Raw genomic sequence first — 144,179 nt, forward strand, 5'->3', positions numbered from 1 at the left:
TTGTTAATGCTATCAATGGGGAAAATGTCTGGAGCCTGAAACAAGCTGTATTTTGTGCAAATTAAAGGCATATAATAGGATTCATTAAGTGACCATGGCTCAGACACGTAAATAAATTGAACTGGCAAGGGTTCAAGTTTTCTTTCCATGACTGGAGTCGAATACAAAGGCACAAGCATTATATTTATTGAGGTTTTAAAATCAGCATGGAAAGACTAGATGGTTGCCCTGCTAATATATGCTCAGTCTAATCATCACAATTGCATGAAAAAAGTGTGCAACATGATTTAGAACTAATTGTGATGTGTCGTGTACAGTTTCAGTCACTGAATTTTCCATGCTCACCAAGAATAGATGAGTAGAATCACATCTGAATGCCTGAAGGTAGTTTCATTAAAGTAGTTTTAGTACAATTTTGGAGGTGACATTGTTTGCCTCAGTGCAAGGTACTGGTAAGAAGTTGAGTCCAGATCTTCTGGATGTGACAGATTGTTCTGTGCCACAGTGCCTATTTTTATTTCTGAACCATATAAGCGCTTTATGAAGACCCATGAGTGGATGATGCAGCGAGAGGGAAAAGGGAATGGGGAATTTTGCCTTGCGAAATTGTGTTTTCAAGCTGAACTGCTCATGGAGACATGAAACGGGGTAAAGACTGAAGAGTGAGAATAGCATTACACGAGCAAACACAATGGCAGGGGAAGAACAGCAGGAGAAATGGGATTGAGAAACAAGCACTGGCAAAGCTAATAGGTCTGGTCTTGGCAATCTGTTGCAATGTTTACTTTTTTTTATATGTTTTTGCAAGCACATTCCAAAGAAAAAGAAAGAAAAATAAATTTTACAGCATAAATATGTCATACATTTGATTGAAATAAATATTCACGTAAAACAAACCATTGCATGAGATTTTACTAGAACAGTATGGTTGCTTTCAAGCAGGCAGGTGCACGTCGATATTGTTTTAGTTTCAATACTCATACCAGGAAAATATGATTCTTATTTGGGCAAACAAAAGCTACTGTTGGCTCTGAAGTACTCTAATACGAAAACATTGTGTGATGATTAAAAAAAATGAAACAGGATAAACAATGCAAAGAAAAACACATTGGCAAAAAGTATTGGCTCCAAAACCCTGAACAGCATTGGCAAAAAGTATTGGCCACAAAACACTGACACTGAAGTGCACCGAGGTGGATGTGCACCCATGATCAGCAAAAAAGAAAAAAAAAGCTTTCGCTCAGCTTACAACAGAGTTAGTGGCTGAAGCATAATTATCCATTGCCTGTGAAATATGCTGTATTGGGCAAATGAAACATATAATGACAGCTAAACAGACCAAATTGATGAAGAGTACTGACATTAAGCCCTCCATTATATATCTATGTATAACGATATGTAATTCTTTATTAATGAGGGTGTTAAAATAGCATAAGATTTTTCTATTCCAGATCTAAAAAAGAAGGGATTAGGGCAAAATTAAAGTTACATGGTGTCCTGAATAATTAAACATAATGAGTGGGGGGAATACAATACCAAAGAATGAAAGTTTCATAAATTAAGAAAACTAAAGTAAACATATCAGTGTTATTATAACAGGTAAATATTTTTAGCAGTATATTCACTTGCAGGTTGAAGAGGTGGTTGAGGATGTGGTTTAACGGCTTGAGTGGCTGGGGTGCCAGGTTCAAGTCAAGTCAAGTCAATAGATTTATATAGCGCGCTACATACCCAGAGGGTCTCAAGGCGCTTGAAGAAGGGTGGGGAATTACTTGTCGAATATCCACGTTTTAAGTTGCTTTCTGAATGCTAGGTGGTTCTGAGTAAGGCGAAGGTGAGTGGGAAGTGAGTTCCAGGTTTTAGCTGCCAGGTAGGAGAAGGATCTACCTCCCATGGTGGTTTTGTTGATGCGAGGTACAGTGGCAAGGGCTTGGTTGGAGGATCGTAGCTGGCGGGAGGGGGTGTAGAAGGACAGTCGTGTGTTGAGGCATTCGGGTCCGATTTCGTAGAGTGCTTTGTGTGCGTGGGTTAGGAGGCGGAAAGTAATCCTCTTATTGACGGGGAGCCAGTGGAGGTTTTTCAGGTGACCAGAGATGTGTTCTTTACGCGGGATGTCTAATATGAGCCTGGCTGAAGCGTTCTGGATGCGTTGGAGTTTTTTCTGGAGTTTTGCGGTAGTACCGGCGTAGAGGGTGTTTCCGTAGTCCAGTCGGCTCGTGACCAGTGCGTGGGTGACCGTTTTTCTAGTTTCGGTGGGGATCCAGCGAAATGTTTTTTTGAGCATGCGAAGAATGTTGAAGCAAGATGAAGAAACGGCGTTGACTTGTCTGTTCATCGAGAGTGAGAAATCCAGGATGACGCCCAGGTTGCGTGCGTGGTCCGTCGGGATGGGTGCTTTTCCAAGGGCCTCTGGCCACCAAGAGTCATCCCAGGCGGAGGGGGAGGTGCCTAGGATGAGGACTTCTGTTTTGTCTGAGTTCAGTTTCAGACGGCTGTGCTTCATCCATTCGGCTACTTCTTTCATTCCTTTATGCAGGTTGGTTTTGGCAGTGTTCGGGTCTCTGGTGAGTGATAGGATCAGTTGAGTGTCATCGGCGTAGGAGATGATGTTGAGGTTGTGTTGGCGTGCGATGACCGTGAGGGGGCTCATGTAAACGTTGAAGAGGGTGGGGCTGAGTGAAGATCCTTGTGGTACCCCGCAGATGACTTCAGTGGCCTCTGACTTGAATGGTGGGAGGCGGACTCTCTGGGTTCTTCCGGTGAGGAACGAGGTGATCCATTCCAGTGCTTTTCCTTGGATTCCCACGTTTCTGAGGCGTTGTAAAAGGGTGCTATGAGTGACTGTGTCGAAGGCTGCGGAGAGGTCGAGGAGGATGAGGGCGACTGTGTCTCCATTGTCCAGTAGAGTTCGAATGTCGTCTGTTGCTGCGATGAGGGCGGTTTCAGTGCTGTGCTTGGCTCGGAAGCCGGACTGTGAGGAGTCGAGGGATTTGTTGGTTTCGAGGAAGGCGGCGAGCTGGTTGTTGACCGCTTTCTCGATGACTTTGGCCGGGAATGGAAGGAGTGAGATAGGGCGGTAGTTTTTGAGTTCGGTGGGGTCAGCTGTGGGTTTCTTCAGGAGGGCGCTGAGTTCGGCATGTTTCCAGCTTTCCGGGAAGGTTGGGGAGTTGAGGGAGCAGTTGATGACGTCTCGGAGGTGCGGTGCTATAATGGAGTCTGCTTTGTTAAAGATGTGGTGAGGGCATGGGTCTGTGGGGGATCCTGAGTGGATAGAGTTCATCAGACGGATGGTGTCCTCAGTGGAGATTGGGTTCCAGTCATTGAGGATGTTCAAGGGGGGTGGGGGTCCTGCAAAGGGTTGGGTGGGTTGGTCTTCGGGTCGGTTGTCGAAGCTGTTGTGGATGTCTGCAATTTTGTTGTGGAAGAATGAGGCTAGGGAGTCGCAGAGGGCTTGAGAGGGGGTGATGTCGTTGGAGTTGGCTGAGGGGTTGGTAAATTCCTTGACGATGTTGAATCATTCCTTGCTGTTGTGGGCGTTGCTATCTAGTCGGTCCTTGAAAGCGGCTTTCTTGGCGTTCCGGATCAGTTGGTGGTGTATGCGGGTGGCGTTTTTGAAGGCGTCCTTGGTGCTGGTGTTTGGGTCTTTTTTCCAGGTCTTCTCGAGGGAGCGACAGAGTTTCTTGGATTTCTTAAGATCATCGTTGAACCAGGAGGCCTTCTTGCTGCCTAGTTTGATTTGTCGTTTTTTCAGTGGTGCTAGGATGTCGGCGCTGTTGGATAACCATTGGGTGAGGTTGGTGGCTGCTTGGTCGGGGTTTGAGGAGTGGGCGGGGGGGTTTTGAAGAAGCGATGAGGAGATCTGGTCGATGGTGATTTTGTTCCAGTTTCTTCGCAGAGTGGGTTGGGGGTGGTTGTTGGATGTGGGCTTGTTTTAGGTAAAGTGAACGCAGCTGTGGTCAGTCCAAAGGAGAGCTGTGGTGTGGCTGAAGGATACATGTTTGCTGGAGGTGAAGATAGGGTCGAGTGTGTGACCTGCGATGTGGGTGGGGGTAGTGACAAGTTGTTTAAGTCCGAGGTTGGCGAGGTTGTCCAGAAGGGTGGTGGTGTTGCGGTCGTTGTTCTTTTCAAGGTGAAAGTTGAGGTCTCCCAAAAGGATGTAATCCTCGGAGGGGAGCACGTGTGGAGTGATGAAGTCCGTGATGTCTTCACTAAATTGTGCGCGGGGTCCTGGTGGCCTGTAAAGGAGGGTGCCTCTGAGTGTGGTCTTGGGGTCGATGTGGATCTGGAAGTGAAGGTGTTCGGTGTTGGCGAGATTGACGTCTGAGCTGGTTGAGATGCGGATGGATTTCTTATGGACGATAGCGATGCCTCCCCCTGTTTGTCCGGTACGGTCCTTGCGAGTGATCTTATAGCCTTCCGGGATGGCAATGGTGATGTCTGGGGCTGATGTGGCGTTCATCCATGTTTCTGTTAGGAAGGCGACGTCCGGAGAGATGGTGTCTAGTAGATTCCAGAGGTCGATGGCGTGCCTGTGGACCGAGCGGGTGTTGAGCAGGATGCATTGTAGATGGTTGGGGTCGGATATCTGTTGTGCTTTCGTAGATGAGGAGTTGTTCTTGGTGCCGTCGAACTTGCAGGAGTTGCAAGAGAAAGGTCCATGGGTGTGTCCAGGAGCGGCTTGGACGCAGTTGGGGGAATGGCCGGGGTTAAGGGCTAGGAGGGTGGTGGCATCGTAAGTAATGCGGGAGGGGTGGGCATTGCGAGAACCAGGGGGTCTGGCGCTGGGCGCGGTCCAGGCGCGGACGGAGGTAGACAGGCTTACCTTTGGCGCACCTTCGGCGCGAATGGGGCGCGATCACTGCGCGTGAACGCTGCGCGTTGGAACATTGGTCATAAATGGATAGTGGAGGGGGCGGAGCGTGGGAGGGGCAGCTGGGAGGCGGTAGCGGGGAGGGTAGGTGGGCCAAGGGATACTTAATGGCAAGATGGAGGTCGGGATACAAAACCGAAACTGAGGCGATGTAAATAAAGGCGAGTAAGCAATAACAAGCAAAGCAGCACGCTGATCTAATGCCTTAAAGCAGTCGCCAATCAATCCTGAGGAGCGGCGCTACGGTCAAACGCGCAGATATCAGCTTACAAATTAAGACAAATATGCAAATGCAGCCAGTTACGATACCAAGCGCTGGTTACAGGGCAAAGCGCTTCTGGAGTTGCAGGAGTGGAGAGCGGGAAGCGCTTCGAGGAGAATGCACTCTGAGCGGAGTCAGGAGGCGTGGGGAGCGACCGTGTAGGCACAAGACCAGACGGTCACAGCGGTAACAAGGAGGAGGAGAGCTATATGTTCGTGGGTGGGAGGGGCAGCTGGGAGGCGGTAGCGTCCAGCATCCAGTGATGAATCTCCCTGTGCCTAAAAAATATTTTTTATATGTCCCCCTGTAATGCATCTGCTTCTGAGTAGTTAATTGAGGGAGGAGCTTACGAATGGGCCAATTGGTCGGATTACCAGATGAAAGAAAGATATTAATAATGGCTTTCATTTCCAATGCACAGTACTGACTGCCACAGCAAGGGTGACTTAATGAATATTATTTTTCCTGCCTAGAAATAAAGGAACTGACTTCTAAACGGAGAACAAAGAACAAAGTGTTCTGATCCCAAAATGCTTGTGTCGCACCCAGTGCAGGAAATGAGAGGGATCCAGCTGGATCCTGGATCTATCTACAAACTACTATTGAGCCAGACACAGGTTGGCCCCAGTGAAATATACTTAATTTGTCCCAAGGTAATTTGCCAACACCAGGTCACATCCAGCATAGCCCCCACTTTGCTGGCTTATGTTTAAGAGCTGCAACCTTCAGATGTAGATGGGGCTTTCTTATTTTCACTTCCAGCTGAGGCCAAAACATATGTATAATTTAAAGAGCCATCAGCCCTCCCTTTTTTAGAGTCTCGTCGTGGCTGTGAGCTAACTGGAACCTAACATATAGATGCCAATGAATAGAGAGAAACATGCATGTAGCTTGTTATCACTTCACGGATGCTTAAGAGAAACTATGATTTGGAGGCAGGTTTTTTGTGACATTTTTCAACCCATGTACATTAGAGATATGCATGCACTGTAAAAATGGCAGATGATTCTGTCTGCATGAGTAATTATACTAATAATAATTAAACAGAAGATATTAATTATTTTTTTAACTTAATTTCTTATATGGTGCTACTCATCCCACTGTGGGTTATCACAGCGCTTTACATTACACACACGTTATACTGAGAAAATGGTTCATACAAGTGTGTAAATCAATGTACAGGAAATATTACATAAGGCTAAAAAGGTAGAAGTTAAATACCATTCATACTACCACGGCTTCTGAGTTAAGAGGGCTTGGACTGGAGAAACAGTATTTAAATTTAAAAAGGTAAAGCAGTGGTTTGGGTTTCCTGTCCTAGTAAGACTTAATTAATACCCAAAGGAACCAATTTAGCAACCTTGGAATAACAAACGTTTGAGAAAAAACAATTAAGTTCTAATTCTATGCCTTGGACTTTTCACGCAACTCATTGATGCAGATTCATAGCTCACTGTCCTATATTTCAGGGATGGTAACTTATGAACTCCAATCAACAAAAGGATCTTTATGACAAAAGCAGGAGCCCACTGAGCTATCCACATGAAGTGTAAATCTCCTATCTACAGGTCACACATTGCAGCAAGCACATTAACCCTCTAGGCCACTTTATGAGAAATCAAAACTCTGACTAGAAACAGTACAGATCTCTCCAGCAAGTTCATTAAACACCAGAGTTACTTTACTATTATTAATATCCCCAGGAAACTGCGGGCACATAAAGAATTCTTCAGCAGGTGTATTAAACTCATAAGACATTTTAAAATGCAGCTCGTTTGTGATCAATTAAGCAAGCCAGAACAGATTTGCTGTCACATTTGTTTTTTTGCCAATTTCTTTGCAGCAGAGTTTAAAAAAAATAAATATAGGTACTTTGACGGTCAGGCTCTGCTTTTCATAACTCTGCCTCTCATGGCTCTTACGCATTTCTGCTGCCACTCTTTAACCCCCATTTTCTGGGAGTCTAAAGCATTTATATTTTCAGTACTGCTCTTACCTGGTTATGGTGGCCCTATGTTCATTTGAAAGCAACTTGAAAGACATCACTATAGGGGAAATGTAATGCATCCAGTTCTCTAGTACCTGAGTACCATAGAGTTACTGAGCAGTTCTTTTGACAACTATTGGGGTGATGGGGTGTGTATTCTGCACTATCAGCAGCAGGTTGTTTTGCAATCTAGGTGGTCATGTCGAGGAGTTTTTCATTGTCATGGTGTGAGTGCCAGATCACTGTCAGGGGAACCCCAAACTGTGTAACTCTAGAGGCAGACATTATTTGCAGTGAGATTCCACAGGCAAGATGGCGGTCTGGCCGTAGACCGCACAGCAGCGTCCTGCCCGAGCTCCGTGGAATGCCTGGAATAGGGAGCAATCACCAGTGAAAACCTCCAGCCGAGGCTATAATGAAGAAGTTGTCTTACAGGAATAATTCTCAAGACTGGAGATTGCAGCGATAGCGGCAGAGTAGTGATGATTCTATCGATCCTTTCAGCAGGGTAAATTGTTAACTATATACAGACTCTCCCACTCTGCCGCGTTTACTGAGAGAGAAGAGAAACGGAACAAAAAGCCGGCTAGGGAAGACAACATGAGCTCACCCGCTATCAACACGCGACCTTACCTCTATGAATGTGGCTTACCGGCGGCTGGCTCAGCGGCTTGCAGAGAGCTGGTCATATTACTTGGTTGGGCTGTCGCTAGAATCGCACCGACAGTCTTTCGGCGGCAGCAGCAGCAGAAGCGGCAGCATTGGCGTAGTGACTCCGCGGAGCTCAGGGCGGAGCTCAGGGCGGAGTTGAACGCGGAATCTTCCACAGCGTTTTGCAGTAACTCACCGGAGCCGAATAAGATCAGCCTCGACTGCCCCGATGTGAAACTCGATATTAACAGCCTGTGCTTACGGCTGTAGAGGAGCAGTTGTGGAGCTATTGAATTTAGCTGAGTTAGCACCGTTTGAAGGCTTCACCAACCTGAAAGTAGCTGCGGTTATGCCGTCCAAGTCAGCCTCGTCAGCAGCGGCAAGAGCAAGACTTGCTAAAGCAGCAAGAGCACTCCGTGAGGCGGAGCTTGAGGAACAACAGTTGCAGCAGTCTGGGGAAGGCAGTGAAAGTGGCGGTGTGTCCAGTGCTCCTACAATTACTGGCAAGACGAGGAAACAGATCCAGAAGACACCTACCGCCTGTCTACCACGCCAAGAGGTTTTAGCAACAAAGCGGAAAATAAACAGCACTCATGAATTGGCGAGCCCAGGTAACACGGTTATGGACCTGATCAGGAAAAAGCAAGGAGCTCCAGGGAATGCAGGGAATATAGAAGGTACCCTAGTACATTCTCCGAGTACGGGGGCAGCCCTCAAGGTGTCACTGTCCCCGCAGCATCTAGAGAAAAGTGCCCCAGCCCTTACACAAGCTACACCGGCGGAGGGTCCGGAGGAGAATCTGACTGTAAGTACTTTAAGCGTTACTAATGGTGTTGCTGGCGTTAACATTAACGACCATATAGATCCTAATACTGCTCCAATCGCCTCTCCGAACGTGGTCATCACCTCTCTTAACACACAAGATGATACAATTTCAAAATGTTCAATGTCGTTCTCATGGACTGGTGAGAATATAATGGGGGTAGTCGATGATACTTTGCCCCAAGATAATCATGCAGTTCAAGGCTCCTCACTACCTACGAAGGGCTTAGTAGGGGGCCCTTCCATAATGACTGTGATGGAAGAAATGCCCTTGGGGGGGGCTATTCTAACCCATCGCCATGTAAATGCTGACCCTCAACCGTTGATTGGCAGAAATGATGGGAACAGGGGAGCACCTATAACTCAGGGATCCCTGCCTAAAGATCCAACATGTTCTTCCCTTCCTGAGGCTGAAAAAGAAGAGAATGTGTTCTACTCTGTTTCTGATGAAAGAGGAGCAGAGGCGGAGACTGAGGACGGAGAGTCAGACAAAGTAAACTCTAGTATAGAGTATGATGAGGACGACTTGGAATATGATGAAGATGGCGAATCCCTTCTTTTTACATCTTCATCTTCAACGGAAGGGATTATAGAGGAGGAGGGACAAATAAATACAATTAAATCAAAACCTAAACCCCTGTCCAGGACTAAACAACGAGGCCCCTGTAGCACAGATTTGTCTAATCAATATGTACTCCCCCATACTGCGGTAGAAACCATTCTACAGGCTATCGCAGCCCATAGGGAACAGACGGAGGAGGACAGTAAACGATCTAGCCTGGCTCTACGCAAGATTCAAGGGGTGGTTAAGAAACTGACAAAAACTTGTAAATCAATTGGCGAAAGGGTTACGGAAGTTGAGGCAAGAGTGCTGACTACTGAAAATGAAACTCAAGCAAACGTAGAGAAGATTAAACTCCAAGAAGCTGAGCTAATGGATATGAAATGGAAGTTGGAGGATTTTGAGAAACCTGGCCCTTATCCCCGTGCTATCCTAATCTATTTTGGGAATTTTTTATTGAGACAATGAGTGGCCGAGAAAGCTAGACCCGATCATAAACTTATTTGTAATGAGGTTTCTTTTTTCACTAGGCCTGACTTCTGCCATGCTACAGTGGAGAGGCGTTGGCGACTACGCTCCTTAATTAAACACTTTCAAGAAAAGGGGGCCCAGGCCTATTTAAATAACCCCGCAAAACTAAAGGTGGTATGGGCAGGGCAGGTCAAATTTTTCATCTCAGAAATTAAAGCGAAGGCTTACCTGGATGAGATTAACAAATAGGGGCTGGTAATGTTATAATATAGAATATTGAATCTCTTAGCTAAGTAGCTACCATCGGTTGACTATTGCTTGATTATTGCCTGATACTTATATATACTTATGTAATGTTTTTTTTTTTGCTTCAATGAGGTATTGCTTATTGTTTAGTTTGTAACTCTCTATTCCTTTAGGGTTAAACCTATATTACATAATTAAAGCGGATACGGTAGCTCAGGCGCTGCACTGCTAACATCACCAGGACTCTGGCAGAGTCCAACTGCCTACTAATTGTAGGGGGGGTCCCTAGAGGGGGAGGGAGGGTGGGTGGGGTGATCCAGAGGGTAAAGCTTTTTTTGGGGGGGAAATTACAAGAACTGTATAAATAAAGTAAGTAACTGCATGATGAAGAAGTCCATGATCCTTGACAATGACAATTACAATGAGAGAAATAGAGAGCTTTTTATCTATGCTGACTCATTGACTAATGGCTAGATTGAAAATTCAAACTTGGAATATTGGGGGTCTATTGAATAGGGAAAAACAACGTCGATTGTGTGAATTAGTTAAGCTTAATCCTGTAGACATTTTATGTCTACAAGAGACGCATGTTTCATGGGTTAAAAGATCACAGCTGAGGCTCAGAGGATATAACCTGTTAGCCGTCTCTACCCAAACATCAAATATAAGAGGGGTGGCGATTCTTGCTAAAACTTATCTTGGCCAACCTACATGTGCTGCCTCTGATCCACATGGTAGATGGGCAGTAGCGAAATTAGCAAATGGTCTGATTATCCGCACGATCTATGGTTCTAATCAGGATGACCCAACAGTATTCTCACTACTTGAAGCTGAGCTTGCAACCTGGCAAGGTTCACTAGTTATTTGTGGGGATTTTAAAATTTCTTTAAAAACACATCTATTTAACGATCAAAATGACCACAATCTGCAGAGCTATGTAGGACGCAAACCCAAAGTGTATAAAGCTATCAGGAGACTCACAAATAGTCTGGGGCTAGTAGACATATGGGGTGTTAAGAATCAGCAGGACTCAGGATGTACATACTTTTCCCACCCACATCAAAATCATGTCCGTATAGATTATTTTTTCTCTTCTAGGGATTTAGTGGCTCAGGCGGTAATTACTAAATGTCCTAAGATCTTATCTGACCACAATGCTTTGGTTCTTACACTGACAGTTGGCGATCGAAATCAGTCCCGACAGTGGTCATTTGATCGAAAACTGTTGGTTTGTAATGAATATATTAAACACATTAAAAAATGGACGGAGGAATTTTTTGATATCAACCGTTTTAGTGCCCCCAGAAATACTGTATGGGATTCCTCTAAGTCTGCCCTTAGGGGTGAGACCATTAGCTACCAAGCTAGGGCGAGAGAGCTAAATAAGAATTACTTAACGCTAAAGTAATAGCTTTGGCTAAGGCGGAAGAAGATCATACCACAGCTATTTCCCAAGGGGCAGATGCTACACAGTCAATGTATTTAGTTACTCTATTAAAAAATGAGCTAAACAATAGCCTTAGTCAAAAAGCAGCTCAGGCTTACAGTGCTTGTAGGAGAGATATTTATGAAAATGGGGAAAAAGTGGGGAGACAACTGGCGCTACACACCCGGCAAAGAAATGTCTCCAATCAGATAAAACTAATAACTGATAAGGGTAAATCATATACGCAGGCAGATGAGATCACTTCGCTATTTCAGCAGTACTATCAGAATCTATATACGGAAGACTCTACCCCTCTGTCAAATACAGAATATGAGTTTCTGAATAATTTTCTTAATAATATTGAGGGCATAAAAGGATTAGATGATACTACACGTCAGGATCTGGAAAGAGAAATCACCCTAGATGAGGTATTATTATCTCTAACCTCACTTGCATCGGGCAAAGCAGCCGGTCCTGATAAACTACCTATAGACCTATATAAAATTCTGAGCTCTCAGTTGGGACCACTACTTCATGATCTTTTTTTAGGTATTCAATGGAACGGGGTATCCCCGGACTCCTGGAATAATACAAATATAATTGTCTTCCCCAAAAAAGAGAAATCACCTCAGCAATTAACGTCATACTGTCCCATATCTTTAATCAATGCGGATTCTAAATTATATGCCAAGGTGTTAGCCACGAGACTCAGTGGTGTTATTGAGCAAATCGTCTACCCGTGGCAAAATGGCTTTGTTCCTGGCAAAGGAACAACGGACCATACATCTAGGGTAATTGCCTTGTTTGATGCCTTGACGGTCACGGGGGGCCGAATGTCAATGATACTATTAGATGCCGAGAAGGCGTTTGATCGCGTCTCGTGGAAATTCCTGTGGGCAATTATGCAACTAAACAATTTCGGCCCCAAATTTATTAAGGCGATAAGATCAATGTATTTATCTCCCAAAGCTAAAGTTCAATTGATGGGGTCTGAATCTGACGATATTAGTATAACTAGAGGTACGAGGCAAGGGTGTCCTTGCTACCCCTTATTATTTGCCCTATATATTAACCCTTTAATTTTGAAACTTATTGAGAGCCCCAGTATTAACCCAATCGTCCTTGGCCCTTTTTCTACTAAAGTATTAGCATATGCTGATGATATCGCGGTCTTAACATCGAACCCGATTGAGGCTATGGAGGAAATTGAGACTATAACTACAGAATATGGCATTTATTCTGGATACTCTTTAAACAAAAGGAAGACAATTGTATTATGTACTGACAACATTGATTATAATGATCAAAGAAGAGCTGCAAACGCTACTTATCTAGGAATTGTCATTGTTCCCACTGTTAAAACCATAATTAACCATAACTTCATCCCACTGATTCAAAATATTACAAAAGATTTGGATAGGGTAAATGGGCTCCACTTGTCTATTATAGGGCGAGCTAATTTCCTTAAAATGAATATACTTCCTAAATGCCTTTACCTGTTTCGAGCAATTCCACTGGCTATTGATCCTAAGATCTTAAAAACTCTTGAATCCCTCATGATTAAGTTTGTTTGGCAACATGGTAAAATCCGAAGGTCTCACAAGTTAATGTCTCTACCTAGCGAAAGAGGTGGGTTGGCAATACCTAATACTAGTATGTATCACTGGGCCGCACTCCTTAAACAAATGACCCCACTGATTAGCTCTAATGTAAGGGTATCAACCCCTGATAACAATATTCCACCCTCAATATATGAGCTATTACTAGGGGATAAGGCCAATGGATTGTTCTTACAACAGATTGAGGCACGGGATTACAACAATGATCGGAACTACGAAATTATGAACGGGGCACTAAAGGTTTGGGGCAACGTTACTAAACACTTGCACATTAGCAAATGGAATAGATATACCTCTTTGTGGTATACGAAGGCGACCCTGGCATTTTCAAACAACATTATAGCAAGGAAATGGCAGAGACTTGGAATCCTGCGTGTTAAAGATTTTCTTGTACATGATCTAGAAACCACTTTTTTAGATGTTAAGGATAAATATCCTCTCTCTAACGGGGACTACATTAAATATGTGCAAATATATACAAACCTCAAGGCTAAAGGACCTACCCTTGGGCTGCAGAAAATACATCTTTTGGAGGCTGTTAATGGATCTAATACAAGAATTGGTGATATCTATAATCTTCTCCTTGTTAATGTACAAGATGATCTGGAAAAAACTAAATCTAGCTGGGCAGCCAAACTTAGCAATCCCAATGTTGACATATATAAAAGTCTAGAGATGAGCCAACGACTTTTTAGGGCTAGCAACCTTAAAGCCCAAACATATAAAACTATTTTTGGCCTCTATTATACACCCGCTAAATTGTATTCTTGGGGTAAAAGGGAAAATGATTTATGCCCAAGGTGCACATAAGGACCAGCTAACTTAATACATATGCTAAGCAGTTGCCCCAAACTCACTCAAATCAAACATATGATTGCTGAGTATTGGGAGGTGCTGCTTGGTCATAACCTTCCAGAAACAGATTCATTGTTTATTTTAGGATATGATTCATCGATCGCTCTATCAAAGAATGAGCAAAATGTATTATTTATAGGTACGGCGGTACTTAGAATTATTTTGTCGGCACACTGGAAAGAAGCCGAACCACCAAGCTTCCAGATGTGGCTGGCTCGTTTTTTAGCTGTTTCCAGCTTTGAGAGGGCCATATATTCTACAAGAGGGATTAAGTGGAAAAGAATGGGCGAATCGATTTGGTCTCCAGTTATGAACTGGAAAGCAGGAATAAATTCATCTACCTAGATTTTGTTTGATGGGTTGGAAGGTAACATTTAACGTATAATATTTGAAACAGTAATTCATCTAAAAATCCTTTGCTATTGAAGTAATATATTTCATGAATTAATGGGGGAAATCTCTGGCTCATCAAAGCTGTTGTATCAACTATTGTATCAATTATTGTATAATTCTTTCTTCCTTATCGATGTGAAGCACTTTAATATGAATATGATTATGATTATGATGGTCTATGATTTCAACTTGTACTTTTCTGTAGTTTGCTTTTCTTGTTTTTCTTTTTTCTTTCTTCTCTGTTATGTACCTGTCTGGATTGAGTTCAATAAAAAAATTAAAAAAAAAAAAAAGAGATTCCACAGGTCAGCCATGAGAGCTCACAAGATCTCCACAGGACTTTGTTGTCTCTCCTTTTTGCAGATCATCATCTGCAAACGCCACACCCTACTGCTTTTTCATCCTTCTAATGCAGATCGAGACCAGCAGAAAGTGGCAATGACAGCTGTTTACCTGGAAACACGGTCCCCAGATGAATAAGTACATATCCTTCATTGTTTGTGTTGCACAATCCCCTCTCACCCTTACCATGGAGGTTTGAGATTCTTAATACTTTGGCATTTAGGTTTGAGGGAACATTCAAACTTTGAAGTCTGCAGTGGTTTGCCACACAAGGACCTTGGGCATACTAAGACTGTTGAAGGGCAAGATATTAAGGCAGTGCAAGAAAAAGATGTGATTGAAACTCATGTCAATGACCAAGACATGTTGCAATACTGGTTTCTAACTGCGCTTTGGAACCATTGCAGTATAGTTTAAAGGGTCAAAAGGCATTGGCCTTTTCCAGTTGACTGCTCATGGGTGAAGTTTTATTGACACATTCTCCAACAGCATCAGTATGCATTGCTCTTCGTAACCCCTCCACTACTGGGCCCATTGTGGGTTTCCTTTCCATGTAATAAAAGTAACCCTTTCATGGAAACTCCCAATCCACATTAGTGTCTGCATCGAACTATGGGTCTGTGTTTTGCTCAACAAGTTTATTATCTTGCTATAACAATTCCTGTGAATATGTTCTACCCCCTGACCAATATCAGACTGGTTCCCTAGTTTCCAATGGTTTCACAGAGATAAAGCTAGAAACAAGAGGGAGAAGAACTGGACTTGAGAGGTGGAGGAAGTTGTTGTCTTCAACCAAAGACAGAGAGTGTTTTCGCTGTGCCTCTATTCCTGTCTCTATAACCTCCAAATTCCTCTACAAATGACAAGACAAGACCCATTCCTATACTGCTACAAAGGCGAAAGTGATAAACAACCAGAGTTGATTTGGTCAATCTCTAAAGCTGCAGTGATATCATTTTCCTTTTCCCTTCACTCCGCTATGATGGCTAAACCTCTGTTCTCATTCTAGGGTTTAGACTAGTCGGGGTGTAGAGTTTCTGAAAATTCTCAACAGCCTGAGGGTACACACCTACACTTTATAATAAAGGGTGGTGCCTGTGCCTGAAAAAGAGCTTCACCAAGGAGAGATTCACAGGCACAATATGGGAGTAAAAAGTTACACCAATCATGGTCTGTCTTACACACAGTGTGGACCACATAAACAATGTAGTCAGTAAGTATAGGCGAAATTTTCGAATTCGCGGTCCACGAATTCGCGTGAAATCGAACTCGCAATCCGCAAAATCTGCCAATTCGTGCAAATTTGTGATTATTTTGCGTGTTCGCGAGGGTTTTTGCCGGTTCGCGAGGGTTTTTTACAAGTTCGGGAACGCAAACGTACTTGTGTGGTCGCAACGGTCACAACCATGTTGTTTCTACGTGTCCAGCCTGTTTGCGACCCTGTGGTTCATTTGTTGGTAAATAATTTGTAGCGACAACACAATCGATAGACTTTTGACAAGCGCCAATCCCCATGTCTTCCAGGAGTGTGGAACCCCCGTGTGGGTACGGAGGACAGCTCCTACAACCTCGGAATTCCCAATTACAAAGAAACCTCCACGTGATAAACAGCAATAGAGGTAGGAATCCTCAGCTTTTCTGTCTGTATAACAGACTGTCTAACGAGTGGCTATTAATATAAATAGTAAATATCCCTCATTCCACACAATAGGTCTACAGTGACATAAACAGGACCCTCGAAGCTATTAGCTCCGTTACACATATTGGACCCGCGGGACCGCGTAGCCCATAGATCAAGGTAATAGACTGTGTGACATCAGTCTTTAATAAGGGGAACAATAAGTTTTCAGATCTAGTTACTGAATGATCTTCTTTCACATTTTTTTATTCAGATTACCCCCAATGAAAGAGCCCTGATGAGAATCTGACACTCATCTTCAGATTCGAAACGCGTCGGCACTGGCATTTAAAGAAAGAAATTAGAAATTCTTTGTTGACTGCATTACTAATTGTGTTATAATTTACTTTCCCTTGTAATGAATGGGTTGCTTTCTTTTGTTTCTATCCCTGGTAATCAAAGGTGAAAAATATTTCGTAAAGTCAACGAAATATTTCACAAAGAGTAAATATTTGTGAATACGCAGCTATTGTAGAAGAAGATTGTGTAATATTTGTATATATGTTTGTTGTCTAAATGTTGTAAATATGTATAATTGTGGTTCAGAAGTATCTTTCTCTTCCATGAAAAACATGAATTTGATAAAAAGATTTCAACAGGTTTAAATAAAATACCTGCACAAGCGAAAGAGTTTCTTTGTTTGTGCTATTTTGAATAATTTTTTATACGATTATCTTCGTAGGGGCTAGCAAACTCCTTACTGCTTACATTTAAACCAGTCCAGCTTCCCCTGCATCCCAGGACCATACTCCTTTTCTCTACAAATTATTGCGCGGGTATCTTTCCGCGAGAGTCTGAAGGGTACCAGGATTTACTCTATGCTGTGTAATCTCTTTTTTGCACTAATAGCAAGGAGTGACTTCTTGTCCCTCCTAAGTAATGGGAGAGAAAGATACTTTATCCTTTTCCGAGAGCCATATCAAAAACTTTTTGGCTACCTCCCCCTTCTCTGATGTCACATTAAGCTCCTCAGCCCAACAGCAGAACGAAACTGACAAGCTCACTAGACTTCGCAAAAAGCACATCCGCACTGAACTTCACGGGCATTTCCTCCTGAAGCACCTCAGGGGTGGGACCATCCCGTGGGGGCTCCGGGTCAAGAATGTCCCAGTGATCTTCACGGAGGATGCTGACTACAAGAAGGGATTTAGTTGCATCAACACCAAGTGCAGCCGAGATCTGATGGTCCATACCATCGAAACTGCCCAGAGACTGTGTGCAAAAGAATTACAGGAAATTGAGGAATTAACTCAAGCCATAAAAGACAGTGAGGTGATTACAGACTCCAAGGCTCTATTAGAGAAGCTAGACAAAGAAATTCAGATTTTTAAAGATAACACCATCAATAGCAAAACTGCCCAGTACGAACGGGACTCCAAATCTTTCACGTTAGAAAGGGCTTATCCCTTTTTAAAAGACGACTACTACTCCCAAACGGACTCTCGTGGAGCGCTCTCTAACTTTCAAGGGAGGTCGCGCAATAGGTTTAAAACCTTTTCAGAAACTTCTTCTTCTGAATCATCAGGGTCAGACTCAAGAGGGAATAAAAAACAAACTCCTTTTTTAGACAAAGGCCAACAGCCAAAAGTACGATTCAAGCAGCCATGGGAGATGAGAACGCGGCGAAACTTTTACAAGTCGTAGGAGGCTCTTCCACTATAGTTAATCTCTCCACTCGAGCATTAACAAAAGATGAAGAATCGGTCCTCAATCTAGGCCTCAAATTTGTTCCTTCTAGGCAAACGGACTTTACCAAACTAAAGTTAGAAACCATTGAATTCTGCCGCAAAATCAGATTAAGAGCATTTTTTGCCAACCAACCACCTAACATCATCACCGAGACCACCGGCCTCAGGAACAAATCCTCTTTTGTTCCTAGCCATAATATCCCCAAGCAAATATATGCCTTTGAGCAAATTCTGTTGTCATCCATAAATAAACTTGAAAGTAAGAAACAGTATGTAAAACATAACATCACCAAAGGACAACAGGTTGCACTTAAGACTCTTAAAGAGGATCCAACAGTGGTTATAAAACAGGCCGACAAAGGCGGTGCAGTCGTGGTCTGGCCCAGAGAAAAATATTTGGCAGAAGGGTTTTCCCAAGTAAACAACCAAGAATGGTATAGAAAGTTGAAAGAAGATCCTTTACAACAAATTCAGGCCTCTATTTCGAATATTGTCGAAATAGGAAAGGAAAGTGGGTTCTTAGGCCCCAAAGAGGGAGACTTCCTACTTAAAAAATTCCCGAGAACCCCAGTGGCATACTTTTTGCCCAAAATTCATAAAGACCTGTCTAACCCCCCGGGACGTCCAATAGTCTCGGGGTGCGATTCATGTCTTGAGCCCCTATCCAAATACGTGGACTTCTTCTTGAAGCCATTTGTGACACAAGTCAAAGCGTATTTGAGAGACACATCAGATTTCCTAAAAAAAGTTGAGGGAACCTCATTTGATCCAACTACCCAACTGATGGTGACCATGGGCGTCACCTCACTTTATACGCAGATCCCACAGGATGAGGCGTTGGAAGTGATAGAGCTCTATCTGGACTCTAGAAAAAGACCTCATAGAGTCCCCACGTCCTTCATCCTCAAGTTAGCGGAAATCACACTGAAAAGGAATTATTTCCGTTTTAATGATGATTTTTTCATGCAAATTAAGGGCACCGCGATGGGGTGCCCTTATGCACCGGAGATGGCCATATTATTCATGGCAGAGTATGAGAAAAAATACGTGGAAGAGAACAATCCCTTCAAACATCACATAATTCAATGGTACAGATATATCGACGACGTGTGGCTCCTGTGGCAGGGAAGCCACACTGAATTGATAGATTTCCACAATTGGCTCAACGCTAGACATAGAGACATCAAGTTCTCATGTGATTCGAGCAACCAAAAAATGACATTTTTGGACGTGGAAATAATAAATACTGATGACAGACTAAGTTCCTCCTTGTATAAGAAAGCAACAGACAAAAACGCCATTCTCCACTATAGGAGCTCACATCCCAGGAATCTCAGGGCAAATGTCCCGTATGGGCAACTTCTTCGCATCAGAAGAAATTGCTCAGACATTAAACATTTTGACCAACATGGACAGATCTTCTGTGAAGAAATGTGCCAAAGGGGATATCCCAGTAAGTTGTTAAAACACTCTTACAAAAGAGCACGCTATACCCCGAGAGAGTGTCTTTTTGAGACTAAAGTTAAACGAGACTTAGAGAATTTGGTGTGCGTTACTACCTTCTGCGCAGAGACACATAAGATACGACAAATGGTGCTCAAGCATTGGCATCTTTTGGAAGAACTAGAAGTACCTTTTCCACGCCCAACCTTCGCGTATAGGAAAAACCAAAGCATAGGACAACAGATAGTCCGTGCAGATATAAGGCTAAACAAACCCAAAAGCTATTTATTATCACAGTGGGGTTTAAAACCAATAGAAGGCCATCATAGATGTGGATATTGTGTGGCATGTGATTCCACCATTGAAGGTAATACTTTTCACCATGCAAATTTGAGCTGGCCACATACTGCTTTTTCAAACTGCAGAACAAAAAATGTAGTGTATGCACTCGTTTGTCCCTGCCCAAAAGTGTATATAGGGAAAACGACTCAACAAGTAAATGCACGCATGACGCAACACCGATCACGTCTTAAAAATAAAGTCCAGACTGCACCCCTTGTACAACACTTCATTGATAACAACCATGTGGATAACGACTTTCAGTGGACTGTTTTATACAGCCTGAATCAAATGAAACCTGGAATAAACATAGATCAAGTGTTGCTTAAAAAGGAGGCTTATTTGATTCTAAAATTTAACAGTGCCCAAACAGGCCTGAATTCACTGTCCGAGGTTGCAAGGCTCTAAAGCACTTGGAATCTCCATAAAGACGTTTGCCAAACTACATATACCATAATGCCTAGCGGCGATTTAACATAGTGGAAGAGCCAACATGCTGCCACGGTATTGGAGGATGGTTTAGAACGCCATGAATTCGGACTGAGAGGAAGGTGAGCGGGGAAGGGGGGCGAACGCAGCTCTACTAATATTTACACCAGCTCCCTAAACTAAACGGCAACACCGTTTTTCAGGCCCAAAGCGCGAAACGAAACGCTGCCGGTCTTACCGAAAAAGGACACCGAGTGAAGGTCCTGATCGGCAATATAAATACAGCGAGCAACACGAGGCCCGTGAAGAGTAACACTCTCTGTGCAGCGAGAAAACAGCACAGGTATGTTGGCCTTTGTTGGTAAATATTTTGTAGCGACAACACAATCGATAGACTTTTGACAAGCGCCAATCCCCATGTCTTCCAGGAGTGTGGAACCCCTGTGTGGGTACGGAGGACAGCTCCTACAACCTCGGAATTCCCAATTACAAAGAAACCTCCACGTGATAAACAGCAATAGAGGTAGGAATCCTCAGCTTTTCTGTCTGTATAACAGACTGTCTAACGAGTGGCTATTAATATAAATAGTAAATATCCCTCATTCCACACAATAGGTCTACAGTGACAGAAACAGGACCCTCGAAGCTATTAGCTCCGTTACACATATTGGACCCGCGGGACCGCGTAGCCCCTAGATCAAGGTAATAGACTGTGTGACATCAGTTTTTAATAAGGGGAACAATAAGTTTTCAGATCTAGTTACTGCATGATCTTCTTTCACATTTTTTTATTCAGATTACCCCCAATGAAAGAGCCCTGATGAGAATCTGACACTCATCTTCAGATTCGAAACGCGTCGGCACTGGCATTTAAAGAAAGAAATTAGAAATTCTTTGTTGACTGCATTACTAATTGTGTTATAATTTACTTTCCCTTGTAATGAATGGGTTGCTTTCTTTTGTTTCTATCCCTGGTAATCAAAGGTGAAAAATATTTCGTAAAGGCAACAAAATATTTCACAAAGAGTAAATATTTGTGAATACGCAGCTATTGTAGAAGAAGATTGTGTAATATTTGTATATATGTTTGTTGTCTAAATGTTGTAAATATGTATAATTGTGGTTCAGAAGTATCTTTCTCTTCCATGAAAAACATGAATTTGATAAAAAGATTTCAACAGGTTTAAATAAAATACCTGCACAAGCGAAAGACTTTCTTTGTTTGTGCTATTTTTAATAATTTTTTATACGATTATCTTCGTAGGGGCTAGCAAACTCCTTACTGCTTACATGTGCCTGAAAAAGAGCTTCACCAAGGAGAGATTCACAGGCACAATATGGGAGTAAAAAGTTACACCAATCATGGTCTGTCTTACACACAGTGTGGACCACATAAACAATGTAGTCAGTAAGTATAGGAGAAATTTTCGAATTCGCGGTCCACGAATTCGCGCGAAATCGAACTCGCAATCCGCAAAATCTGCCAATTCGTGCAAATTTGTGATTTTTTTGCGTGTTCGCGAGGGTTTTTGCCGGTTCGCGAGGGTTTTTTACAAGTTTGGGAACGCAAACGTACTTGTGTGGTCGCAACGGTCACAACCATGTTGTTTCTACGTGTCCAGCCTGTTTGTGACCCTGTGGTTCATCGTGGCCACCCTCTGGTTCACCCCTGTCACCCTCTGGTTCACCCCTGACACCCTATGGTTCACCACTGCCACCCTCTGGTTCACCCCTGTCACCCTCTGGTTCATCACAGCACTCTCTGGTTCACTACTGCCACCCTCTGGTTCACCCCTGCCACCCTCTGGTTCAGCACTGTCACCCTCTGATTCACCACTGCCACCCTGTGGTTCACCACTGCCACTCTCTGGTTCCCCAATGTCATCCTCTGGTTCACCACTACCACCCTCTGGTTTATCACTGCCACCATCTGGTACATCGCTGCCACCCTCTGGTGACCACTGCCACCATCTGGTTCATCACTGCCACCCTCTGGTTCATCACTGCCACCCTCTGGTTCACCACTGCCACCCTCTGGTTCATCACTGTCACCCTCTGGTTCATCACTGCCACCCTCTGGGTCAAGACTGCCACCCTCTGGTTCATCACTGCAATCCTCTGGTTCATCACAACAACCTCTGGTTCACCACTGCCACCCTCTGGTTCATCACTGCCACCCTCTGGTTCATTACTGCCACCCTCTGCTTCACCACTGCCACCCTCTGGATCATCACTGCCAACCTCTGGATCATCACTGACACCCTCTGGATCATCACTGTCCCCCTCTGGTTCATCACTGCCACCCTCTGGTTCATCACAGCACCCTCTGGTTCACCAGTACCACCCTCTGGTTCATCACTGCCACCCTCTGGTTCACCACTGCCACCCTCTGGTTTATCCCTGCCACCCTCTGGTTCATCACTGCCACCCTTTGGTTCATTACTGCCACCCTCTGGTTCACCACTGCCACCCTCAAGTTCATCTCTGCCACACTCTGGTTCATCACTGCCACCCTCTGGTTTGCCACTGCCACCCTCTGGATCATCACTGTCCCCCTCTGGTTCATCACTGCCACCCTCTGGTTCATCACAGCAACCTCCGGTTCACCAGTGCCACCCTCTGGTTCATCACTGCCACCCTCTGGTTGATCACTGCCACCCCCTGGTTCAAGACTGCCACCCTCTGGTTGATCACTGCCATCTTCTGGTTCATCACAGCACCCTCAGGTTCACCACTGCCACCCTCTGGTTCATCCCTGCCACTCGCTGGATCATCCCTGCCACCCTCTGATTCATCACTGCCACCCTCTGGTTCAGCACTGCCTCCCTCTGGTTCATCACAGCACCCTCTGGTTCACCACTGTAGATTATAGGGGAAAGCACACCTGCCCAGCCTCAACTGAGATGAATTAATTTGGGGCTGGTTAATGCGTCACTGAATTTGAGCTTCAAGTCTGGCACCTGCTTCCTTAGCTGTAAGTGCTTCCTGTTGCAGTTTAATTTTTTTTTACAGGAGCATTGTACTTGTATACTTGTAACTATTCTCTGACTCTGCTTTGAGGGTCAGAGCAGGGTCAGAGAATAGTTGCAAGTAGGCAACTGAACTCTGGAGGGGCCCCTCAGGAAGCACTACAGGGAATGGTTACAAATTAGCTTGAACTTTTGCACCTGCTAAGTGCTTTCAGTTTTGCAAAATTCGTTTTTCTGCAATTTCTTGAGATTCGCGGGGCGCGAATTCGAGCGAAATCGAACTCGCAATTGTTTTTTTTTCCGTGTTAACGGGGTTTTTTGCATCTTCACAGGCCGCTTGCAGCGCAACGACCGCGAAGTTACCCATGCGGTCGTACATGGGCGCGGCCATCTTGTGCACGCTGCGTATTTCCGGTTCCGGGTGCTATTGGCAATCTCGCATTGTGTGCGGCGCGCTATTACGAGTTCTCGTGTGTTTTTGCTTGCTCGCGGGGAAAATATCGCGAAAACCTACCCACGCGGTCCTCTATGGGCGCGTCCATCTTGTTTTTCATTCATTGCTATGGTTTTTGGACATGCTACCTTTCTATCCATCTTACATCTTTGTAATCCTATGATTTTCTGAACTTTTTTAAACTTTTTTTTGCTTATTATCTATCTCTACAATTTCCTACATCTATATTTTGTGTTTTTTTAACTCTTTGTTACTTTATTACCTACTTTATTTCTTTCGCTCTCTCTCTTATTTTTTTTCACACCTATTCTTCTTTCCTTTTTCTTGTGCCCAGGACCATGATTAAGGGAGCCAACAAGGGCAAGGGGAAGCACCCCGTACCCGGCTCCCTTGTGGGCATTTGAGGGGGGAGGGAGTCCAGGCCAGGGAGATCTTCTCTGCGGTGGAGGTGGCCGCCTTGATGGTTTTTGTCCAAGTCCACCTCCCTAAGACCGTGGCAGCAGGTGGGCGGATTGCATCCGGTTACCGCCTCCGGGAGCGTCGCCAGCTGTGGGAAAAGGTGTGCCGTGGCATGTGGAAGGAGTCTGGGGTCCGGCGCACCTACCAGCAAGCGATGCACCGGTGGACTGACATCCTGGACCGGGAGCATGACATGCTCGACCTGCTAGGATTGGAGATCTCTGGCCTTGGTAAGTAGCTATTTAATAACTACTTTTTTTCTTCTGCTCTGTTATATTGCTAATCTATTTTTTTCCTGAAGAGTACGAATGCTGCTGATTCGATTACATTGCAGGTAAATTAATCTTTAAATAGCTTCTGTCATTACAGGTGCTCGCTGGGTTCTTGGTGTTGCTACTATGCTTACTTGTTTGCAACTTTTTACTCATTTGAGAGCCTTACTGCGTAATGCTAGAGACAGTAGACTCAAGTCTAGTCCTTCTTTGTACTCCTGCTGCTGCCACTTTGAAGAGATAGTGGTGGATTGATACGTTGAGTATAATATTTATTACTTGTTATAGGACATTTGTTAGTGGTCTGAAATCATGATAACGGACTGTGTCTGTCACGCGACGTCTCGTGCTGCTGAGTGATGGCAGTCGTAGTAGAACCTTTTTGTTGTTGGTGTAGTTAGTGAATTACATAACTTTCCTATTAGATGGTCTGCGATCCTGCAATACTGTACTACTATCCTCCTAGTTGACCAGACCAGATGCAATTGTTGTTAATTTGTTTCCCCAACATAATTTTCGATTGTGTTCAAAGAAATCAAATATTTCCCAAAAAACAATCATCCATGTTGTGTTTCTTTATTTCATGTTCACCAGCAACTCCCAGGGGCAAGGCGCTGGCCGCGAGTGAGACTCCGGTGGAAGAAGGTGGACAGGATCAGTCCCTTGCAGGCTCTTCTGCTGGCCACAGTAAGTTGTTCTTTTGTTATATTAATACTTATACTTCCCTAACTTTTACAGCTCCTATTCATTACAAACTGTTCCCTAATAATTCTATGTTTTACAAAATAGTCTTTGATCTTCTTCTAATGTAGACTACTTTCTACATTCTTATCCTGCCTCTACCATCACTCTCTGTGCTACTACTATTTACGATTATGAGTCGGTCTGTGTAGGTAGCTAAGCTTGCCCAGTCGGCAAACGGTGTGAAACAAAACTCTGATCCAGCAATAGCTCTAGGCACTGAGTGCAGTCCTCTGGGTTGCCCTTGCTGTCTATTCCAGTCTTCTTAATGTAAGTGCTTTGACAATTTCCAACAACAAAATGTCATTGTTTACACCAAGTAAAGAGTAGCAGTTGCCTTTTTGATTTGAGAGGAGCACATCCCATACCGCAGTCTTTTAGGGACTATTCTGCACACAAAGAAGTATGGACAAGAGAAATAGGACATTGTTGATGATAAGTGCAGTTCGACTTTCGACATAGCTCAGTCGGAACAGAAGTTGAACCCCCAATCCCCTGACCGACAATCTAGTGTGTCTGACCAATGATTTTACGACCCAGAAGAACAGAAGAAGACTACCGCCGAGTCCCGGCCTATCTGAGTCACTGAAACATGACTGCCAAGTGCAGTAGTTCAAACCCTTCCGCTCACTCAGTCGTGAACACAAACCACACAGTGTTTGTTAGTTTTAAAGTTTTATTTTCAATTAAGAAATGAAAACATTATTTCTTTATTTTTAATAGCGTAGTATTCGGAGCGAGCAATGGTGATGGATGAAGATGACGTTAAAGTTTAAACAACATTCCGATGAATGAAATTACTATGACTGAAACTTAATAATAGTTAACAGACACATGAAATTATTAGAATAACTGTGCGGCAGCCCCTACCTTCTTTACAGTACTGAAAGTACTGCTGGTAATGACTTACTAGTAGTTGGTGAATCATCTGGCAGAAGGGCAACGGAATCTTCTTTCTGTAATGAGAAAAATGGTGCACGTTAAGCAAGCATTCATCAGTTGTCATAAGAAGAAGTGTAGCATTTAATGGAATAAGCATATAAAAGGTTAACACTTCCTCCCCAAAACCGTTACTTTTTTTCAATCCCAGTAATAAAAAATGTGTTATGTAACATTTTCTTCCATTACAAGACAAAATAGGGGGTTGTGTATGGCATTTGAAAATATTACATGTTTTTCCTAGACGTCACAACATGATGCGGCACAGATGACCACCAGTGCCGGGGCCAGCAGTGCGGAGGGGTCCACTCTGGATGCGGCGGCGCCAACAGGAGGAGCTGGGAGGGGGAGACTCAGCGGCAGCGGACGGTGGTAAGTTAATATACTCCTTACTCATTGAAATGTTTTTGAGTAGGCTCGCAAAGGAGTGTATGATCTACTGTACAGTAGTACACACTACACTAGTATAAGTAGACTGTACTGTTAAGACCAGTTACTAATTTAGAACTACTTTTTGGGTTATCACGGAGAAGACAGTCAACCTTGACTTGTAATACCATTAGCGGCGGTACTTCGCGGGTATCCAATGGCCGCCTCTATTTCCCTTCAACTCAGCTGGCAAATTTTTAATGTGAAGCCAAGTCATATCAGATGTAGTTTAGGGATGTGAAGAACTAAAAGTTAAAGAAGGGTGAAATGAAGGACGAGCGAGTCTTAATATTTATGACTGTAAAGAATGGTTTTGTTGAATGCAATTCAAGATAGGAAAACGGCGATTTCCAAAATATAATGAAACAGGTGTTAATTGGTTGTTGACAAAAAGAAATTTTGGTACATTTGAGACATTAAGAAGAATCATAGACGTACTTTGGAAGCCTGGATGTTATCTTCTTTATCCTCATCGATAGCAGAGGTGTATGATGTAGTAGAGCAGAGGCTGAGTGGATGAAGTATGGCCAGTGGCTGTGCCACCCCTTTAGAAAAGTAAGACATTCCAATCCCCACCTGCATGTACTGCTTATAGTACTGCGAGTCTGCATCATCATGGCCTGTGTCTGTATTTCTTGGGTGAAAGCCGAGTGAGCTGCCATTATGGCGGCTACCACAAGTTCACGTACCAGTAAAATTGTTTTGCAAAACAAGAGAAAAAAAGTAAAAAAGGCCTTTTTTAGTACTCTCTGACTATGTATGTAGTAGTCCACCCATAGTGCTGCTAGTGGAGTTCCTGAAACTCCCAGTAATGTCACAGGCTTACAAAGACGGCGGAAAGATACATGCCAAAATGTTATACTGTGTTTGCTACTTGCTGATGTTACTGAGTGTCAACTTTTCGTTGAATTATTTTGACTTTATGTTAAAGACTATTGGCTACAGTATTTTTCTTTCTTTCTTCATAGATGCTACTCCAAAAAAGCTCACCCGCAGGGGATGGCTGTCCGGGCCAGGGCCCGTAAGCTGGAGGCTATTTGTGCCGTGTATCAGAGGTTGTGGGCTCGGGAGCATGAGGAGACATCAACCAGTACATCCTCCTCCACTGCCCCCGGGTCCACCAGCCAGAAGCCTCCAGCCAAACAGAGCCGTGGCCTGACAGCCTCCCGCCACTGCCGCACAGCAGCAACAAAATCAGCTGCCCCCCCAGATCCTGGATGGTACGTCAGCGCCGGCTCCGTAAAAGAGTGGAATACCTGGAGCGGTTGGGCAAAAAACATCAGCACCAGCTCCAGGACCTCCGCAAAGAGCTGCGGGACGTGCAGCACCAGCTGTCCACACTACGGCATCGGAGGAAGTTACTGTCCCTTGCCCCTTTTTTAAAGACTGTTGGGGGGGTGGGAATTGGGTTTTTGGGAAAGGAGACTTTTGGATTTTTGGACATTGGTTTTGTTAGTGAGGGGGGCGAGTTGGGGTAATTTATTTTATTTTTGTGACAACATCAATAATATATATTTTTTAATAATTATATTTTTCATACCAAAACACAGTATACGTGCTCATATTATTTTGTGTGGGGGTTGGCGGTGGTTACTGGACGTTAAGTTTCTTCAAACATACCAGCATGAATGAAGCATCTAGTCCTGAAATGTATCAAAATGCAAGTAACCGAGTTAGTCAATTCAGTAGCCCTACTACTGTACTTTACTAGTAGTACTGTCAGTCTCTGCTTTCCTCCCAACTTAGGCCTAGCCCATTATTCTACTACCTCTCCAATATGTTTTTCTTACCTGTGATTTGTGTTTGAGAATCGGGGTAGCCCCAGGGCTGCCTGCATTGCAAATGGTGATTAAGGTTGGTTGTTGACTTGATTCCTCAACGGATGCAATATCATTGTTGTGCTGGTAGTAGTTGTGGTACACACTGGCAGTATCACCATATGAAAAAAAGGAAATGAAACATTGAGGGGCCTAAGCGTAGCATTAGAAATAGTACAATAGATAGTACGGTAGAGAACAGTGCCCTAAATTGTAGCCGAAGCAGTGCTAAATTAATGTAAATATAAGTAGTAGTTGCGTGGAGTTTGACTGCTATAAGAAATTAAGGAAAAAGACACGTCAGCAACGTAACGCAAGCATTAATCATTTGATTGTTCACGTTGTGTAGGAGGAGGATGTTCTTATCAATCCACGATGGCGCACATGAACTTCTGATTGTATTGATTTTGGTCGCATTTACCTTATCCTCCCCAGCAAGTGTGTGGAATTTATTGTTGTTGTCAGTCACACCACAATGAAATACCACACAGCCCGGGGGAAGAGGGTTAGGGTTTGAAAATTGGATGGGAATGGGAGTTTTTGAGAACGTTTGGTAGAGAGGAAAAAAACACAGCATGGACAGTCTAACAACAAATGAAGAGAAACAAATCTTTGGATTTGAAGATATTGATAAATCTTTAAAGGGACATAAAGGAAGTGCACTACTGCATGCCAGAAGTTGTTTACTAAATGGATGGTTAGGTTACTGCAAAGTAGTACTACTACTTACTGCAATTTACTAGTAACGACAAAGAAACAAGTTGACAGTACAGGGCTGCAGTCATTACGCAATTTCACTTGCCTCTCTGCCCTCAGAGAGAATAAACACTTAGAACATTAAATTACTGTTAAACATAGCAAAAACATAGCAAATTTAGAAGCAGAGAGCAAAGAAATGCAGAGTCACACTCATAGAAGTTCACAGCAATAACATTACTTAAAAGATAAGCAGAAATGAATGGATACTGTTACTGTATGTTGTTGTACTTGTCCTGTTGAATTTGGAAAGTTGCATGCATCCAGCCATTCCTCTTATTTGCGGTACTCCTCCGTTCCATCTGACACTCCGTCGATCAATGTTGAATGACCAGAAGACACCCTGTCCACTGCCTGCCTGGGGGATGCTGAATTGCGGCTCGCTAATGTGAAGCTTGACTTCATCCTTTTTTCCATTGCACAGGGTGAAAGCCGCTCTGTAAATGTTGATGGAAAAACAGGAAGTGATATTAAAACACCACTGAGAAAAAAATGTAAGGTACGTATGCTGTGCAGTGCAAAAAGTCACACTTTCAGTTTCAGAATCGACAGTACAATAGTTTAGAAAGGGCGTACTCTGAGTCTCCTTTTGAAGGATAAATAAGTATGGGCGAATTTTGCGGATCTTTCCCCTCAAGCTAGGTGTACTGTAAACTACGATTTTAGAACAAAATTAGACCTTCCCAGCAGTGCTCCCAGACCCTTAAATCCAGATGCTAAAATGTAGAATGCCCCCATTCAGACCCCAAAAAACGTGTGATACTGCTATCTGTCTGAGGCCTAGTGGAAGATTGTGACAAAACGTACTTTGAAAGTAAAGTAGGCCCAAATCCCCCCTTTCCCACCATGGATTTTCTTCAAACCACTTGCAACCAAAATTAGACATTTCTCGACAAGTGCTCCAAGAGTAGACCCCAGAACCCAGTTGCCAAAATCTCAAACACCCCCAAACACATGCAATACTGCTAACCCTAACGAGCCCTAAGTTAAAAATAGTGTCAAACGCTTTCTTCAACTAGGCCCTAACTCCCCTTTGCCACCATGGATTTTTTCCAAACCACTTGCAATCAAAAGTATCCATACCCAGCGTTGCTCCAAGACCCCCGCCCCCCCCCCCAAACACCAGGAACCCCCCCAAGCAGGCCCCCGAAAACACTAAAGTGAGCGAAAACTCTGAAAAGGGAAAAACTTTCCCTCAATGGATTTTCTCCAAACCACTTTTATCCGGTATTAGACCTTCCCAGCAATGCCCCCAGACCCGTCAACTCGGGCGAAAACAAGTTTAACACCCCCAAACAGCCAAAAAGTAAAACCGCAAAAAGTCAGACTTAGCAAATTTGGGGCCTACCTGGAAATCAGTCCATATGCTCTCTGCAGCTAGGCCCTAACTCCCCTTTTCCACCATGGATTTCCTGAAAAACAACTGCAATCAACATTAGACTGTGCCAGTACTGCTGCCAGACCCCAAAACCCACCCACAAAAACCTAGAAGCCCCCTAAACAGGCCCCCGAAAACATGATAGTGAGCAAAAAGGCTAAAACTTTTTCAACTCTGATTTTCGCCAAACCACTTTTATCTGGTATTAAACCTTCCTAGCAATGCCCCCAGACCTGTCAACCCAGGCGAAAACAAGTTTAACCCCCCCCCCAAACAGCCATAAAGCAAAAATGCAAAAATGGGGACTTTGACAAATTTATGCCTAGTTCCCACATCACTCAGTGCACGCTCTGCAGCTAGGCCCTAACTCCCCTTTGCCACCATGGATTTTCTTCAAACCACTTACAATCAAAACTATCCATAACCAGTGTTGCTCCAAGACTCCCCAACCCCCCCCCCCAAACACCAGAACCCCCCCAAGCAGGCCCCCGAGAACACGAAAGTGAGCGAAAACTCTGAAAAGTTAATCAACTTTTTCACCATGGATTTTATCCAAAACACTTTTATCCGGTATTAGACCTTCCCAGCAATGTCCCCAGACCCGTCAACCTGGGCGAAAACAAGTTTAACACCCCCAAACAGCCAAAAAGCAAAACCGCAAAAAGTCAGACTTAGCAAATTTCGGGCCTACCTGGATTTCAGTCCAAATGCGCTCTGCAGCTAGGCCCTAACTCCCCTTTTCCACCATGGATTTCCTGAAAAACAACTGCAATCAGAATTAGACTGTGCCAGCAGTGCTCCCAGACCCCAAAACCCACCCCCAATAACCTAGAAGCCCCCCAAACAGCACCCCAAAAACAGGCAAGTGAGCAAAAACGGAAAAGCTTTTTCACCATGGATTTGGTCCAAGATACTTTATTCAGATATTAGACCTTACCAGCAATGCCCTCAGACCCCTGCAGCCACCCGCAAAAAAGCAGAACACCCCTAAACAGACAAAAAGCAAAAATGGGCCTACCTTCAATTCAGTCCAAATGTGCGCTGCGGCTAGGCCCTAACTCCCCTTTTCCACCATGGATTTTCTGAAAAACAAATGCAATCAAAATTAGACTGTGCCAGCAGTGCTCCCAGACCCCAAAACCCACCCCAATAACCTAGAAGATCCCCAAACAGCACCCCAAAAACAGGCAAGTGAGCAAAAAAGGAAAAACTTTTTCACCAGGGATTTGGTCCAAAACACTTGATTCCGATATTAGACCTTCCGAGCTATGCCCCCAGACCCCTGCAGCCACCCGCAAAAAAGCAGAACACCCCTAAACAGGCAAAAAGCAAGAATGCAAAAACTCATACTTAGAAACAACCAGTCAACATCGGTCCAAACTCGCTCTGCAGATAGGCCCTAACTCATTTTTCCCACCATGGATTTTCTTCAAATCACTTCCAATCAAAATTATGCTATCCCAACAGTGCTCCCAGACCCCCAGACCCTCCCCCACAAATCTAGAACACCCCCAAACAGCCCCCCAAAAACATGGAATACTAGTATGTTCAAAACATGGTCAATTGCGCTGTTCACAAAACATTGCTGTTTTCAGCACATCCACTACTTTGATCCTCTTGAAACTTACCTGGACAGTCACTTGTTCCAGCGCTTCACAAGAATCTCAGCAAGGCAGAACAAAATCGAACCACAGCGCTCTTTGAAGAAGAAGAAGAAGAAGAAGAAGGTCTACGACTAGTTTTCACTTAGTTTTCACCCAAACACACGTGCCCGCAAAACACCCAAAAGGCCAAAATTCTGCCAATTCTGGACCAACGAACACCAAATCCCCTCAAAAAATTGCCAATATCCTTATGAGCGAGCCTGCATCGGGCCCCGCGCCCTAGAATCAGCGTGAACCATACCAACTTAAACCCAAAAACCCTAGTAAATCGCACTGAACCCTAAACCCTAGATATGCTTTGTCTGTCTGTGTCAAAGAGCCTAGGTATGCTACATCAGGAGGATGCTTCACTCAGTGGTGCCTGCCTTGACCGTCTGCATGGCCCTGCCGCAAGCATGGGCCAAAAATCCGTTCCGCTCAAGAATGTGCGATTTTTCGGTAATTTCGCGAGATTTGCGAAATACCGAAAAACAGCAAATTTTACAAACATAACAGATGTTTGGACCAAGCTTGAGGCAGTGGCATGCAAAGGGTCAAGGCAGGCACCACTGAGTAAAGCAACCTGATATAGCATACCAGGGCTCTTTGTCAGACAGACAAAGCATATCTAATTGTATTCAGCAAGCCACATAGCCCCGATTTTACATGAACTGCTGTCTGGAGTGGACTCTGCCTGGCATAACAACAACAGTACACTGCCTCGCCCTTGACCAATACATACCATGAATAGACAGACATGTAGTTCTGCTGTAGTAGTTGTTGTGGACTGGTTTACCTGTTTGCCACTCACGAATTGGCCATAGTTCTTCCGTAAACTGACGCTGATAGTCCATCCATCCCAGTGAGTGACTGCAAAGAAAAAATATATATTATTTAATCAATCATCATGGTATATTGGCAAGTGAGTCCGCTCCAAGGACATTTAGCATATTGTGAAATGCAATATAGTGGCCCCTGAATTTGAAGTACAATTTTAATTAAACAAGGTAAAAAAACAGAGTTGTTGACATGAGTTACAATTACTGTCTAAAAGATTAAATAACAACTAAGACAAACATATGAATCTTCATTTCATGCACAAAAAACAAACAACAATTGGTTTAATCAGAGCCAGACAGCCATTGCTGTCCACTGCATGCCATCTTCTCAATTATTCATTACCTGTTCTACTTTTTGTCTGCATCTTCTTCTGAAAGTGAGGGCCCTCAGGGCAGCCTCTCCTGTCAATATCAGAAGTAACTCTGTCAGCAATCAGCAAGCATGTAGTCAGTCAGTAATTTCAGTCCCACTTGAGGGGACTCGTTATAATCCATCCATCTGTCTTGAGGGAAATGGATAGGGGGAGTCTGGAGGAGGAGTATAAAGGAGCATGATTGAGTTGTGAACTTGTGAGCCTCAGGAATGCAGACTGCGGCACCTTCAAATCAATAAGGAATATAAGATGAAGACAGTGCTGCTGATGGACTTGCTGTGATTAGGTGATTAGAGATTTGTTGTGGTAAAAGTTGCAAAACAAAGAAAGACACACAGGAATAAAAGTGAATAAGGACGAAAAAAAAAGGAAGTCATTTTCAGGGCTTGGTGTCAGGGAAGTAGAGCTCGTCCTCAAACTCCATGAATTGAGACTAGAGTAGGTCAGGTAACAGAGAAGAACTTCCGTCACCTAAGTCCGTGTCCTCTTCTTCCTGTGGGCATTCACGTACTTTGTAATCTGGTGGTATGAAGTGCTGATTCATCTTGATCAGTGTTAACCTCTCCACATTTTTGACCGAAAGGCGGGTCCTTTTTGAAGTTACAATGGCACCAGCAGCACTGAAAACACGTTCAGAAGACACGCTTGCGAGTGGGAAAGACAAATAATTTATAGCCAAGTTGGTGATCAGTGGCCAGAGAGCCATTTACCTGTACCAATACAGCAATGGGTTCTTATTAACAAAGACCTTTGTTGGGTCATCCAGATAGGCCTGCACCATTGACTCCACGGTTGCTCCACTTTGCGTACCATCTGTGGCCTTTGTAGCACTGGAACAAGCAAACCCTTGATGAGTTAGCCAATCCGCTTCCGACAATAGTATGTTTGGGCCTGGTGCAGGTGAGGATGATGATACGGTTGCTGCTGGTGTCGTTAACGGCTGTGAGGGAAAGTGACTCCCTTCGCCCACAGATTCAGAAGTGGAACTTGACGCTGGATGGCCTGCTGTTTCAGTGGACTTCTGCTGGCTCCTTGAATTTTTTGCCGATCTTTTTCGAACCGAGTGGCTGACACAGCTTGCCAATGTTTGTACTTTGAAACATCTGCTTCATCAAAATGAATGAATGCTCTGCTGGCCACTCCCTTTTTGTACCGTGGGTCCAGAAAAGTGCCGCAAATGTAATGTTGTTCTGTATGTATGTTTTTAAGCCTTTCATTGTCAACTAGGCGGCTTAATAACCTCTCCGCCAACTGATATGCGTCTTGCTTTTCAACATCATCTCTGAAATTTGAACACACCGCCTTCAGTTGGTGCTCTAGCATGACCAACAATGGGATAGCTTTGCCCAAAGAACAGTCCTCCCTGCTGACTTCACGTGTGAAGACCTCTAAAGGACGAAGCATGTCTGTCAGGGTTTTAACTAGCTTCCATTTCTCCAACTCTAGCCTCATGTCTTTCATAGTAGAACCTATTTGAAATACATATTCATTGATTACCATGCACTGCTCAGACAGACGCTCAAGCATGTTAAAGGTTGAGTTCCAACGTGTTGCCACCTCCTGGATGGGTCCTTTGACTGGCACTTTACTTTCATGTTGGATGCTCCTCAGCTCGTTTCAGGCCTTAAAAGAATGGCTGAAATGTGTGCAGATTCTTTGGCAGGTGGTCAGTGACTTCTTGACTGTGTTTTAATTTTTCAAGAAATCTTGCAGAACCAGATTTATACAGTGCGCCAAACGTGGCACTCTGAAATAGTCACCTTTCTGCATGGCCTTAACTATATTACTGCCATTATCCGTGGAAACATAACCAACTATGCGATTTCTTGGTTGCAGCCATTCAGAGACCTTACTGTTAAACTCCTCCAAAATGTTTTTTGCAGTTTGAGTTTTCTCCATGGCAAACATGGCTAATGTTGCATGTTTCCGAGTAGCTTAAAAAACTGTGTCCAGGTCAACAACTGCACTTGACTTGTCTTTAACCCCTGCAAAAGACCCTGCCAAAGAGACCCAGTGTGCAGTGATGCACATGTAATCAAGGGCTTGGCAACTGGTCCACATGTCTGTTGTCAAGTGGATAGTGTGAACAGCACTCTTCTGAAAAGCTGCCCCAATCACCTCCAGCACATCTTGATGTAGTGCTGGAACCGCAACTCTGGCAAAATAGGTCCGGCTAGGAACCTTCCATTTAGGGCAGACTGTTGCCTCTAGTTCTAGAAACCCCACCCCTTCCACGAAAGAAAAAGGGAGAAGGTCCAGCGCTAGCATTTTAGCCAGCTTTGCATTATACAGACGTACCGTTGGGTGGTTGCGTTCAAATGGCCCCTCCGACCACAACATTCCGCGAGTGGTGGGCTGGATCATTTTACGTGATGATGATGATGATGATGTCTTCAAACCAGTTAGGCCCAGTGATGTAGTTTTTCGCATTGGTGTCTCTCCCAGACTCTTAGTGCACCTCATAGATGTTGCAGGGGTAGAGGTTGTGGGCGATACAACTGCAGTGCTGCTGCTAGCAGTACTGGGTGTACCAGAAAAAATGTCTGTCGCTTCTTCACTTCCCCCCTGCACGATCAGCCTCTCGTCATCATCAGATGCAATATCAAGGGATACATTTGGATTTGTTTTTCTTTTGCCTTCCTCGATCTTCCTCATGTGTGCTTCCCAAATGATAGTGTGGTGTTTCTTGAGATGACCTCTCTGGCCTCCGGTACCATAGTTGGTACCAAGCTTACCCAGACTAACGGATACTTTACAAATCGAACGAACGACCAAGCTTTCCGCCTTTGCGCTAACAGTAAAGAAGTCCCAAACTGGGGACTGGTGATGTCTGCTGGTGGTGGAGGTGCTACTTTGACTTTCAATGCCAGATGAAGTGGAGGATGGGCGTGGATGAATTTGTTTCTGTCGTTCACTTACAGCACCACTACTTGAGGTCGAGCTGGATGGAGGTCCATGCCGGCCCTTCAGACTAAAAAAGATGGAAGCTGTAGGTCGTGTTGGTGTTGTAGGTAACGGTGGTGGTACCAGTTCCACGCACACCATATCCCGCTCAGCAGCCATTCGGGGTAGGGTCAAAATGTGTGTCTGCTGCATGCCCGCAGGGGCTGGAGTGATGACTGTGATGACTGGGTCGTCGTCAGACTGTTCATCAGCAGCAGAAGACACCACTTCTTGTTCATCGTCATCACCCATAAGACGAAGCCTTGCGGGAGCCTTCCTTTTAGGCTTAGCTACCTTTGTCGGCTCATGGCGTGACTCACTCTCAGACTGCATTGCTGGGTTCCAATCACGATCAAGGTCATCAGAATGTAGGGGGCTTGAAGAAGAACTTGTAGTAGTAGTAGTATCCCTCCTTGACTTTTTTCTTGCTGGGGATCTGGAAGACAATGGATCATCATCAGGAGGAGTGGCTTCCTCGGATGATACGATTTAGAAAAGGGGGTGGTGATGAACAGAGTGTCTGAGTTAAACAGACCACTCTTACCCAGTCCAAAGATCAGGGCTTGATCCATCACCGTTATTTATCTCACTGCCCCATCCCAGCTCAGAACCTGGCTATATGCAAATCAGTCTGTCCCTGGCCCAGTGCATCATGGGAACAGGGCAGACTAAACTACCAAGCCAATTCTTCACCGGAAAGGAGACAAGCTACCGGGGACCGGTTTCTGGCATTTCAGCCTTCTTCGGCCCGGCTTGCTTGAATCCTGATGGAGCAGTGAGAAAGGGACTCATGTCTGAGTATACCCTGCCACACCTATAGTGGCCAAAAACGATTTAGAAAAGGGGGTGGTGATGAACAGAGTGTCTGAGTTAAACAGACCACTCTTACCCAGTCCAAAGATCAGGGCTTGATCCATCACCGTTATTTATCTCACTGCCCCATCCCAGCTCAGAACCTGGCTATATGCAAATCAGTCTGTCCCTGGCCCAGTGCATCATGGGAACAGGGCAGACTAAACTACCAAGCCAATTCTTCACCAGAAAGGAGACAAGCTACCGGGGACCGGTTTCTGGCATTTCAGCCTTCTTCGGCCCGGCTTGCTTGAATCCTGATGGAGCAGTGAGAAAGGGACTCGGATGATACCTCTCCTTGAATATCAATTTCCTGATGTGCCCCTACTTCTGGAGGAACAAGCATTGTAGGCAGTTGTACCGCTCCATGAACCTCTAGTTGCATCTCTCCACGCACCTCTCCATGCGCCTCTCCATGCACCTCTCCTTTTGCCTCTCCTTGCGCCTCTCCATGCGCCTCTCCTTGCTCCTCTCCTTGCGCCTCTCCTTGCGCCTCTCCTTGCGCCTCTCCTTGCCCATGTACTGGCGCTTGTACTAGTTGCACCTGTGTTTGTGGCTGTGGTTGTTAAACACTCGTCAGCTGAGTTACACCCGGCGTTGATTGGATGGTACTTTCTTGTGATGAGCCAGACCTCAAAATGGCCCCCACCCACATGGCCAGGCTCCAACACCAACCCAAAAAGTAAAGAAACACATGCAAATCACCACAATCCCATGCCATCCATGCCCTCAATGATGTTTAAATTCAAGACACCCCACAGAAAGACTAGGCCCATGCACCACTGAGTACCCCAGGCATAATGGTTGAAAGCAAGGCAAACTGGGTGCAGGCCTGAGCACACTGCCTGGCTTCAAAATAGCCCCTTGACCCCCACCACATGGCCAGGCCCTGTCTGTCCCAGGCCTCAAAATGGCCCCCACCCACATGGCCAGACCCCAACACCACCCCAAAAAGTCAAAAACACTCAAAAATCACCACAATCCAATGCCATCCATGCCCTCAATAATGTTTAAATGCAAGACACCCCACAGAAAGACTAGGCCCATGCACCACTGAGTACCCCTGGCCATAAGGGTTTAAAGCAAGGCAAACTGGGTGCAGGCCTGAGCACACTGCCTGGCTTCAAAATTGCCCCTTCACCCCCACCACATGGCCAGGCCCTGCAGTACCAGTCCTCAAGATGGCCCCCACCCACATGGCCAGGCCCCAACACCAACTCAAAAAGTAAAAAAACACACAAAAATCACCAAAATCCCATGCCATCCATGCCCTCAATGATGTTTAAATTCAAGACACCCCACAGAAAGACTAGGCGCATGCACCACTGATTACCCCTGGGCATAATGGTTGAAAGTAAGGCAAACTGGGTGCAGGCCTGAGCACACTGCCTGGCTTCAAAATAGCCCCTTGACCCCCACCACATGGCCAGGCCCTGTCTGTCCCAGGCCTCAAAATGGCCCCCACCCACATGGCCAGACCCCAACACCACCCCAAAAAGTCAAAAACACTCAAAAATCACCACAATCCAATGCCATCCATGCCCTCAATAATGTTTAAATGCAAGACACCCCACAGAAAGACTAGGCCCATGCACCACTGAGTACCCCTGGCCATAAGGGTTTAAAGCAAGGCAAACTGGGTGCAGGCCTGAGCACACTGCCTGGCTTCAAAATTGCCCCTTCACCCCCACCACATGGCCAGGCCCTGCAGTACCAGTCCTCAAGATGGCCCCCACCCACATGGCCAGGCCCCAACACCAACTCAAAAAGTAAAAAAACACACAAAAATCACCAAAATCCCATGCCATCCATGCCCTCAATGATGTTTAAATTCAAGACACCCCACAGAAAGACTAGGCGCATGCACCACTGATTACCCCTGGGCATAATGGTTGAAAGTAAGGCAAACTGGGTGCAGGCCTGAGCACACTGCCTGGCTTCAAAATGGCCCCTTGACCCCCACCACAAGGCCAGGCCCTGCCTGTCCCAGGCCTCAAAATGGCCCTCACCCACATGGCCAGGCCCCAACACCACCCCAAAAAGTCGAAAAACACACAAAAATCACCACAATCCAATGCCATCCATACCCTCAATGATGTTTAAATTCAAGACACCCCATAGAAAGACTAGGTTCATGCACCACTCACTACACCTGGGCCTACTGGCTAGTGAGGCTTTACAGGCACCCCAACATTTTAAAAAAAAATCAACATATAACAGTGAGCTAAAATTCCATGACATAAATGAGAATTAAGTTTAAAAAAATCACAGAAACAGTTGTATCATGCACCCATAGCTAACCCTGGGCCTACTGGATACTGTGGCGACCCACAATATATATTTTGTTAAAGTTGTATAAAATGTTTTAGAACTGTAGTTGCCTCAACTGCAATGCCCCAAACAAACAACACCAACTTACTTGTAAAATCTCAAGTCCAAAAGTGATCCAAACTCCAAAGGTCTTGTAGTACACAAGGTAGAATGCTGGTATTCAAAAATAGAACATATAGAAATGTAATTTTAACTGTGACTAGGTCCCAAAACCTGTTTTCACTGTGGCAGGCCTAGCTGTCTTGTGTAGAAACCCAGAGTACAGATTAAAATACTAATATTGTTTTTTGGCAAAGTGACTAGTTAGAAAAAAAAAGAATCAACTATTTTTTTAAGTTATCGAAAATCTAATACAATGGTGAAGCACTATTTCCAAGGGTAAGAAGCTTGCTTTCTTTATAGTGTAGTAAAAAGAAGCACATTTTGCAAAGTCCAGAGAATCCCAAAATGGTACACAGAGGTAAAAGTAGATAATTATAATGCTCTTTTTGTGGTTGGGTAGGTGAGCAGTTAGGCATATCAGAAGGTAGTACTAAGCGTAAATGAGACACCCACAATAATAAATCTGAGACCAATGTGTAAAAAAAGAAGATTTTTTTGTAATGTTTAAGACCAAGAACACATTTCTAAGGTAAGCACTTTTGGAGTTTCGATTTTTCAAACTTCGGAAAATATATCACTGTTGTGCGCAATTACACACCATAGGAACCAATGAGGAAAAGAGGAAAATGCATAAAAAATCAGGCAATGCTTTCACAAAGTGCATTTTCTTGTTTATGGTCGATGTCGGGACCAGGCCCAAAGTTCCAGTAGGGGAAGTTAGGAAGCGTCCTGGATCGGGTGGGAGCAGAGTGCTGAGGCTTTTGGAAACTGGTGCGCAATGGGGGCGACTTCAAAACGCACTGCACAGGTGGACTTACAGGTAAATCTGGTGCATCTCCTTGGTGGGAGGATGTTGCAAGGGCCTGGGGACCATGGGAGTCAAGCTGGTTAGTGAGTGCTGGAGTCAGTGGGGCCGGTTGCAGAGCGAACATGTCAGCCAGCCATCGTGAGTCTTTAGGGTCCTTGCGGTAAGGAGCAGACAAATTGGGGAGGCGATTTCGGGACAGCTGGGCCTCAGGTGTCTCATTGTCCCTCAAAGTATGCTTGCTTCTGATGCTTTGGGCATCCGGAGTGGACTCTTCTTGGTTTGTGCTGTTGGGGGTCTGGTATCCTGGATATTGGTATGCTGCAACTCCAGTAGGTCTTGGTGCCTCCAAACTTGGTGGAGAGCGACCACTTACTGTGGGAAGAGGCACTACTCTAGCCCTGATTGGAGTTTTTCTCACCATCTCAACATGGTGGAATTTTGGGAGAGGGGTTCACGTTGTCTGCCCCACTTTGGGGGTGGTGCAGACTGAGGTGGGACCCTCCTCCTCATCAAACATTTTCCCATCTTTCACCCATCAAAAGGAGAGCAGGAAAGGAGGCCTGGCCTCCCCCACTATCTGGGGTTCCTGGGTTGTATTTCAAAGGCGGCATTGCCTTTGAAGCTTCCCACCCAGGAAGGCATCCTGTCCTGGAGGAGGTGTGAAATTCCCCTGCACAGAGCAGGTATTTATTCAGTCGTCTTAGAGCGCTGGCTCTCACCCCATGAGATCAGAAACTTGCCTGGTGGTGGCAGGCTGGTGAAATCCAGCCAGAGACCTCACTAGTGTTTGGTCAAGTTTATGCGGACCCTCTAAAAGGATCTCCGGTGTGAATTTATTAATAAATCCAAAACTGGTATCAGTGAGGATTTAGTAAGACAAGATGTTTGATACCAAACATCTTAGAAATCAGTGAAGCGATCATGGAGCTAGGAACTTGTGTTGACTAGTATCCAGCCCATGTACTCTTCATGGCTTCCCTGTTGACTTACAACATCACAGAATAGACTGGACATTGTAGAGGCATATCTGATCTTGCTCTTGCTGATATCCCACACCTAGTATATAGTGCACCCTGCCTTAGGGTTAAAGTCCTGAAGTAGGGGTGACGTACCTCTATCTTATGCAGTGTATGGTTGGCATGGCACAAAGGGATATGTACCATGTCAACACTTCGGATTTTCCAACACCAAGGCAAGTAGCCAGAAATGGCAGAGTGCATAGCCTTAGTGAGGGACCCCTGGGGAGGCACCACCAGTGCTGCAGCTCCAGAGGATCCTCTTCAGTACCCATGCCCTAGGTAATTGAAGTTGTGCCAACTGTGGTATAGTTCTACGGAAAGAACACTGGTACTGGGAACCTGGTTAGCAGGCTCTCAGTACACTTCAGTCCAAGTTAAATTGAAAGCTAGGCAACAAGTGGGGAGTGACACTGCAACAAACATCCAGTTTTTAACACAAATAAATATTAAGGTAAAGTAACTTTTAGAAAGTTACCCTTTACCTGCCTGAACTATCAGGAGGCTAATTAACATAACCCGCTACTAGCTCTCAGCCAGTAGTCAGCCTTGAATAGGTGTGAAATACCTCCGGGGAGCAAACAATAGACTGACATGAATGGGCAGAGGTGACTCCTCTGAACTCCACCAAATATAATATGCAAGGTGGGGGCTGTGGACATCCTTTTTGACACCACAGTGTCAAATCCTGCTTCATAGGTTTTCTGGGTTTACATATAACACTTGGGGCATACTTAAAAGGGAAGAAAACATGATGCTAAGTCAATTCTTGTGATTTCACTGTCTGGTTGCTGAAGGTCTCTGTTTTTGTCCTGCCAGTCTTCTGTCTCTGGTTTTACATACAACATTGGGGCATACTTAAATGGGGGGGGAACAGTATTTCAACACAATTCTTATGGATCCACTGTCTGATTTCTTAAGGACTCTGCTTGTATCTTGCCAGATGTTAGACCTGACATCATTGGCTTGAGTCTCTCCTCCATTTTTTCTGTTTGCCTCCACTGTTTTTCGATGTTTTGCTGGTATATGCTTTGGGCGCTGTGCCACAGCTGATCCGTGCCACAGTGCAAGTGCTCCCTATGTTAAATTGATGTATCTATTGTATCCATATTTGGCTTATTTGGTTTACTGTCAGTCCCTAGTCTAGTGCACCAGGAGTGCCGGGGCTTGTAAATACAAATGCCGCTCGTGGGCTCGCAGCACGTGTTGTGCCTCCCACAGGAGCGGCCTCGTAAAAGAATGTCTACGGGTCAGTCATTGTGAGACCCTAGTGCTGTTACGCAGGCTGCGCAAGTATACCTACTTGCCAGCCCCTCAAACCTTCCCTTGACTTCATGTTAGTCACCCCTACAGTAGGCCCACAGGCAGGGTGCATTGTAAGTGTAAGGTAGGACACGCCTGACCAAGTTGGCATGTCCTAATAGTGAATTACCGCCATCTTCGTTCTTCACTATTGCGAGGTAGCCTGCTCTCCATTAGTTAGAATGGGACGCCGGGATTATTAATGCTCTGATCCTAGCTGGCTCGGGGAGCATGGTGCAATGTCGAGTTTGGTATCCCTGAGCTCGGGGTTTAATTACGCATCCGTTGGTGTGGATGGTTTTTGGACTCTTGGTTCGAAAATAGCACTTTTAGAAAGTGTCTCTTTTCTTGTCTAACCATATCTGGTTTCTGCTGGTCTTGCGTGTGTGTGACAGGAGCTGGGTGGCTCCGCAGGTCTGGATGAGTCAGTGTGGGGACATTTGCGTTGAGAGTAGGGGGAGAGTAGTTGTTGATAGCCTGCCCTGCCTGGTACAATGCTGGCTCCACCTCCTGCCAAGCGGCTGATGGCTCTGTGCCTGCCATGGACGATCCTAGCCCCACCTCCTGCCAGGAGGCCGATAGCTCTGCTCATGCCAGTGTCAATGCTGGCTCCACCTCCTGCTGGGCGTCTGAGGACCCAGCCCTGCTCAGTGAATAGGCCAGGTGCTTCTGCCTGGCTCCACCCACAACAGACCCAGGATGTTGAGAAATCCCCTGCATGGACAAAGGGATCAAAGCCGAAAAGGGGTATAAGAGAAGGACCCCTGAACCAAGAATTTAGATCACTTCTGACAAGGAACCCTGTAACCAAGGACAAGAGGCCTGCTGATCTGAGGACTTGCCTACCCCTTCTGCCAGTGTGCTGTTTGCTGGGGGGAATCCTGCAGTGCTTCTTTATTTTTGCCGAGGAACCAGGAGAGAGGAACTGTGTGTGTACTCTCACGCTTGCTAAGAAAATCTCCAAGTACTGGAAGAGTGCCAGTCTCCTGCTGAAGTCACGGGGCTAAAGGACTTCATCTGCTTAAAGTGCTATTTGCTGGAACCTGTGAATCCAGCACCTCTGAAAGAGCCGGCAACCTCAACGCCGACGGACGTCGCCGAATCCAGCTCGACATAGTGGGTAACGGCCCCAGTGTCCCGCTTCCTCGACGACCGGCCGCCGGGCCAGACCGACGCCAGCAGCAACGCCAGTGAGTAGCGAGTTCGGCTCCAACTCCAAGGGACCTTGTGTCTGCACCGCTGCTGATTGCATTGCCCTCGTGCCCTCTCGACGCCGTGAGCGCTGCTCACTCCTTGCAACCGCATCATCGACAACGACGCCTGCTGAGGCCTGATCGACACCGAAGACGCGACGTCGGATTGCTCGACGCCGCTGATCATCGTGTGCTTCATTTTCCTAAGGTACTGTGTTGTTGGGGGTCCATGTGACTCCGGGCTCGACGTAGCGCTCCTCGCGGTTGACGCCGAACCTTTGGATTAACCTTGCCCCGACGTCGTGTAGCCCCCGTGTGGGTTACCCTGTTGCTAAGAACTGTGTTGCCAAGAAGAAGATTTACTTTGATACTAAAGACTTTTGTGCTCAAGAAGAAACTACCTTTGAACTATCCTATTTCCCCTCCCAGAGTATTTATTAAGATTGTGTACATTTTTTGTCGTTATTTGGTCTTGTGCTAAGCCTTATATAAAAATACTTATTTTTATAATACTAGGGTGTCGTGTCCATTTGTAGTGTATTCACTTTATTACTGTATGTGGTCATAAATGCTTAACACACAGCCTCTGAGATAAGCCTGTCTGCTCTGCCAAGCTACCAAGGGGGTGAGCAGGGGTTATCTAAGGGTGTGATCCCCTTGCCGTGACTAGAAAAGGTGTATCCCTATTTGTCAGAAGTGTATACCTCTGCCAACTAGAGACAGCCGGTTCTAACATTGGTGGCAGCGGTGAGGATTTGGACCTTGCATTTATGACCCATGTGCAGTGATTAGTGTGCACTACATAGTGAAAGCAGACCATAGCGCAATCGCATTCTAATTGGGAAGGATCCTATTTTTGGTTCTCCGCTTTTCTGAAGCTTGATTTTTTGAACACTGCCAGTTTTGACCATGAGTGACAACGGAGTCGCTACCCCTGTTGTTGTTGAGGAGGAATTCGACAGAGCGAAGATAAACGACTACGGCTTGAAGGAGCTGAAGTCCTTTTGCAAGCAGTTGAAAGTGCCTACCAAAGGCCTCTCAAGAAAAGAGCAATATCTCAAAGCTTTGGAGGCCTGGTTAGAATCAAGAGATCCCACTGATCCGGTGGTGGTACCGCCAGTGGAAGGGGATGAGGAGGCGCCAGCGAATGGGCCTGGGTCCTCTCCCGGAAGCAGTATTTCCTCGAAAGGTCTTTCCCCTGAAGAACGAGAAGAAAGGGCGAAGGAGCATTCATACAACATGGAAATGGCAAGGCTAAAGATAAATGGGCAGTTGGAGTTAGAAAATGCAAGAGGTAGAAGAGAAGCTGATTTGGAGACCAAAAGGTTAGATTTTGAAAGAGAGAAGTTAGCTTTGGAGCGTGATACCAAGTTGAGGGAGTTGGACATCCAAGCTAAAAAGTTAGAATTGAATCCCTCTGGTGGCAGCAACCCATCCGAGCCTGCAGAAAGTAAGTTTTACTTTCCCAAAGATGTGATAAAGGATTATCATAGAAACGAAGATATTGGTCAGTGGTTTAAAGCATATGAGCTAGCATTGTTGGCCCACCAGGTCCCTGAGAAGAATTGGGGAGCGGGGTTGTGGGGTCGCTTTGTGAATGAGGGTAGAGATACCCTGTTAGACATGCCTGTTGCGGATAGGATGTCGTATGCTCATATGAAGGATGCTTTAATGTTGCGGTATGGCCTAACCCCCGAGAAGTACAGACAAGCTTTTAGAGAATGTAAGAAGTTGCCTGGTACGACGTGGGTTGAATATGTGTCGTATTTTTGCAGAGCCATTGATGGTTGGGTAAAGGGCAGCAAAGTGGAAAGTTATGAAGCTCTTTATGATTTGTTTGCTTGGGAGCATTTGTCTAAGAACTGTTTTCCAGAGCTGCGCCAGCACCTGATTGATAGCAAGATATCTAACCCTAGAAAACTTGCTGAGGAGGCGGACCGCTGGGTCAGTACCAGGGTCCACAAGGGTCCAGTGGGAGACTCAGCCAAAGGTGGGCAGGGTCCCCAGCAGAAGAGTGGGGGGGACAAGGGTAAACAGAAGGAGTCCCAGAAAGGGCCCCAAAGTAATCCCCAAGGGAACCAAGGGAAAGGTTCCCAGCCTCCCCCTGAGAAGAAGCCAGGGGCCCCGACGGGTAAACCTGTTCATAGGGGCCCCCTAACCTGCTACGGTTGTGGGCAGGTGGGACACCGGTTTTTTGACCCCCAGTGTCCCATGAAGAAATCGAATGCACCGCCGAGTGCACCCCCGTCAGTTGGCGAGTGTAGCCTTGGGAGGGGAGGAGATGGTTGTCCATGGTGGGAGGGGTCCCGCAGAGATGTCCCTGGTCTCGCCAGGAGACATGCAAATGGTCCCTCCACCCCCTCTGCCTAGTAACACTAGTAAATATAGGCAGTGGGTGACCATTAATGGCCATAGAGTGGAAGCTCTCAGAGACACCGGAGCGAGTGTGACAGCTGTCAAGTGTCACTTGGTGTCCAGAAAGCAGGTGGTTCCCCACGCATTCTACCCCGTGATAGCTGCCGACAACTCCCAGAAAGAGTGTGAGGTGGCTCAGGTTTCCTTTGAATGGGGGGGAGTTTCAGGTACTCTTCAGGTTGCTGTGAGGCCCGCCATGCCTGTCGATTGTCTCCTGGGCAATGATTTAGAAAACTCCCCTTGGGCGAAGGTGGAGAGAGAGGCGCACTTGAAAATGTTGGGCGTGCCAGAGTGGGTGTGTGCAACCACTCGATCGATGACAGCGAGTAAGGGTGTTGATGGGGTCCCGGAGCCTGAAAATATGGCCCAGAACCCAGCTGTGAAGAGAAGAGGCAGGAGGCGCGGGAGACCGCCCCCCGTATTTCCCATGGTCCAGGAGGAAGTAGACCCTGAGGGGGATGCCCTGGAGCCCACAGGGGAAAAAATTGCCGAACTGGGAGACCTGCCCGAGCTGACCCACTGGCAGCAGGATGGTGGTGCCTCCAGGGAGGAATTCTGTGCGGAACAGAAGGAGTGCCCTTCTCTTGTGGGCATGAGGCAGCAGGCCTCAGCCCAATCCTCAGGTGATCAGTCAGGGTCACACTTTGTGTACTGGGAGAACGACCTCCTGTATAGCGAGCCTAAGGCTGCTGAGCCTGGGTCAGCCCGTGTGCTGGTGGTACCCCAGCGCTTTAGAGCCTTCCTACTGGGTTTGGCTCATGACGTTCCGTTAGCTGGACATCTGGGGCAGGACAAGACCTATGACAGGCTTGTCACCCATTTTTATTGGCCTCAGATGCGTAGGGATGTAGACATCCATTGCAAGACTTGTCGCACTTGCCAGGCAAGTGGGAAAAGCGGAAGGAAGCAGAAGGCTCCCCTCCAACCTTTTCCGGTGGTCAGTACCCCCTTTGACCGGGTGGGTATTGACATTGTTGGGCCCCTGGACCCCAAGACAGCCCTGGGCAACAGGTTCATCCTGGTCTTGGTGGACCATGCCACACGGTACCCGGAAGCTATCCCTCTCCGAACAGTGACGGCCCCCGTGGTGGGACGGGCACTGATGGGTGTTTTCTCCCGGATGGGGTTCCCCAGAGAGGTGGTGTCAGACCGGGGCACCAACTTCATTTCGAACTATATGAAGTCTCTGTGGAAGGAGTGTGGGGTAACCTACAAGTTCACCACTCCTTACCACCCTCAAGGAAATGGGCTGGTTGAGAGATTCAACCGGACCCTGAAAGGCATGATCATGGGTCTTGAAGAACCAATGAGGCGGAAATGGGACGTCCTCTTGCCATGCCTGCTGTTCGCTTACCGAGAGGTGCCGCAAAAGTTTCTAGGGTTCAGCCCCTTTGAGCTTTTGTACGGTCACCCGGTAAGAGGGCCTTTGAGTCTGGTCAAGGAAGGCTGGGAGCAATCTCCCAGGAAACCTCCCCAGGATGTATACAGCTACATGCTGGCCTTTCGGAACCAGACTCGGCGCTTCAGAGAACTTGCTCAGGCAAATCTGGAGGCCAGCCAGGAGGAGATGAAGCATTGGTACGACCGGAATGCCACTCTGATAGAGCTTCAACCTGGTCAAGAAGTGTGGGTCATGTCCCCTGTGGAACCTTGTGCGCTCAAGGACAGGTGGACTGGGCCGTTTAAGGTTGTGGAGAAGAAGAGCGATGTCACCTACTTGGTGGACTTGAAATCTCCCAGGAACCCCTTGCGGGTCCTGCATGTCAACCGTTTGAAGCCCCACTTAGAGAGGTCCGAAGTGGGAATGCTCCTAGCTACAGATGATGGAATGGAGGAGGAGAGTGAGCCTCTTCCTGACCTCCTGTGTGCTAAAGAGCGAGACGGGTCAGTGGATGGTGTGGTCCTCTCTGACACACTGACCCTTGAGCAGAAACAGGATTGTCGCCACCTGTTGGGACAATTCCCGGATCTGTTTTCCTTGGTTCCGGGTGTCACTCATTGGTGTGTCCATGACGTTGACACCGGAGACAGCCCTCCTGTGAAGCACAAGGCTTACAGGGTAACTGACAAGGTTAGAGCATACATTAAGGCGGAAGTCTCCAAAATGTTTGTGTTAGGGGTGATTGAGTCCTCTAGCAGTCCTTGGGCCAGCCCAGTGGTCTTGGTCCCGAAGGCTGCAGCGCCTGGTGCTTCACCGGAACTCCGGTTCTGTGTGGATTACCGAGGACTCAATTCGGTCACGAAGACTGACGCGCACCCCATCCCCAGAGCTGATGAGCTCATCGATCCGTTGGGGGCTGCCCGGTACCTCAGTACGTTTGATCTAACGTCTGGGTACTGGCAGATCGCCTTGACTGATGGGGCAAAGGAGAGGTCCGCATTCTCCACACCAGATGGGCTATACCAGTTCCGGGTAATGCCCTTTGGGATGAAGAATGCCCCTGCCACCTTCCAGAGGTTGGTCAACCAGGTCTTGGCTGGACTGGAGGATTTCAGTGCCGCCTACCTGGACGACATCGCAGTGTTCAGCGCCAGCTGGGAGGAACACTTGCGCCACCTCCCGCCAGTGAGTAGCGAGTTCGGCTCCAACTCCAAGGGACCTTGTGTCTGCACCGCTGCTGATTGCATTGCCCTCGTGCCCTCTCGACGCCGTGAGCGCTGCTCACTCCTTGCAACCGCATCATCGACAACGACGCCTGCTGAGGCCTAATCGACACCGAAGACGCGACGTCGGATTGCTCGACGCCGCTGATCATCGTGTGCTTCATTTTCCTAAGGTACTGTGTTGTTGGGGGTCCATGTGACTCCGGGCTCGACGTAGCGCTCCTCGCGGTTGACGCCGAACCTTTGGATTAACCTTGCCCCGACGTCGTGTAGCCCCCGTGTGGGTTACCCTGTTGCTAAGAACTGTGTTGCCAAGAAGAAGATTTACTTTGATACTAAAGACTTTTGTGCTAAAGAAGAAACTACCTTTGAACTATCCTATTTCCCCTCCCAGAGTATTTATTAAGATTGTGTACATTTTTTGTCGTTATTTGGTCTTGTGCTAAGCCTTATATAAAAATACTTATTTTTATAATACTAGGGTGTCGTGTCCATTTGTAGTGTATTCACTTTATTACTGTATGTGGTCATAAATGCTTAACACACAGCCTCTGAGATAAGCCTGTCTGCTCTGCCAAGCTACCAAGGGGGTGAGCAGGGGTTATCGAAGGGTGTGATCCCCTTGCCGTGACTAGAAAAGGTGTATCCCTATTTGTCAGAAGTGTATACCTCTGCCAACTAGAGACAGCCGGTTCTAACATTGGTGGCAGCGGTGAGGATTTGGACCTTGCATTTATGACCCATGTGCAGTGATTAGTGTGCACTACATAGTGAAAGCAGACCATAGCGCAATCGCATTCTAATTGGGAAGGATCCTATTTTTGGTTCTCCGCTTTTCTGAAGCTTGATTTTTTGAACACTGCCAGTTTTGACCATGAGTGACAACGGAGTCGCTACCCCTGTTGTTGTTGAGGAGGAATTCGACAGAGCGAAGATAAACGACTACGGCTTGAAGGAGCTGAAGTCCTTTTGCAAGCAGTTGAAAGTGCCTACCAAAGGCCTCTCAAGAAAAGAGCAATATCTCAAAGCTTTGGAGGCCTGGTTAGAATCAAGAGATCCCACTGATCCGGTGGTGGTACCGCCAGTGGAAGGGGATGAGGAGGCGCCAGCGAATGGGCCTGGGTCCTCTCCCGGAAGCAGTATTTCCTCGAAAGGTCTTTCCCCTGAAGAACGAGAAGAAAGGGCGAAGGAGCGTTCATACAACATGGAAATGGCAAGGCTAAAGATAAATGGGCAGTTGGAGTTAGAAAATGCAAGAGGTAGAAGAGAAGCTGATTTGGAGACCAAAAGGTTAGATTTTGAAAGAGAGAAGTTAGCTTTGGAGCGTGATACCAAGTTGAGGGAGTTGGACATCCAAGCTAAAAAGTTAGAATTGAATCCCTCTGGTGGCAGCAACCCATCCGAGCCTGCAGAAAGTAAGTTTTACTTTCCCAAAGATGTGATAAAGGATTATCATAGAAACGAAGATATTGGTCAGTGGTTTAAAGCATATGAGCTAGCATTGTTGGCCCACCAGGTCCCTGAGAAGAATTGGGGAGTGGGGTTGTGGGGTCGCTTTGTGAATGAGGGTAGAGATACCCTGTTAGACATGCCTGTTGCGGATAGGATGTCGTATGCTCATATGAAGGATGCTTTAATGTTGCGGTATGGCCTAACCCCCAAGAAGTACAGACAAGCTTTTAGAGAATGTAAGAAGTTGCCTGGTACGACGTGGGTTGAATATGTGTCGTATTTTTGCAGAGCCATTGATGGTTGGGTAAAGGGCAGCAAAGTGGAAAGTTATGAAGCTCTTTATGATTTGTTTGCTTGGGAGCATTTGTCTAAGAACTGTTTTCCAGAGCTGCGCCAGCACCTGATTGATAGCAAGATATCTAACCCTAGAAAACTTGCTGAGGAGGCGGACCGCTGGGTCAGTACCAGGGTCCACAAGGGTCCAGTGGGAGACTCAGCCAAAGGTGGGCAGGGTCCCCAGCAGAAGAGTGGGGGGGACAAGGGTAAACAGAAGGAGTCCCAGAAAGGGCCCCAAAGTAATCCCCAAGGGAACCAAGGGAAAGGTTCCCAGCCTCCCCCTGAGAAGAAGCCAGGGGCCCCGACGGGTAAACCTGTTCATAGGGGCCCCCTAACCTGCTACGGTTGTGGGCAGGTGGGACACCGGTTTTTTGACCCCCAGTGTCCCATGAAGAAATCGAATGCACCGCCGAGTGCACCCCCGTCAGTTGGCGAGTGTAGCCTTGGGAGGGGAGGAGATGGTTGTCCATGGTGGGAGGGGTCCCGCAGAGATGTCCCTGGTCTCGCCAGGAGACATGCAAATGGTCCCTCCACCCCCTCTGCCTAGTAACACTAGTAAATATAGGCAGTGGGTGACCATTAATGGCCATAGAGTGGAAGCTCTCAGAGACACCGGAGCGAGTGTGACAGCTGTCAAGTGTCACTTGGTGTCCAGAGAGCAGGTGGTTCCCCACGCATTCTACCCCGTGATAGCTGCCGACAACTCCCAGAAAGAGTGTGAGGTGGCTCAGGTTTCCTTTGAATGGGGGGGAGTTTCAGGTACTCTTCAGGTTGCTGTGAGGCCCGCCATGCCTGTCGATTGTCTCCTGGGCAATGATTTAGAAAACTCCCCTTGGGCGAAGGTGGAGAGAGAGGCGCACTTGAAAATGTTGGGCGTGCCAGAGTGGGTGTGTGCAACCACTCGATCGATGACAGCGAGTAAGGGTGTTGATGGGGTCCCGGAGCCTGAAAATATGGCCCAGAACCCAGCTGTGAAGAGAAGAGGCAGGAGGCGCGGGAGACCGGCCCCCGTATTTCCCATGGTCCAGGAGGAAGTAGACCCTGAGGGGGATGCCCTGGAGCCCACAGGGGAACAAATTGCCGAACTGGGAGACCTGCCCGAGCTGACCCACTGGCAGCAGGATGGTGGTGCCTCCAGGGAGGAATTCTGTGCGGAACAGAAGGAGTGCCCTTCTCTTGTGGGCATGAGGCAGCAGGCCTCAGCCCAATCCTCAGGTGATCAGTCAGGGTCACACTTTGTGTACTGGGAGAACGACCTCCTGTATAGCGAGCCTAAGGCTGCTGAGCCTGGGTCAGCCCGTGTGCTGGTGGTACCCCAGCGCTTTAGAGCCTTCCTACTGGGTTTGGCTCATGACGTTCCGTTAGCTGGACATCTGGGGCAGGACAAGACCTATGACAGGCTTGTCACCCATTTTTATTGGCCTCAGATGCGTAGGGATGTAGACATCCATTGCAAGACTTGTCGCACTTGCCAGGCAAGTGGGAAAAGCGGAAGGAAGCAGAAGGCTCCCCTCCAACCTTTTCCGGTGGTCAGTACCCCCTTTGACCGGGTGGGTATTGACATTGTTGGGCCCCTGGACCCCAAGACAGCCCTGGGCAACAGGTTCATCCTGGTCTTGGTGGACCATGCCACACGGTACCCGGAAGCTATCCCTCTCCGAACAGTGACGGCCCCCATGGTGGGACGGGCACTGATGGGTGTTTTCTCCCGGATGGGGTTCCCCAGAGAGGTGGTGTCAGACCGGGGCACCAACTTCATTTCGAACTATATGAAGTCTCTGTGGAAGGAGTGTGGGGTAACCTACAAGTTCACCACTCCTTACCACCCTCAAGGAAATGGGCTGGTTGAGAGATTCAACCGGACCCTGAAAGGCATGATCATGGGTCTTGAAGAACCAATGAGGCGGAAATGGGACGTCCTCTTGCCATGCCTGCTGTTCGCTTACCGAGAGGTGCCGCAAAAGTTTCTAGGGTTCAGCCCCTTTGAGCTTTTGTACGGTCACCCGGTAAGAGGGCCTTTGAGTCTGGTCAAGGAAGGCTGGGAGCAATCTCCCAGGAAACCTCCCCAGAATGTATACAGCTACATGCTGGCCTTTCGGAACCAGACTCGGCGCTTCAGAGAACTTGCTCAGGCAAATCTGGAGGCCAGCCAGGAGGAGATGAAGCATTGGTACGACCGGAATGCCACTCTGATAGAGCTTCAACCTGGTCAAGAAGTGTGGGTCATGTCCCCTGTGGAACCTTGTGCGCTCAAGGACAGGTGGACTGGGCCGTTTAAGGTTGTGGAGAAGAAGAGCGATGTCACCTACTTGGTGGACTTGAAATCTCCCAGGAACCCCTTGCGGGTCCTGCATGTCAACCGTTTGAAGCCCCACTTAGAGAGGTCCGAAGTGGGAATGCTCCTAGCTACAGATGATGGAATGGAGGAGGAGAGTGAGCCTCTTCCTGACCTCCTGTGTGCTAAAGAGCGAGACGGGTCAGTGGATGGTGTGGTCCTCTCTGACACACTGACCCTTGAGCAGAAACAGGATTGTCGCCACCTGTTGGGACAATTCCCGGATCTGTTTTCCTTGGTTCCGGGTGTCACTCATTGGTGTGTCCATGACGTTGACACCGGAGACAGCCCTCCTGTGAAGCACAAGGCTTACAGGGTAACTGACAAGGTTAGAGCATACATTAAGGCGGAAGTCTCCAAAATGTTTGTGTTAGGGGTGATTGAGTCCTCTAGCAGTCCTTGGGCCAGCCCAGTGGTCTTGGTCCCGAAGGCTGCAGCGCCTGGTGCTTCACCGGAACTCCGGTTCTGTGTGGATTACCGAGGACTCAATTCGGTCACGAAGACTGACGCGCACCCCATCCCCAGAGCTGATGAGCTCATCGATCGGTTGGGGGCTGCCCGGTACCTCAGTACGTTTGATCTAACGTCTGGGTACTGGCAGATCGCCTTGACTGATGGGGCAAAGGAGAGGTCCGCATTCTCCACACCAGATGGGCTATACCAGTTCCGGGTAATGCCCTTTGGGATGAAGAATGCCCCTGCCACCTTCCAGAGGTTGGTCAACCAGGTCTTGGCTGGACTGGAGGATTTCAGTGCCGCCTACCTGGACGACATCGCAGTGTTCAGCGCCAGCTGGGAGGAACACTTGCGCCACCTCCCGGAAGTGTTGTTGGCCCTGCGTGGAGCAGGCCTCACAATCAAGGCCAGTAAGTGCCAGATTGGGCAGGGTACGGTGGTGTACTTGGGGCACCAAGCAGGGAGCGGCAAGGTTGCCCCCCTGCAACCCAAGATTGATACCATCCTGGCTTGGGCGCCGCCCAAAACCCAAACTCAGGTGAGAGCCTTCTTAGGACTCACGGGTTATTACAGGAGGTTTGTCAAGGATTACGGTAACATTGTGCACCCCTTGACTTTGCTGACTTCCAGGAAGCAGCCACGAAACGTGTTCTGGACTGATGCCTGTCAAACGGCCTTCGACACCCTGAAAACTGCAATGTGCACAGCACCTATACTCCAGGCACCCGACTTTTCAAAAGAATTTATTGTCCAGACGGACGCTTCAGAGCATGGCGTGGGGGCTGTTCTTGCTCAGGTAAATGAAGAGGGCCGAGACTTGCCTGTAGCCTTCATCAGTCGGAGGTTACTTCCCAGGGAAACGAGGTGGAGTGCGATAGAGAGAGAAGCATTTGCTGTGGTCTGGGCGCTGAAGAAGCTAAGACCCTACCTGTTTGGGACTCACTTCCGGGTTCAGACAGACCACAGGCCCCTCAGATGGTTGATGCAGATGAGGGGTGAGAATCCGAAACTGTTGAGGTGGTCCATTTCCCTACAGGGGATGGACTTTACGGTGGAACACCGCCCTGGTACAGATCACGCCAATGCTGATGGTCTGTCCAGATTTTTCCGCCTTAGTGATGAGGACTCCCTAGGTCAAGGGTAGTTCTCCCCACATTTCAGCTGGAGGGGACACGTGTTAGACCTGACATCATTGGCTTGAGTCTCTCCTCCATTTTTTCTGTTTGCCTCCACTGTTTTTCGATGTTTTGCTGGTATATGCTTTGGGCGCTGTGCCACGGCTGATCCGTGCCACAGCGCAAGTGCTCCCTATGTTAAATTGATGTATCTATTGTATCCATGTTTGGCTTATTTGGTTTACTGTCAGTCCCTAGTCTAGTGCAATGCATTGTGCACCAGGAGTGCCGGGGCTTGTAAATACAAATGCCGCTCGTGGGCTCGCAGCACATGTTGTGCCACCCACAGGAGTGGCCTCGTAAAAGAATGTCTACGGGTCGCTCATTGCGAGACCCACGTGCAGCCTAGTGCTGTCACGCAGGCTGCGCAAGTATACCTACTTGCCAGCCCCTCAAACCTTCCCTTGACTTCATGTTAGTCACCCCTACAGTAGGCCCACGGGCAGGGTGCATTGTAAGTGTAAGGTAGGACACGCCTGACCAAGTTGGCATGTCCTAATAGTGAATTACCGCCATCTTCGTTCTTCACTATTGCGAGGTAGCCTGCTCTCCATTAGTTAGAATGGGCCGCCGGGATTATTAATGCTATGATCCTAGCTGGCTCGGGGAGCATGGTGCAATGTCGAGTTTGGTATCCCTGAGCTCGGGGTTTAATTACGCATCCGTTGGTGTGGATGGTTTTTGGACTCTGGGTTCGAAAATAGCACTTTTAGAAAGTGTCTATTTTCTTGTCTAACCATATCTGGTTTCTGCTGGTCTTGCGTGTGTGTGACAGGAGCTGGGTGGCTCCGCAGGTCTGGATGAGTCAGTGTGGGGACATTTGCGTTGAGAGTAGGGGAGAGTAGTTGTTGATAGCCTGCCCTGCCTGGTACAATGCTGGCTCCACCTCCTGCCAAGCGGCTGATGGCTCTGTGCCTGCCATGGACGATCCTAGCCCCACCTCCTGCCAGGAGGCCGATAGCTCTGCTCATGCCAGTGTCAATGCTGGCTCCACCTCCTGCTGGGCGTCTGAGGACCCAGCCCTGCTCAGTGAATAGGTGCTTCTGCCTGGCTCCACCCACAACAGACCCAGGATGTTGGGAAATCCCCTGCATGGACAAAGGGATCAAAGCCGAAAAGGGGTATAAGAGAAGGACCCCTGAACCAAGAATTTAGATCACTTCTGACAAGGAACCCTGTAACCAAGGACAAGAGGCCTGCTGATCTGAGGACTTGCCTACCCCTTCTGCCAGTGTGCTGTTTGCTGGGGGGAATCCTGCAGTGCTTCTTTATTTTTGCCGAGGGACCAGGAGAGAGGAACTGTGTGTGTACTCTCACGCTTGCTAAGAAAATCTCCAAGGACTGGAAGAGTGCCAGTCTCCTGCTGAAGTCACAGGGCTAAAGGACTTCATCTGCTTAAAGTGCTATTTGCTGGAACCTGTGAATCCAGCACCTCTGAAAGAGCCGGCAACCTCGACGCTGACGGACGTCGCCGAATCCAGCTCGACATAGTGGGTAACGGCCCCAGTGTCCCGCTTCCTCGACGACCGGCCGCCGGGCCCGACCGACGCCAGCAGCAACGCCAGTGAGTAGCGAGTTCGGCTCCAACTCCAAGGGACCTCGTGTCTGCACCGCTGCTGATTGCATCGCCCTCGTGCCCTCTCGACGGCGTAACGCTGCTCACTCCTTGCAACTGCATCATCAACAACGATGCCTGCTGAGGCCTGATCGACACCGAAGACGCGACGCCGGATTGCTCGACGCCGCTGATCATCGTGTGCTTCATTTTCCTAAGGTACTGTGTTGTTGGGGGTCCGTGTGACTCCGGGCTCGACGTAGCGCTCCTCGCGGTCGACGCCGAACCTTTGGATTAACCTTGTACCGACGTCGTGTAGCCCCCGTGTGGGTTACCCTGTTGCTAAGAACTGTATTGCCAAGAAGAAGATTTACTTTGATACTAAAGACTTTTGTGCTAAAGAAGAAACTACCTTTGAACTATCCTATTTCCCCTCCCAGAGTATTTATTAAGATTGTGTACATGTTTTTGTCGTTATTTGGTCTTGTGCTAAGCCTTATATAAAAATACTTATTTTTATAATACTACGGTGTTGTGTCCATTTGTAGTGTATTCACTTTATTACTGTATGTGGTCATAAATGCTTAACACACAGCCTCTGAGATAAGCCTGTCTGCTCTGCCAAGCTACCAAGGGGGTGAGCAGGGGTTATCGAAGGGTGTGATCCCCTTGCCCTGACTAGAAAAGGTGTGTCCCTATTTGTCAGAAGTGTATACCTCTGCCAACTAGAGACAGCCGGTTCTAACACCAGACCTCTGTCAGTTTATTGTGGGCACAGTGGCTACTTTCAAACGGGATTTTAGTTTTTAGTGTTATATGTGAGAGAACACTAGGATTAAGAAAGTACATTACCCCACAAGCCCTCCACCTGCTGAGCCCATGTTTTCTGTGGACGAAGACTTTTGCCATCTTGAAAATGTACAAAGTGGGTAGAGTTGGCACCAAGAGCTTTTACTTCATTGTTTAGGGCGTGCCCAAGAGTCATTCTCACCCACTGGCTAGTCCAAATTCAGAAATGTGGCACCTCCAGGCACCTACTTCAGAACACTCACTGGAACTGTGGAAGATAAGAACAGGACTGGGCCTGCTGTCAATGACCTGGAAGAGGACTGGAGCTGCTCCCTCTTGTGACCAGGACAAAGACGTGGACCCTAAGGGTCATAACGCTAACCTCTTGTTCAAGCTACTGGGATACAACCAGCTAAAAGAGACCTTTTCCTGTAAGTAACCAAATGTCCAGTGGCAATTGGACCTGTACTGGACTCTGCTGTTGGTCTCTGTCTGACACCCAGTGAGTCTCTAAGTGCCTCCACTGAGGTCATGGGGGTTTGGAAGGGTACGTCTGTAGTAGATTGGGACTTGAAGGACTAATGGCCTGATTAAAATCTTGGTAGACAGGTTACTCTGTCACAACAGTGACGGATATCTCATCTGGCGAAATATAAATCCGATAGATGTTCTCCAATATGCGCTACGTCAGTTTGTTGACATCCAGGAATACAGAGTAGGATGTTGCTAGAATTCAACCAATGCCTTACTCAACACACAATAGAGCAACCAATCATGAGGGTTGACTATGTATACACCCAATCTAATACGAGCTTTTATAAAGAAAACTCCGCTTCATCCGATTTGGAATTCCGCAAACTTCGCGCTCAAGACAAACGAAAATCACACTCCGACTATTGCAACCCCCAGTTTTTCACATATGTTAGATATACAACAAGCAAATCACGTAGATATATTATCTCTGATATGTGCTACGTCAGATTGTTGACATTTAGAATGGGAAGGCACACTAGTACTTTGCGAGAATTCGACCAATGCCGCACTCTGTATACATCAGAGCAACCAATTGCGAGGGCCTCCCATGTATACACCCAATCACGTGCGAGTTCACAAAACTCCGCTTTATCTGATTCAAAACTCCGCAACTTCGCGCCAAAGAAAAAAGAAAAGCAAAGACACAACAGGTGCGAGAAATTTTGAATAATCACGTGAACATATATAAAAGCGCTTTGTAACAGGTAATTGACCACCACTTTTTCCCGCGCTCGCCGTTCAACGAGACGTACCGCCCGCCACCGGACATAGGGAGCCCTGCCGACCATCGTTAGGTAAGACTTCCATCCCAAGCCTTAGAAACAGATTATTTAAAAGACGGAAGAGTACACTATACTATCTTCCCTCTAATCATACTCTCCTTTTTATCTTAGGCAGGGAGAACTTTTAACTTCTCAATCTCAGCACCACTGAAGATTAAGAATCTCCTTACATTCCTGAGAACTGTAAAAGACAAGTACCAACCGATTTAGGTAAGACTGTAGGCAACAACAGAAGAGACCTAATTATCATAAAGTAAATAATAGACAATGGATCCCTGAGTATAATCTTGATGTGCTTCTTTTAGGGGCTCAGAACTGTACCAAAAGAATATATCAACAATCGGCAAGTCTAATGACAAGATCTTAAAAGAATCAAATATAGTGTAGTTGGTAAGAATAATACCGCTATCCTTGACACTGTATAATTTTGATTGTCTAATGAAAAGAGATAAATAATAAATAAACATTATAAATTCTATTATCTCTCTCCTCCCCACCACGACAAAGATCTGAAATCTAGAATATCCAGGAACAAATCTTATCAAGCACCCATCCGCATTAAAGGGTTCCGGCTGGCGGGCTTAAATATTTAATCATCCAAACAATCAGGTAAAAACAGCGCCAATTGACCCTTTCTCTTAATGAATGGCAACAATCCCTATACACTAACAAGTATCTGTGATACTGTCCCTTTTTACCCTTAGTTTTATCATATCTGACATTGAAAGGATTCCAAAAAGAAAATGAAAATCTATTTTAAACAACTTCTTGCTAAAATTATCCATTAGTAAGTATCAGATCAACTCATGATGAACAATGTTTTTTGCTATGCCATATTGAAATCCGATAAACTTAATCAAAAATATGGGCATATTTATGCTTTAGATTAAGGGAAATGTTACCTAATCTATTAGGCATTCTGATCACTTATTGAAATTGCAATATAGATCATCAAACATGGTCTTACCGATATATGCGATTTCATTAATAAAAAATCTTTATACAAATGCCCATTAATGGCATTTACTCTAGCATTATTTGAAAAATATTTTTATAATCCCTTCCCTTCTTAAATAGACAGACCTAATTTTCGCAAGGAAATGACAAGACAATTGTAATTCACTTCGTTGCTTTTTATTAATCTACAGCTGCTACAAAAACTCTCTTTTTAAACAAAATGTATAAAAGTTAGCTATACTCCTTATGTGATTAAGAATCGATATAATTTTATGTTCTGTATGTATCTTCACCTTTAGATATTGTGTGGCTGCTCCAGGAAGAAGGCGCTGGCCGCCGAAACGCGCGTAGAGATTGAATTTTCATGCCACCTACCCCCATTTTTTTATTGTTTGTTTATTGTTAATGTGTGAATGTCAATTATATACTATGAATTTTTTACTGCTATTTTAATGTCATATAAATGAACTTTTTTTAACTTGTGTCAATTGATTAATAAAAACTTGTGTTTGAGCTAGCTGTAGTCCATTGCTATATATTCTTGATTTATATGTGATTTAATGTGTCAAATTGCCTAGGTTGTTACTTCTCAAGTGAAATATAAATCCCATCATATCCTATTTTGGTGGACAGGATATCCTTCACCGTTGTGACAGAGTAACCCGTCCACCAAGATCTAAATCAGGCCCTAAGTCTGAATGTAAAATCTTTGACTAGGATAAATCGAGTTGCTGTTTCTGAACTGCGCACCATTGCAGCCAGCCTCTAATCTCTTCTAGATCCTGGTCTTGTGAAACCAATGATTATCATTAGACGTTTCAGCTACATGGCGCTATTTCTACTTAAAACTTCAAAGATTTTTATCCCTGGTTCCGCTCATTTGATTTCTGTCATTTGGTCTCATTTTATTTATTAAATGTTAATCTATTTTCAAATATATTTTTTTCTTTTTCATTGTGGCTTTACCATTGTTTTTGTACTGAATAAATACTTTTTTCACTGCCCTAAGTTAAGTCTGTATTCTCTGCCTGCTACTAAGGGGGTGAGAGCTCAGGTTAGTGACCTTGAGGGTGCACCCTGACATGGGTTATGATTATTCCTTGATGTGGCTAGTCACCGACCTAAAATAATCCAATTTCTTACAATCACATTGTCACTAGTGAGAAACCCACGTATGGATGTAATACAACACTGGTGAGAGGTGTACTCAGAAAAAAGTATACTTTTATAATACTGGCTGTTGGAATTAGGTAGCCTGGCCTAGGGCAAGACTAACATACAGAGGCACAGTGTAAAGGTTGCAGACCACCCAAAAGTAATTTCACGCAATAGCACTCAAAAGGAAAAACACTACACCAAAATTTATATGAAAATACGTGTTGCTTTATATAAAAATAATATGCTCTGTGTTGTCACGTCAGCAACTCACATGTAAATAATTCAAATCAGTTTAGATCACTTTCAGGGTTAGCCATTACACGTTTTAAATCATTAGCAAATAATCACTTTCTTAAATTACTAGCAGTCACTGTATTTCTGAATTCTTACCACATTTTTACATTCGGATAAACTGTACTTCAGGTTCAATCAGGCTAATTATTAACCCGCTAGAATCTTGGGAGAAAGCTACTACCCTCTATAAGCAAAAGCAAATATCATCACAGTATTAGCATTCCTTCAAGCAGGGTCACTGGCATTAGGAGTCTACATTAACAATATCTTTCAGTACATTCAAAAGTCCTGTAACCAGTAGTTCTATTTTTCAGGAATTAACTTATCTCAGGGTTTAGTAACAAGAATACATCTAGTCAGTTCAAGGTTGACCACATCTGATTTCAGTAATGAACTCCAGATTATCCCTTAGCTTAGTTATCAAACAGTAGGCTTTGTATTGGGCTTAAACTCTTAAGCTACTCCCTTTGCAGGAGGACACAAGAACTGACCACTGTGTCTCCCGGTAGGCTTGAGCACCACTCAATTGGGTGAAAGTCGCTTCCCCGCTGAACTACCTCCTTACTTGTATTCCGATGATCTGGCCCTTCTAGGAAGACGAGTGGTGAAGGCTACACAACAGGTTGACTAGGCCCAATCCTGGCAAGGCTCACCGGCCCTCAGGGCACCTCCTCTCCTCCCTCCCGCTCAAGCCAGCTCCTCTGGCGGTGCCCGAGCGGAGGAAGGACTTTGCCGGCTTCTCCGGTCAACAGTCGGCCCTTTTTATCTCTCCCCTCTCGCTCGCGCCGGTCTCCCTGTGTGGCGCTCGAGCGAGGGGAAGATTCCTTCACGATTACCGCTGTAACCTGGCAGCCGGCGCTTCTCCTCAACACTCGGCGGGGGACGCGCTGATCTCTTGCACATGCGCGAGGCGCTCCTACTTGCTTCCCAGGGGACGCGCTGATCTCCGGGTCATGCGCGAAGCTCTTCCTCACTCTCACCTCCCGCCTCCTCGGATCCGGCTCCGCCTCACGGAGCCCGGCGGCTCAACGGGGCATGCGCGGAGAACCAGTGTCTCTCCCACGGCGATCGCGCTAATCGTGCTGCGCTGCCCTTCTTCTCCGCTCCTCACCTCAGGCTTGCAGATGCAGGTCAGAATCAGCGCCGCCTCACCCCACGTCAATCCGGGGCGAAAATACGTCACGTTGCCCACCGGCCTCAGCTTCCCCAGCGCTATCGCGCCGGCCCAGAGCCAAGACAGCACGCTCTCTTGCCGCCTGTGTTCTCTCAGCCCTCAACACTTCAGGTAGGAAGGGGGCCTCGGTGGGGTCGTTATGGCAGCAGTTAAGCAGGACGTTTTATACAATTCGGGGACAGGGGCTCAAGGGTTAGCCCCACTCTGCTGGGGATTCTTACAGCAACAGTCTCTTTAGAATCCTAAGGCTGGGCAGAGGACTGCACACCGCAGCATTGCAGTCTCCTTCTCCTAAAGTCTTCCCCTTTCTGTTTGAGCAAAGGGGCAAGCCAGGCGCCCAGGGTCTCCAGTAACTTCCCACAGCGGGGCCAGGACAAGTAACCAAAAGGGGAGTTGTGGGCTGGGCCAAATAGACAGCTTCCAAGTCCAGGAGGTCAATTCAAAGTCCAACCTTCTCCCACCCTTAGCCACCACCTGTCCTCCAGCTGACTTCCACAGGTAGACAAAATGGCTGCCCCGCATTCCGCCTTATATAGGCTGCCCTTCAGTGGTCCAGAATGGACCAGAAGGTTCTGGAATGCCCTATGTTGGTCTATGGCCAGGTTCTGTTGGTGACAGTTGGGGCCGTTGGTGGCCACCATTTTAGGTGGTGCCAACTTTCCTGTCAGAACAGGCCTCTGGACCTGAGGTAAAAAACTATGAGGGGGAGAGGGAACACCTATCCCCCTGGCCAACACCTATAAAAATCCAGTAGACACAAAAATTAATAAGGGTATGAGGGGCAAAAAGGGGACAAAATAAATAAAAAAATTAGGAGGGACTTCGCCAAAAAGTCAGACAGGTCTAACACGCGTCCCCCCCAGCTGAAAGTGGGGAGAACTACCCAACCCCTTGGGAGTCCTCATCACTAAGGCGGAAATACCTGGAGAGACCGTCTGCATTGGCGTGGTCCACTCCAGGCCGATGTTCCACCCGGAAGTCCATTCCCTGTAGGGAGATGGACCACCTCAACAGCTTGGGATTTTCCCCCTTCATCTGCATCAGCCAACGAAGGGGTCGGTGGTCAGTCTGAACCAGGAAGTGCGAGCCAAAGAGGTATGGCCGCAGCTTCTTCAGAGCCCACACCACCGCAAAAGCTTCCCTCTCAATGGCACTCCACTTCTGTTCCCGGGGAAGCAGCCTCCTGGATAAGAAGACTACAGGTTGATCCAGGCCCTCTTCATTGAGTTGCGATAACACTGCCCCAATGCCATGTTCCGATGCATCCGTTTGGACAATGAACTCCTTGGAGAAGTCTGGGGCCCTCAGGACCGGTGCCGCACACATTGCCTGTTTCAACTTTTCAAAGGCTTGCTGACAAGCCCTTGTCCAAACTACCCGTCGAGGTTGTTTCTTGGAGGTGAGCTCTGTGAGGGGCGCTACAATAGTGCCATACCCCTTCACAAAGCGACGGTAGTAACCTGTGAGGCCCAGGAAAGCTCGGACCTCAGTCTGTGTCTTGGGGGGTTCCCAGGCCATGATTGCCTCAATCTTCGCCTGCAGGGGCTGCACAGTCCCCCTACCCACCAAGTGTCCAAGGTACACAACCGACCCCTGCCCAATCTGGCATTTGCTGGCTTTGATGGTCAATCCAGCTTGTCTCAGGGCCTGGAGAACGGCCTGCAAATGCTGCAGATGGTCCTCCCAGCTGCTACTGGAGACAGCAATGTCATCCAAGTAGGCAGCAGAGAAACTCTCCAATCCAGAGAGGACCTGGTTCACCAGCCGCTGAAATGTGGCAGGGGCGTTCTTGAGCCCAAAGGGCATCACACAGAACTGGTAGTGTCCCTCAGGCGTGGAGAAGGCTGACCTTTCCCTTGCTCCATCTGTCAAGGAGATCTGCCAGTACCCTGAAGTGAGGTCAAAGGTACTTAGATATTGGGCAGCTCCTAGCCGGTCAATCAATTCATCCGCCCTAGGGATCGGATGAGCATCAGTCCTTGTTACTGAATTCAGTCCCCGGTAATCCACGCAGAACCTCAGCTCAGGTGTGGTGCCTGGTGGTGCGGCTTTTGGCACGAGCACCACCGGACTGGACCAAGGGCTGTTGGAAGGTTCAATTACTCCCAGCTCTAGCATCTTGGCAACTTCTCCATGTATGCTAGCCTTCACCTTGTCAGACAGCCGGTAGGTCTTGGACTTCACTGGTGGGCTGTCTCCTGTGTCCACATCATGGGTACACAGGTGGGTCCTTCCCGGGACAAGGGAGAACAAAGAAGAGTACTGCTCCAGTATCTGGCGGCAGTCCTCCCGTTGCTCAGGAGTGAGAGTAGGAGAGAGATTCACTCCCTCCACTGACCCATCCTTCTCTTGGGATGAAAAGAGATCGGGGAGAGGTTCACTTTCCGCTTCCTCTCCCCCGTCAGTCACCATCATCAGCATGACTTCGGGCCTCTCATGGTGGGGCTTGAGTCTGTTGGCGTGTAGCACCCGTAGGGGCTGTCGAGGGGTCTTAAGGTCCACCAGGTATGTGGCCTTACCCTTCTTTTCCAACACCTCAAAGGGGCCTGTCCAGCGATCCTGGAGGGCGCTAAGCTCTCCAGGCTCCATCACCCACACTTTCTGTCCAGGCTCCAGTTCCACCGGGTGAGCGTTGTGGTCGTACCACTCCTTCATGACTGCCTGGCTGGCCTCCAAGTTGTCAGAAGCTTGCTTCCACAACTTCGCCATTTGGCTCCTGAAGGCCAGCATGTAGCTCACCACATCCTGGGGGGGTTTCCTGGGAGATTTCTCCCAACCATCCTTCACCAGGCTGAGAGGACCGCGTACAGGGTGCCCATACAGAAGCTCAAAGGGGCTGAAGCCCACTCCCTTCTGGGGCACTTCCCGGTAGGAAAAGAGTAAACAGGGTAGGAGGACATCCCATTTCCTCCGCAGGCTCTCGGGCAGACTTCTGATCATGCCCTTCAAGGTCTTATTGAACCTCTCAACCAGTCCATTTGACTGGGGGTGATAAGGAGTGGTGAACCGGTAGGTCACTCCACACTCCTTCCACATGGCCCGCATGTAAGCTGACAGGAAGTTGGTCCCCCTGTCGGACACAACTTCCTTGGGAAATCCCACTCGGGTAAAGATTCCCATTAGGGCTCTTGCCACTACAGGTGCAGTGACTGTCCTCAGAGGTATTGCCTCTGGGTACCGTGTGGCATGATCCACCAGTACCAGGATAAACCTGTGACCAGCTGCTGTCGGTGGATCCAAAGGCCCTACAATGTCGATGCCCACCCTCTCAAAGGGGGTGCTAACGACTGGAAGTGGTTCCAGGGGAGCTTTTAGCTTCACCCCTGTTTTCCCACTGGCCTGGCAGGTTACACAAGTCCTACAGTATGTGTTGGACGCCGCTTTCATCTGAGGCCAGTAAAAGTGGAGAACAAGCCGTGCAAAGGTCTTGTCCTGGCCTAAGTGTCCTGCCAGGGGTATAGCATGAGCCAGTTCCAAAAGAAAGGCTCGGTACTGTTGCGGGACTACCAAGGCCCTCGATGAACCAGGCGAGGGTACCTTGGGTTCACTGTAGAGGAGTCCATCCTCCCAGTAAATATGGTAATGTCCCGTAACATCACCTGCTGCTTGGGCTTCAGCCTGTCGCCTCAGTCCCTCCAGGGAGGGGCACTCCCTCTGCCCCTTACAGAATTCCTCTCTGGTAGGACCTCCCTCCACATGCCACTCCGCAGGGATGGGCAAATCCTCCAGAGAGTCTACTTCCCCCTCCACGGACTCCTGGTCCACCACCGCAGGTGGCCGATCTGTCTCATGGGGTGTGGAAGCCGGAGCAGGCTTTCTCTGTCTCCGGGTCTGTCCCTTCTTAGCAGCGGGTTGGGCCATTGTTCCAGGCTCCAACCCAGGCGAACTCCCTCTCCGGGCAGTCGCAGACCGTGTGCTGACACAGGCCCAGTCAGGTGTACCCAGCATCGCAGAATGCGTCCGGTATTCCACCTCTCTCCAAGTATTGTGTTCCATGTCATTCCCCAACAGACAATCGACTGGCACGGCAGGGCTTACGGCAACTCGAAGTGAACCTGCAACCCCCTCCCACTCAAAGGGAACCTCAGCCACTGGATAGTGGCCCATTCTGCCGTCAGCCATCGCGGCGGGGTGGAGTACATTTGGAACAACCTGCTCTGGGGACACCAGCTGACTTCTCACCATAGTCATGCTGGCTCCTGTATCCCTCAGAGCCTCCCCTCTCTGGCCATTGATGGTAACCCATTGCCCATACTTTGTAGTATTTGGGGGCACCTGGATCTTTGGCACCATCTCCCGTTCTCCCAGGGACACTAAGGTGACACCCGCCCACTCACCCCCCTTATCTAAGGGCAACTCCTCCCCGAGCGCTACACTAGCTACTCCCGGTGACTTTCCTCCGGTGGGAGGGGGTGGTCTCTTTGGGCATCTGACATCTCCCTTATAATGTCCAACGCCACCGCATTCAAAACAGTGGAGAACCCTGGGCTGCTGGCTCTGGCCAGGATGAGGGTTCCGGGGCGGGTTTGCCCTAGGGGTGAAACCTGCTCCCTTCCCTTGTAAGTTATTTTGGGGACCTTTAGAGAACTCTTTCTTTTTCTCCCCCCCCTCCTTCTTCTGGGGGGCGCCCTGTCCGGCTTTTTGAGATTCCCCTCCAGTCCCCTTGGTGGACACCCGGGTACTTGTCCAGATGTCCGCCTCCTCTGCAAACTTCCGGGGATTGGTCAGCTTGCTGTCTACCAGGTATTGGCGCAGCTCGGGAAAACATTTCTCGAGGAGGTGTTCTCTCAAAAACAGATCATACAGCCCCTCATAATCTTTTACCTCACTGCCCTTGACCCAACCCTCTAAAGCCTTTCTGGCGTAATCAAGGAAGTCCACCCAGTTCTGAGTTCCCATCTTGTGGCTCCCCCTAAACTTCTGTCGGTACCTTTCTGGGGTGAGCCCGAACTTCCTCAATAACGCCAGCTTCATGGTGGGGTAGTTTGTCTGTTCCTCTGGCTCCAGGGCCAACAAAGTGTCCCGACCAGCAGGAGGCATGTACTTGTACAAACTACCCCCCCAGTGCTTCTCCTGCACTCCATGAACCTTCAAAGAGACCTCATAAGCGGCCAGCCACTTAGCAACATCATCCCCCTGACTGAAGCTCGCTATTAGGTCCTTTGGGATATAGGGTTTGGTCTCCCTGGCTGACTCTTTCGGTTCGCTGCCACCATTCCTAACAGGAGAGGACCCCCGCTGTAGACTTTGGAGCTCCAGTTCCTTCAGCCTAAACTCGTGGACCATCCTCCTCTCCTCTTTCTCCTGTTCCAGCTTAGCCAGCTCCCACTTTAGCTGTCTTTTCTCCCTCCTATCAGTGAGCTCGGCTTCTGTTAGGCTTTTCCCAGAAATGCTACTGCCCTTTCTGGAATAGGACACTGGTCCGGTGAGCAAGTTTTCCCCCTCATGGCGGAATAACTCCTCCACCCCCCCTTCTGTGCCCTGGTCAACCTCTTCATCCTCCTCCTTTGTCTCTTGGTGTGCCTCCACCCAGGCCCTAAGGCTAGTCTGGAGCTCTCCCTTCCTAGCACCATGCTTGAAAAAGACCCCCATCTGCTGGCAGAACATTCTCAATTGGGGCACAGAATAGACTTCCAGGTTTTCCACCGCAAACTCCATGGTGAATCTGGCAAACCTGGATACACACCAGAAATTTCAGAGGGGTGCGGGTAACCTAAAACCAACTCCACCCACCACCAGGAATAAATTTAGAAAAAACAAAAAGACTAATTGGGAGGGCCGCAAGGAGAAAACTCCTGGTGTAGGTCGGGTGTATTACGCCAAATTACTAGTAAGTAGCTGCAACCAAGTCCGCAATCCCACCGCTAGGCACCAATATGTTGGAATTAGGTAGCCTGGCCTAGGGCAAGACTAACATACAGAGGCACAGTGTAAAGGTTGCAGACCACCCAAAAGTAATTTCACGCAATAGCACTCAAAAGGAAAAACACTACACCAAAATTTATATGAAAATACGTGTTGCTTTATATAAAAATAATATGCTCTGTGTTGTCACGTCAGCAACTCACATGTAAATAATTCAAATCAGTTTAGATCACTTTCAGGGTTAGCCATTACACGTTTTAAATCATTAGCAAATAATCACTTTCTTAAATTACTAGCAGTCACTGTATTTCTGAATTCTTACCACATTTTTACATTCGGATAAACTGTACTTCAGGTTCAATCAGGCTAATTATTAACCCGCTAGAATCTTGGGAGAAAGCTACTACCCTCTATAAGCAAAAGCAAATATCATCACAGTATTAGCATTCCTTCAAGCAGGGTCACTGGCATTAGGAGTCTACATTAACAATATCTTTCAGTACATTCAAAAGTCCTGTAACCAGTAGTTCTATTTTTCAGGAATTAACTTATCTCAGGGTTTAGTAACAAGAATACATCTAGTCAGTTCAAGGTTGACCACATCTGATTTCAGTAATGAACTCCAGATTATCCCTTAGCTTAGTTATCAAACAGTAGGCTTTGTATTGGGCTTAAACTCTTAAGCTACTCCCTTTGCAGGAGGACACAAGAACTGACCACTGTGTCTCCCGGTAGGCTTGAGCACCACTCAATTGGGTGAAAGTCGCTTCCCCGCTGAACTACCTCCTTACTTGTATTCCGATGATCTGGCCCTTCTAGGAAGACGAGTGGTGAAGGCTACACAACAGGTTGACTAGGCCCAATCCTGGCAAGGCTCACCGGCCCTCAGGGCACCTCCTCTCCTCCCTCCCGCTCAAGCCAGCTCCTCTGGCGGTGCCCGAGCGGAGGAAGGACTTTGCCGGCTTCTCCGGTCAACAGTCGGCCCTTTTTATCTCTCCCCTCTCGCTCGCGCCGGTCTCCCTGTGTGGCGCTCGAGCGAGGGGAAGATTCCTTCACGATTACCGCTGTAACCTGGCAGCCGGCGCTTCTCCTCAACACTCGGCGGGGGACGCGCTGATCTCTTGCACATGCGCGAGGCGCTCCTACTTGCTTCCCAGGGGACGCGCTGATCTCCGGGTCATGCGCGAAGCTCTTCCTCACTCTCACCTCCCGCCTCCTTGGATCCGGCTCCGCCTCACGGAGCCCGGCGGCTCAACGGGGCATGCGCGGAGAACCAGTGTCTCTCCCACGGCGATCGCGCTAATCGTGCTGCGCTGCCCTTCTTCTCCGCTCCTCACCTCAGGCTTGCAGATGCAGGTCAGAATCAGCGCCGCCTCACCCCACGTCAATCCGGGGCGAAAATACGTCACGTTGCCCACCGGCCTCAGCTTCCCCAGCGCTATCGCGCCGGCCCAGAGCCAAGACAGCACGCTCTCTTGCCGCCTGTGTTCTCTCAGCCCTCAACACTTCAGGTAGGAAGGGGGCCTCGGTGGGGTCGTTATGGCAGCAGTTAAGCAGGACGTTTTATACAATTCGGGGACAGGGGCTCAAGGGTTAGCCCCACTCTGCTGGGGATTCTTACAGCAACAGTCTCTTTAGAATCCTAAGGCTGGGCAGAGGACTGCACACCGCAGCATTGCAGTCTCCTTCTCCTAAAGTCTTCCCCTTTCTGTTTGAGCAAAGGGGCAAGCCAGGCGCCCAGGGTCTCCAGTAACTTCCCACAGCGGGGCCAGGACAAGTAACCAAAAGGGGAGTTGTGGGCTGGGCCAAATAGACAGCTTCCAAGTCCAGGAGGTCAATTCAAAGTCCAACCTTCTCCCACCCTTAGCCACCACCTGTCCTCCAGCTGACTTCCACAGGTAGACAAAATGGCTGCCCCGCATTCCGCCTTATATAGGCTGCCCTTCAGTGGTCCAGAATGGACCAGAAGGTTCTGGAATGCCCTATGTTGGTCTATGGCCAGGTTCTGTTGGTGACAGTTGGGGCCGTTGGTGGCCACCATTTTAGGTGGTGCCAACTTTCCTGTCAGAACAGGCCTCTGGACCTGAGGTAAAAAACTATGAGGGGGAGAGGGAACACCTATCCCCCTGGCCAACACCTATAAAAATCCAGTAGACACAAAAATTAATAAGGGTATGAGGGGCAAAAAGGGGACAAAATAAATAAAAAAATTAGGAGGGACTTCGCCAAAAAGTCAGACAGGTCTAACACTGGCTCTCTGTCTAAAACAGACTTTTGGCTGTGTAATCAATATTTGATATGGTATAGAAGATCTTTGATGTCTCATATTCTGCCTCTATTTGGAGCTGTAGCCACTTCGCAGAGCTGTAAACCTTGGAACTGCAGGACCAGGTTCGAGTCCTGTGTTGACTCAACATCCTGATGTTTGGGGCAGATCCCTTAATTTCCCCGTGCCTGAAACCCAAAAAAACAGCATCTGTATAAAACTTCAAAAATGGATCACGCAGAAACTAGTGATTTATTATCCGCGAGCATTTCCAGAAACAGTTTTTTTTCCTTTAACAGCTGTTGCTTCCGGAGAAGATATTCTGAGAGGTGTCACTGTGTGCGTGACATTGCTGTGCCTACTGCTGCAGATAAAGATAAACCTTTTAGTGCTAATTGTCTCTAGTGTCCGCTCCCCGACGCAATCATCTGCCTGTAGAGGCCTTGAACAAAAGCAATTTTCGTCTGGAAAGCTGTCATTGTCGCACTGCCTTGTACAATCGGTTTTCTAAAGGCATGGCCTTCGACAGAGCAACACTGTAGCAAGAAATGCTCAAGTATCTAGTCTTCCATTCTTAAACAATTGTTGAGCTGCTTAGTTTAATTTAGTAGACAAATAAATATATCAAAATACTTCTTGCTGGACACATTTTCATCTTAATAGTGCTTACACATGCCTGATTGAATGAAATGTGGGTAGTCAGCAAATACTAAAATGCATCTTTTTTTGGTGTTGCTGATGTGCTGTTAAAAATCTGCCACTTTCAGTGTTCATAACCTTCCTCTTTTTGGGTGCAGTGTAACAGCTTTCGCAATTCAGCATCAATTAGTCATGGAGAATATGATGATACCATAGAGGGGAATAGAGTTCTAAAATAATAATAACATAGGAGGCATGAGAGGCTATACTGTAGTCTTTAGGGACCTACCTTACTGGTATTTTGTCCTTACTGATGTGGTTCCGTTTAGTTTTTCAACCTGGGGAGTGTGTTTTTACTAGTGAGGCCTAAAAGCTTCCATTCTTCCAAGATTTTCTTCTTACATATTTTATTCACATATCCTACCTCTCTATGGCTCGGGGACTTATTTCCATTTGTCAAGCCTTTTCTATATAATACATAGAAGCAATAAATCCCAGTATACACCATGGGCCTCATTTATGAAAAGTGACAAATCGCTGCGTGAAAACAGCGATGCGTCACTTTTCACTGCGCACTCCTTACGACATTCCTGATGCGTCATATTTAATGTATGACGCATCATGTCGCAAGGAGTTACAGTTACGTCAGTATTTCTGACGTATCTGTAAGCGCAAAAGTGACGCATTGCTGGAGTGTGTCACAAAAGTGACGCAACTCCAGCAATGCGTCCTTTCACATGGGGAAAGCCCCATGTCAAAAGGCTTGCGTCAGTCTTACGCCTGCTGTGAGGCAGGCGCAAGATTTTGACGCAACAGCGTCCTAAAAGTGACGCAGTGAAATCTCATAGATTTCACTGCGTCACTATTACGAGGCTTTTTGCGGGGGAACGCCCCCTCTGCATACATTATACCTGACGCAGGTATAATGTGGCGCAGGGGTTTAAAAAGTGACGCATCTACCTAGATGCGTCACTTTTTAAATATGGCGCAACGAGGCGCATTTTTTACACCGCTGGTGCGTCACAAAAAGTGACGCACCGGCGGCGCAAAACTGACGCAAGGCCTTCATAAATAAGGCCCCATGTCCCTAATACGAAATGATTACTGTTTAGGTGTGTCCTTATTACTCGCCTGTAATAAAAGACCATCACAATGCCAGACTAGTAGCACAAGCAGGAAAGAGTTTGAAAGACAGGTGGCAGAGCAACTGCTGTTTAAACAGAGAAAAAGATAGCTATCGTTTCAGCTCTTATTGATTTTTTCCCTGAAACATTATCAGTTGATAAAGTGAGATGTATGGTACTTTACCTACTCTTTGCGCTGCAGAATTCCCTTACAAGAAATCAGCAATCTACCACACATACTGATCCACAGGCGTTTTTAGGTGGCTTAAACTGTTCAAATTATGCCTGCAACCAAACATCGGCTGCCTATTACTGTATTTCTTGTGACAGTCCAAATGTAATATTTATCCTATGCATCTTTAACTATGGCATATCTTATGTAAGAAAGAGCACGAGGCAAGTCATTTAAACAAGCATTTGCAATGCAATAGGTCTCGTATTTAGGCGAGTTAAGCTATTGGCATTCTAAATGACAATCAGCCTGATTCATCAAGCCGAAATCGGCTCGCAAAGGGCCAGATTCTGAGAATCTGGCCTTTTGCAAGCGCTATTTTTGCATTTGGGATTCATCATCCCAAATGCAAAAATCGGTAATAGCGATTTCGCTATTTTGCGAGGAATTACATTTAAGGAATCTCTATTTGAGATTCCTTAAATGCAATTCATCATCCATTTAAAAATTGCGAATTCGCAATTTCGGCCCGTTATTTACCGCGAGGTCAAACCTCGTGGTAAATAGCGAAAACTTAGAAAAATGCTTTTAAAAGCATTTTTCTAAGTTGCATGTTGCACACACACATGTCCTTTGGACATGTGTGTGCGCAACACCTGTTTCAATTTACTTTTAAGGGGTGCTACAGGGTGTCATTTGGACACCCCTGACACCCTTTAAATCGCTATCTTATTTGCGATTAGCTAATTGCTAATCGCAAATAAGGAATACTCCCCATTCATTCCTATGGGCCTTTTGGCCCATAGGAATGAATGGGGAGTTATTCCTTATTTGCGGTTAGCAATTTGCTAATCGCAAATATGGACTGTGTAGGAATCGCAATTCTTTTTGCGATTCCTACATGAATCCCGTCTGTAATAGAGATTCCTTATGAATCGCTATTATAGACTCGCAAAACGGGTCTATGATGAATCAGGCTGAATGTGTTTTATTTATATTTCAAAAACCAAAACATAAGTAAAATGCATTGTCAACCTCTAGAAGCATTCTTTACCCAACAACACCCACTGCCAAAAGTTTACGTTTCATTTCAATCAAAATCTGATATTAATAACAGGAAAATAGTAGAAACCTGCACGAGCAGGTTCAAAATCGAATTCCACCAGCTTCCCAGGATGCAGCTAAAGACAGGCTACAGAGCTCAGACCATTTCCCGAGTCAACTCGGATTATCTGTTACAGACATAACAACTTCTGCCACTGACAAAAATGCCTGTTACTTTTGAATTAATCACTGCTTCTCCAGTCAGTTGCGTTTTCTCAGAACTTGCTTGTAGTGTGTTTCCACGCACATCTTTGATGCAGCGAGGAACAAGGATAGCCTTTGGCACAGGTAGCCCTGTGCATCTGTTGCCCAATGCACCAGCCTCCACGAAATAAATTCAACCATCTTGCAAACACCACAAGTGCGCCAATTTCAGGCCTGCCTCTATAAATACCTATGTTGACGGCCACTTCATCATTAGTACACTAATAATGTAGGGTTGCGTAGCAACTCTCCACATAACTTGAGCTTTAACCCCGCCGGTTAGGGATTTTCAGCCTGATTCATCATAGACCCGTTTTGCGAGTCTATAATAGCGATTCATAAGGAATCGCTATTACAGACTCGCAAAGCGGGATTCATGTAGGAATCGCAAAAAGAATTGCGATTCCTACACAGTCCTTATTTGTGATTAGCGAATTGCTAATCGCAAATAAGGAATAACTCCCCATTCATTCCTATGGGCCAAAAGGCCCATAGGAATGAATGGGGAGTATTCCTTATTTGCGATTAGCAATTAGCTAATCGCAAATAAGATAGCGATTTAAAGGGTGCCAGGCGTGTCCAAAGGACACCCTGTAGCACCCCTTAAAAGCAAATTGAAACAGGTGTTGCGCACACACATATCCAAAGGACATGTGTGTGTGCAACATGCAACTCAGAAAAATGCTTTTAAAAGCATTTTTCTAAGTTTTCGCTATTTACCACGAGGTTTGACCTCGCGGTAAATAGCGGGCCGAAATTGCCAATTTGCAATTTTTAAGTGGATGATGAATTGCATTTAAGGAATCTCAAATAGAGATTCCTTAAATGTAATTCCTTGCAAAATAGCGAAATCGCTATTACCGATTTTTGCATTTGGGATGATGAATCCCAAATGCAAAAATAGCGCTCGCAAAGGGCCAGATTCTCAGAATCTGGCCCTTTGCGAGCCGATTTCGGCTTGATGAATCAGGCTGTTTGTTTCAAATACACACTTTTCAATTTTGCTATCCATTTATTTATTCAACCAAGCAAAGGCTTCTCATTTAATAGGCTGGGCTGTAGACTGGCGAGCTACTTATGGGTAGCTGGATGGCTTGCAAAAGCGCACATGCTACTTATCTTAGTAACCTGATCGAGATTCCTCTCTGGCTGTTGCAGCTCCCAAGGTGATGCGCTGGGCTCTACCCCTCTAACCATCCCCCAGCCCTTCGCACCCAAAGCTCTCAAAATTCTTGGGCCATCAGTGGCATGACGTCTTCTGCAAAGTAGTCCAATACTGGACCCCAACACTGCCCATAGTGCTGTTTCTCCTCTACTTCAGTGTAGGAGATCTGGTTCATCCCCATTATATAGCATACCTTTGCATTCCAGTCTTGCCTGGTAGGGAGCAGCCATTTAACCCATTTGTTGAGTAGCACTTGCTTAGCATTAAGCAACAGAGAGTTTACAAATGCCAAAGGTGCTTCCGCAGTCCCTGGGCTGGGCCTCAGGAATCCACCCCATACCCCACTTAGAGACATGTATGTCAGTAAAGATCTCTGTTGCCCGCAGTATCTCTAGTGAAACACTTTTGAAAAGGAATGGCATGGTGAGAGAATGGCAGGCATCTGCATTAAAGGACCCCCAGTTCCCACTACATATGGATAAACAAGTATTTATCAAAACACACAAACAGGCAGCCGTAAAGGAAAATATTTTCTCATAGAATTAAATGGAAGACTATATTAAGACTCTTTTCAAGCAGGCTCGGGGGAACAAAAATGGCATGCTTTGCCCAGCTCACATCTCGCCATCTACAGTGCCGACAATAAACAGAAGTAACTCACAGACAGTTGTGCACCTGCTCATGACGTGGAATGCCCTGCCAGCTCAGGGGGCTATGAACAAAACTCATTCTTGAAGAACCTGTCTTATCCTCGGTGCTGGCTGCCCTGTTCCCATGATGCACTGGGCCAGGGACAGACTGATTTGCATATAGCCAGGTTCTGAGCTGGGATGGGGCAGTGAGATAAATAACGGTGATGGATCAAGCCCTGATCTTTGGACTGGGTAAGAGTGGTCTGCTCAATTCAGACACTCTGTTCATCACCACCCCCTTTTCTGAATCGATTTTGGCCACTATAGGTGTGGCAGGGTATACTCAGACATGAGTCCCTTTCTCACTGCTCCATCAGGATTCAAGCAAGCCGGGCCGAAGACGGCTGAAATGCCAGAAACCGGTCCCCGGTAGCTTGTTTCCTTTCTGGTGAAGAATTGGCTTGGTAGTTTAGTCTGCCCTGTTCCCATGATGCACTGGGCCAGGGACAGACTGATTTGCATATAGCCAGGTTCTGAGCTGGGATGGGGCAGTGAGATAAATAACGGTGATGGATCAAGCCCTGATCTTTGGACTGGGTAAGAGTGGTCTGCTCAATTCAGACACTCTGTTCATCACCACCCCCTTTTCTGAATCGGCTGCACATCTGGAGCCTCCCTGCGGCACCCCCAGGCTTAGCAACCCACCCAATGAGGTGGCTTCAGCCGTGACTAGGTCTGCGGTGAGGTGGACAGCTGTGACAATCCATTGGGAGGTTTAAGGCCAGGCTGCTTTCTTTAAAACACGCACACCTCTCCGTAATAAAAAAAAAATGGCCATGCTTTAGTTCTCATTGCAAGCAAACGGCCGCCATTGTCCCGTTGGCTACAAAAGTGTAAGCAGGCATGGCCCGCTGAATGTAAGCGAAGCACGTCATTGTGCCTAACATAGAAAGAAAATAATATAGGAAATAGTACGCGCACCATGTAACAACCAATTAAAGAGGCCAGTAGCCATGGGAGGTTACAAATGATGACATGGCCGTATTAATGAGGGACTAACAAGCCTATTCAGGAATCAGAACACAGCATTTACAGAGGACAAGGACACAAGCCACTGAAAAATATGGGCGGGGGAGTGGGCAGGACTTCTCTTCCATGCTGAACTACAACAGATCATCACCAGAGCAGCACTTGCGCGCTGGCTTAGGTTCAACATAAAAAGAGGAATGAAAGATGGACTGTGCAATCATGTATTATAAGGAATAAAATACCTGCTACCATACCTTATAAGTATATTGCCAGTCACCTAGGTGTCCTGTACATGGACGCTAAACTCCCTATGACATGCAACAACCATATTAAGTACATCAGGAAGTACTTTATCCCATGTAAAGCCTAAAGCTTGTACACCACTCTGAGTTGAGTCAATTTTCTTTTTTGTATAAAGCACAAGGGGGCAAAAGTAGGTCACATGGCGCAGGCTCTGTTTCCCACCAATATCACAGATTTCAGTCATTGAGCTCTTTCTTCTTATGAAGGAGTGTTTTCCCATGATAGTGCGACCATCAATCCAGCTTTCTAGGATGTTATGTCCTGAAGGAAATGGGCTTTGGAACATTCCCTATCAAAGACCTTGGGCCAGGAGATGAGCTGGACATTGTTGCCACACACAAGTCTATGGACAAATCTTTTATTGACACTTGTTAACTTTGATTGTGCTCTCCTGTTTGTGTCAGCCATAAATATGACCCACTTGGCTGTAACATCCATGAATGATATCTCGTTTTCCGTTATATGTCTTTGGCTTGGAGTTCAGTCAATGAATTCTGCTCACCTAGTATGAACTAGATTTGGTTACGACAAATTCATTTTTATGTTTTTCAAAGGATATACACAGACAATCTGACTCCAGAACTGGTGACAATTAAACTTGCGGCAGCTGACACATTTCCTTCCATAACATGCTTTGCACACAACCACTAATATTGCCTTCATTTGCTATACCCTTCAATCCAGTCCTTTACAAGAGACAACCACTGACTTTGTCTGAAATTATAAGGATGTCACTCAACATTTTTGATCTACTTAATTTCATAAGTGTGGGGTCATTTTGGCTTTTTCCACTCTGCTTTCAATGCAGTAGCTTCAAGAATGAAGCAATGTGACACTATCACTATCTAGAAATTACTTGGAAGATAAGACCTACTCTATGCCCCATGCAAGAATTGGAGCGAGGTCACAGAAGGGCAGCTCAACTCCACCTTCAACCACTCTTCCCTTCCTGCTACAAACTAGATCAACTTGGCAGCCAACAAAGTCCACAGATGGATCTCCGACTGCGCAGACAAGCTTGCCCCCCTCCAGAACCCCGACAGACAGGGCCCTGCAAAAGCCGCCTGGTTCATCACTGACCTCTGAGAATCCAGATGCCCCTGCAGACCTCTCGAGAAAGTATGGAGAAACAGCAAAACCCCAGAAGCTTGGACCAGCCAGAAGAACACCATGACAGAACACCACCAATACATCAAATCCACTAAAAGGGACTTCATCTAGGACAAGATTCTCGCCAACTTCAGCAACTCAAAAGAGCTCTTCAGCATCATACAGGAATTCACCAAACCCCTCGGCAAAGCCTCAGATGTCACGCCCTCCCAGGACCTCTGCAACAAACTCAGCTTCTATTTCCATCTCAAGATCAAGTCCCTCTATGACAACTTCAACTAACAGATACTAGACACCGAAGACACATCTACCTCCAGCAACATGAGCCAGCCTACCATCTCTGCCTGGATCCCGGTCACTACAAAAGAAACTGCCACAACCATGAAGAGCATTCGCTCAGGGGCCCCCAAAGACCCCTGCTGGCCTCACATCTTCCACAGACCCGCCGCCACTATAGCACCCAAACTATGACTCACTATCAATTGGCACATTTCCTGAAAACATGCAAAAGTCAAGCCCCTCCTTAAGACGTCCTCCACAGACCCGACTGGCCGCAAAAACTACAGCCCCATCTCTCTTCTCCCCTTTGCAGCCAAAGTCACTGAGAAAATCATCAACATCCTGCTCACAAGCTTCATCGAAGCTAACTACATCCTCAACTCCCCCCAATCCGGGCTCCACAGCAACCACAGCACTGAGACCGCCCTCCTAGCCGCCACAGATGACATCCTCACTCTCTTCGAGCAGGACCACATAGCAGCTATCATCCTAATTGACTTCTCTGCAGCCTTCAACACTGTCTCCCACCGCACACTCACCGCCAGTCTCCACGACACTGGCATACAGGGAAACCTCCCTTGACTGGATCTGCTTTTTCCTCACCGGCCGAACCCAAATAATCAGACTCCCACCGTTCCTCTCTGAAGCCACAGAGATCAGGGGCAGAGTACCCCAAGGATCATCTCTCAGCCTCACATGGCCCCCTCGCCACTATCATCAGACAGCATGGACTCAGCATAATATCTTACACCAATGACAACCAGCTCATCCTCTCCCTCACAAATGAACCAGACACCACCAGACTCAGCTTCCAGGAAGGAATGACGTTGAGTTCTGGATGAGCAGCAGCTGCCTGAAGCTCAACTCAGAGAAGACAGAAGTCCTCGTCCTCAGACCCATCCCCTCCGCATGGGACAGCACCTGGTGGCCCACAGCCCTCAGCAACCTCCCACACCCACAGACCAAGCCCGAAACCTTTCCATCATACTCAATTCCTCCCTCACCATGCCCCAACAGATCAACACCGTCTGCTCCAAGAGCTTCAACACCCTCTGCATCCTCTGAAAGACCTTCAAATGGATCCCCTTCGAATCCAGAAAGACCGTCACCCATGCACTCATAACCAGGAGACTGGATTACGGAAACGCCCTGTACACCGGAATCAACAAATCCCTGCTCAGAAAACTCTAGACTATCCGGAAAACACCACCGCCAGACTCTTCCTCTGCATCCCATCACAAGACCACATCGCCCAACACCTACAAGACCTCCACTGTCTTTTTATCGAGAAGAGAGTGACCATCAAGCTACTCACCCAAGCCTACAAATCCCTCCACAACACTGGACCCCAGGACCTCAATGAAAGAGTCTCCTTCTACGCACCCAAGAGAAACCTCTGGTCCGCCAACCTTGCCCTTGCTGAAACCCACAGAGCCAGAACGGGTGTAGGAGCCTACTCCTACATTGCGGCAAAGACCTGGAATGAACTTTCGCTCAGCATCTGTCAGGACCCCTACACAGGTAAAAATGACGATTGGTACTGTTTTTGGACATTTAAGTAAAAGGCAGTATGTTAGCGGCACTTAGACTGAGCTGATTCGGAATGGGCGTGCTAAGATGGCCACCGATTCCGAAATCGAGTTTGCGGTATAGTCTTTTACACCTCAGATACCGAGTGATTGAGGTGAAGCGTGAGCGCAACAGGAAACACGCACTTCACCAAAGTTTCACGCAGAGAAGCAGCGTTAGTTTTGTTGTTGAAGAGGAGAGGATAATGTAGTGTTTTTTTCTAGTCTATTTGGAATCCTCCCTATGTGTTCTATTCCATGTTCCATTTAGAATACTGTTTGAACAGATGTAACTGGTTTTGCCTTGCGTTGTGAGCTGAGCTGCTGCGCAGCACCTGTTGGTGATTAAAGCTACTCTCAACCTTTATTCTGAGTACGACAAGGGCCCACATGCATCAAGCATTTTTGTAGTCGCAAACGGTGCGATTACTTAAAATCGGCCGTTTGCGAATGCAAAAGTGCTTTTTGGGATGCATGAAGCAATTTTAGAATTCGTAACATTGTTGCGAGTTCTAAAATTGCGGGTGCTTTTAAGAAGTCGCAGATGTGCGATTTCTTAAAAGCAATGCATCATTACTTTCACAAGTGCAAAGTCGCAATTAGGGTGCCAAATTTACCGAGTGGTTGAACCACTCGGTAAATTTGGAAAAAGTGTTTAAAATGCTGCAAATGTTTTTTTTTCTACATTCATGTTTCACACACACATGTCCTTAGGACATGTGTGTGTGAAACATGATGCGAAAAATACATTTCAGGGGTGCATGGGGGGGTCCTTTGGACCCCCCCTGCACCCATGAAATTTTCAAAGTGCCACTCGCAATTTGCTGATGCCTTCCCATTGACTCCTATGGGCCTTTTGGCCCATAGGAATCAATAGGAATTGCGGAAATGCACTTAAGAATTCGGTATTCATTTGGGATTCGGTAAAAATTGCGATTTTTACCGAATCCCAAATGAATACCGAAAACAATGATGCATAGCATTTTGCACTTCTTAATTTGCGATTCCTTATTTTTCGCAAATTAGGAAGTGCAAAATGTAACAATGATGCATGTGGGCCTAAATTACTACACAAACCAGTTTGAGACCAAGAGGAAGCAGAGTCTTGGCAGCTACTCGAGAATATTTAAAAAAATACATTGATGAATATAACTGCGAGTCGACGAGGTATTCGGAGCTTATCGTGGAAGCGAGTCTTCATCCTGGAATAAAGAAAAGACAACAGATAAGAACAAGAAAGCTAAGTGAACATTGAATAAAAAACGTAACAGTGTGGAATATTTAAAGTTATACGAATTGTATAGAGGAAATACTTACCTAAGCACTGAATAGTGTAGACACCTCCGTAGACCTACAAGAATGAGAGGAATTCAGAAGGTCAATTGAAGGCATTTGTTAATAAGAGTGCAGAAAAGTAAAGAAGTAAGTAGGGATATTAAGAGATAAATAGCACGAGGTTAAGACAGACAGAGAGCATTACATGTTTGCTTATATTTACAGAGGTAGAGATGATACAAGCTACAGCTAAGAATTATCCAGAAAATAATTAGGAACAAACAACTCGTCAAATTTAGTGAAGTAAGTAACAATAGATAGATATAAAGAATAAGAAAATACACGAGTAAATAGGCAAAGTGTTAACAACTAATTTTCTGACACTAGGTTCAACTAAATAGGACGAGAATATAATAGAGCATTTTCAAAAAAAGAAAGAAGAGAGGCAAGGATCTTGGAGAAACAAGGGTAGGTGAAAATAAACAGAGAGAGAAGAAATAGGTAATAAGGAAAAGAGTAGATAATTGTATATTGTTTCCATCGGTTCCATAAAAGAAAAAGACGTCAGCAAGACGGACAAGACAAGAGGAACCAGTCCAGGACCTATATCTTCTTGTTTATTATTTTATCCAATTCCCCTTTCCCCCAAGGTAATAGTCTCCAGGCTCATTATCATTTGACCTCCGGGTATTGCCTGGTGGGATTTGGGACCAAGCATCTCTGTTTCCGTGCAAGTAATGGTAAGAGATTATTATGTAATTAAATAAGGTAACAAAGTCTGACAGCATCCGACGTTCATCCACTCTGCAAGCCTTCAGATAGAGCCTCAAGACCTGGCTCTTTGGGTGAGAAAGAAATGCACAATCTCCCCCCCCCCCAAGCGCCTTGAGACCCTCTCGGGTGAGTAGCTCACTTCACAAATACCTGATTGATTGATTGATTGATTGATTAGGAGATGGTTGATTGGTCAGGGTTCAAAATGTCTTTTGTCATTGAAACGCTTGCACCGCCATACTTATTATAATGCCGGATTTTCAGGGCCTTTACATGGTGGCGATGCCGCCATGGAACGGCTGGTGGGAATTGCTTTGGGGAATCATTGCGGACCCCAGGGGGAGTTGGAGGTGGGGGCTGCACTTGGTGGTACCTATGGTACCCCCCTACATTGCCATGCTCAAGGTGGCAGGCACCGTGCAGTGCCTGCCACGTTGTGCATGGCCATGCACGACGTGCCTCTTTGGCAATGTCAAACATACGGACTGCGACCGCCACAGTAGAGGTTGCATCCTAATTTGTGGTGCAGGAATGCCGCACCACTGGCGGCCGGTCCCAACACCGCTAAGGTGGTGGGCGGACTAAAGTCCACCTGCCATCCTAATGGGGCCCTAGATTCCGGAGTTATAAAATTGATAGCTCTAGCATTAAGGCACATCTCCTCTCCGAATATGCTACCCAAGCACCTATCCCTCCCCACCTCTTCTTTCACATGAGCAGGATTCCTGAAGAAGGAAGTGGAAGTGCCTAGCTGTGCTCACTGCTACCTCCTGTTCTTTCAACTGTCCATCCCCAGCGACATGAAGTAATCCCATTTTAGGTGCTCATTAAGCGTATGATACAGATATCAGGTACCCTTCCACTTCCACTTCCACAGGTACGTGGTGATTGAGAAATGGCAAAGGTTTAGGAATAGGAGCCTGTCAAAGATTGTTATGTTTAGAGTTGACAAGAGTGAATCAACTGGGAACTTGCAAGAGTGAGCAATTTGGAAACTTAAGAGTGGGTGATCTAAAAATTGAGACATGTTCAATCTGGGAACTGGTGAGGAAGTGCAAACTGGGACCTGCCTAAGGAGTTAAAAGTGGGAACTAATGCTGGTGCGTGAACTTGAAATTTGTACTAATTGAGAATTGGCAATGGTATATAAACTAGAAATTGGGAAGGTTGTGCAAACTATGATCTGGCAAATGTATGTAAACTGGGATCTGGAAAGTATTTGCAATCTGGCTGGACACATGCACTTCTAAGTGGGTAAATACAAACTGACAATGATGTTAACTGGTAATGATCTTGGATGTCATTTAGGGGCCACCGGAGGGCGCAATTGTGACACCTGGCTTTCTCAAAGCAACCATTGGCCTTAGAGGTGGCAAAATCAGTGCCAGAAACACAAGGGCATCTTGTCCTTATGGGCATCAGTTGAGGCTCCACTTTCTGCATTTTCAGACAGTTTTTTTATTTCTCTTATAGTGAATAATAATATAAAATTCACTATTAGTTTAATTGAAAAAAATGGAGTACAATTAGTGGAATATGATCCTTACTGGTCGCTGAGGTAAGTAAAAATTCTTTTTTAATTTATTTTGTGTGTGTGTTTGCGGGTGACAGTTTGCTTATGTAAGAGATGGTTTGTGCATGAGTGAGTGTGTGTATGTGTAAGCATGTGTGTGAGTGAATGTAAGATCAAATGGTGTGTGATGCTACTCCCACCACCCCAGACATTTTGTTGAATTGACATCCATGTTAATGATGTGTGATCACTGAAGGGGAGAAGGTCAAACACTGTGTACTAGGGGACTCTGGTGGAGAAGTCACAACTCCCCATTAGGTCTGTAATTGAGTATTGGAGGGTAAGTCTTGACGGAAAGAATTTAGAGATATTATCACTCCTTCCTGCACATTCCTTGATCATTGCTACCTGCCAGTCCTCAGGTTAATCTATAGCATGTAAGGTACATTTGGAAGTTTGGAGGGAATGTTCAAAGAGGGGTGACATTACCTTTCCTCAAAACCGTCCACTGCCACCACTTGAGTGATGGGAGGCAGGAATAGGAAGGACAATAAGGTGAATCATTCCATGTGCTTTTACTTCAGGTACACACCTTACAGCCCACAGAGTTCTTCTGAGTGTGCAGTGAGATAGGTGGGAGACTATAAAGTCTAACATTTCCACAAGGTAAATTAGATAGTCAAAAGTTCTTAATGTGGTGCGAACAAACCAATGGATTTTATACGGGTGTCAAAATTTGAAAATACAGTTTCCCTCTTTTCTCTGTGGTCACACAGTTGTTCTCAAAGTAACAAGGGATTGGCACTCAAACTAAGACTACCCAGCGGAAACTATAAATTAATTGACCTTTGCCATGGGCAAATTACCAAGTGCAGCAGTATGATAGAAAATTGATTACTTTTGTGAATTTATGAAAAATCTAAAATAACAGTTTTTGCATGACCTTCCAATCTGTTGATGTATGAGAAGACTGTCTGATATCCAATGACAGATTCTCAAAGAGTGCCTTATTAGAAAACAATGTTTTTTGTTTTTATTGCTGACCATCATGTTGTTGTCCCTCATATAAAGGGCCAGAGCTTTTCCAGTGTCCATAAGAATATTTAGGGGCTGGGGTAGTGTCATTCATGGTATTTTGACAAAAAATCTAAAAAAACATATATTGAGGAGCACATATATTGAGTTTAAAATATCATGATGCACAAATATTGTGTGCAAAAATATTGTTGACAAGAATATCTAATTTAAGGTAAATAATATCGAAGTTAGAAATATCTATGAGGCTTATTTCAATGTCTGTCAAAGTTTCCTCCAACCAACTTCATGGCGGAAACGTGACCGACCGACTTCTGATCGGCGGTCCCGACCGTCTAATTATGATGCAACTGCACATGGGGGCCGATTATGATGTCGGGCGGAAAGCCTCCATCCGACAGTCGGAATCTCCTTCACCGTGTTGGAGCCCTTCTGACTGACTCGGTCAGTTAACAATGTGCCCGCCAGATTACGATGAAGGTAAAGCGTGCTGTCAATGTGAATCGGTTCCGACTGGCTCTCGAAGTATTCGTGTTGGTCGGAATTTGATCGTACACCCCTATGGACAGCGTTTCCATCCTCTGGATTATGATGTCGGATTCTGACAGCCTTTCTGTGCTGGTCTGTCCGACATGGAATAGCTATCGGATGGTGACTTAGGGGCCCCTGGTAGGACCTCCGCCATCGTGCGACCTTTGGTTGGTGGCCAAGGGGATACCTAAGGGACCCCCTATAAAACCCTCACTGTGTGGCAGGCACCATGGGGTGCCTGCAACAGGGTAAGGATTTTACAGACACACCCCATTTCCCCATAGGAGCCTGTGTTACGACTGGTTGTGGGTCGGAACACGAGCTCCTATAGGAAACAATGGGAATCTGACCGAACAGTGTTTGGTCACATCGTAATGCGGCAGGCGGAACCGCCGACCACGAGTTGGTCGATCCCGATTCTGAGTCGGTGTTGAGAGGAAGCTTTCCGCCGGACAAATTGTAATGTGCCACATGGTGCAGTCACATTCCCACATTTCCCTATGGGAGCATGTGTTACAGCCGTAAACCGCCCACAGCACAAGCTCCCACGGAGAAATGGGATATTGTGTTAATCCCTGCACCCCATGGCAGGCACCTCAAAGGGCCCCCTTGGCCCCCAACCAGAGGCCGCAAGTAAAAGGGGGCCTCTTCAGGGCCCCTAAACACGCCTTTTGACAGTCTTTCCAAATCTGCTGGAAACCATGAATCGTAATCCATAAAACACCGTCCATATGGATTACGGGCCTGTTCCGACTGGCTAACAGGCTCCTTGAGCCTGTCGTTAGCCAGCTGGAATGACTGTCCATTTTCAATTCTGACCCGCTGGGTTGTGATCACCGATCAGAAGTGAAACTGACGATCTCCGTCATAAAGCCTCCTACCTAAGGTCTGTGGCTTTAAGACCAAGATTTTAACAGGCCCCTATGTTGTTAATAGCGATGTTAGAAATATCTATGTTGTCAATATTGCTTACAAAAATATTGTTGGTAATTGTATCATGTTTTTATTAGTTTCATGTATTTTAGTACATATCCTTTAATTATAAATGTTATAAATTGCTTGCATGATTATTGTTAATGTTTTTTAATATAGTTTGTACATTTTGTTTGTTTTTACATGTATTTTTGGTGCCATAGCAGGCTGTGGAGTTTATAGGGATACAGGGAGGGAAGTAATTTTTTTTATAATTCATGGTAAATTTTTTATTAATATTAAATATTTTATTTATAATTATTTAAATTAAATGTGTAATAATATTTTTCAATTACGTTAAGTTTTAGTTGCAGGTTGTGTTGCTTGTAGGGGTATAGGGTGAGAAGTTTTTTAATTATAATTGTTTAATAGTTTGTTTTTGATTATTATTAATTATTCAATAGATAATGATAAATGTGTAGTTAATTATATTTTTACCAATATTCTTGGTGTGGGATGGTAGGGGTTGATGTGGGTTGTGGTTCTTGCAGAGGTAAAAGTTGGGAAGGAAATGAATTATTATAATTAATAACTAATGGCAAATATTAATAAATATTTAATTGGAAATTAATTATGTACATTGTGTAATTAAGAAATGTTTTACGCTATATATCTGATGCGGATTTTTGTGTTTATAGTGGTAAAAGGCTGGGAAGTTAATTAAGTATAATTAATTTATTATTAGTTAATTGTAATTAATTCTTCCCACACGAACATGTGCTTGAGCCTGACCCCAACCTTGATCCCACTATGGCTTGTTCCCTTCATGCGGTTTACCCCTAGAAATTGAGCCAATGATTCTCACCACAGTCCCCACCCCTCCATTCAACAGAGTCTACTGTGTATGAGAGATGATCACCAGACTGGAGGCAAAACTATATGCAGCTACACCATGCCTCTGGCAGTTGAAATCTATGTTCTATCTCCAGGTATCCTCCGCAGCCAACAGACCAGAAGGAGCTTAAATAGCCTCAGGGAATGTTGCTGGCATAAGGGGCAAATTATGTCTGTCCCAATGACTTGAGCTCATCAATTCACATGGCATCTGCGTCTTGCAGGGAACCTGGAGCCTGCCCCCTATTCACATTCCAGGATTCTTGACACACCATAAATTGGCAGTTCCAGCCAAACTAGGTTGCCCTTCAGGAGGGCTGCTAACCCCTGATTAGTATTGCACTAAACTGCAACATTAAGGAGCTTTCCAGTGATAATCCAGATATCTTTGAGGCCAGGTTAAGGGGAAAAACAGGCAAGAGTTTAGACCTTTACAATGTCTATGCAAGAAGCACTAGAGGGACGCTAGACACAGGGCAAGCTGTCTATCCCCTAATTGTGCTTGTCAATTTCAATGTCGCATTTGAGACCCTTAATAGGGAAGATATCCAAGAGGCCAACGAGGAGGCTAGATTGTGGTCTGTCCCGTTCCTGGAGCTCCCACCAATAAATAAGCTTTGCAAGCAGCCCTCCAGCTGAATGCATTAAACTTAGAACATAGGCTGCGGGCCACGAATGGAAAAACCCGTTCTGACAAAGGAGGGAAGTTATATTTGCCCAAATGGTTCCAGTCCGATAGATGATATACTTGTGGACCTTTCTCTATGGCCATTCGTTGTTGATATGTCCATAGTCCACAATTGTGAAAGCGGTCACAATCTATTAAGCGCTGACTCTCGAACATCCATGGGGCAAAAAAGGCAGGACATCACGTGCCAGACTTGCCACAAAAGAGGTGATAAACTTCGCCTCAAAATGGCCACAATTATGATGGACGAGTCCAAGCTTAATACCTTAAAAAAATACCTTGAGATGCACTTGGTAGCAATAAAATCTCCATCAGACGAGTTTCCACCATCTGCAAACACTAGTGCCCTGCATTCAAAGTTCTGTGACCAATTGGCTCAAAACTGTATTGTTCATTTACAAAACCATGGGCCAAAACAGGAAAGACTAGCTAAAGCAAACTCCTGGTTTACAAAGGTTTGTAGGTCCCTGAGGAGACGCCTGACTACGGCCATAAGGCATAGGGATATACCACTGATACATGATGTAAGGAGCAATATAAATTGTTCCAAATAAATGCAAAGAGATTGGGACGAGAAGAGGTGGGAAGAACTAGGGGAGGCTAGTTCCCAACCGAATGCAAGAAAATTGTAGGTGCTTGTGGGAAAGGGCAATCTTGAAAGCTTACCCCCTCTCGCTAATATTATAGCACCTAATGTGTGGGAAAAGCATTTTGGCACCTTGCATTCGATTTTTCATAGCCATGACATTGGGTCAATCCACTTCGATCCACTCCATTCTTCACAAGGCTTCTTATTCACTTAGAAGGAAATCTTGACCTCTATAGAGGCAATGTACCTGCCCAAGTGCCTGGACCGGATGGCCACCCGCTAGATCTCTTTAGCTTTGACAGGGACAATTGGACAACTTATAAATTGTCACTTTCCAACGATATTGCTAGGGGGGGCATCCCAGAATCATGGAAGGGGGCTGAAGTGATCCCCAATCTTAAAAAGGGCAATATAAGTAATCACTACTGGCCTATCAGCCTGATCGGCTGTGTTCAAAAAGTCTTCTGTCGCTCACTTTTAGCGAAAGTCCAGTGCTGGATGGATGAGAATCATATCCTCTCATCCCTTCAAGCTGGGTTTCGTCAGAAAACTGGAACAATAGATCCGGTCTTCGGCCTCCTCCTTCTCTATTGACTCGCTCCTTGCCTACCAGCTGAGTGGTCGCTCCCAGTGTCTCTCGCAGGCATCTGGTTTTAACGCGCTGCATTGAAGCTTTGTGTTTAAAAAAGCGCCTTTCATTTGCTTGCATATCGCCTGCTGTATTAATTATTTACTAGCGCTGCCTGTCTGAACTGCTTTGTGTCACTCCGCCTGCATTATTAACGATTCCGTAGCGCTGACTTGCCTGGGCTGCTCTTGTTGTGTAGTTTAATTTATCTGCTGGGGAGAATATTGCCGCTTTGATTAATTAGCGCTCCATTGATCATTTCCACTGTGTTTTCATTCCTGTTGGCGCGTTAGACTGTAGCGCTGCGCTGTGTCCCCCCCTCCGCCTCCATTTTGTTTGTTGTTGTCCTCGTGTGCCCGCCCCGCCTCCCAGCTGTGACGCCCTCGCCCCTCCCCCTCCACTCTCCATATATGACAGTAGTTCCCGCGCGCAGCGTTTACGCGCAGCGATCGCGCCCAATCCGCGCCGAAGGTGCGCCAAAGGTAAGCCCGTCTACGCCCGTCCGCGCCTGGACCGCACCCAGTGCCAGACCCCCTGCCCCTCGCGCTGCCCAGCCCTCCCGCATTACCTACGATGCTGCCTCCCTCCTAGCCCTTAACCCCGGTCGCGCCCCCAACTGCGTCCAAGCCGCTCCTGGTCGCACCCATGGACCGTTCTCCTGCCTCTCCTGCAAATTTAGCGGCACCAACAACATCTCCGCTACGACCACACCACAGATTCCCGACCCCAACCACCTACAATGCATCCTTCTCAACACCCGCTCGGTCCACAGGCACGCCATTGACCTTTGGAACCTACTAGACACCATCTCTCCTGACGTCGCCTTCCTAACGGAAACATGGATGAACGCTTCCTCCGCCCCTGACATCGCCATCGCTATCCCTGATGACTATAAGATCACACGCAAGGACCGCACCGACCATACAGGAGGAGGAATCGCTATCGTCCATAAGAAATCAATCCGCATCTCCACCAGCTCCGACGCCAACCTCGCTAACTCCGAACACCTTCACTTCCAGATCCACATCGACCCCAAGACCACACTCAGAGGCACCCTCCTCTACAGACCACCAGGACCCCGCGCAAAATTCAGTGAAGACATCACGGACTTCATCACCCCACACGCGCTCCCCTCCAATGACTACATCCTTCTGGGAGACCTCAACTTCCACCTTGAAAAGATCAACGACCGCAACACCGCCACCCTCTTAGACAACCTCGCCAACCTCGGACTTAAACAACTGGTCACTTCCCCCACCCACATCGCAGGTCACACACTCGACCCCATCTTCACCTCCAGCAACCATGTCTCCTTCAGCCACACTACGGATCTCCTCTGGACTGACCACAGCTGCGTTCACTTCACCTACAACAAGCCGAAACCCATCATCCACCTCCAACCAACTCTACAAAGAAACTGGAACAAAATCACCACGGATCAGATCTCCACATCGCTCCTTCGAACCTCCCCAGCCCTCTCTTCTAACGCCAACGAAGCCGCCTCCAACCTCACCCTTTGGTTATCCAACACCGCCGACACCTTAGCACCACTGAAAAAACGTCAACACAAACTTGGCAACAAGAAGGCCTCATGGTTCAACGATGATCTCAAAAAGTCCAAGAAACTGTGCCGCTCCCTTGAAAAGGCCTGGAAAAAAGACCCATCCACCAGCAACAAGGACGCCTTCAAAAGCGCCACCCGTACTCACCACCAACTGATCCGAAAAGCCAAGAAAACAGCATTCAAGGATCGACTTGACAACAACGCCCACAACAGCAAGGAACTCTTCAACATCGTCAAGGAATTTTCCAACCCCTCGGCCAACTCCAACGACATCACCCCCTCTCAAACCCTCTGCGACTCCCTAGCCTCTTTTTTCCACAACAAGATTGCTGACATCCACAACAGCTTTGACAACCAACCCGGAAGCCAACCCACCCTACCATCTGCTGACCATCTTCCCCCCGTAAACACCCTTAACGCCTGGAACCCAATCTCCACTGAGGACACCATCCGCCTGATGAATTCCATCCACTCTGGATCCCCCACAGACCCATGCCCCCCACCACATCTTCAACAAAGCAGACTCCGTCATAGCTCCGCACCTCCGGGACGTCATCAACTGCTCCTTCAACTCCGCCACCTTCCCAGAAGACTGGAAACACGCTGAACTCACCGCCCTTCTGAAAAAACCAACAGCAGACCCCACCGAACTCAAAAACTACCGCCCCATCTCGCTTCTTCCATTTCCGGCCAAAGTCATCGAGAAAGCCGTCAACAACCAGCTCGCCACCTTCCTCGAAGCCAACAAATCACTCGACCCCTCACAATCTGGCTTCCGAGCAAAACACAGCACTGAGACCGCCCTCATCGCAGCAACAGACGACATTCGAACTCTACTGGACAATGGAGACACAGTCGCCCTCATCCTCCTCGACCTCTCTGCAGCATTCGACACAGTCTGCCACAGCACCCTTTTACAACGCCTCAGAAACATCGGAATCCAAGAAAAAGCACTGGAATGGATCACCTCGTTCCTAACCGGAAGAACCCAGAGAGTCCGCCTCCCACCATTCAAGTCCGAGGCCTCCGAAATCATCTGCGGCGTACCTCAAGGATCCTCACTCAGTCCCACCCTCTTCAACGTATACATGAGCCCCCTCGCGGCCATCGCCCGCCAACACAACCTCAACATCATCTCTTACGCTGACGACACTCAACTGATCCTTTCTCTCACCAAGGACCCCAGCACCGCCAAAACTAACCTACACGAAGGAATGAAAGAAGTCGCCGAATGGATGAAGCAAAGCCGTCTGAAACTGAACTCAGACAAAACAGAAGTCCTCATCTTAGGTACATCCCCCTCTGCATGGGACGACTCCTGGTGGCCGGAAGCCCTCGGAAAAGCACCCATCCCGACAGACCACGCACGGAACCTTGGCGTCATCCTGGATTCTTCACTCTCAATGAACAGACAAGTTAACGCCGTCTCCTCTTCCTGCTTTAACATTCTTCGCATGCTCATAAAAACATTTCGCTGGATCCCCTCCGAAACAAGGAAAACAGTCACCCACGCTCTAGTCACGAGCCGACTGGACTACGGAAACACCCTCTACGCAGGTACCACCGCTAAACTCCAGAAGAAACTACAACGAATCCAAAACGCCTCAGCCAGGCTCATATTAGACATCCCACGCAACGAACACATCTCTGGTCACCTTAAAGACCTCCACTGGCTACCCGTCAATAAGAGGATCACTTTCCGACTGCTTACCCACGCACACAAATCACTCTACGACATCGGACCAGACTGCCTCAACTCTCGACTGTCCTTCTACACCCCCTCCCGCCAACTTCGCTCTTCCAGCCAAGCCTTCGCCACTGTACCTCGCATCAACAAGACCACCATGGGAGGCAGATCCTTTTCATACCTGGCTGCCAAAACATGGAACTCACTCCCCGCCTACCTTCGCCTCACCCAGAATCACCTAGCCTTCAGAAAGCAGCTTAAAACGTGGATATTTGACAAATAATCCTCCTACCCTTCCTAAGCGCCTTGAAACCCTCTGGGTATGTAGTGCGCTATACAAATTTTATGACTTGACTTGACTTATGACTATTGGAAGGTAGTTCTACTAGGCAAGGGGAGCTTATACATAGCATTCATTGATCTAAAGTCAGTATTCAACCTTGTGCCCAGGGATAAGCTCTGGAGGGTGCTTGTGGAGATGAGCATCTCCCCTGAAATCCTATCACTGCTAATAAGATTACATGAAGAGAACTTTGCTAGGGTAAAATGGGGTAGACAGGGCCAATTCACCGATCCCATTAAAATCCAGTGGGGGGTTTGCCAGGGCTGCGTCCTGGCTCCAACTGTGTTTTCACTATACATCAACCAAGTGGCCGAATACTTATCTGTTAATCCAGCTGATGCTCCCTCTTTAGCAAACCAGAAAATTGCCACTCTCCTATTTGGAGGCAACACCCTTCTTGTTTCCAAAACACCTATGTCATGCAAAAACTACTAAATCGATTCAAGTTTTTTTGTGACAAGAGGGGCCTCAAAATAAATACCATGACCCTAAACTGATGTTGATGAAGCCCCATTAATCCTTCAAAGGGAGATTGACCCTGGGTAACACCCCCTAAAGAGAGTGAGTTGCTTTGATTACCTAGGAATTAAATTGTAAGTAGGAATTGCCAGGAAACAACATCTTAACAAGGCCTACCTCAGGTTCTCACAGGTAACCTGGGCCCTAAGAACGGAAAATTGTCTCTCCCACACAAAGCCAAACACACCAGCCCTAAAGCTATATAATTGCAAAGCTGTGAGTACTGCCCTATAGGGGGCATAGAAAAAGTAAGAGATCTCACAGCATCTGAGAACAAGTTTCTTAGGAATCTGGTGTCCCTTCCGCGAAGCACTCCACTTTGTTACTTAAGCTCGATATGGGCATTAAACACATTTAAGATCTAGCGAAGCTCTGTACCCGCCTATTTTGGCAGAGGCTGGTTACCACCCCAGAACTGGCATCATATGCAGCTGCATTTAATGATGTTTGCGCTTAAGGTTCCACAAATAAAATAGGCGTGATTATGCACATTAGAAACTTTGCTTCGAGTATTGGGCTACCAGAGCATAGCATTAATGGAGCACCCATTCATACTAAAAAACAATTCAAAATATTGCTTTGGGATTGGGTTGAGCAGAATATTCGTAATAATTGTAAACAGGGCAGATTGACCGAAGAATTTAGAGACTTCAAGATCAGTCACTCCTTAGAAAGCTATCTCGATCTCATCAAGGTGCCGGTTGACAGGAAGCTCTACATACAATTTAGGCTCGGTAGTCTGCCCGTTAATGCATTTACAGAAGCTTGACTATGTAATGAAGCCCAACCCAAAGGTTGTCCTTGCTGCCCCGCCTTGACCAAATCAATAGGCCATGTTCTCTTTGCTTGCACTGCATACAAAAAACCAAGGGGCAAATTGCTAATTCTCATTTGCAGACAACTTGGAACTCGCGATTTTAGAACTGCTGTGCGCATACTAAAATCTGACACAAGACCATTGTTCGTGTGCGCAACCGCAAAGTTCCTGGGCCATTTTTGGTGAATTAGAAGAAAGGCCCTGGCACAAGCTCCAATTTGTCCCTGAGATGTCCATACCATGCTGGTGAAGCAATTTTTTAATATTGTTATTTTTCTGTCCCATTGACTACATCCCATTTTAAATGTAAATAACTCTCCCTTGCCTTTTTATATAATAATAAGAAAAGAATTAGCTGCATCTTTTGGACATCCTGAACTGAATAGCAGGCAGCAATATGTTACTTTTATAAATTGTGATATAAGGAGATTAAGTTGTACTGATTAATTGCTGTGTCTAATTGCATGAAGTTTTATAGTTTTGTAGATGTATTTAAATTATTGCTGAGTAATGTCTATGTATTGTACTTTTATGGTCTCACGACTGAACAAAGTTTAATGATCGATTGATAATTGTTTAATTGATAATTAGTTATGTAGATTATGTAATTAAGATATTTTTCTTAACTATATATTAGGTGCACATTGTTGGGTTTGTAGGGATATAAAGTGTGGACAGTTACTTCAATATTATGATTTTATTGTTAGTGCAATAATATTAATTGTTTAATTGATTAATAATTATGTAAAATGTGTAATTATTATAATTTTAAGATATATTTTCGGAGAGTGTTGTTTACTTTGTAGAGGTATAGGGTAGGAAGTTATTAATAATAAACATACATTTTTTTATTTATAGTTTAAAAAATATGTAATATGTTGTGTATTACTTGTGTTATGCCTTCCTTTTATCTGTAAATTACATTATATTTGTAGGTTGTTATGTTTGTGAAAATATAGTGTGCATTTTTAATTATATTATTATTATTTGTTTTAAATTAAAATATTTAGTAAACATTGTAATAAATATGTACTTTGTTTCATAATTTTTTTTTTTTATATTTGAATATTTGCATTTTCTTGTAATGTAATGTACTTATTAAATATTTTATTTGTTTGAAGGGAACTACTCTGTCCCTCTACTGTTGCACAGACTGGAGTGAGAATAGTACATATTACCCCCGTTGCTATCCAACGCTTTCTCTCCTGTTGCACAGATTGGACTTGGAATGGTACATTTTACCCCTCGTGTGGACAACCCTCTACCTACTGCTGCACAGACTGGAGTGGAAATAGTCAATCAATAAATCAATCAATCATGACACTTATAAAGCGCACTACATACCCGTGAGGGTCTCAAGGCACTGGGGGGGTGCTGCTAGTGATCGAAGAGCCAGGTCTTGAGGAGTCTTCTGAAGGCCAGTAGGTCTTGGGTCTGCCGTAGGTTGGTGGGGAGGGTGTTCAAGGTCTTGGCGGCGAGGTGGGAGAAGGATCTGCCGCCGGCGGTCGTTCTTCGGATGCGGGGGACAGTGGGGAGGGCGAAGCTGGCAGAGCGGAGCTGGCGTTGTAGAAGTTGAGTAGTCTGTTGAGGTATAATGGGCTGGTCTTGTGGAGAGCTTTGTGTGCGTGGATGAGGAGTTTGAAGCTTATCCTCTATTTGACGGGGAGCCAGTGCAGGTCTCTCAGGCGTGATGTGAAGTGGCTGCGGCTGGGGATGTCGATGATCAGACGTGCCGACGCGTTCTGGATGCGTTGCTGTTGTCTCCGGAGCTTGGCCGACATTCCTGCATAGAGGGCATTTCAGTAGTCCAGCCTGCTGGTGACTGTTATTTTCGTCTCGGTGGGGATCCACTTGAAGATCCAGTGGAGCATTTGGAGGGTATCGAAGCAGGATGAGAGACGGCGTTGACCTGCTTAGTCATGGAGAGGATGGAGTCGAGGATGACCCCTAGGTTGCTTGCGTGGTCGGGGGTTGTCAGGGCTGTTCCTAGTGTTGTCGGCCACTAGGAGTATTCCCAAGCTGAAGGGATGGAGCCAAGGATGAGGACCTACGTCTTGTCCGAGTTCAGCTTCAGTCGGCTGTTCCTCATCCATTCGGCAACGGCCTTCATTCCTTTGTGGAGGTTGGTTTTGGCAGTTTGAGGGTATTTTGTGAGGGAGATGATCAGCTGGGTGTCATCGGCGTAGGATATGATGTTGAGGTTGTGCTGTCGGGCAATGTGGGCGAGCGGTGCCATGTAGATGTTGAACAGCGTCTGCCTGAGGGAAGAGCCCTGGGGTACACCGCAGATGATTTCGGTGGCAGTGGAACGGAAGGGGGGGAGGCGGACACTCTGAGTTCTGCCGGAGAGGAAGGATGTGGTCCAGTTCAGGGCCTTCTCTTGGATCCCGGCGTCCTTTAGGCATGTTCGTAGTGTGTGGTGGCAGACCGCGTCGAATGCGGCTGAAAAGTCCAGGAGGATGAGGGCTGCTGTTTCTCCATTGTCAAGCAGGGTCCTGATGTCATCGGTGGTGGCTATGAAGGTAGTTTCAGTGCAGTGGTTGCTGCGGAACCCAGACTGGGATGGGTCCAGGATGCTGTTCTCCTCGAGGAAGCGGGTCAGTTGTTTGTTGAGAATTTTCTCGGTGACCTTCACCGGGAAGGGGAGCATGGATCAGAAGTTCTTGAGGTCCTTCGGATACGCCTTTGGTTTCTTGAGCAAGGCGTTGATCTCGGAGTGCTTCCAGCTGTCCGGGAAGGTTGCTGTCTCAAAGGAGATGTTGATTACCTTCCGGAGATGGGGTACAATGGCTGTGCTGGCTTTGTTGAAGATGTGGTGAGGACATGGGTCAAATGGTGATCCGGAGTGGATGCTGTTCACGATCTTGCTGGTGTCCTCGTCGTTTATGCTGGTCCAGGACAGCAGGCAGTTGGTGCAGGTGGTGGTCGTGGGGGCGGTGGTTGTCGGGGTGGTCGTGACGTTGAAGCTGTCGTGGATGTCGGCGATCTTGCGGTGGAAGAAGGTGGCCAGCGAGTCACACAGGTCTTGCGAAGGCGTGATGTCATTGGTGTTGGAGCTGAGGTTGGAGAGTTCCTTCACGATGTTGAAGAGCTCTTTGCTGTTGTGTGTGCTGTTATCCAGGCGGTCTTTGAATGAGGCCCTCTTGGTGGCTCTGATGAGTTGATGGTGTCTGTGGGTGGCGTTCTTGTGGGCTGCGCAGCTGCCCAGTGTTCATTCGCAGAGCCTGATCTTCTCCAGTTTTCCGCATGTTTGTTTGGAGGCCTAGAGGTCTTTGGTGAACCAGGTGGCTTTCTTGTTGGTGTGGCTGTTGGAGGGTGTCTTGAGCGGTGCGAGGGTGTTGGTGCAGTCGTTGATCCATTGTCTGAGATTGCGTGCGGCGGTGTCGTGGTCGGTGGAGTCAGTGGGTGGGCTCTGGGCGAGGATGTTGGTTAGCTGGTCTTCTGTGACCTTGCTCCAACAGCATCGAGGCATCAGTTGGGTGCAGTGGTGCGTGATGGGCTTCCTGAAGGTGAAGTGGATGCAGTGGTGGTCGGTCCAGTGGAGTTCGGTGGTGTGGTTGAAGGACACGTGGGGGCTTGCAGTGAAGATGGCGTTAAACTTGTGGCTAGCGCCGGGGGTTGGTGTAGTCACGAGCTGTCTGAGTCTGAGGTTGGCGAGTTTGTCGATCAGGGTGGTGGAGTTGGTGTCGTTGTTGTTCTCGATGTGGAAGTTCAGGTCCCCGAGGAGGATGTAATCCATGGAGGCGAGGGCATGCGTGCTGATACAGTCGGCGATGGAGTCCCTGAACAGTGATCGTGGTCCGGGGGGTCTGTAGGCGAGGGTTCCTCTGAGGGTGGTGTTGGAGTTGGTGTGGATCTGGAAGTGCATGTGTTCGGCGGTGCTGAGGGTGTCGTCGGTGTTGGTTGAGACTTTGATGGTGTTCCTATGGACGATGGCGATACCTCCTCCTACGTCTTTGTGGTGGTCCCTGCGGGTGATCTTGTAACCTTCTGGGATGGCTATGGCGATGTCTGGAGCTGAGGCGGGGTTCAGAAAGGTCTCCGTCAGGAAGGCAACGTATGGGGACAATCCAACACATTCCCTATTATTGAAATAACTGGAGTAGGAAAAGTAAATTGTTACCCCTCCTGAATCCATTCCTTTCCCTAATGTTGCATTGACTGGATTGGGAATAGTATGTTTTACCCTACCGCTATCCAGCGTTTACTCTCCTGTTGCACAGAGTAGAGCGGACATAGGACATTTTACCCCTCCTGAGTCCAACACTTTCCTACTGTTGCACTAACTGGAGTTGGAATAGTACATTTTACACCTCCACAATCCAACACTTTCTCTACTATTGCACAGACTGGAGTGGGAATAGTAAGTTTTACCCCTCCCAATCCAACACTTTCCCTAGTATTGCAGTGACTGTAGTGGGAATAGTAATTTGTAGCCTTCCTGACTCCAGTGCTTTCACTACTGTTGCACGGACTGGAGTGGGAATAGTAAATTTTACCCTTCCTGAGTCCAACACTTTCACTACTGTTGTAGAGATTGGTGTGGGAAAAGTTTATGTATTATTCCTATAATTGTATAGTTTTGTTTAAATGTATATAACATGATGTGTCTGTATATTTACTATTATATTATTTTCATTTATTAATGTTTGTAACATGTAATATAGTTTTAGTAAAATATACATTTTTATATTGTTTGCTTTTTTATGTGTAATTAAAATGGTATGATTTTGGGTGAGAATATACAATATATTTGTATATATATATATATATATATATATATATATATATATATATATATATATATATATATATACAATATATTTGTGTGTATATATATATATATATATATATATATATATATATATATATATATATATATATATATATATATATATATACGCTGCTAGACCATCAAGGAGACCGATTATGTCATCAATAGGAGGATTGACTGAGAATATGTCTAAATTTATTGACAATTTTCTTGCACCCTTTGTTGCACAATTGAGCTCTTATACGAAAGACTGTAAAGATTGTCTCAAACAAATCCAGGATATAGGTTGGGGAAACGATTTTATTATGATTACGCTTGACATTTGCAACCTATACAAAAGCATAAGGCATCAAGATGGCCTAGCAGCAGTAAGGACTTTCCTTTGACACCTTCCGGACAGATATTTGGAACACAGTGAAATGTTACCTGAATTCATCTAGTTTTCTTTGAATAACAATATCTTCATCTTACAGGGCCAACGATATTGGCAGATACGGGGCACGGCGATGGGCACCTGCTTCGCCCCCAGTTATGTGAACTTGTTCGTAGGCTGGTGGGAGAAGCAGGTGGCCTGGGCCGATGACAAGGAGAATGGGTGGACAAAGTGGTTTGTTGGCAGAGATATATCGGTGATCTCTTCGTTATTTGGAAGGGATCTAAGATATCAGCAGAACGGTATATCTCCGCCCTCAATATAAACAATCTAAATTTAAGATTCATCCACAAAATGAGCAGGAGAGAAGTAAACTTTCTGGATCTTAAAGTATTTGCAGAATCTGGAGTCATTCAAACAGCCCTGTACAGAAAGACCATGGCTGGCAACTCTGTTTTACACGGAGTGAGCAGCCATCTAGTGACCCTCATAAGTAGCATCCCATATGGTGAACTACTACGAGTAAAAAGGAACAGTTCAAGAAATGAAGACTATGATAATGCAGCTAGCGATAGCATCAGACGATTTAGAGCTAGAGGCTACTCCTGGGCCAACGATATCAGCAGATACGGGGCACAGCGATGGGCACCTGCTTTGCCCCCAGTTATGTGAACTTTATTTATTTATTTATATGCTTCTATAGCCCCTGAATAGACCCCCGAAGGGGTATCTCTGCGCTTTGCCATCCAGGGGAAACCTGCTACTGTACCCGAACAATACCAATAGATAGTGGGGGAATAAAATTAAATGCTAGAAAAGAGGTAGGTTTTCAGGGTTTTTCGAAAAGATAAGTGATCAGAACTGAGCTTTAGTGAGAGGGGGAGGGTGTTCCACAGAACAGGCCCAGTATAGGCCAAAGCCCTACCTCCTTGACGGGCTTTTTTAATCTTGGGAACCTTGAGGAGTTGGAGATTGCTTGATCGTAGTGAGCGGGCCGGAACATAGGGTGTAAAGACTGTGCTGAGAAATTTCGGGCCTATCCCCATCAGGCATTTGTGAATTGTGCACAAGATTTTAAATTTGGTCCGCAGTCGTACTGGCAGCCAGTGCAGTTCCGTCAACAGTGGCTGGGAGGGAGTCCTAGGTGGAGCATTCATGACTAACCTCGCGGCCGTATTCTGGACCACCTGTAGTTTGTTAAATTGGCCTTCATTAGATGACAGAAGAAGGCCATTACAGTAGTCCAGTCTGCTGACGACCAGAGCCTGGACCAAGGTCTTTCTGTGGTGATCTGGGAGAAAAGGAAACACCCTTCTCAACAGAGAGATAACCCCAAAACAGGTACCAGCAACCTGGTTGACATGATCTTTAAAAGTCAGTGACTGATCAAATAACACTCCCAGATTTCTTATGGTCTGCTTGGGGATGGGGGCGGGTCCTAGTTCACCAGGCCACCAATCACTGGACCATAATGTTGCTGCTTCCCCATAAAGTACAACCTCGGTCTTGGTCACGTTGCACTGTAAGCAGTTATTGGCCATCCATTTGGAAACTGCCCTCATTCCTTCTGCAAATGTTCTTTGTAAAGCAGGGGAGAAGGTCTTAAAGGGGAACAGAAGTTGGGTGTCATCGGCGTAGGACACCGGTATAAACCCAAACGATCTCACTAAGTCAGCCAGGGGGGCCACGTATACATTAAACAATGTGGGGCTCAAGCATGAGCCCTGTGGCACACCCCTGGTGAGCTCCCTGGCGGTGGATTTGTGGGAGCCCAATCTGACTTCCTGAGAACGACCGGAAAGAAAGCTCTCCATCCAGGACAGGGCCACACCTCCCAATCCTATCTCTCTCAGCCGGCAGAGAAGCAAATCGTGAGACACCGTGTCGAAGGCAGCGGATAAGTCCAATAGCACCAGAATCATCGACCCTCCACTGTCAAGCGTCATCCTGATGTTATTGGTGACAGCCAGTAGGGCGGATTCGGTGCTATGGTTGGGCCTAAAACCAGATTGTGAGGGATCTAGGCCATCCGCTGTCTCGATATAGTTAGAAAAATGGGTGTTCACGTGCTTCTCTGTTAACTTGCCGATGTAAGGCAGGAGAGAGATAGGTCGGAGGTTAGTTAGATCCGTCCAGGGTAGGGTCGCCTTCTTCCTAATTGGGTTTACTACCGCAGTCTTCCATTCCATGGGGACTTGGCCTTTGGCCAGGGAGGTGTTAATAACTGCCTGGATCGAGGGGCCTAAGATGGAAAGTAGAGGGGCCACCATTTTAGCCGGAAGGAGGTCGTTGGGGGAGCCTGTTTTCATATGGCCAATAAGGGTTGCCAGGTTTTGATCTGTGACGGGAGGAATGACAAACAGGGAGTTTGTAGCCTGAATGCTGGATTTAGCTTGGGGAATGGATGTAGAGACCCCAGCTTTAGAGGTTAAAATTTTATCATAAATCAAATTAATTTTTTCTTCAAAGAATACAGAAATTTCGTCACAGAGTGGTTGAGAAGCATCTTCAGTACTCTCAGTGGCTGCAGGTTTAATAAAATTTTGCAAAATTTTGAACAGTTCGCGCAGACAATTTCCAGCCTCTTCCAGTTGTACGGAGAAATGAACTTTCTGGCTAGTTTTATTTTTTTATAATATGCTGACTGAGCCTCATGAAAGGCTTTCCTGGCCTCTTCATTTTTAGATGATCTCCAAGTTTTTTCTAAACGCCTGCATTTTTGCTTTTCCTTTCTGAGATCAGCTGTATACCATTTCTCCTGTTTGGTATGGGGGAATTGCTTGTGTGGTTTGAGAGGAGCAAGGGTATCGATAGCGGTTTTTAGGGACTTATTAAATTTCTCTAATGCAGACTCAGCAGTGTCTGCATCCGTGACAATCGGTTGCACCCAATGTTTGTGTAAATTGGTCACTGAGATTTTATGCCATTCTCGCCGAAGAATTGGTGGGAGCAGGGTTTTTTGTGGTCGTTTAATCGGACCAGCCAGATAAAACTCCACCAGAAAATGATCTGACCAAAAGATCTTTTTTGCAGGCAAACATCGTACTTTGGTGCTGTTAGAGAATATAAGATCAAGGGCGTGGCCACCTATGTGTGTGGTACCGTTGTTAATTATTTTAAGCCCCAGATTAGATAAGTCAGTTGTTAGGTGCATGGTTTCAGGCAATTCTGGAATATCCATGTGTATATTGAAATCCCCAAGGAGGATAAAATCCTCCTTTGCTTTCATGTGGGGGGCAAGTGTTTCCAGAAGGAGCAGGGCAAAATCGGGGTTGGAGATAGGCAGACGGTACAAAAGGGCTCCTTTCCAGGATGTACTTCCTAGTGTGATTTTAAAAATCATTATTTCCATCATTGTACTACATACTTTATCTAAAATAGTTGCCTTAAACATGTCCTTACATATAATTGCCAATCCACCCCCTGTTTTATTGGGCCTATCCACATGCATGATTCTGTATCCTGAGGGAACACCCAACACAACAGCAGGTGTTGTGTGGGGTTTCATCCAGGTCTCAGTGAAAAAACAGAGATCAGGTTGTTCTGTGTGAATAAGGTCCCAAATCTGTAGTTGGTGTTTTGGCATGGAACGCACATTTAAAAGAAGGCATTTAAGTTCCGGGGGAGTTGTGGTGATAGTAGCTTTGCCCTGAATGCAGTCCTTAGTCGAGTCTGACTGAAAACGACATTGGAGGCAAGAAAAACTCCCCTCAAGCTGTTTATATTGCAGCCGTGTATCACAGCTCACCCTGGGCTGCAACAGTCGGAGGGTTTGGGGTGTGTACGTGACAAGGTTAGTACCTTCGATATCAGGAAGCATAGTGGGATACTTTGCGACCTCCGCGCCTCTGTCTGCCTCGTCCTGTCGCGGACGGGCGCAGACGGGCAGCTCTTTGGCTGGTCTTCGGCGTGGCCCCGGCGATGCTGCGCGCGATCGCTGCGCGCTCACAGGGGGCGATGGCTAAATAGGCCCTCCAGATTGGTGCACTAGAGCGCTAACCGCTCGTGGAGTGTCCCAGCAGGAAGTGACTGGCTCTCCCTGGCCCGCCCTCCGCACAACGGTACTGGTTACCGCGTCAGACCGGGGCGGGTCAGGAGAAAAGACGAGCACAGGCTTCCTTTTAGTAAGTAAATATCGTTTCCCTCCTCCTTGTAATCAGGAAAAAGGGCTATAAGGTATAAATCACCCCAGAGTCAATATAAGTGTGGTGAAAATGCGTGTCACAGATATCAGTGCTAATATTAAAACATCGTTCGTGATTCTACAAATGTTATTTTTAAAAACGAGTATTTTTAAAAGACAGGCAATTCACTTTTACCCACCACAAGTAGAGAATGCACGGGCACAAACGCAGTAGCTTGAAAGACTAAGCGGAGGAGAGACTCTGCCACCGCCTCACATCCGCAGCTAGCACAGATCAGGGCTCCGCCTAAATAGGCCCTCCAGATTGGTGCACTAGAGCGCTAACGATAGAGAAAGACTGTTCCGATCCGCCCCGCCTGATCTAACAATGGCGGCGAAAGAGGACAAATAGTTATATATATAGATATATATATATATAGACCGCAATCACGGAATCGGCACGAGGGACTAGGTTCTACCAGCCCCAGCCAAACAGGTTCTACCAGCCCCAGCCAAACAGCGCAAGATTATATGCTCTAAATAAGTAAAGAGTCACTGGTCAGTTAAACGGAGGGAAGTAAGGTCCGGCTTGCCTGACCTTAAAATGGCGGCCGTTACTGACGTCGAAAACATAAGAGGACAAAAAGGTGGAAAATGAAAAGGGACTTGGATTGCATCAACAACAAAGGAAAGACAAATGAAAGAGGACTTTCAAGCAAGTGAAAGGAAGAAGGGACTTCAGCTCCCACTTAGACAGAGAAACAAACGGCCATCTTGTAACTGGGAGCAACTTCGTCAATAACCAAATATCTTCACACAAGATACACCACAAATGAATGTCACATCAGGAAGCTGCAGGTTCTGCAGAATACAGCAGCACGCCTCGTCCTGGACCTGCCTCGTAGATCCTCCTCTGTGCCGTGCCTAAAAACCTTACACTGGCTTCCTAAATGTAAGTCCTCAACTTTAAATGCCGCGCTGTAATCTAGGTCTATGATTCACACTTGTCCCCAATTGCTAACCACGAGGGGGAATACCGAAGATGCCACCAAGTTGAAAGTTAAGATTCATCCACGAAATGAGCAGGAGAGAAGTAAACTTTCTGGATCTTAAGCGATAGCATCAGACGATTTAGAGCTAGAGGCTACTCACAGAAAACACTGCAATTGGCTAAGCAAAAAGTGAAAACAATAGAAAAACAGACACTACTAAGGGATACACACACACGTTCACCAGGAGAAGACACAGGGCATCTGAGACTAATCACCAACTACTTGTCAGCAGCCAGTAAATTAAGGACAATACTGTGCAAGAATTGGAAAATCTTGAAGTCTGACAGTATAATAGGAAAGGAACTCCAGGATTACCCTAAGATAACATTTAGAAAATCGAGGTCCTTAAAAGACCACTTGGTACAAAGTCATCTTACCAAACCACCACCAGTCTCAGGTCTGCAGAGCCTTCATGGCTCGTTCCGGTGTGGGAAATCCAAAGCATGCAGGACCAGCAAAAGTTTTAACATACCAAATCCCTGGTACTAGGTCCTGCACTAAGAGCTCCAAATTCATGACATGTACTACAACATATGCGGTGTACTGTCTGGAATGTCCATGTGGCTATCGCTACGTGGGCAGTATAGTCAACGCAGTTAAAATGCGAGTACTAGAACACCAAAGAGCAATTGCCAATAGGGATGAGAACTACCCTGTAGCCTGCCATTTTGCTAGCCACCACAACAGCAACAGGACTCTCCTTTAGTTTTTCTGCCTAGACTGTATTCCAAATGACATCAGGGGAGGAGATAGGTAGAAAAGGTTACATTGTCTGGAGTCAAGATATATTATCGAACTCCAGACCAAGTCACCGAATGGGTTAAATGCTGGAGAAGATAACTCACTTATAATGTATATATTTTTTTTTTCTATTATCTTTATTGAACATTTTTCACATATTTCCCCCCGCAAGCATATCAGCATATATGTACATTGAATATATGACGTTATTCCGCAAACTTAAATCCCGCATACCATGACTCCGCATTTATTACAACCATGAGCCATTACTACGCAGTACTATCACTCCTCAATCTTTTACCCCGCATATTACTTTACCACGCATGCCTTTACAACCCAAAGGCATGTGTGGTGAAGTTATAAACTTAGTAAATATACTTACCACATATATATATATACATATATGTGTATTACAGGAACTCCGTTTTTTCTGACAGCTTGCTGCATAATAACAAACCGGACCCAGTTAGGTAAATGTGCTTGCTTTATTCAGTCAAGTGCATCACTCCATCCGCCATGTCGCGTTTCGGGCCCTGAAGCCCTTGATCACATGACATGGTCAGCCAATCCTTGTGTATTTAACGTGCATACAGGTGTCATCTGACCACTGGGCCTGTAGAGATAAACAACAGACTTCAGCCTAATCCTGTATCACATCGGCTTCATGATGTTTTCTTATATAATGTAAACAGTTTTTAAATAATGCAAATGTACAACATTATCTCCATTCTTTCTCACCCTCTGACACCCTAACATTAAAATGCGGTTATAACATACAGCATTCTAATTTTCAGTGCAAATTATCCCGTAGTGTGCAAATCTCGTGAATAAATAAATAAACATCAATAAAACCAACACTTTTTATCATACAATAATTGTAAACAAATCATGTTCTGATAATATTTATACAATAAATAAATTAATTATTTGTGCAAATAAGCAAGATATGTGCAAAATTTGCATCGAGATTTGCGCAAAAAAAAACAATGTTTTTTAGGGGAGATATGGAGAGGGTGGTGGGTCAGGAGTAAATTTAATAGTGCCCAAGTGGGCTAAATCGATGTTCAGGATAACTGCCTCTATACTGCCCTTACATAGTGGTTCAGTTCCTGTTGCACGTTTCTAGGAGTCAAAATATAAAAAAAGTGAATTAAAAAAAAAACTATTTTGTGTTTTTTCCCTTTCACCCTATGAAAAGATCTAAAAACTGTTCTTCTCAATTTCATTAAAAATCATTCTGATGCTCTGACGACTCCCTCTATTCATACTCATACATTCATGAACATTTCATGGTTCTTATATAAATGCTCCCGCCAATTGATGTTTTTATAGGCAGGTATATAGGTCCTCTGTGGTGTTGAGGCCATTTGAAGTCTTAGTATTCAGTTCTAGTATGTACCTGGTTTCCAGTACTCTCAGGCGGGCCTCCCTGTCCCCTCCCCTCCGGAGTGGCAGTACTGTATCTATCGCATAATAGCTGAGGCAGCCTGAGTCTCCCCTGTGGCAAGAATTGATGTGTCGCGCCACAGGGTAAGACTCATCCCTGTTGCTGACCGCCCGCATGTGCTGGAGTATGCGTTTGTGAACCTGCAGCTTGGTACTACCAACGTACCGCAGGCCACACGCACACTCCAGCACATACACGACAAAATCAGTCTTGCATGTTATTTTCTTGGTTATAAGGGTTGGCACCTCAGTGAATAGAGTCATGTACGAAGTTTTGTTCTTCCCCATCGTGCATGCTTTGCATATGGCGCACTTAATGAACCCCTTACTTTTATGCAACCAGTTGTCCTTGTTGGCTACTTCTGGGCTACTCTTCACAAGCATATCGCTCATTGACCTGGCTCTACTGTAAAAGATCGCTGGACGTTCTGCCAGAGTTCCACCTATCACGGGATCCCCCTTGACGATGGGCCAATTTCTGCCAATGATTTTTTGTAACTACCTGTGTTGACGACTGTAAGCTGTAATCAGTCTTGGCTGGCCACCCTCACCACTCATCACCTTGCGGTTCCATCCGGTCCCCCCTCCAAATCAGTGGTGGTACCTAGCTTGTTGGCCCCCTTCATGGCTTTTTCAACTGTGATCAACGAATAGCCCCTTGCCAAAAATCTTTCTTTACTGCTCGCCTGCGCTGCTGAACATGACTCCTCTGTGCTGCATATTCTCCTGATCCTTAGCATCTCCCCGTAGGGGATGCTTCGGATCAGGAGAGAGGGGTGGTGGCTGGATGCATGCAAGACCGTGTTACCCGCGGTCATTTTGCAGCCTTGCCTGTAATTTACCCTCGTCAATGTGCACCTCCACATCAAGAAAGTTGACCTTACTTCAACTGATCTCCCCAGTGAACCTCAAATTCAAGTTATTTGTATTAACATCAGAGATGAACTGCTCAGCCTCACTCTTTGATCCCCGCTATACTAGAAAGAGGTCATCAATAAATCTATACCATGACACTATGTAGTTTTTCATTCCATCAGCAAAAGCGACTCCCAGGACCTGCTCCTCCCACAGCCCCATGTGCAAGCACACGTAGCTGGGGGAGAAGCAGGCCCCCATCGCTACTCCTCTTAACTGCTGAAAGACTTGATTCTGGAACAAGAAATAGTTATTGGTCTGGCAAACCTCAATCATTTCCTTGATCATAGCATTATGTTCTAACATAGAAGCTGGTCTATTGTCAAAAAAAATGAGCCACTGCCTTCAGACCATCCTGATGGTTGATGCTCCTATATAATGTAGTCACGTCAAGTGTGATTAATAAATAATCCTTCTGCCAAACTACTGTTTTTACTTTGTCCAGAAAGTCCATAGTGTCTCTCAAGTAGGATGGTAAAGTCTTAACATGCTCCTGGAGAAAATGGTCAATATAGCGTGATGTATTTTCAAATTCTCCCTGTCTGGCCGAGATGATTGGCCTTCCCGGTGGCTTTAACAGATTCTTGTGAACCTTCGGGATCATGTAAAACACCGGCATTACTGGGTAATTCATCTTAAGGAACTTAAGTTCATCACCACTCAAGAGTCCTTTGCTCTTCCAACCATATAACTTGGACTTGAACTTGTCCCAAGCTGATTTTGCCTTTTGTAAATCGCTCCTACAATAACATTGCCTGTCATTGAGCTGTTTTAAAGCCTCCTCCATATACAGGTGCAGGTATATATATATATATATATATATTCACTGAAAAAACCATAGGTTATAGACCATATATAGTTAGGAATTTGCATTTACAAAACCTTGAAAATTCACTGAAAAACCATAGGTTAGAGACCATATATAGTTAGCTGGACATTTTATTGACATAAAACCAATGAAATTCCATATATAGTTAGTTGCACTAACTATATATCGCGCACCCGCAATCCACTGCTGATGATGTCACATATTACATCATTCATGACATGGTCAGTGACATCACTGATGACATCACTGATGACATCTCAAATGACATCACTGATGACATCACTGATGACATCACTGATGACATCTCAAATGACATCATCTAGTGTCTGTGTGTTTTTGTAAAGTTTAAATATGTTTTACATATTGAAGAATGAGTGGATGTATGGAAGACTGAGTGTGTGTGTGGCTGGCTGGGAGGTGTGTGACTCTGTGCATATCAATGTGTACTTGTATCAGTGATTGTATAAGAGAGTAAGTATGTGTTAGTATATGTGTGAAAAGTATGGTGTTCTGTGTTTAACTGTATAGATGAGGAAATCGAAGTGTGATTGATTCTTCACAGGACTGACTAGGTGTATGAGTGCATATGATAGTGTTGTAATAATGAGTGACTGTATGTATGAGTGATTGTATGGGTGAATGAGTGAATGTGTGTGTAGACGTAGGAATCAGTGAGTGCGTATGTAGTAACTGGTATTGGTGTGTCATGATGTCATCAGTGATGTCATTTGAGATGTCATCAGTGATGTCATTTGAGATGTCATCAGTGATGTCATCAGTGATGTCATCAGTGATGTCACTGAAGTATGGTGTTCTGTGTTTAACTGTATAGATGAGGAAATGGAAGTGTGATTGATTCTTTACAGGACTGACTAGGTGTGTGAGTAACTCCATGGATGAGTGGCAGTGTGTGAGTGTCTGCATAAGTGTATGAGTGCATATGATAGTGTTGTAATAATGAGTGACTGTATGTATGAGTGATTGTATGGGTGAATGAGTGAATGTGTGTGTAGACGTAGGAATCAGTGAGTGCGTATGTAGTAACTGGTATTGGTGTGTCATGATGTCATCAGTGATGTCATTTGAGATGTCATCAGTGATGTCATCAGTGATGTCATTTGAGATGTCATCAGTGATGTCATCAGTGATGTCACTGACCATGTCATGAATGATGTAATATGTGACATCATCAGCAGTGGATTGCGGGTGCGCGATATATAGTTAGTGCAACTAACTATATATGGAATTTCATTGGTTTTATGTCAATAAAATGTCCAGCTAACTATATATGGTCTCTAACCTATGGTTTTTCAGTGAATTTTCAAGGTTTTGTAAATGCAAATTCCTAACTATATATGGTCTATAACCTATGGTTTTTTCAGTGAATTTCATTGGTTTTTTAAAAGCTAATATCTATAGCTGTAAAATATATTCTTTATTACGTGACGTATCACGTAGCCACGTGAGACGCCTCATGGCGCGTCGCATAACCGTGACGTATCGGCTCTGCAGCGCAAACAAAACCCGTAACGTAAGCGTGCCGGAGCACGCTTACAGATATATATATATATTTTAACCTTAATTAGACAAAATCCACACGTGCACATATCTTGAGGCCTTGCAAAGGCACATCAAACAAACAGTCCCTACAATTTTGCCAAGTTTGCTGGAAATCTATTCCCTTAATTTTTTTTTACTGTTTCTCTTGGTTTTCCCCTTGTTACGCTTACCGGGACGCTACCCGGTACGCGAACCGGACGCTCCAAAAACACAAGATGGCGGACTCCCGTTACGCTGCCGGTTAGCTGCCCGGTTCGCGTACCGGGAAGCGCCTCTACCGCGAAAAATCGCGGGGGACTTTAATATCCCCCTCATCAATCCTAGGGGGTCAGGAGGGGTTTACCTTGCCCCCTTTCCTTCATCTCCCCCTTCTTTTTTCACCACATCTTGTCTCTCGAACCTACCGAGAGACAAGATGGCGGCCGCTCCGGACTGTTTACAATGTTGACAGCTACGCTGCCGGTTAGCTGCCCGGTTAGCTGCCCGGTGAGCTGCCCGGTGAGCTGCCTGGTGAGCTGCCCGGTGAGCTGCCCGGTTCGCGTACCGGGACGCGCCTCTACGGCGTAAAATCGCAAAAAAATATATATATATTTTTTGCCCCGCGGGGCACTTTAATATCCCCCTCATCAATCCTAGGGGGTCAGGAGTGGTCTACCTTGCCCCCTTTCCTTCATTTCCCCCTTCGTTTTTCACCACATCTTGTCTCTCGATCGTACCGAGAGACAAGATGGCGGCCGCTCCGGACTGTTTAGAATGTTGACAGACACCGGAGAGCCAATCAGCTTCGCTTCGCGAAGTTCCGTTACGCGTCAGGTACGCGAACCGGGGCGCTAACCGGACCGCTGTCACAGATATATATATTTTTTTAAACGTTCATTTCTCAAAATCCACTGGAGCACATATATTGAGACATAGCAAAGGCACGTCGGGCAAACCATATCTACAATTTTGCCAAGTTTCATGTAAATCTATTCAGCCGTTCGAGCTAAAAGTGAGTCCAACCGCCCTATGGAAAAATGAATGGGAAAAACGCGTTTTGGGACCCCCCTTTTTTCTCGGCCCCCCTTGACGAACCCCCCCCCAAATTTCCAGGGGCTGCTCAGAAACAAAATGTGCCATTTTCCTGAAAATTTCAGCCAATTCCGTCCACAAACGCCAAAGTTATTAGACATAGAATTTTCAGAAATCCCATAGAGAAAAAATCCTAACTATATATACCCACTGGCTATCGCCAGTAGGTAATATACATATATAAACATATATAATCTGCATATCTATATAAATATAAATGCATGCATACATATACATATATGCATACATATGCATGTTATTTACATGAAAGTTTTAAAAGCACTAATAAAAGCAAAGCTAAAAAGCCACCTCATTACAAACAGAATGGCTTTAACTTAAACGAGGGCGAGATCTATTGCATTTTCAATGCTTGTTTACTTTGGTTCTACCAAGAAGGCATTCAGATGTGTCACACATTTGCCATAAATTCTGAATGTTAGCACTCTAGTTGCTCATTAGATCACTGTAGTAAAGCTAGTGCTCACCAGGGAAGTCTGCTGCTAATCATGGTTTGCAGCCATTTTCCCGCATTTTTTATCCCGCAGACTTTCAGTCCGCATACCATTATCCCGCAAGGTCATTGACCTCGCATACCATTATCCCGCATTGTTTCAAAACGCATGTGCATTTATCGCGCATGCCTTTACAAAGAATTACGTTTTAAAGGCATGTATGGTAAATGCATTTGCGTTGTGAAAACCACGATGACGAGAGAGGTAAGTGGGTTTGTGTTAATTTTTTCGTGGGTTAGTGATTGTGTAGTGTAGTGTAGTGTTGTGTAGTGTAGTGTTGTGTTAGTGTAGTGTAGAGTTGTGGTGGTTGTTTAGTGTAGGGTCATGCTGGGGGTAGTGTTTTAGGGTTTAGGGTTGTGTTGTAGTGTTTGTGTAGTGTAGGGTCATGCTGGGGGTAGTGTTTTAGGGTTTAGGGTAGTGTTGTAGTGTTTGCATAGTGTAGGGTCATGCTGGGGGTAGTGTTTTAGGGTTTAGGGTTGTGTTGTAGTGTTTGCGTAGTGTAGGGTCATGCTGGGGCTAGTGTTTTAGGGTTTAGGGTAGTGTTGTAGTGTTTGCGTGGTGTAGGGTCATGCTGGGCGTAGTGTTTTAGGGTTTAGGATAGTGTTGTAGTGTTTGCGTAGTGTAGGGTCATGCTGGGGGTAGTGTTTTAGGGTTTTGGGTAGTGTTGTAGTGTTTGCGTAGTGTAGGGTCATGCTGGGGTGTAGTATTTTAGGGTTTAGGGTAGTGTTGTAGTGTTTGCGTAGTGTAGGGTCATGCTGGGGGTAGTGTTTTAGGGTTTTGGGTAGTGTTGTAGTGTTTGCGTAGTGTAGGGTCATGCTGGGGGTAGTGTTTTAGGGTTTTGGGTAGTGTTATAGTGTTTGCGTAGTGTAGGGTCATGCTGGGGTGTAGTGTTTTAGGGTTTTGGGTAGTGTTGTAGTGTTTGCGTAGTGTAGGGTCATGCTGGGGTGTAGTGTTTTAGGGTTTCGGGTAGTGTTGTAGTGTTTGCTTAGTGTAGGGTCATGCTGGGGGTAGTGTTTTAGGGTTTTGGGTAGTGTTGTAGTGTTTGCGTAGTGTAGGGTCATGCTGGGGGTAGTGTTTTAGGGTTTTGGGTAGTGTTGTAGTGTTTGCGTAGTGTAGGGTCATGCTGGGGGGTAGTGTTTTAGGGTTTTGGGTAGTGTTGTAGTGTTTGCGTAGTGTAGGGTCATGCTGGGGGTAGTGTTTTAGGGTTTTGGGTAGTGTTGTAGTGTTTGCGTAGTGTAGGGTCATGCTGGGGGTAGTGTTTTAGGGTTTTGGGTAGTGTTGTAGTGTTTGCGTAGTGTAGGGTCATGCTGGGGGTAGTGTTTTAGGGTTTACGGTAGTGTTGTAGTGTTTGCGTAGTGTAGGGTCATGCTGGGGGTAGTGTTTTAGGGTTTAGGGTAGTGTTGTAGTGTTTGCGTAGTGTAGGGTCATGCTGGGGTGTAGTGTTTTAGGGTTTTGGGTAGTGTTGTAGTGTTTGCGTAGCGTAGGGTCATGCTGGGGGTAGTGTTTTAGGGTTTACGGTAGTGTTGTAGTGTTTGCGTAGTGTAGGGTCATGCTGGGGGTAGTGTTTTAGGGTTTAGGGTTGTGTTGTAGTGTTTGCGTAGTGTAGGGTCATGCTGGGGGTAGTGTTTTAGGGTTTAGGGTTGTGTTGTAGTGTTTGTGTAGTGTAGGGTCATGCTGGGGGTAGGGTTTTAGGGTTTAGGGTAGTGTTGTAGTGTTTGCGTAGTGTAGGGTCATGCTGGGGTGTAGTGTTTTAGGGTTTTGGGTAGTGTTGTAGTGTTTGCGTAGTGTAGGGTCATGCTGGGGGTAGTGTTTTAGGGTTTAGGGTAGTGTTGTAGTGTTTGTGTAGTGTAGGGTCATGCTGGGGGTAGTGTTTTAGGGTTTAGGGTAGTGTTGTACTGTTTGTGTAGTGTAGGGTCATGCTGGGGGTAGTGTTTTAGGGTTTAGGGTAGTTTAGTTGTTTAGTGTATGCTAAAGGCATATTTGTTCTAAAAGTTTTCGTTATTTTAATTTGCGGCCTAATAGTACATGCAGGATTTCGTCATATATTCGCTAATCATACTTTCTATGGCAAAATGAACCCCCTCATTTTGTTCCTTTTTAAATTAAATGTTTTAAGAGTTACCACTTTATTCCAATCAAGATGGCTTCAGGTGTGCCATACCTTTGTAATAAGTAGGACTGTTAGCACTCTAGTTGTTCTTTAGAACACTCTGGGACATTCTGTCATTGGGCTATAGTTGGGCTACATCTGGCTGATATTTGGGCTACATTTGTTTTTTTTGTCTCTGGTGGCCATCTTTGGGCTACATTGGGCTACATTGGGCTACATTGGGCTACATTTGGGCTCCAACATATATATAGCCCAATGTAGCCCAATATATATTTTTCAAAGTTAATTTTTGTAAAAACCACTGGAGCCTATATCTTGAGACATAGCAAAGGCACATCGGGCTACCAGTCCCTACAATTTTGCCAAGTTTGGTGTAAATCCATTCAGCCGTTCAGGCTAAAAGTGAGGCCAACCGCCCCTATGGAAAATTGCATGGGAAAAACACGTTTTGGGACCCCCCTTTTTTCTCGGCCCCCCCTTGACGAAACCCCCCCAAATTTTCAGGGGCTGCTCAGAAACAAAATGTTCCATTTTCCTGAAAATTTGAGCCAATTCTGTCCTTAAACGCCAAAGTTATTCGACATAGAATTTTCAAAAATCCCATAGGAAAAAAATCCTAACTATATATACCTACTGGCTATCGCCAGTAGGTAATATATATATATATATATATATATATATTCACTGAAAAAACCATAGGTTTCACACCATTTACAGTTAGGAATTAGCATTTAAAAAACCTATTAAATTCACTGAAAAAGCCATAGGTTTCACACCAGTTATAGTTACCTGGAAATTTTACTGACATAAAACCGTTGAAATTCCACGTTATAGTTAGTTGGACTCACTATAACTTGCGTGTGTAATGCACTGCTGATAACGTCACATATTACATCACTCATGACATGGTCAGTGACAGCACTCATGATATTACTGATGACACCATCCAGTGAATGTGTGTCTTTCTAAAAATAAATATGTTTTATACATTTATATGTAAAGGTCGATGGAAGAATAAATGTTTAAATAAGTGTCTTAATGGATGTTTTTTTTTTTTTTAAATGATTGGTTAACTGGCTTATTAAGTGTATCTTAGTGAATACATATATTACCGAGTATTGTTTAAATATTTAAATGTTTGTAACAGTGTTTCACTTTGTGTATAAGTGGCTGCATGGGTTGGTGAGTAGCTATATGTGTGTGTATATGTGTTATTAGATGTTTTTTTTAGTATCAGTATGAGTGTCTGTATGGTTTGGTGGGAGTGTTACTTAGCACATAGATGCATCAATGACTAACTCACTGTTTGTATGTGTTTTGAAGACAGCATATGTGCAGGACTGTATGGGTGGAAGAGTGTGTATATGTGTGTGTTAGTGAGTGAATAACTGTCTCACTAGTGTCTTTATGAGTAACTACATATGTTTTAATCTAGTATATGTGAGTATTGATGTCTATAAGTGAGTATATATGAGAGTGAGAGATTGAAAGAGTTCCTGTTTAAAAATTATGTGTTTCTATAAGTGATTGTTTAAGAGAGTAAGTATGTGTAAGTTTCCTTAGAAGTAATGTGCTGGTGTGTGTATAGCTGTATATGCAAATAAAAAGATGTTCAATAGTTTATTTGCATGTGTGAGTATGTGTGTGAGTAACTTTTGGAAGACTGTCGGTGTGTTAACGGATGTAAAGGTGTCTCACTACATATGATAAGTGAGAATATGTATGAATGACTATATAGAACTGTTGGTGAATGAGTGGATGTGTATATAAATGGTGGAATTACTGAATTGGTTGTTGTAACTGGTATAGGTATCTCCACTTTTTTGTAAATGTTAGTTTCTATTTTTGAATATGTGTTTCAAGGGTTACATTACACTGAAAGGAGGCCTGTCACTCTGTCACAAGGATGGAGTCATCAGTGATGTCATGAGTGATGTCACTGACCATGTCATGAGTGATGTAATATGTGACCTCATCAGCAGTGCATTACACGCGCAAGTTATAGTGAGTCCAACTAACTATAATGTGGAATTTCAATGATTTTATGTCAGTAAAATTTCCAGGTAACTATAACTGGTGTGAAACCTATGGTTTTTTCAGTGAATTTAATAGGTTTTTTAAATGCTAATTCCTAACTATAACTGGTGTGAAACCTATGGTTTTTTCAGTGAATTTCATAGGTTTTTTAAATGCTAATTCCTAACTATAAGTCTCACTTTATAAGTAAGACTGTTAACGCTCTAGTTGTTCTTTAGAACACTCTGGTACATTCTATCATTGGGCTATAGTTGGGCTACATATGGCTGATATTTGGGCTACATTTCTATTTTTTTGTCTCTGGTGGCCATCTTTGGGCTACATTGGGCTACATTGGGCTAAATTTGGGCTACATTTGGGCTCTAACATATATATAGCCCAATGTAGCACAATATATATTTTTTTCAAAATTAATTTTCGTAAAAACCACTTGAGTATAGCAAAGGCACATCGGTCTACCAGTCCCTACAATTTTTCCCATTTTTTTTATTTTTTATTTGTATTTTTTTTTTGCCTTGGAGCGCTCCCGGTGCGCGCCCCGGTGAGCTCCCCGGAGAGCGTACTCGTTTGAAGCGCCCCGGTGCGCGAACCGGGAAGTGTCCCGTTAGCGCCAATGTCGCGAACGAAAACATGATTGTGACGTATCGCGTAGCCGCGTCCGTGTGATACGCACGGCGTAAATGCACCCGGAAGCATTCGACACGCTTACGCGACGCGCCTGTAGGCGCGCCCCGGGACACGCCCCGGGGCGCATAGCGTAAGCGCGTCGGGTCATGTGACCTGAAAATAACACTTTTGATTGGTTCACAACAGTTTTGTTTTCCAAATGATGAAAGACACCTTTTTTCCTCATTTTCACTTTGTTGTTTGAGTGAAGAAGACCTGCATTGTGTAAGAAATGGCTGCACTGGTAGCAGCTGCAGGTGGATCTACACCACCACCACCTCCACCACCACCACAAGGACCACCACAAGACCACATTGGTGGTCATGAAGAAGAGGAGGAGGAAGAGGAGCAGGAGGAGAGGCAATATCTGCCTGAGGACACTCCCCCATACAAACCCAAAGAACATTTTATTTGGGAGTTTTTCAAAATGCCAAGGGGTGCCAAAAAAGTAAATGCAGCAAAGGTGACTTGCCTCATCTGTGACCAAGAACTGTCAAGAGGGAACCAAAACAGGAAATATTCGTTTGGGAACCACACGATGATAAGGCACATGCAGAGGAAGCACCCAAACAATTATTCAAGAGCAGAAGTCAGGCAACTGACCAAGAACCCTCCCCATCCTTCAACTTCAGGTACCTCCAACCAACCCACTTCATCGGGTGCAGAGGCTAGGGAGATGTTCCCTAATGTTCAAACCAAGTTTTCAAAATTTAAATTTGTTTGCATATATTGCAACAAAACTATATCTTATGGTGAGCAGAGTATCACTTTACTTAATTGAGCTGCAGACAACCATCACTGCAGCAAGCAACCTTAATTTTTTTCTATTTTTTTGCTCCAGTTGACCTGTTTGCAATTCCCTGTCTTTTGTTTCACCCCAGAAAAACTACAAAAAAATATAAAATTGTTCTGAAAATCCCCCCCAAAAAATGTTCCAAAAAACAAAAAAAATATATAAAACAACAAAAAGAAAAAAAAACAGTTCTTTTCAGAACTACCTCCCATTTATATAAAATGACTTAAACTTTTAAACTCTGCCATTCTCTTTTCTCCCCGGTGCGCTCCCCGCGCAAATCGAAAGCCCAGCGGGACCCTTTTATAGCCTCCACATCAAACCGAGGGGGTCAGGGGGGTCTACCCTGCCCCCTTATGGTCAATTCCCCCTTTGTTTTGGCCACCTCTTGTGTCTCGATCCTACCGAGACACAAGATGGCGGCCGCACCGGACTGTTTCGAATGTTTACAGACACCCAAGAACCAATCAGCTTTCTGCGCGCAAGTCGCGTGTCGCGCCCGGAGCGCGTACCGGGGCGCGCTTATAGATATATATATTTTTTTGAACCTAAATTACTCAAAATCCTCTGTAGCACATATCTTGAGACATAGCAAAGGCACATCGGGCTACCAGTCCCTACAATTTTGCCAAATTTGGTGTAAATCCATTTAGCCGTTCGGGCTAAAAGTGAGGTCGACCGCACTATGGAAATTAACATGGGGAAAACACGTTTTGGGATCCCTTTTATCTCGGCCCCCGCTTGATGCATCCCCCCCAAACTTTCAGGGAAGGACCAGAGCTCGACGAGGCCATTTTGAGGAACTTTTCAGGCAGATTCGCCAACCGGCGCCAAAGTTATTCCAAATAGAATTTTGTGATTTAACATTGAAAAAAAATGCTAACTATAACTACCTACTGGCGACCGCCAGTAGGTAATATATATGTATGTATATACATATATATCTATATACATACATATATATATATATACATATATATATATATATACTTAATAATGCATATGTACATAAATATATATACATTTTACATTTATATTTTTTTTACAAATATTTTTTAATTATATATATGTATATATAATATTTTTTAAATTACTCATTTCACCCTAAAAACTAATTCCACCCTGCTACCTTAAAATACCCCAGCACCCCAAAATCCTAAACCACCCTTACTCCTTAACATACCCCAGCACCCTTAAACACTAACCCATCCTGACCCTAGAAATACCACTGTACCCCAAAACTCAAACCTTGCTCTGAACCCTAAAATACCCCCGCACGCCAAAACCCAAAACTAGCCCTGAACCCTAAAAATACCCCTGTACCCCAAAACCCAAACCTAGCCCTAAAACCTAAAAATACCCCTGTACCCCAAAACCCAAACATAGCCCTGAACCCTAAAAATACCCCTGTACCCCAAAACTCAAACCTAGCCCTGAACCCTAAAAATACCCCTGTACCCCAAACCCAAACCTAGCCCTGAACCCTAAAAACACCCCTGTACCCCAAAACTCAAATCTAGCCCTGAACCCTAAAAAACCCATGTACCCCAAAACTCAAACCTAGCCCTGAACCCTAAAAGTACCCCTATACTTCAGAACCCAAACCTAGCCCTTTACCCTAAAAATAGCCTTGTACCCCAAAACCCAAACGAATATCCTTCGGCGCCACCCCTGCACCGCTAGAATACAACTGTTAATAGAAAAGCCTAAACGCTTCCCGAATATCTACAGAAACCTCACCCGCTGAAACTTTCTACCTGGTTCTAACAGCCAAAAAATGCCCCACCCGCTCATTAAATTCGTAGCTCTGTTCTTTTTTAGCGAAATACATTTCTGCTGCTTTTTCAGCATAGTGCTCCCCTGCCTCCACCTTTTTCATAGCTAACCTCACCAATAATTAATCAAGCGCTTCTCCCAATATGATCGCCAACACTAATGCTTCCTCAAGCCTAGCCAGTTCCTGCCTAATTTTGCCATCCCTTAGTCGCTCCCGCTTCTGTCGGTGCAGACTATAGCTCATTGTCTTCCCCCTCACAGCCACCTTAAATGTATCCCAAACAATTCCAACCCTAGAGGAACCTCTATTGTGCTCCCAAAACTCCCTAAACCACCCTTTCATATATAAAATGTAAGCGGGATCATACAATAACCTCAGTTCGAAGGCCCACCCAACATTCCTTCTTTCCTGCATGGTAAAATTAAGATCCAGCATTAATGGATTAGGATCTGAGATAGTTCTAGGATGCTTCTCAATCCCTGCCTGGGAAATACACTGATTGGACACGAAAAAGTAATCCAGGTGAGGGATAGCCTTATGTGGAGCAGAAAAAAATGTGCTACCTGCATCCAGCGGTTTCAGATAAGACCATATATCAACTAGTCCATTATTATAGACTAAGTTAGACAAAGCAAAGCCCACCTTCCTTTTTTTCCCTGTATATTTACTAAGCGGGTCGACCCAGCGCACCCCCAGACCATGAATATTAAAGTCTTCAGAAATGATTAACGGAGCAGGCCATGTTGCCAGGCTAGAATCTAAATACTCCAATATCTCTGCATCATCACATGTGGACCCATATACAGAGCCAAGTGTAAATTTAAAATTATTTAGCGAGCATTCAGCCAAAACCCACCGCCCCATTGGTCAGCAGATTATCTAAGCACAGTGACATCATTCCTCCTAGTTAAAATTGCTACCCCCGTGTTTGTGAACCCTGCGTTGTATAAACTAATAGTTTATAGCCGAGTTGTTCTAGTAAACGTGCTCTGCAGCCCTCAATGTGCGATTCCTGAATACACACAAAATCCACATGTAGGGATATTAACCAAATTGCAGCCTTATTCCTCTTGACCTGGTCATTAAGACCACAGATATTTACTGTCAAAAACCGTAAAGTCATGTTCTTGTATTCTGAGCACCATTGCCCTGATCCTATTTACATTTTCTCTTTTGCACTTCGTTTTAAATTTTAGATTACCAGTTATCTCCTGAATCACATTGTCTAACCAGATGCCATTCTTTTGAGTCCGTCTATACTCTCCCTCACAAAGTCTTTAATGCTGATTGCTTGCATACCTTCAACTCGTGTTCTCCCCACAACCACCCCCCACCCCACCCCCCCAACCTCCCATACAGGCAACTAGGTCAATCATGAACTAGATATGACCACTGCGACTCCTTCACCGTTAGCGATACACCCCCCCCAGAAACCCCGCTTCCCAAATAAAAACGACCCGCCCAACAAATGTGATCTTCCACCCTCACACCAAGATAGCAGCATTCTGAAGAAAGAGTCTACCAACATTTAAGATCTTCTGATATGGTTTAGCTTTTACTAAGTATATCTTAATGTCAAAGTGCTGCAAGTCTCAGTCCATTCCCCTGTAGCATATCTCAGTCCTACCAGCGGCCCTCCTTTCCAGAGTATTACCAAGAGACTTTACTGCTCTTAAATCTGTAATTTCCGTAAGAAAATCTTGGGCCTTAATTACTAAAAAAAAATCCTGACTCTTCCCTTGTATATGACCTTAAGCTGTGCAGGAAAAAGCAGGAAAGCTTCACAGCCAGCAGTCTGGAAAGGGGTAATCAGTTAGCGCAGTCTCCACTCGACCGTCGTGTGGCAAAAGTCCGGTCAAACGAAGAATGTATGTCCCTCAAATGATCTTTTAGAATCCGGTCTAGCCTGATCCATAATTGCCTGTCTTAGGCAAAAATTGCCAACAAAAATCAACAGGGCTCTTAGCTGGGCCCCTTGGTTTTTGGACTGGGCCTTTTTAAACATTTGAAAACGATGCACACATTGTATTTCTGATTCACAATTCCATTGCTCAAGCTCTGGGAAGGCACCCCTCAGAAGCTTCATTGCAAAGGACAAGGCATTATCTCCTCCTCCATTCCGAGAAGGAGAATGTTATTACGGCGCTGCCGATTTTCAAAATCTTCCAGCTTCCAGTCTATATCAAGGGCTTGTTTCTCCTGGGCAGCTTTGAAGATCTGAATTTTCTCCACCTCCTCCTCAACGGCTGTGGTCCGATTTTCTACATGAGCAATGCGATCTGCCATATCGGAGCATAATTTGTTCGTCTTCCTGATAGCTCCTTGAAGTTTTTTTGTAACAAGCTGGGATCTTTTGCTCTCCTGCCTAGCTTCCCTCTGCATTGTTTTAAGAGTCTCATATAGTAGTTCCATCGTCGGCGTAGGCATAGTATTACCTGTGTTGCTGGCTCCCCCTCTAGCTCCACCACCAAGTTCTTCAGGACTATTACTATTCCATGCTGTAAAGGTGGATGCCGAATGATCCCATTAGAGCTGCCTAGTAGCTGAGCCCACAGATCTGCCTTTGGTCCTAGCCTTAAGCCTTAAGCTCGCAGATTTACTTTGAAGTCTTTGTAATTCATTGAGGGACTCTTCGCCAGTATCGCTTTCTAGAGAGGTCTCCTCCCCACTATCCTGGGATGTAGCCTGAGATGTATCAGTGTCCTCATTTACGGAAAAGAATGTATCCCCTCTGGGGAGAGCAGGGAGGCACCAGCCCCTTGATTATGTCCCAAATTGCGTTCAATATCGTCCTGATTCTCCGAGCTCTGAGAGGGGTTCATATGTTTTGCCAATTGCTGTAAAGGGTATACACCTGTTACAACGCAACTTTTACAACTACCTACTATTACAACGCAACTTTTACAACGCATACCATTACAACGCATTGCGCTGGGGGGCGCTCTAGGATAGGGAATAAGTTTAATTTACTATCCAACACCTTCCCTAGTGTCCACGGGGACTGGAGTTGGAATAGTAAATTATACTTACCACTATCCAGCACCTCTAAGCGCTATGCGTTGTAATGGTATGCGTTGTAATGGTAGCGTTGTAATAGTAGGTAGTTGTAATGGTATGCGTTGTAACATGGTACATCCGCTGTAAAGCTGTTACTTCATCTCCAGAATACAGCGCTGTGGGTGCTGTTAAATCATCCCTGGCATCGGAATTGGTTAAAATAATGGAGCTACTGACAGCTTTCCCCCCTTCGACTTTCTCACCATAAATCCTTTTTCCAGTCAAGCTCGCGATTGTCAGTTGTTGTTCTTCACCCAGTACAGCAGTACAGCAGTGATCCCCACTCCTCCATGCTGATTCAGGATGTCCATACCAGAACCCGTCCCTGTAATGCCTCCATTGGAATATGGGACGGAAGACAAAGAGATAGAAGTTTCACAGGAACCACCTGTCCCAGAATGCACCAGAATCTCTCCTGGATGATCCATCTGGACATTCTTCTGCTGGAGCTCTGCATCGGTGTTCAGGATACTATCAGGGGGACAGAGGTTAGTGGAGATAACCGGGGCTCCCGCCGAGGGAGTGATCACAGTCACGCATGAACTGCCAAATGCTTCTATCATCGTGCGCTATAGCATGGCGCCTTCACCGGTGTTGGCTGTTTGCAGCCTTGTCCCGCTGGCCACACCGCCTTCCTTATCTTTAGGATGGTCAAGCTTCTTTTTCCCCAGGCCCGCCACGCTGCCCCGGTCTCCCAGCCTTGTCGGAGTTCAGGGCTTGCTCCTTCTCAGCGCGGTCACTTATCTCCGTGGTATTTCCTTTGACCCTTCCAGCCTCACAAGCGGCGTTTGAGTCCTTCTGTGCTCTAGAATTCCTCGGAGCCATGCCAGAGCGCCACAACCTTTTTAGATATTCAAGAGCCTTGAATGGAGACCGCAGCACTCCGACAGTCCAGCTCCTAAAGGCTCCGTAAGAGAGCAGAAATTGCAGCCATCCTAGATGATCAGGTTGACAGCTACAGTAAATCATCCAGTTTGTAACGCAGGTTCACTTGGACATTTCTTTCCTTTGCTTTTCATACACCAAGAGGGTCAGCAGGGTCACAGTGATGTGGAGGACGGCAACGCTGACTTTCGGTGAGTTCACTCAGCGGCTATCATGCCGCCAATGTATATATACATTGAACATTACAAAAGGGGGTTGAACCCATGCAGTCACGGGGACCTGGGCGTTGTGTGGTAAATGTAAAGAGAGGGTCCCCGTGAGGAGAACGTGTAAACACACAATATCACAATTGCAAATTCAAATAAAGATCAAAGGTAATTCTTGTAAGAATGTTGTCATTTATTTAACAATACTACGTTTGATTTAGTGAAGCATTTTACAATCACTTTAGAGAGAGTGAAAAATTGAAAAATTGAAATAGCCCCAAGTTGGGAAGGGAAGGGAAGGAGGAAATGGTGCTCAAGGGCTGTGAAAAAGTTAGGGAAAGTACACAGACTTAAACAGGAGGTAAATATATACAAGAATCAAATCAGGAATTGGAATTATTCCAAAAACCAACATGAATTATGGCAAATGTTGAAATCACAATTCGACTGAGGACATTCTACGGTCACATATACAGTTTAGTGTAATCCAGGGGATGTGCCGGACGTCCTAAGGTTAAGAGTCGTCGACGTTTCGACCCCTATGTGTAGGCTAAATTAAGTCCTTTTCCGGGGTCTTCATCAGGACAGTTACAATGGGGGAAGGGACGAAGTGGGGCCGTCCTGTCTGTAAAATTAAAAACCAATATCATAAACTTTGAATTAGCTGGACATCACAGTCACTGTCCTGTAAACCATAATGGTTGATTAATCAAGGCAAAATTGCACCATGGAGTCCGGGTCACTGGGGCCTCTGGACAAAAGGAACTAGGAGCGGAGTACGCAATACATCATGCTCAAGCTCAATAGTATAAATCTTAATTACCGAAGAAAACAGTAGCCAACAGGAAATTTAAAAGACATATACAGTAAAATACATTGTCTGAGGGAGAGACTCACTTGGAGTGGAGGAGAAACAGTGCAGTAGGCAATCCAATTGATGTACTGCTCCCGGTGGGAAAAAAACTCTCTCCGAGAAGGCTGTCAACTGTAGATTGAACCACAGATGTTTATTGGTACAGGTATGGGTGTGTAGTGGTAAATTACCATTACACGGACAAGATTTAATTGGCTGCAAGGCCAAATTATGAATTCCGAATTCCCAATAAAAGGGCAAGTAGGGTGAGCTGAAATGAGGTAACAAATTACCTTTAGTTTAGTCGACCTGACACCATGAAGATATATGTCAGCGGAGACAAATGCTGCCACGACTTGTGGGCGGCGTGCTGGTCTGCTGCAGATCTATCTGGCAAATCTAGATGGAACCATACAGGTCTTGATATCAGAGTTTATACAAATATATACCAAGAGATTAAGGCGCTGAACGTCGAATAACATGATGGTTCAAAATGGAAACCACTATTAATGTTAAGGGCATATGCGGTCAAACTAGACCAGAACGTCATACATTAAATGGGGGCTAGGTGCACAATGGATATATCCCCGAAAAAGTTAGCAGTTAATAGTCACATGCGAGCACTATGGGACACTGGGGGCAATTATTACAGCTGACAATTTCAGACAGAAAATCAGATGTGAGTCAAAGGAAGTTACTAACTTGTGTGGGTCCACGCAGCTCTTAGGTGGAAAGGAAACGACAGGTCCCGGCGGCGACCGCCATGATAAAATTGGCCGACTGGGTGCTGTCACGAACGAATCCTGGAGATCAAAAAGTATCGTAATAAGGGAACGTATTCCCGTTTCTACCAGAGCTAGTGTGGTCAGGGCGCAAGGGATTGACACTTACTTGCAGCAAATGAACCGAGGCGCAATCCTTCAGTTCGACTACAGTCCACAGAACTCCGTCAGCCGCTGTCAGCTGTAATAATTGCCCCCAGTGTCCCATAGTGCTCGCATGTGACTATTAACTGCTAACTTTTTCGGGGATATATCCATTGTGCACCTAGCCCCCATTTAATGTATGACGTTCTGGTCTAGTTTGACCGCATATGCCCTTAACATTAATAGTGGTCCGCTCCTAGTTCCTTTTGTCCAGAGGCCCCAGTGACCCGGACTCCATGGTGCAATTTTGCCTTGATTAATCAACCATTATGGTTTACAGGACAGTGACTGTGATGTCCAGCTAATTCAAAGTTTCTGATATTGGTTTTTAATTTTACAGACAGGACGGCCCCACTTCGTCCCTTCCCCCATTGTAACTGTCCTGATGAAGACCCCGGAAAAGGACTTAATTTAGCCTACACATAGGGGTCGAAACGTCGACGACTCTTAACCTTTAGACGTCCGGCACATCCCCTGGATTACACTAAACTGTATATGTGACCGTAGAATGTCCTCAGTCGAATTGTGATTTCAACATTTGCCATAATTCATATAGGCTGTTGGTTTTTAGAATAATTCCAATTCCTGATTTGATTCTTGTATATATTTACCTCCTGTTTAAGTCTGTGTACTTTCCCTAACTTTTTCACAGCCCTTGAGCACCATTTCCTCCTTCCCTTCCCAACTTGGGGCTATTTCAATTTTTCAATTTTTCACTCTCTCTAAAGTGATTGTAAAATGCTTCACTAAATCAAACGTAGTATTGTTAAATAAATGACAACATTCTCACAAGAATTACCTTTGATCTTTATTTGAATTTGCAATTGTGATATTGTGTGTTTACACGTTCTCCTCACGGGGACCCTCTCTTTACATTTATATACATTGAACAGCACCTTATATGTCTGGGTTAGAAAATAGGAGGATTGACATTTAGCACATTTAGTAAATAGAGAGGAATTACAATGAAAGGAATCAAGATTAATGAATTGTAATGAAATGCATAATTTTGAATATGGAGAAAAGGCAGGAGCATTACTAGCGTGGAAATCTAGAACTGATTGGGCTAGGAATGACATTAAGGAGCTAATAATTAATAATAATGTTGATAAATCGAGGAAATTAGAGGACATGCAAAGCTGCCTCCTCTCTCTATTTTCAGATCTGTATAGAGAAGATGTAAATCCGCCCACTGAAGCCCTACGCACATGGTTGGGCAATAAAAATCTGCCAAAATAATCTGAGGAGGGTAGAAACAGTCTGGACGCTCCTATAACGAAAGAAGAGATAGAAGCACAGATTAAGAAACTAAAAAACAAAAAGGCTGCTGGTACAGATGCACTTCCCAGTGAGGTATACAAACATCATGATTTATGTCCCATCTTAGAAATAATCTTTAACTCTATCTACTCATCTACGGGTAGGGTCCCAAACTCATGGAAGGAAGCTATCATTGTTCTGATTTTGAAGCCCGGGAAGGACCCCCAAAGAGCGGACTCATATAGACCAATCTCCCTGCTAAATGCAGACTATAAAATCTTTGTCGGTATTTTGGCAGGGCGATTTGCTAAACTAACACCAAAATTGATACATGAAGATCAGAAGGGCTTCGTGGCTGGTAGACACATTGAAGACCAAACACATCTTCTGCTGAGGAATATTGACCTAGCAGTGGGAAAATCAGTACCCTTGGCCGTGGTACCTCTGGACGCGGCCAAGGCATTTGACAAAGTCTGCTGGAAATATATGTGGGAAGTCCTGGAAATAATGGGGTTTGGGCCACTCCAATGATTACACCATGTCCCTGGTACTAAAGGGGAGGAGGTCTGGTGACCCAAGTAAAGCGTGGTCAGCCAGGTGGCCCACAGAGAGAGAGTACGGCTGTAAATGTTCCACAAAGACTTGACACGGTGAGATGAGGAGTAAAAATTTAAAAAAAAGAAAAAATGAATTGTAATGAAATGAACAGTGTTTAATGAGCACTTATATATAAAAGTAATTTACTTGGACACATAGTATAATGGTTGGGAGAGGTTATCTCACTATGTGAATCTATGCCTGTCCATCCAAGGCTCAATAATTAGAGTTAAATTCGGTCTAATGTAAATGTTGATCAAATTGTAAATATTGGAATCATGTGAAGCAGAATGGGATAGGGCTCTGAAATATCTTGTCAGGTGGCACCTGTTTGGTGTCGTCATGAAGCCCCCATCCACCAACCTGGTTGGTGGCATGCTTCATCATCGGGCCCACCCATGACCCTAATGTGTCCCAGGTGTGTTTCAACGCCTGGTTACAGCGGAGCAGGTATTTTACTGAGAGTGCAGTGGAGTGAAAGGTGGAGTGAGATTAAAACGGCTTGACAGGGGTCCCAATACCGAGGGCTAATTAAATTTTAATAAATGGCCCTTATCAGCGGTTAAAAACAAGGTAAGATGGATGTTGTGGTGGCGGAATTACGACCTCCTACATCCGGTGTTGTTCGACATGTTTCAGCCAGTGCCTTCTCTCAATTCTGGCTTTCCTCAGGACCATAAGAAGTGTGGTGGATATTAAAAAGTTAAGTGAGTGTTGTAGGCTATGTGTCGCACACACTAAGGTGCTCTAGGTGTTAAAGGGGGGAATTCCCTCCTCAAGCTTATGCTGACGATTAGTCCGTGATGCTTCCAGGAGTGGGCCGGCAAAGGGGTGACCAACAGTCTCGGTCAGGACCTGCGGGATACCTGTGTGCCGTCCTCGCACTCCGGAGTGTGTTAATAAATGTGGTTGGAAACATTACCTCAGCGACATTTTCAAAGGCGTGTAGCCGAAACGCGTCTGTCGGGTGTTTTGTTGCGGAATAAAAGCTGAGAAAATGTCATCCTTGTGTGCGCCTCGTTCATGGTCCACAAAGGGAACATCGTACAAAGGATATATATATATATATATATATATATATATATATATATATATATATATATATTACCTACTGGCGGTCGCCAGTAGGTAGTTATAGTTAGGATTTTTTTCAATGTTAAATCTCAAAATTCTATTTGGAATAACTTTGGCACCTGTTGACGAATCTGCCTGAAAATTTCCTGAAAATGGCCTCGTCGAGCTCCGGTCCTTCCTTGAAAGTTTGGGGGGGATTCGTCAAACGGGGGCCGAGATAAAAGGGGGGTCCCAAAACGCGTTTTCCCCATGTTAATTTCCATAGGGCGGTCGATTTCACTTTTAGCCCAAACGGCTGAATGGATTTCCACCAAACTTGTCAAAATTGTAGGGACTGGTAGCCCGTTGTGCCTTTGCTATGTCTCAAGATATGTGCTCCAGTGGATTTTGAGTAATTTAGGTTCAAAAAAATATATATATCTATAGCAGCGCACCGGTGCGCGCACCGGAGAGCGCTCCAGGCGCGACACGCGAGGTGCGCATGAAAAGCTGATTGGCTCTCGGGTGTCTGTAAACATTCCAAACAGTCCAGAGCGGTCGCCATCTTGTGTCTCGGTAAAATCGAGACATAAGAGGCGGCTAAAACAAAGTGGGAACTGACCATAAGGCGTCAGGGATAGACCCCTTTGAGCCCCTAGGTTTGATGTGGGGGCTATAAAAGGGCCCCGCGGGGCATTTAAAATATTTTTTTTTTTCGTTTTGCGCGGGGGAAGCGCACGGTGCGCGCACCAGGTAGCGCACCGGGGAGCGTAAAATGAGGGAAAAAGATGACAGAGTTTTCAAAAAAATGAAGTTTTTATTTAGAAATTGGAGGTAGTTCTAAAAAGAACTTTTTCTTTTCTTCTTTTTGTTGTTTTATATTTTTTTTGTGTTTTTGGAACTTTTTGAACTTTTTTTGGCTTTTCAAAACAGTTTTATATTTTTTGTATTTTTGAGGGGGAGAAACAAAAAAAGGGAATTGAAACTGGCTCAACTGGAGCAAAAAAACAAAAAAAACAAAAAATTATTTCTTTTTGGGGCACTTGTGATTATCACCTGCAAGGACGATGAGCTTAATACTTTGTTCCCCATAGGAGATAAGCTTGCCACAAGCAGTACAAGTAATTTTAAAATCAGCAAATCTCGGCTGAATGCAAGGCATCACCTCAGATGTTTCTGGTTGCGAGGAAGTGGGTTGGTTTCTTTGGGCGGGGGTCCTTGATGACTGGGGGAGGTTACTGGCCAGTTCCCGGAACTCTGCTCGAGAGTAGTTGTTTGGATGCTTTCTTGTCATGTGCCGAATCATGGTATAGTTACCAAAAGAATATTTCTTGTTTGGGTTGCCCCGTGAAAGTTCATCATTGCAGATGAGGCAAGTCACCTTGGGAGCATTCACCTTTTTTTTCCCCTCTGGAATTGAAAAAAACTGCCAAATAATGTGTGGTTTGGGTTTATAAGGTGTATTTTCTTCTGGCAGCCATCTTCTTCTCCCCTCCTCCTCTTCCTCTTCCTCCTCCTCCTGTTCTTGACCACCAATATAATTTGGAGCTGGTCCTCTTGGTGGTGGTGGTGGTGGTGGTGGGGCAGATGCACCAGCTGATGCTACTAATGAAGCCATTATTTAGAGCAAAAAAGTAGAGAGAGCAACAAACAGGTCTTCCTCAGTCAAAGGACAAAGTCAGAATAAGGAAAAAAGGTGGGGTCTTTCATCATTTAGAAAAAAAAACTGTCCTGAACCAATGAGAAGTGTTATTTTCAGGTCACAAGACCAGGGGCTTCATCATTATGAAACTAAAACTGTTATGAACCAATGAAAAGTGTTATTTTCTGCTCACATGACCCGACGCGCTTACGTTACGCGCCCGGGGGCGCGGCCCGGGTCGCGCAGCGTAAACGCGCCGGAAGTTTACGTTGTGCGATCGTATTCGCTCGAGTACTTCCGGGTGCGCTTACGCCGTGCGTATCACGCGGTCGCGGCTACGCGATACGTCACGATCATGTTTTCGTTTGCGATATTGACGCTTACGAGATGCTCCCCGGAGCGCGCCCGGGGGCGCTTTTCAGAAATACGCTTTTCGGGGCGCACTCCGGGGCGCGCTCCGGGAGCGCTCCCCCCAAAAATTAAAAAAAAAAAAATGGGATAATTGTAGAGACAGGTAGCCCTATTCTGAAGTGGTTTGTAAAAAAATTAACTTTATAAAAATATGTATTGTGCTACATTGGGCTTAATATATGTTAGAGCCAAAATGTAGCCCAAATGTAGCCCAAAGTAGCCCAATGTAGCCCAAAGATGGCCACCAGAGATCAAAAATTGTAAATGTAGCCCAAAATTCAACTAGATGTAGCCCAACTGTAGCCCAATGACAGAATGTACCAGAGTGTTAAAAAGAACAACTAGAGTGCTAACAGTCTTATTTATAAAGTGAAACTTATAGTTAGGAATTAGCATTAAAAAAACCTTTGAAATTCACTGAAAAAAACCATAAGTTTCACACCAGTTATAGTTAGGAATTAGCATTTAAAAAACCTATTAAATTCACTGAAAAAACCATAGGTTTCACACCAGTTATAGTTAGCTGGAAATTTTACTGATATAAAACCATTGAAATTCCCACGTTATAGTTAGTCGGACTCACTATAACTTGCGCGTGCAATGCACTGCTGATGACATCACATATTACATCACTCATGACATGGTCAGTGACATCACTCATGACATCACTGATGACACCATCCTTGTGACACAGTCACAGACCTCCTCTCAGTTTAAAGTAACCCTTGAGACACATATTCAAAAATAGAAACTGAAATTTTTAAAAAATGGACATACCTATATCAGTTACAACAAGCAATTCTGTACTTCCACTATCTATGTACACATCCATTCATTCACCAACAGTTCTATATAGTCACTCATACATATACTCACTCATCATATGAAGAGATACACCTATACATCCTGTTACATACCGACATTCATCCAAAAGTTACTCACACACATATTCACACGTGCAAATAAACTATTGAACAACCATTTATTTGAATATAGAGTTATACACACACTTCCACCTTACTTCTATTGAAAATTACACATATTTATTCTCTTAAACAATCACTTATAGAAACACATACTTATTTAAACAGGAAATCTTACAATCTCTTACTCTCACATATACTCACTTATATACATCAATATTCATATATACTAGATTAAAACATATGTAGTTACTGATAAAGACACTAGTGGGACAGTCATTCACTCACTAACAAACACATATAGACACTCATCCACCCATACAGTCCTGTACATATGCTGTCTTCAAAACACATACAAACAAAGAGTCAGTCACTCATGCATCTATGTGCTAAGTAATACCTCCACCAAACCATATAGACACTCATACTGATACTACTAAAAATATCAAATAACCCATATACATACGCATGTAGCTAATTATCAACACACGTAGCCACTTATACACAAAGTGAAACACTAATATATGAATTTAAATATTAAAACATAACTCACTAATATTTATTTTTCAGAAAGACACATATTCACTGGATGGTGTCATCAGTGATGTCATGAGTGATGTCACTGACCATGTCATGAGTGATGTAATATGTGATGTCATCAGCAGTGCATTGCACGCGCAAGTTATAGTGAGTCCGACTAACTATAACGTGGGAATTTCAATGGTTTTATATCAGTAAAATTTCCAGCTAACTATGACTGGTGTGAAACCTATGGTTTTTTCAGTGAATATATATATATATATATATATATTCACTGAAAAAACCATAGGTTTCACACCAGTTATAGTTAGGAATTAGCATTTAAAAAACCTATGAAATTCACTGAAAAAACCATAGGTTTCACACCGGTTATAGTTAGGAATTAGCATTTAAAAAACCTATTAAATTCACTGAAAAAACCATAGGTTTCACACCAGTTATAGTTAGCTGAAAATTTTACTGATATAAAACCATTGAAATTCCCACGTTATAGTTAGTTGGACTCACTATAACTTGCGCGTGCAATGCACTGCTGATGACATCACATATTACATCACTCATGACATGGTCAGTGACATCACTCATGACATCACTGATGACATCTCAAATGAAATCACTGATGACATCTTCCAGTGAATGTGTCTTTCTGAAACATAAATATATTTTATATATGTATATGTTAAGATCGATGGAAGAATAAATGTTTAAATAAGTGTCTGAATGGATGTTTTTTTTAAAGAAATTGATTGGTTAACTGGCTTATTTAGTGTATCTTAGTGAATACATATATTAGCGAGTAATGTTTAAATATTTAAATATATGTATCAGTGTTTTACTTTGTGTATAAGTGGCTGCATGGGTTGGTGAGTAGCTACATGTGTGTGTATATGGGTTATTAGATTTTTTTAGTATCAGTATGAGTGTCTGTATGGTTTGGTGGGGCTGTTACTTAGCACATAGATGCATCAATGACTGATTCACTGTTTGTATGTGTTTTGAAGACAGCATTTGTGTAGGATTGTATGGGTGGATGAGTGTGTATATGTGTGTGTTAGAGAGTGAATGCCTCTCTCACTAGTGTCTTTATGAGTAACTACATATGTTTTAATCTTGTATATATGAGAATTGATGTATATAAGTAAGTATATGTGAGAGTGAGAGATTGAAAGAGTTCCTGTTTAAATAAGTATGTGTTTCTATAAGTGATTGTTTAAGAGAGTAAGTATGTGTAAGTTTCCTTAGAAGTAATGTGCTAATGTGTGTATAGTTGTATATGCAAATAAATGGATGTTTATTAGTTTATTTGTATGTGTGAGTATATGTATGAGTAAGTTTTTGATGACTGTCAGTGTGTAACAGAATGAATAGGGGTATCACTACATATGATGAGTGAGTATATGTATGAGTGAATACATAAAACTGTTGGTGAATGTGTGAATTTGTATATAGATGGTGAAATTACTGAATTGGTTGTTGTAACTGGTATGGGTATATCCACTTTTTTGTTAATGTTAGTTTCTATTTTTGAATATGTGTTTCAAAGGTTACTTTACAGTGAAAGGAGGTCTGTCACTCTGTCACAAGGATGGTGTCATCAGTGATGTCATGAGTGATGTAATATGTGATGTCATCAGCAGTGCATTGCACGCGCAAGTTATAGTGAGTCCAACTAACTATAACGTGGGAATTTCAATGGTTTTATATCAGTAGAATTTTCAGCTAACTATAACTGGTGTGAAACCTATGGTTTTTTCAGTGAATATATATATATATATATAAAATCACACACAAGGTTGCCCTTAATGAAGACGCCACTGATGTGAAGTTTTAATCCCTTTAATCGAGGACATCCAGGTAACAGTCTCCACGTTACAATCTCACTCGTAAAGCCCAACGCGTTTCAAACATCATCGTGTCTTTGATCACGGGCTGAGGAAAGAAGCAGCAGCTTTTGGCATGCAGAACACCTGATAATCAACAAAGTCCCACCCTGTGGGCGTGTGCTGCACCAGCATACTGGAACTTGTAGTTCTGCATGGTTTCTTACCCTGTGGGTGCAGTCATACTCTTTTTGTAATTCCATTAAAAATCCCCAGTGGGTAGAGAGGAACATGGACAAACTGCGACATGGTTCGTACAATTGTCCAACGACACGGACTCCACATTCCATCAGCGCTGAGCATTTCAAAGCGCAAGATCTGTCCGAGCAGCAGCAGGGCGTCTCCGCGGCTGAGAAAGCCGCTAAACATAATCACACGCAAGGTTGCCCTTAATGAAGACGCCACTGATGTGAAGTTTTAATCCCTTTAATCGAGGACTTCCAGGTAACATATATATATATATACACACACACACACATATATATATATACTATTTTTTGTAATCTTGAAAAATATAACAACAAAATATATTAATATATATATATTGTAAACGTTGCAGATGGTAATATTAATTAGCAATCAGCAAGTCGCATTCCTTGATATTATTATCAAGGAAGAGGAGGGGATCCTCAAAGTGGAACTTTTCACCAAGCCCACTGATAAGAATACCCTCCTCTTGTATTCGAGTAACCACCCCAAACCACAAAAAGACAATGTACCGTTTGGGGAGTTCTTGAGGCTCCGCAGGAACTGTACTAATCTTAATGACTTTTACAAACATGCGGAGAACACCATGATTAAATTAGAAAATAGAGGCTATCCTAAAAAATTGATTAAAAACGCACTTAAACGTGCACGATTCTATGACCGTGACAGCCTGTTAGACCCTCAAAGAAAGTCAAACGACAAGAATTCGCCCCTAGACAGGATAGTATTTGTCACACAATACTCCCACGTGAGCAACCAAATTAAGAACATCGTTAATAGACATTGGAAAATCTTGAACCAGAACAGTGAAACTCAGTTAAAGAAACCACTGTTCTCATTCCGCCGGAACAAGACAATAAAGAATAGTCTAGTACATACTTACACTATCCCCAAAGAGAACCAACGTACTCTATCTGGGAATATAGCTTCAGGAAACCACAAATGTGGAACCTGTTCGATTTGCCCTCATTGTATCATGGGTAATACCGTTGAATACAACGGCAAGAAACTTCAACCTACCACGTTCAACAACTGCCGCAGTCAAAATGTAGTATACCTATTGTTATGTCCATGTAACTTAGGTTACGTGGGCGAAACCAGTAGAGAATTCCGAACTAGAGTCCTGGAACACAAGTCTGCGATACGCACTTCCAAAGTCAATGCGCCCCTCACTGACCATTTCAAAACCATGAACCACTCATGTGAAGATATTAGGTGGTTCATACTAGAGAAGATCAGAATTATTTGAAGAGGGGGAGACTTAGATAGATTAAGAAAAGTTAGAGAACAATGGTATTTTTGCCACCATAATACCATAGACAAAGGCCTTAACACCCGTGAAGAGTGGGCCAAGTGTCTGTAAATGAGTCCACTCTATCATTAGAATAGAGTTTACATATTAATAAGATTCTGACCCTCACGGCAAGTACCTTATCGAACTGTAACCCCTTCCCCTTCCCTTCCGCAAAATATAGGGGAACAGTTTCAATTACCCATTTCGGTATTATGATAACTAACTAGGAGGAGAATCAAGATAAAATTCGCAGAGCTCCTCTTTGTTTTAATTTTGTTTTAATTTTCTTTTGACGGTCATCCCGTTTACCCATACTTTTAGCATTTTGCCAATTCAACACAACATGGTTGCATTCGGCGGTAAAGGAATGATATCGGACGCTCCCTAAATTCGTGAGCAGACACCCACCGCGTAATTTTTATCTTAGAAGCAGTCCCTCTGTTACTCCAACACCCGTTTCATTTCAAGAACGAGCGCGATTTAATTCACGAATGGAGATAGGACTGCAACGTTAACTATACAATTAGTTAGAGACGATAGCAATCAAATAAGTTCTGTCCAGTAAAGCCTATTTTTAGGTGCCCCATGTAAAACTAGCCAAATGAGGACCGTAACGGCAACCACGCAACCATTTGAAGGCGGGACTTCACTCGCACAGCGAAGCCAATTAGATCGCACCAATGGTAGGCGCCATATGCTAATACGCAACCTCGAAAGAGGAACAGAGGATTGGTCTATCCACAATGTAGTTTGGACCAATCATCTCCCAGCCTCTCATTCTTTAGCAAGGGCGGTTTCTGGTTCCGGCAGCATTCTTTCCAGAACCCCCAGAGGAGGTAAGATGCAATCTACCCTTATATTCTATAGCAGACCTTTAGGGTTTTCTTTCTGCTCCCCATCACAAGGAACTTAATACAAACTACCCTTTTTATATTTTACTAGGTCTTGTTCCCCTCCCTTTCGTGGCGGCTGTATCTACCATAATAACAGTGCTCCGCCCGAGGGTACCTCGGACTATAGCAGCAACAGGTATGCATATCTGTAAACTCTGCTTATTTTACCATGATGGCTGGCAAATTAATTACACTACTCACGAAGGGCTATGCCTCTCTTCTTAGGTTCTGCAAGCCCATACAGCCTCCAGGTTTTAAAATAAGAAAACCCATTTATACACTCTTCTCTACCTACACCAGGTGAGAACGAGCATCTATTTCTGGAGGTAGGTTCCCATAATTTTAGTAAATATATTGAGTTAGATTATTTAAACCTTGTTGATGATGTTATGGCTCTTCTCTCATTCAGACCGAACTTGACCCAAACGTACCAGGAACCAAAGACCATCGTACTTTCCTTTAATACCTACCACTGATATATCTAATATATCCAATACAAATCAGGTGTATCTCCATTTAATTCTCTTTGAGTTACCCCTGAGACATGTCATTAGTTTGAACTAAGATTAGTCGAGGCTCCCTTAAGTTTTATCTAAATTGTTTCACTTTATAACAAATGGGTTCTTTTTCAAATTAGTATATTGTAACTAGATAGAACATACAGCTTAAAATATTCCCTTGTTCCCGCAGATGCTTTGAATAAACTTCTTTTTAACAAACGGCACCAGCCAATACTATACTGTAAGAGACCCTACAGATGAGGTTAAGATCCAGTCTCTAAATTTATCGAAAATTTCACATGACCAACCGGTATAGATAAGATTATACTCTACCAGACTATATCTCTGATAGTACCTATGTAAATAGAATGTCCGTCATATCTACTGAGAACCTTCCTTAGACTTTAATTTCTTAATTTTCTAGTTTTGAGTAATAGGTTAAACATCTGAGAAGAGTGTGAGTGTGTCAATTCAATCATTACATACCGCCATCCTTTGATATTTCCACACAATCTTATAGCGGAGATAGTAGGACTGTATCTTACCAGCAATCAAGAATAGATGAGGACTCCTAGCTTACTAAGCTCCTAGAACCCTAGTCGTTATGGCCCATAACAACTGGATTAAGTGTTAGTGATATTCTAGACAATTTGGTCTGCAACAATAGAACATAGTGATAGCGATATGTTGTCTTTAAAGACCCACCATTCCCTTTCAAATAAAACCCTTGGAATAGGAAATGTGTGGGAGTAATGTGATATTGAAATGTTATGTATGAATAAAAAACATGAATATTGTAAAACTCTCAAACATGAATGTATGAATAACTGTATGCATATTTATTGTAGGGTATCTGCTCAGACCCCTAAACACGACAGACATTCAACAATAGTCTTGATAAAGGTGGATCCCATTTTCGCCTAGAACCACCGAAACGCGTTGACGCTCATCTTATGTACAATTCAAGCCCTTTCCTCCGATGTTGATATAGAAATTGTTTGAAACATGGATGTGACTACAATATAGCTTTGAATGTACCATTTGTATTGAACAATTTTTATGTTTTACAAACTTCTGTCTGTCTTTTGTATTGTGCAGGTCACAATAGATTGTGTTATTATTTGTAATTTTAGTTTTTACTATTATGTCTAGAGAATTTTGTGATTTATAGGTAAATATGAATTGTTTTTATTACTTACTTCTTTAAGAAATTTTGCTGTATTTTATCTTTAAGATTGCATTAGTTTTTGACTCTATATTTCGACTTGAGGCTATGTTTTAGCTTGTTCTGTATATATCTCTATATATATATATACACACACATATATATACTATTTCTTTGTAATCTTTAAAAATATAACAGCAAAATATATTAATATATGTATTGTAAACGTTACAAATGGTAATATTAATTAATATTTTAATAATAGTTTTAAATGTATATGTTTAAATAAACATACACATATACATATATTACTTTTTTAAAGTACACCATTTATTTATTATTTAAAATTATTCAAATATATTTAATTTACATGATATCACTGTTTTATATTGATCTATTTAATGTTTAATATGTTTAACTTTGTTTATATTAAATAAAAAAAAATGTCTCTGATATTGGTGCAATACGATATTTCTTTGAAAATATTTTTGTTATTTACATTATAAGTATAGGATAACAATATTTTTTAGTTCAATATTTTTGACACAATATTTATGTCCCACTATATTTGTAGTTTCAATATTTTGTCAGTGAGCCATCATTCAGACGTGACTACCTGAACCACTATGATCACAGACACATGGCAGGTATCCTCACACTGGGGAGGGTCAAAGGTGCACAAGAAGGTTCACCTTTTAAAAAATTAAGATTTTACTAGAAGGAGACAAAAGTGAAATGTCATCATTGGTAAGATTTCTCATATATTTTGACTATATTCTGAGTATGTCTATGTCTTCCTTTCTATACAAAGATTCTCGGAATTAGTTAGCACTAGAAAATATGTGCTTTACCTTGTTTGACTGGAGTCACAGGTTAGTTCTCTAAAACAGAAGAGGACTCAGGCCCACGCACTGTCCAGAATATATTGGAGTTTGCTATTATGGACAAAGGAGAAGCAGGTCTTCTACATGTCAGGTAGTTTCCATTCTGAATATTCAGGGGAACATGGGATATTCTCCAACAGAGAGAAGCTCCTGCAAGAGTCAGGCTGACAGGTAATGTCATCTTTTGTGGAAATTTATGAAGCGTCTTAACATTTTTGTTTTCTGTCTAGTCTTCCAGCAGCGTGAAAGCGAAAGAGGTATGACATACACCAAAAGATTGTTGCTGGAGTTTAAATATATATATTTTTTTAATCATCTGTTTCCTTATTGTCCTTTGTTTAAAATATGTGACCAATGGACATGATCCTCTAACTGGCAATTGATTTTGACTTTGTTCTGACACTTCATTGGGTTCAGTGCCTTCAATCAACCCAAACCTATTGAAAATCCACGCAGGTCTAGGATACTTGCACTCAAAAAACTCTGAAGAATACATATGAAGGCTTACCTGGACCAAAGACATGTTCTTGCATGACTGAGTCTGAAAGAAATGTTCTCTCGATTTGCAGATAATCAGTAAAATATCATATTAGGTGTGGTTTCTGAAAATAACAGTAAAGACAAGGAAGGTCTGCTCCTCACCAATATATTCCGTGGGAGGTAGAGGTCCAGAGAATTAATGTATTTAAAAAATGTCCTTATTACATGGATTTTGCTGTTCCTGATCAAATGACAAGAACCACAAACAAGTGAGAATCCATCTATTCCTGTTATCCTATGCTAATGAGATGCTTGAGAGACAACATCTTGGAGTATCTTCTTCACTGTAACATTTTTAGGTCTAGTGTTTGTCAAGATCTTTTGGTTTTACTAAAAGTATATGTATTATTTGCTTACTTACAGGGACTTTCAGCCAACCCTATTCATTCATTGCACTGTTATTGTTTCATTCACATTTTTCGTCTGCCCACTATAGGTTACAGCAGTAATGATGTTGCACTCAACAAATATCAACCAAAGGATCAACCAACTTCATCCATTGGCTAAATTCACTGTGAGTGACTGCATTCTGGTCTTGCTCAATGGCCACATTCGCTCACAAATAGGTTTCCTTCACTGCAAGGGACTGCTATGATATTGTGTGCTTTTTGACAACAAATAATGTTCTTGCTTATTGCCATTTTTTTTAAATTGATGAGGGCCCGGCAGCTTTCTCAGCAAAAAGGTTTTGCAAAACCTATGACAAAACAAAAAATCTATTGACAAAGCCAAAAAAAATGCCTAATGCAAGACGCGAAAGACTTTGCCAATACTTGTTCTTGGAAGCACAAGAAAGAGAAAGGTTTTTTTCTTCACAATTTCATAAACTAAATAAAAAAATTAATATCCTTTGAAAACTTTACTCACTATCCAATCATGATGTGGGAATAGTGCTTCCCAGTATGAAACTTGTCGGATTGTTCTTACGTTTAGATGCATTATTAAATTAATCAGAAACAGTAATTCTGTCACTAATTACAGCAAATATCACATAATTGCCTTCGTAGACTCCCATCCCCTAAGAAACCCTACATTTATTTTGACTGATAATGTAAGGGCCTCACAACGTGTGCCCCAGCATCTAGCAAGCATCTGAAGTGTCCAGGTGAGAAGCATAGGGTTTGTGGAATTACAGTCTCTCATAAATTCAGTGTACCAGAAACTGGTGTTACTAGCTGCATTGAAATGACCTAGGGCCCAATTATGAGATTGGCGGTCCTGGGTGGGGCCACCATGCCACTGGCCTGCTCCAAGACCACCAAACAGGGCCGCCTCATACCTGGCAGATTACAAGTTTTTCGTGGTATGGCAGGCGGGCGGCATGGTGGTCCTGCAGTGGTGCCTTTCAAAGACTCCTATGTATGCCTTAGAAAGGCAACACCAAAGGACCACCACAGCATGTTCCAGCATAGCGTGGACTGTGAAGTCAATGCCATGCTGGCACCGGGGGTGCATGCAAACAGGGGGGCACAACATGTGCCCTCATGCATGCACCTTCATGCATGGGACATGAGGGGTTTCATGACCGGCAGCAGTTTCATGGAGGAAGAAAGTCCATGACACCTCGGATGGTACTGCAACTTGTAATATGCATAGTGGTGCCACCACAGCTGCACCGCTGGCATATTGTGAGCCCCTGACCGACACAAGACTGCCAAGGAACACAGTTCCCTGACAGTTGAGGTGGTGCAATTGCAATTAGACCGCCAAAGTTGTAATACGGCGGTCAGATCACTGGTGCAGCGGTGGCTAGAGTGCCACCACCATGCCCCTGTGATTCTGGCAGTCCTCAGACTACCAGACTCATAATAAGGCCCAGAGTGTGTCATAGGGAAGGCCTCTGGGCATTCAGGATGACATATACATTCGATTATGTCCTGGGGCAGGTGCAAGTCAGGTTGAGAAAAGCACTAAGTAAGTGAGAAATTTTGGTAATTAATGGTAAAATCTTCATATTGTGTTTTGCATATTCAATGTGTGCTTATATGAATGTTACACCAATAACTAGTGCTAAATATGCCACCCAGACAAAAAAGCTAAATAGGCCCAAATGATACAATAAAAGATCTAGCACAAGGATAAACAACACTTTGGCATTTTCAATTGAATCTAGCAGAAGATTGAGCAATTGATAATTTACAGTGAAAAGTTATTAAGACCCACAAGGAGCCATGTTGACATCTGAGCTTCTTTCACCTCTTAGCTTTTCTCATGATGTGCTTGTTACATGAAGAAAACCCCAACCATTGCCAGTGATGTAGCACCATTGATTAATTTGAGCTGGTAGTTGCCGGTGGGGACCACCAGCACTTATTTTGGGGGATACACACTTATTTTTCGACACCAGATATTTGTTGAGTGCAACATCATTGTCAGTTTGTATTTAACGACCTAGAAGTGCATGTTCCCAACGTGCAAAGTGTTTCCAGATCCCAGTTTACATACCCTTGAAAGATTATAGTTTGTACAACATTCCCAATTTCAAGTTTACAAACCCTTGCCAATTTCCTTGCATGGGAGGGCGGGGAAGGATGATACTTATTTTCTCGCACCAGATATTTGTCTAGTACAAGAGATGATATAATACACAGATGAAAAGACAGAGGAAGAGAAAGATGGCAAAACGGTCATCAACGAGAAAGTAGGAAGTTGCAAGAGTGAGATAAAGGGGCAGAGAGTATCTGGTAGTGGATTAAAATCTACCAGCCTAAGTATTCAGCATTTCAACGTTTAATTGCACCGACCGCCAGCTTCTGAGCAGAACATTGGGCCTGGCACTCTTTATTTAGCAAATTTAGCACTGTGTACCTCTAAACGGGGGTCGCAATCTTGGTGAGTAGAACTATAGCTCATTACAAATGTGCTCATGTTCATGTAGGTCAGTAGATAGCAAATCTGCGAAAAGACAAATAGATCCCATAATGAATTAAAAAAAATGTTTTTTTTATATAGAGTTGCCGGTATTTGACCACATAATCAGTTAGATTCAGTCAAAGTAGATGAATTTGACAGTAGCCAGCTTACCAATGGCACAAAACAATACCTGCTGTCTTTTACAATTAGATTTAGGGAGTAGAACAGATGGTGTTAAAGAAGCAGATGCAGTGGCATGCACATTTCCCGGTATGCTGCAGTCTACCGGGATAGTTGTAGAGCTGGATGGGCTTCCACAACCCACCCATAAATGTGTCAATAGGACATTCTGATTGCTGCCTTCTGCAGTGTGGACTGATTTGAACGTTTGTGCCAGGGCAGGTTTTGTTTTCGAGTCCAGATGAATGGTGTTGGGGCGCCCTGCACCACAATTTTGGCTATTTTTGCTGTCCTATCAGGGGATCAATGCTCTTTAGTAAATGTGAGGCTGATTTAGGAAAGTATTTATGAGTAAGGGAAGTAGTACTACATGAGTATTCTTTTGCACATGTGCATATGCTCAGGCTTGGCAGGTTTGGTCATGTGTGGAGGAAGGTGCGAAGAGGAAGCAGGAACATGTTAAATCTTTTTATTTCACGTTTTAAACAATGACAACTACATTTAAAAGTTGTATTTTGACTTACTTTTTTCTATCCTACAGCACCACTGAAAAATCTTTATAAAGAAAATATCCTGGTCTCACTTATTGTTGACAAAAGCCAGAAAAAAAATCTTAATCCATCAGACCATTAACACAAATATATCGACCCTATCTGTCTCATTGTCTAAAATAATTAATTAATTCAGGGGTAGAATAGGTGCCTTGGCACTATTTTAATTTTACAAAGAGTCAAGTAAAGAAATGCTGCCAAGAAACAGCCCTCATTGGAAAGTTGGAAGTAGTTCTTGTGTGCCAGGTGTGATGAAATAAACATTATGCAAGCTTTGAACTTTCCAAATAAATTTGGATATTGCCTAATGCAGCCTTTGCAGGGAAATAATGACATGAATCATTGGAAGAGAAAAAAATCTTACGGGAAACCATTGTGTTGGGCAAAGCAGCCCTGTTTCTTTTCCAGTAAGGGTTTCACAGTTCAGATGGAGCAGGATTGAAATATTCCAAGCAAGCTGCATTGAATTCTGTAGTGTTATATTTGGAGGAAGTCACCAGAGTTACATGTAAAAGTGCCATGTGCACCTTATATGTGTTTACTTTTAATACTGCTTTGAATACCGCTTTGGCAAAAGCATCTGAATATAAATCAGTAGGTAGTTATAGTTAGGACCTAGTTGCCATAGGAAAATGGCAACATTCTATTCCCAATAACTTTGGTGCCAATTGACGAATCTTCACAAAATTTTGAAAACAAATTCTTTGTTGAGATCAGCTCCTATGTTGAAAGTTTGGGGGTGATTCGTCAAGGGGGGGTGAGAAAAAAAGGAGGTCCCAAAACGTGTTTTTTCAATGTTAATTTCTATAGGAAACTTTAGACATGGCTACAGGTTGAACGGGTGAACGTAATTACCCCAAATTTGGCAGTGAGAAGGGTCTTGGTCTAGAAAGCACGCTTTTGTTTGTTTGGTGTAAATCCGATCAGTAGGTTTTGAGAAATATCAAAATTTATAGATATCGATATTTGGGACTTCTGCCATCTGTTTGGCTGAGGCGTTAAGAGCACAAGCTTGCAGCTGATTGGCTGCGAGGGGTGCGAGCGGTTGCAACTAGGAAGTGTTGGCCACCATTTTGTGATTCTGTTGAAGCGAGTAAGGGGAAATAAGGGAGAAAAAAGTGGGACGAGGAGGGTAGGAGTGCTGTGAGTCTTGTAGGGTGGTTAGGGTGTGCTATAGATGGAGTGTGAAGTGAAGTATTTACCCCTACTGGTGTAAAAGTGCTGTTTTGCCCACTGTGAGATGGTACTGAGGTGAGGTGCTGGTACACTCGGGGATGAAACTGTGCGCTTAAACTGTGAGCTGAGTGGTCTGTAGCATACTGGCAGAACAAAGTATTTACCCATACCGGTGTGAAAGTGCTGTTTTGTCTAGAGTGAGGTGGTGCAGAGGTGAGGTACTGCTAAACTCTGAGATGAAACCTTGCGTCTAAACTGTGAGCTGAGTGCTGTAAACTGATCTGCTCTGGGCGGTGTAGCATACTGGCTGCTGTAGCATATCTGTGCAGGTGGTGTTAGTATGCGTTTAGAGTATAGCGGGAGTGGGAAGCAAAGTACTCAGTGGTACCGGTATGGAGACTTGGGGATGAAACTGTGAGTGTAAGTCGTGAGTTTATTACTGTGAAGAGATGTGCTGTGGATGCTGTAGGATACTGGCTGCTGTAGCATACCTGTGTAAGTAGTGTTAGTGTGCATTTATTCTATACATGGAGTGGGAAACGAACTACTCATCCCTATTGGTCTGAAGAGTTGAATGTAGTGTTTTAGGAAGCAGGAATAAAGGAATAAAGGAATAGTCACAAAGAATATAATGCAAAATGTTGCAATGCCAGAGAAGGAAAATGGTAAAATGAGTTATATCTAAGAAAGTGGTTGTGTGTAATAAAGGGATGGAGTTTGAAAATTATATAGAAGAAGAGCTAGGGTATCCAGTTGATGCAAAGTTGAACCACTTCTGCTGTATTCAAACGTAAGCTCCTGCATCGGTGATTTGTATATTACATGTTACAGTTGCATGTGAAATAAACAATAGCTATTACACCTGAATGACTCTACATTCTATAAGGAAAATAAAGGTAGGATACGATTACCACATGTATCATTTAAGAAAAGAAATAAAAACAAATTTGCAAAATGTAATCATCAAACTTTTACGTACCTTGGCAGTGCTTTTTTGTAACAGAAAATTATCAACAGTAGAATAGTTATCAATCTGTTGTACAGTAGATTCAATGTGGTGCGTGTCAGAATTGGTACTAGTTCTACCTACATTGGAACTTTGAGGATGAATACAAACATTGTGCTTCTGAGAAGCACATTCGGTACCTTTGTAGTCAAACTGTACATTATTGTCTTCAGCTGTTTAAAAAAAAATTCCTGTGTAGAGAGCTAAGGCATCGAGCTGAGACAAACTACAACTGCTTCTGCTATAATCAAATCGAAGCTCCTACATCCGTGAATTGCACATTATGGGCCAGATGTAGGCCGGCAAATACCGGTCAGTAACGGATGATTTCGGCCGTTACCGACCGGTATTTGCAAATGGAGATGTAGGGGCCGTCAAGTATACAGAATCTGTAAATTGACCGATTCGGTAAATTTACCGATTCTGTAAAATACCGAATTGGTAAATATACCGAATCGGTGAATCCAGATGTAGGTGGCACTCCAAACAGTGCCACAGGCCATTACGATTCGTTATTTACCATGTAATTCTATTGCATGGTAAATAACGAATACCTGTGTACATGCACATCTGTGCATGTACACCTGTGCCATGTGACACACATACATGCCCTTAGGGCATGTATGTGTGCCACATGGCACACAAACCAAAATCAGGGGTGCAATAGGGTGTCAAAGTGACACCCTGTCACCCTTGCAAAATCAGTAATTTTACTGAATCGGTATTTACCGATTCGGTAATTGCCATTGATTCCTGGGGGCCTGTAGACCCATAGGAATCAATGGCAATTAGCGAATCGGTAAATACCAATTTAGTAATTACCGAGTCATACAGATTCGGTAAAAATTACCGATTTTTTTACCTACATCTGATTTACCGAATCTAGAATACCGAATCGGTAAAATTCGGAATTCTAGAGTCGGTAAATCAGATTTACCTACATCTGGGCCTATATGTTACAGTTCTATGTGGC

The sequence above is a fragment of the Lissotriton vulgaris genome, chromosome 2_1 (assembly GCF_964263255.1).
Source record: "Lissotriton vulgaris chromosome 2_1, aLisVul1.2, whole genome shotgun sequence".
NCBI lineage: Eukaryota > Metazoa > Chordata > Amphibia > Caudata > Salamandridae > Lissotriton > Lissotriton vulgaris.